Source organism: Aquarana catesbeiana, linkage group LG02 (genome assembly GCF_042186555.1).
Source record: "Aquarana catesbeiana isolate 2022-GZ linkage group LG02, ASM4218655v1, whole genome shotgun sequence".
In the NCBI taxonomy this organism is placed as follows: Eukaryota; Metazoa; Chordata; class Amphibia; order Anura; family Ranidae; genus Aquarana; species Aquarana catesbeiana.
In genome coordinates this window covers 771638445-771782623 of record NC_133325.1, presented here as the reverse complement: position 1 = coordinate 771782623, position 144179 = coordinate 771638445, and the positions used below count along the sequence as shown (strand labels likewise).

At 44.9% G+C, this 144179-nt stretch overlaps 1 pseudogene; it reads right to left on the bottom strand.

Moving 5' to 3' along the window:
- Positions 1-36318: 36318 nt before the first annotated feature.
- On the bottom strand, positions 36319-90349 carry LOC141127733 (uncharacterized; annotated as a pseudogene).
- Positions 90350-144179: the final 53830 nt, after the last annotated feature.

The following is a 144179-nucleotide window of genomic DNA, read 5'->3' as shown; positions in this document are numbered from 1 at the left end:
GGGACTCCCACGTCATTTTTTTTTTTAATTTTGGTTCGGGGTTCCCCTTTGGGGAATTCCCATGCCGTTTTTATCAATGAACTTCTATGTGTATTGTCGGCAATGCAATAGCCGCGGGTAGTTTTAAATGAGTTTTTTCCTTCAAAATGTCATTTTGCTGTCAGACTGTTCTAAACACAGGAAACATGCGCCCCTTTATAGGCATACTATAGACACCCCCCAGGTACGAAATTTAAAGGGATATTACACTTTTATTGTTTGACTTTAAGCATTATTAAAATCACTGATCCTGAAAAAACGGCCGTTTTTAAAACTTTTTTTTGCATTGATCCATGTCCCCTGGGGCAGGACCTGGGTCCCCAAACACTTTTTATGACAATAACTTGCATATTAGCCTTTAAAATTAGCACTTTTGATTTCTCCCATAGACTTTTAAAGGGTGTTCCGCGGCATTCGAATTTGCCGCGAACACCCCAAATTGTTCGCTGTTCGACGAACTTGCGAACAGCCAATGTTCGAGTCGAACATGAGTTCGACTCGAACTCGAAGCTCATCCCTAGAGAGGAGCTGTTTGAGTAGGAGAGAGAGACACAGCAGCACGCTGTCTGAAAAGATCTACTGCTGGATTGTGTACTTGCTGGGTGAGCTTAACCACATAAAAGACTGTAGCTCTGATTAGAGCCATGAACTATTGCCTGTAAGCCTGTATGCTGCAAAACTGTATACCTGTGTGCACAACTGTGTGACAAGAAAAGCCTGTCCTGTCTTCGGTTTGTTTGTTTTTGCCAGTTTGCTGAATAAAGCCATTTTTATTTTACTGGACTGTCTCTGAGCTGGCTGTTCACCCCTCTGATCCCCTACAATAAATATATATATACACACACACACTTTTTTTATATAATTACCGTATTTATCGGCGTATAACACGCACTTTTTTCCCCTTAAAATCAGGGGAAAATCGTGGGTGCGTGTTATACGCCGATCCCCGCTATTTTGTGATCTATCGGAGCGATCGCCGCGATCGCTGCCGATATTCACATAGCGTGTATTTTTAAATATGCGCCGCGAAGTTCGGAGGGACTCGGCGGCGCTCGTTCAGCTGAACGAGCGCCGCCGAGAACACAGTGACTGGGCGGAGCCGAGATACACATAGCCGAGGGTTCTCAGCTCTTCTCGGCGCCGTTCACAGTCACGCCCAGTCCCGCTATTGGACCTGTGTTATGTGCATCATAGGGACTGGGCGTGACTGTGAACAGCGCCGAGAAGAGCCGAGAACCCTCGGCTATGTGTATCTCGGCTCCGCCCAGTCACTGTGTTATCGGCGGCGCTCGTTCAGCTGAACGAGCGCCGCCGAGTCCCTCCGAACTCCGCGGCGCCATATTTAAAAATGCAAACTAAACTTGTGTATGTCGGCGACTCGGCGGCGATCATGTAATGTACACTGGGGACAAGGCTGCACTGACCACTGGGGCAAGGCTGCACTGGGGCAAGGCTGCACTGACAAGGCTGCACTGGGGCAAAGCTGCACTGGGGCAAAGCTGCACTGACAAGGCTGCACTGGGGCAAAGCTGCACTGACAAGGCTGCACTGGGGCAAAGCTGCACTGACAATTCTGCACTGGGGCAAAGCTGCACTGACAAGGCTGCACTGGGGCAAAGCTGCACTGACAATTCTGCACTGGGGCAAAGCTGCACTGACAAGGCTGCACTGGACACTGGGGCAAGGCTGCACTGACAAGGCTGCACTCGACACTGGGGCAAGGCTGCACTGACAAGGCTGCAGATGGACACGATAACGCTGCATTAATGGGCATTTAAATGTAAGTTTTTTTTTCCTTAAACTTCTCTCCTAAAAGTTTTTTTCCTTAAAATTCCCTCCTAAACTTGGGGTGCGTGTTATACGCCGGCGCGTGTTATACGCCGATAAATACGATATTATATGTTTTCAGTTTTTATCATTTTCCATTAATTTTATTATCGGCAGCAATAGGTTATTTCTTCTCCCTAACGTAGTTATATTATTCGTAGATCTTTTAGACATTGTGCTGTTTTGTTCGTTTTTTGTGTTTTTTATACTGTAATACGTGATGGTTTCCTTTGCAATTCAATGCTGGGCCTTGTAGTCCTCCTATTGGCACTATCTTCCATAGACTATTTAAGCAACATCTTGCTATTACCAGTATAGGCCTGTAGAAGGAGCCGAATGCCCACTATTTCACACGTGTCTGTGATCTTCTGATTCTTCTGGTGACGTCACATCCGCAGGGTGGTCCACACAGTCACAGCGCAACTTCCTGATCCTCGAGGCTCCAGGAACTGCCTCTCTCCCTCTACATCCAGTGTTTGGAACCACCGCATCCACCGACCGTATGCACCATGATGACAGCAAAGATATCTACACACAGATAAGCTCTTATCCATGTACTTCTTCTAAGTCTTCCTAATCCTATTTTTATACATTAAACCTTGGGGTACTACACTTAGTTGGCGCATCCTTCCCTCTCTCCTATGCTTCCTTTGATCCATACAGAGCTGCCACAACTCTGAAGACAGCAGCCGCAGGTGTCTCCCATATACACCACCCTAGCTCATGAGTCCCTTCACAGCCCAGTGATCTTTATGGACTTTATCCACTTGTCATTCTTTCTTGAGAGACGTTGTTTTTTGGCCAGCTTGACTGTTTCATACATTCTCTATGCACCAGTTAATTATTCCCTTTCTTCTTTTCTTATCTTTCTCTTCTTTTTTCTTTCTCCTTTTCCCCTCACATACTTCTTAACCAAGACCCCTGTAATAGGGACCATTGGTTCTGTTCCTAATGTTCTGGTTCCTTTCAGAATGATACGTAGTGGACACTGGATAGCGGTTACTCTTGTTGAGACTCCAGACTCTAGATGACAAAAATGAAAAGGACCAGTCGCTATTCCACCCTAGTTGTTCAAGCAACAGGGAGCGTCATCTGTGTCTGGATATAGAAGGACATGTTGACTTTCTAGTAAATCTTGCAAATATTGTTCATGTTTTATGATCCACTGATATCTGTAAAACTTTTTATTTTGCAAAATAAAAAATTACTGAAACAGAACAAAAAATGGAAAAAAAGAACAATGGAGTCAAAATTCTGTACGTCAACAGATAATATTTCTCAGTACCTACCCTGGATCAATACTACCTTCCTGGATAGGTATAGTATATGGTAGAGGATATGATATTGCAACAGCTCCCTAGGGGGTAGTCAATCCATCCAATAGGCTCAGATTTATACACCTATAGCTGATACAAATGTAGTTATATTATTCTGCCCTTATTTTCTATTTATATCTATTTACCCAAAGCACTACATAGCATCCATACTCTGACACCTGTTTTCCTAGAGGAATACTCACATAAGGCTCACTGAAAGAGACCTAATATGTTTTCCTAGAAGGTGAAAACAATCAATTGTCCTAAAAAAAGGTTTCACCTCCAAATTCTCACATAATAAATTTATGATGAAGACAGAAGAGGCATGGCTGGTGTAGTGGAGTGGTCATCTTACTCCCCTCCCTAAATGACCATAACTCCTCCCATTACCGTTTGACCCCAATAACTAACAACACAACAATTTTATGATGTTGGAATGATTTAAATATATAGATCTATATACAAACAAGTATAAATTTAAATCTGTGTTTAATCCTTTTGGTGCAATAGTATTAAGGAAATTTATCCAATAAACCTCACCTTTTCTTAAAACCAACTCCCGATCACCCCCTCTTCTATTTTTATTAATGCCTTCCAACACCATATATTTTAACTGGGAAATTGAATGTCCCTTCTCTAAAGAGTGTCTAGCCAGAGGTAATTGTATTAATTTGTCTCTAATCGAGTATTTATGCTTAGCTATGCGGTCTTTAACCTTTTGAGTTGTTTCTCCAATATAAAGTAACCCACATGGGCATTTAATGGCATAGATCACATAAGATGATTGACAGGTGTAGTGGCCTTTAATTGAAATATCAAAACCTTTGTGGGGGTGTGATATACTTTTTTCCTTTAATCATTGAATTACACTGAATACATGATAAACAGGGAAATAACCCCATGTTTTGTGGTCCCAAAAAGGTTGTTTTATGAGTGGATGGAAAGCATTGATCTGATCTTACTAAATGGTCTCTCAATGTCCTACCTTTTCTATAGGAGGGTAGGGGTGGATTAGAAAATGCATCTATAGTGGGATAACTTTCTCTCAATAAGCTCCAATGTTATTTAATAATATTAATAATATCATAAGAAAACGGATGAAATTGTGTTACAAAAGGAATTTGTTTAGTATGTCTATTGCTGAGCCTACTATTCTTTAGGTTTAGACATTCTCCTTAAACTGCTGCTTCTGGATAATTTTCTAATCCGCCGCTACCCTCCTATAGAAAGGTAGGACATTGAGAGACCGTTTAGTAAGATCAGATCAACACTTTCCATCCACTCCTAAAACAACCTTTTTGGGACCACGAAACATGGGATAATTTCCCTGCTTATCCATGTATTCAGTGTAATTCAACGATTAAAGGAAAAAGTATATCACACCCCCACAAAGATTTTGATATTCCAATTAAAGGCCACTACACCTGTCAATCATCTTAGATCAGGGGTCTTCAAACTGCGGCCCTCCAGGTGTTCAGGAACTACAATTCCCATCATGCCTAGTCATGTCTGTGAATGTCAGAGTTTTACAATGCCTCATGGGATGGGTAGTTCTGCAACAGCTGGAGGGCCGTAGTTTGAGGATCCCTGTCTTAGATGATCTATGCCATTAAATGCCCATGTGGGTTACTTTATATTGGAGAAACAACTGAAACGGTTAAAAACCGCATAGCTAGGCATAAATACTCGATTAGAGACAAATTAATACAATTACCTCTGGCTAGACACTTTTTAGAGAAGGGACATTCAATTTCCCAGTTAAAATATATGGTGTTGGAAGGCATTAGTAAAAATAGAAGAAGGGGTGATCGGGAGTTGGTTTTAAGAAAACGAGAGGTTTATTGGATACATTTCCTTAATACTATTGCTCCTAAAGGATTAAACACAGATTTAGATTTATACTTGTTTGTTTAACTGATTAGGAATATTTATTGTAAAGCTAGATTTTAGATAACAAAATCCTAGTTAACAAGAATTCAACTACAGGAGAGTCTATTTATTCATTAAACAGTTGTGCAGCAGACAGTTGATTATAAAAGGGCGTTACTTAACAAAGTAAACCCCTCCCATTTCATGCTGTCAGCAATGGCACCACATGGAAGAGAAATGTCACAAGGCCTGAGAAAGAAAATAATTTACATAAGAAAGGAGAAAGCTACAAGAAGATCAGCAAAGCTTTACTTATCAGTCAGAATACTGCAGCAAAAGTGATACAAAAAGTTAACAAAGATGGAATTGCAACCATCCCACAGAGACGTCCAGGCCATCCACGGAAGTTAAAGTGATTGTAAGGCTTCGTTTTTATTTTTTTTTTAAATAACAAACATCATACTTACCTCCACTGTGCAGTTCATTTTGCACAGAGTGGCCCCGATCCTTGTCTTCTGGGGTCCCTCAGCGGCTCCTCTCCCGGGGGTTACCTTGCGGATGCACTCCTGGGTCCAGCATTTGTGTCCATAGACGCAGAGTGCCGGACTCGGCCCCGCCCCGGTGCATCATTGGATTTGATTGACAGCAACGGGAGCCAATGGCTGCGCTGCTATCAATCTATCCACTCAAGAGCCGAGACAACGGGCAGAGGGGAAGAACACGTCTCCAGTGTGAGAAATACGGGGCTCAGATGAGTAAAATGAAGGGCAGTGAAAGAAGTTTTTATAGGATGCATTTAGGTGAAAAAACATGAGGGTTTACAACCACTTTAAGGCCCCGACAGGAGCGTCTTCTGATGAGAAGGGTTGAAGAAAATCGTCATGCAAGTTCACTGCAGTTAGCTAAAGGAAGTAGAAAGCCAAACTGGGGTGATTGTTTCCCATGACACAATATGTGATACACTGCAGAGGAATGACATGCATGGGTGTCATCCATGAAGGAAGCCTCTCCTAAAGCCCATGCACAAAAAGCCCATCTAGAATTTGCCAGGGCCCATGCTGAAAAAGAAGAAGATTACTGGAAATCTGTTTTTGGAACTGATGGCTTCGAAACTGTATGGCGTTGCAAAGGTGCGGAATACAAAGAAAAATGCATGGTGCCTATAGTGAAACATGATGGTGGCAGTCAGTGCTGGATGGTGCTCCAAATGTTTGGGGGGGTGCAAACAATCTCAAAAATTCCGAAAAATATTGGAAAAAAACATAAATTGCGGCCACTGTGCCCATCAAATGCATCCACTGTGCCCATAAAATACAGCCACTGTGCCCATAAAATGCAGCCACTGTACCCATCATATGCAGCCACTGTGCCCATCAAATGCAGCCACTGTGCCTATCAAATGCAGCCACTGTGCTTATCAAATGCAGCCACTGTGCCCATCATATTCAGTCACTGTGCCCATAAAATGCAGCCACTGTGCCCATACAATACAGCCACTGTGCCCATTATATGTAGCCTATGTGCCCATAAAATGCAGCCACTGTGCCCATCATATGCAGCCTCTGTGCCCATAAAATGCAGCCTCTCTGCCCATCATATGTAGCCTATGTGCCCATAAAATGCAGCCACTGTGCCCATCATATGCAGCCTCTGTGCCCATAAAATGCAGCCTCTGTGCCCATCATATGCAGCCACTGTGCCCATCATATGCAGCCACTGTGCCCATACAATACAGCCACTGTGCCCATAAAATGCAGACTATGTGCCCATCCAATACAGCCACGGTGCTTGTAAAATTCAGCCTCTGTGCCCGTAAAATTCAGCCACTGTGCCCATCCAATATAGCCACTGTGCCCATTATATGCAGCCTCTGTGCCCATAAAATGCAGCCACTGTGCTCTGTGCCCATACAATACAGCCACTGTGCCCATTATATGCAGCAACTGTGCCCCAAAAAAATCCAGCCACTGTGCTCATCATATGCAGCCACTGTGCCCATAAAATGCAGCCACTGTACCCATCATATGCAGTCTCTGTGCCCATAAAATTCAGCCACTGTGCCCATCATATGCAGCCTCTGTGCCCATAAAATTCAGCCACTGTGCCCATCATATGCAGCCACTGTGCCCATAAAATGCAGCCTCTGTGCCCATCATATGCAGCCACTGTGCCCATCATATGCAGCCACTGTGCCCATAAAATGCAGCCACTGTGCTCTGTGCCCAGATGATACAGCCACTGTGCCCATTATATGCAACCACTGTGCCCATAAAATGCAGCCACTGTTTATTTCTACTCTAACTACTATGCATATCCCTGTAAAGGTTGGCACTTGCCTTCTGGGATTAGTTGACTCTTTGGACGTTAATAAGGCAATGCACACTCTACTGGGTCTCTTAATATTTTATGGCAGGAAGGCGCTAGTGCTCAAGTGGAAATCAGCTACAGCCCCTAATTTGCCCTTTTGGAAGCGTCTAATCAATAGGGTTGTACCCCTATACAAAGCTACGTATTTGTCTCGGGGTTGCCCTAAAAAATGTAAGAAGGTCTGGCACTTGCCACAGAATATACAGCTGATGATCAGGAGTCCATATACTGAATCCACTTGCAACTGATAAGGTTTAGCCTAAGATATATGTGAAATTACTCCTTTGCAGCAACTCATGTTACATTTGTTCAGATATAAATTCCAATTATGAGTTCATGTTCTCCTGACACATCATCCTGAACATAGATGTGCACAGCCTATTGCATTAGGGTGTGCAACCCAAAGCTCAAACACATATGCATGTATGTACATGTGTATATATACTGACGGTGTCAGTAGAGCAGTGGACAGTGTCAGTAAGGCAGAGACTGGTGTCAGTAAGGCAGTGGACGATGTCAGTACTTTTAATTTTTTACTATTTTTTACAATTTTATTTTTTTCTTTATTTTTATTTTTTTACAATTCTTTTTAGGAGCCCCATTCGGGGGCTTTAGTGAATTATCAGGGGTCCAAACCCCAGGAATCTGCAACATACAGGGTGATTAGGATGTGCCACGGCACACCTGCACACCCTGTGAGCGCACCTATGATCCTGAAGGTAGAGAGGGGACAGGAATCTCTTTATCTTCCATTAATCCTTGCATTGAATTTCTATGAGAACAACTGAGCGAAGTCTATGGAATGTTGTGGTTTTGTTATTAGATAAGATGACAGTTAGTACTGTTATGTTTTATGTGCTTACTAGCTAGCCGGGGAATGCACAAAGGCTATGTTTTGTATCTATATACTTTAGTTCTGTAATAAAAAGAAATAAAAAAATCTTACTTTTCAAAAGGGGTGTACTCATTCATGTTGATCACTGTATATATATATATATATATATATATATATATATATATATATATATATATAAATTAGCTAGAGCCCAATAAGATAACAGAGCCTATGATGTCAAAATTATGCACAAACCAAAATCCCTTTTTGGCTGATCTGAGATTTTACAAGCAAAATTTGCTTGGTTCTACCAAATAAAAAAACACCAACTTATTAATGCCTGAAGCCAATACTGCCCCCAACCACTTACTCTGGTTCAAGAGCTTACCGGAGCTTCAGTCATTCCAAAAAAACCTGCAACAAATGTTAAAAGGCATAACTGACATATCTAAGAAGACAACATTTTTGATTCCCTTGCTGTTAATGGGATTGATTTTGCGCCAATTTTTATCCTCATCATTAACCTCCGGGCTGAGCCACTTCATCAGCCTTTTTACTACCATCTCAGCCAGCCAAGGGACACTACTGACACAATATATGGACATACATCCCGATATACCATATATAGACCCGAAAAATAAAAAATATATAGAAAGGGAAAGGCGATCATGCTGTTATAGGTAAACAATAAACCATACATAATATATCTATATGAATCAAGTGTAGATAAAACATCATAAACATCATAATTAATAAATATTAAAATACTATAGGAATTATTAGATATGTTGCTCTTCCCATGTTTTCACTCCCTCATTATCTCACTCGCTTATCTAGAATGTCCGCTACGGGGATTGATGGATTGAGCAGTAGAGATCTTGTCCTTCCCTGCTGACAGTGCGGGAGATGAGGTAGTGTTCGCTCTGTTTAATTGGCTGCTGTGATCAGCTGTCATCCAGGACTGGCGCGAGCTCAATACATCCCAAACATGGCCGCGCCGTATGTTCCTCAAGAAAATGGCCGCCGTAATGATAATTATAGGACTTCGAGAAAATGGCCGCCCATTGGCATCCAGTATAAGAGTATTTAAAGACATGTTTCTAGCCTGTACGCATCCCCTGATGAAGTCACGTGCGGTGTGACGTCACGCGTAGGGACGGGACAGGCTTTGCATGCTGTGAGAGGTATACGAGCTCACCGGAGATAGGACTGTTTTTATGCTGTCTATGTGAGTACACTTGTTTTATTCAATAAAGTCACTGGTTAAAACGTTATTACGCTATTGGGACTCCCTGTGTCTTTTATATCCCCCTATACCACCGAGGGAACCATCCCCTTTGATTAGGATCGCGAGGATAGCATTCTACACTTATAGGAGGATCCCCTCAAAAGATCTTTGGTCATATGCGCTTGCCCTATTGCCCTAAGATAAGGGGCCACTTCTTACTTGGGTGTTTAAACACGAAGATGTGCACTGTGGGATCTATTTTAAGCACTGCACTGCGATTGTTGCATGCTAGGACGCTGGTGCCTCGTTTAAAAAAAAAAAAAAAGAAGGACTTTTTTGCTGGAACACTTTGTACTGTTACACCTGTTGCATGTTAGGATGTTATAGTCACATTATATCAAAAGATTGTATGTTAAAACACATGAGGATTTCTGGATACTCCATATTGTTTGTTTTTTGCACTGTTGCACAATGTCACTTTATGTGGTATATGTTTGTTATACATTCTGAGTCACTTTAGATTGCATTATGCACTTTATTATTAATTGACACTTTTTATACTATCGATAATTTGCTTATGGATATGATGAGAGATATGTACTGATTTATTATTTAATGTTTAGTGACACTTTTTATAATATTGATATTGGTTTATGGGCATGATGGGATATATTTATTGATTATTGTCATCACATAAGATTACCATTTCACCACTCAGAGCTGTTGCCATACGAGTGGAGAGTGTTACACGGCTGTTGCCATCACTCCTACACTGTTACTATATTTTCAATTTTACAGTTTTTATGTATATCACACCACTTTAAGTTATTCTAGCGATTTTATTTAGAATTAGCGCGGCTCCACCTAGTTATAGTATTCTTTACCCGCAGGGTTTGGTTTGTGCCTGATTCGGTGCAGGCAGCTTTTCCCAGTTAAGTCCAGTTCATTTTTCACCTGATAGCGTGGGAATAACGATATATTTCTACCCATTACAGGAGTATTCAAAGAAACTTGAAGACTAGAAGACAGTTTGAAGGGCTACACCCAAATATACACATGGACATACAATACATATGCACATACACAAATGACTAAAACAAACAGAAAAAAAGGAAAACATGGGGCTAAAGGGGACTTTTCTCCTGCTGCTCCAAAGAGCGGACTGAGGTAACTTCCACTACCTCTGGTAGGATCTCTGTTGTGACTCCTCCCACCTGTGCTCTTCATTGGACCCACTGCTTCATATGTTCCCGCCCACCGCCATGTCCATCAAATCTTAAAGGTTTTAATAATCGTATTCCTATTGATTTAAAAAAAATATCCATAGCTGTAGTTTTTTTTTTTTTTAATCAGATTTTTTTTAATGGTAAAACATAGGAAGAGAAAAACTCTTCCATTAAACAAAAACATACATCAAATAGCATTGCAAAGGACATATTATTATCTAGATGTACAGCCGATCGGATTTGCTTCTCCTGCGTCATTATTTTATGTAAAAATACAGTCAATTTAGGAAGACAAACTTCCATGTATATACCCGTGCCTACTATTTTGTATATTTCCGTTTTTAGTAAACGTGTCCTTTTAGTGTTCTGTACCCCCACTTCGCTCCCTGTCCTAAAAAGGACAATCGGTCGGTGTAGAGGTACCCTACCCCCCTAAACAGTGTGGGGGGGGGGATTTCCAGTGTTCTTCCATTAACTATCTTATATAAGTAAACCATATAACTCGTCACTGCAGAGCAAGACATCTTCTCATCAGGAATATTATTTCAGATTGATCCACATTCTGAGTCTCTGTGTCACCATCTCATCCTTTACCCACCTAGTATAAACAGCCTCCTTCCTCATAAGAGGGGGCGGGTGTCTATGTCTTGCCCTCAAGTACTCTGTTCTGGACCAGTTGGAAGGGGGCTAAACCAGGTACCTCCAACCAGGGATCCCATATATTTTCAAATTTTGTTGGGCTACCTCTGTGTTGGTATGTCAACTTCTCCCTTCACCCCTTTTTGGAGGTGGCGGTTCGTTTCCCCCGGGAGCTGCGATGCACAAATGGGGTTTCTTTTTTCCCCATGCTGTCTACGCCTCTTCACTCCAGAGGGGGCGGAGCCACCAGTGCATCGGCATCATGCCGTGTGCTACAGTGGGAGACTTCCGCATGCAGCGTTGTCCCCACCTCTTGAGCATAGTGAACATCCGGACGATGGGCGTGGACCTCTGCTGCGTCCCGCCGCACTCTGGTGGACGCGGTGTGGGCGGTCCCCCTCACCGACGTTTGTATGACGTTGGGGGTGGAGGCTACGGTGGACGTCCGGGCATTTAGGCAGGGGTTTTGGCATGGTCAGTCTTTTTTTCTCATCTGGTATCTTCTACACACTGACGAGAGATCACACTGGTAAGCACTACCTTTACACTTACATCGATACATGTCACCCCACCAGTGGACCTATCATTCATATAGGTACACCCTGGAGCAATACTTGCAATTGATTTATATTTATTTTCATTTACTCACCATTTTTTTCATCATTTTGGTCGTCTGTATGTCTCCCTTTTCTCCCCTCTGCAGTTTTTCTTGTCTTTTTTTCTTTGCTAACTTTTCTCATTTTTGTTCCTTTTCTTTTCTTTTCTCTTCCCTTTTCTTTTTCCCTTTTTTCCTCTTTTCCTCCACCATTCCCTCACTCCTTTCCTCACACTTTCTTTCTTTTCACATCACCTCTCCCCATGCTCTGCAGGACACTCCTGCATTCCCTGCACCCTAGCTTACTACATTATATTCCCATTACAGTGTGACATTAACTATTTCAGTCATACAATACATATATTTATGCATTTTATCATGGTATACATGCCATGTAGGATTCACGGGTCACTTAGGAGATCGTGTCATTTACCACCTCAATATATATATATATATATATATATATATATATATATATATACATCTATATATTTTATGACATGGAGTATGCCCTGCTAGGTCCATGGGTAACACTTGGGCTCACATTTTTTCACCTTTTCTCTGTCTTCTGTTTTTGTTCTTGTCTTCTTTTTCATGCTTTGCTGGACACCCTGCACCCTTCATACTCAAGCATATTACTGCAAATTTCTTTGGATATGGTTATTGCCATTATCTCAGATACATATATATTCTTGCTATATTTATTTAATTACAGTGAGTATACTCTGTAACCATCTTGGGTGACAGTCGGGTCCATCTCTCTTCTTCTTATTCATTTGCCATGCCTGCCCTGTGCCTGATCCTGGACCTCCATTCGATGGTCTCCTCCCCCTCAGCTCCCAGGGGAGATGTATTTCCGCTGCCCCCTGCCTGGGGCCACCCCTTCGGGGTCAAATGCCTGACAAGTAGGTATTGGATTACTAGCTCTGGCTTCATGTTGTCCAATCATAACCTATATTTCAATACACTCTTTACTTGTTATTACAGACATCAGATATACACATCAGCCCCTGATGAAGCGAGGAGAGCTCGCGAAACGCGTCGGGTTAGAGATGTATCATGTATATCTGTACCTTTCATATTTTGATGTTATGTCATGATGGCTATGTTTTTAGGACCACTTTATCATGCTGCTATTCTTATGTATTTGTCACCGATGTTCATGACTTGTACTGGATGATATTTATCACAATAAATTTTGTCATTTCTATACTCTTGTTATTTTTCTGTGATCACCATGGACACTTCATTTAAAGTCCTACGGGCAAATTTTTTTGTTGTTCTGTGCATTATAGAGATGGAGGTGTCTCATGTTAGGGAGCAGCTCTCAGACTTTCTCTGTTTCTGTCAACTTCTCCCTCAATAGGATGTTGTTTATGCCATCTAGACATGTGCATTTTGTTTTGTTTCGAATCGAAATTTGGACTAATTTTTCATTATTCGGAAATTCGTATGCATCCGAATTACAAAAGCAATGAATTTAAACGAATCCGAAAAAAGCAAACGAATTTGAATTAAATTAGAAAACATAATCGAATTTGAAAACAAATTTGAATCGAATTTGAAAACAATAGAAATCGATTTTCTAAAAAATACAATAAAATAGAATATAAAATTATAAAGCAATAGAATACATATATAAATTTTTTTTTTAAATTCTGTTTTATTATGCTTTTCTTTTCTTTTCTATTATTTTCTATTCTATAATAGTCTTTTCTATTCAAATTCAAATTCATTCTATACGAATTTCGGAACATGGCTTCTGAAGATCGCATTTCATATAGAATGAATTTGAATTAGAATAGAAAAGATTTGAATAGAAAAGAATAGAAAAGAATAGACTAGAAATGTGAATATCATATAGAATGAAATCAAATTTGAATAGAAAAGATTAGAATAGAAAAGAAAATAATAGAAAACAATAAACTAGAAAAACATATATTGTATTTTATTCTATTCTGTTCTATTGTTTTGCTATTCTATTCTTTTTTATTATTTTCTATTCTATACTAATCTTTTCTTTCAAATTCAAAATCATTCTATACAAAATTTGAATTTCAGAAAAAGGTTATATATATATATAAAAAAAAAAATGGGAGGGACGTACTGACGTCACCACGTTTGCCCTATTGTGGACGGGAGCTATCTGAGTGCCGGCCGGCATCGCTGTTTCTTTCGCTTTTAAGTGTAAGTGTTTTTACCTTTGAATAAATTGGAGCTGTTACGTTATTACACTATTGGCTGCTTTTTCTTTCTGAATACCCATGATCGGAGCTTTTTGAGGAGTCTGCTGGGACGGGATCGCGGTGACGCCACCACTATTTCGTTGTCGGCTTCCTCTAGTCGGTCCTTTGGTGAGCAGGAACCCCTACAGTTCTGATCAGGATTACATTCTGGGTTATACACAGACCATAGGCCCACTGCTGATTATACCTTTATTGGTTTACCATCTGGTAAGCGGCCTTTTGTGTTTGAGCACCGGGTGTCTTTTCCCTACTTGGATCTATGTTCGCCTGTTTAACTTATTTCTGGTAATCAGATATAATTGAAGTCCCGAATTTAGGACATCACCTTATGCATGCTGCATGTCACTTCCCTGGTTTTTGCCTTCACGTCCCTGGATTTGCCATACATTCGGGGTGTTTTTTAATATTTTTGTGTGAGCACTTTTTTAGTATATCAAATTTTTGTCAGTATCACGCTATGGTTTTTGTTTTTTGTATTTTTTTTGCTACACTTATGTGGATTCGGTCCGTTGCATGAGCCTGTCGGATTCTACCCCTCTTGGAGTACATCGAAAGGCCCAGGCTGGGTTTAAAGCCACCTGTTTGACTCTGCTTACGTTCTGGTAAGCAGAATATCCTTAAGTTGTCCCTTATTATCATCTAGAAGGATCTACTACACCACCTGGACTTATCTGAATTTTCTCACTATTACTAATTGGACTCATATTTAGCGCGGTTTATTTGTTTTTTATATATATATATATATATATATATATATATATTCTAAACTTTTCTATTCGAATTTGAATTCATTCTATACGAAATTTGAATTTTGGAAGATGGCTTCCGTATAGAATGGATTCGAATTTGAATAGAAAAGATTAGAATAGAAAATAATGGAAAATAGACTAGAAAAACAATAGAACAGAATAGAATAAAATATAATATATATATATATTATATTTTATTCTATTCTTTTTCTAGTCTATTCTTTTCTACTCTATTCTAATCTCTTCTATTCAAATTCATTTTATACAAAATTTGAATTTCAGAAGATGGTTCTATATATATATTATATATATATATATATATATATATATAATTTCTATGCTGGTCTATGGTTTTTCTATGCTATTCTTTCCTATTGTTTTCTTATTTATTCTAATCTTTTCTATTTGAATGCAAATTCATTCTATACGAAATTCGAATTTCGGAAAATGGTTATAGAGAAATAGAATGAAATCGAATTCTAATAGAAAAGACTAGAATAGAAAAAACAATAGAACAGAATAGAAAAAAATATATATATATAAATATATATATATATATATATATATATATATATATATATATATATATATATATATATAAAACCATCTTCCGGAATTGGAATTTGGTACAGAATGAATTTCAATAGAAAAGATAAGAATAGAATATATTATATTTTTTTCTATTCTGTTCTATTGTTTTTCTTTGCTATTCTGATTTTCTATTCTATTCTAATCTTTTCTATTGGAATTCGATTTCATTCTATATGAAATTTGAATTTCGCAAAATAGTTATATATAGTTTACATTTTCAAATTTGGTCAAATTTTTTGAATGCGGTAGAATTTTTTCGAATTCAAATATGAGACTAAACGAATCCCGAAAATGAATGTAACGAATGCAACGAATTTAACTTAACGAATTTAGTTAAATAACGAATCGAAACAAAACGAAACTAAACAAATTTTTTTATCCTGCACATGTCTAATTGCCATCTTCTAGCTATAAATTTTCTGGCAATAAACAAGACTCTGAGAATGGCTATGTAGGTGTGTGGTGTATATAATTCCTCATCTAACCATCCCAGCAGACACAGCTTGGGGTCAACTGCAAATGTAAGATTCCATATTTTGTTAATAGAGTTAATTATTTCAGACCAGTACCTTTGCAGTTTCGGGCACTTCCAGAGCATGTGGATAAGGGCACAATATAAAATAACGATATGGTTGCGCTACTGAAAAAAGAGAGAGAGGGTGTATAGCAGCCATCATCAACAAAGTAGTGACAATGTGAACAGTGAAAAGAAAAAACAATGCAGCACTATACATAAAAATCAACACAAATGTGATTATCAGCTGTGCAGCATGATAGTATATAACTAAATATAAAAAATGCAGGAAACCAAATACAATATTGTATTATTATAGTGAGTCCATGATCATATTAACGACCAATAACGTGAACATTATGGTCATGTAAATGTTCAACAAAGGTGAGCAGTATAAATGTAAGATGAGTGAGAGGTATCTCAAGGGTGCTACGTGGTTTTACAGAGGTGGTGTTCCAATACTCAGCATCCACAGCAAAGAATGAATGGAGCAAATACGCTTACCGGAACAGGTGGACACATTTGCCGTACGGCTAGGTGTTATACAGGCTTAAGGATCGATCGATCCAAATAGATGTTTGTTGTAGAGGCGTATACGGCAGGTTCCACTGGTTCCTTTGTAGCAATGGTAAACGACCTCAAGACATCGGATGTTCCAGGTCTGGTTGTACGCACTTCTCCGACAGGTGTATATAGGAGGAATGCACCTTTCACAAAGCCATCATGGGGACATGGAAAAGGAAAAAAAGGCTCCACATAGTGCTTAAATCCAAAGAAGCAGGTTTATTTTAAACCAAATAGGGTAAAAATCCAGATAACAGCAGCCAAGATAAAAGTGATCACAATAAAAAGTAGCGTGGTACCAGGAACAAAAAATCAATCGCAACCCGACATGTTTCGGACTAGAGGTCCTTCTACTGGGGCATGTGGATAAGGGTACCGTTATCTAACCTGCAACAAGGGCAGAAAGGGTCATCTCTTCTGTTCCATTTGTGTAGTTTATATGGGGTACGGTAAGTTCGGTGTAGAATGAATAGTTGTATGAGTTTTTGGGAAAAAGAAAGGGACACCTTGGGTACCTTCTCCATTATAGCAGACCATTCCTCGCATGTTACGTGACCTATATCTTAACCCCAGCTTGTCCTGCATTTTAATGTCATAGTCTTGGATACCTACGATATTAGGGAGTCATATATAGATGATATCTGTCCTTTTCTAGATGTTGATGTTACTAGTCGTGTGAGCACCGAGGGTCTAGTTACCGTATTTATCGGCGTATAACATGCCCCGGCGTATAACACGCACCCCAATTTAGGAGGGAATTTTAAGGAAAAAAAACTTTTAGGAGAGAAGTTGAAGGGAAAAAAACTTACATTTAAATGCCCATCATTGCAGCCTTCTCAGTGCAGCCTTGCCCCAGTGCAGCCTTGTCAGTGCAGCCTTGTCAGTGCAGCCTTCCCCAGTGCAGCTTTGTCAGTGCAGCCTTGTCAGTGCAGCCGTGTCAGTGCAGCCATGTCAGTGCAGCCATGTCAGTGCAGCCTTCCCCAGTGCAGCCTTGTCAGTGCAGCCTTCCCCAGTGCAGCCTTGTCAGTGCAGACTTCCCCAGTGCAGCCTTGTCAGTGCAGCCTTCCCCAGTGCAGACTTCCCCAGTGCAGCCTTGTCAGTGCAGCCTTCCCCAGTGCAGACTTCCCCAGTGCAGCCTTGTCAGTGCAGCCTTCCCCAGTGCAGCCTTGTCAGTGCAGTCTTCCCCAGTGCAGCCTTGTCAGTGCAGTCTTCCCCAGTGCAGCCTTCCCCAGTGCAGCCTTGCCCCATTGCAGCCGTCGATCCCCTGTCCCTGCCATATCGGGCTTCAAAATCGCCGACCGCGATTTGAAAATGGCGCCGCCGGCGCCGAAATACACAGAGCCGGTCCTCGGCTCTTTCCGGCGGCTCTCGTTCATTTTCGGCTCCACTCGTAGTCCCGAGCGGAGCTATCCGAACCTAGCCGAGTAGGTTCGGATAGCTCCGCTCGGGACTACGAGTGGAGCCGAAAATGAACGAGAGCCGCCGGAAAGAGCCGAGGACCGGCTCTGTGTATTTCGGCGCCGGCGGCGCCATTTTCAAATCGCGGTCGGCGATTTTGAAGTTTTGACACCACGGGATCGCAGGGGATCGGCGTATAACACGCACCTGCGACTTTCCCCTGATTTTAAGGGGAAAAAAGTGTGTGTTATACGCCGATAAATACGGTAATTTCCATGTGGACAGTGTAGCTTGTGCTGAAATGGCATGTCTAAGTTGTAGGTATTGAAAAAACAAGACGTTTGGTAGACCATATTACATAGCTGTAGTTTACTCAGAATTCCAGTCTTTTTGCACTGGTAGGTGTTCTAGGTGTTTGCCGTTTTCTTTTGCTTAATAAACTGTCCGGGGTTTCCTGAGAATAAGAAAGAATAATTTAATGGCACAAACATGCAAAAACGGCACAAAGAAATATGCTGCATATATCTGAGGTCCAAATATTAATATATTGTGGAACAGTTTTTTAAAATCCAATCTTCTGTGAGTTTCACCGACTGATGTCACATTGAAGCACTAACATGAAGGTTTTCTTTTGAACTCGTTTGCTGCCAGATCTGATTTAGTATTTTTTAGGCCTGAAGATCAGTTAAAACCTCCAAAGAGTACATATTTTATGAAAGCAGAGACCCTGAACATTAAAATGGCGGTAGTTTACTTTTTAATGCCACGTCATATTAGCTCAGCCGTTTATCAAGTTTTCTGAAAAAAATGCACTTATTTTAATTTTAGGGCACACAAAGGCACCATATTCTCCATTTTTTTACATATAAAACAAGGTTGTGCCAAGTAAATGGACACCTAACATGTCAAGCCTTAAAATTGCACACTCCTTTGAAATGAAGTCAAACTGTGATACCCAAATTTCCCATAGGCAATGCTTAAAAGCCCTTACTGGTCATCAGTTTGGAGTTAAAGTGGATATAAACCCTTACATATACCCAGTGAAGTGAACGGGCCTTAGTTGATACACAGGAAACAAATCCTCCTACATAAGTTGTACCTGTTTATCTGCAGTATTCTCTTCTCTACATCCATTCAAAGTGCAGACTTTATAAAGCTTGTTTGAGCTTTTAGAAAACAAGAGGCAAAGAGCTGAAGTTACACACTGCAGAGCTCAGTGAAGAGGACTCTTATGCCCTGTACACACGGTCGGATTTTCCGACGGAAAATGTGTGATAGGACCTTGTTGTCGGAAATTCCAACCGTGTGTGAGCTCCATCACACATTTTCCATCGGATTTTCCGACACACAAAGTTTGAGAGCAGGCTATAAAATTTTCCGACAACAAAATCCGTTGTCGGAATTTCCGATCGTGTGTACACAAATCCGACGCACAAAGTACCACGCATGCTCAGAATAAATAAAGAGATGAAAGCTATCGGCTACTGCCCCGTTTATAGTCCCGACGTACGTGTTTTATGTCACTGCGTTCAGAATGATCGGATTTTCCGGCAACTTTGTGTGACCGTGTGTATGCAAGACAAGTTTGAGCCAACATCCGTCGGAAAAAAAAATCCATGGATTTTGTTGTCGGAATGTCCGATCAATGTCCGACTGTGTGTACGGGGCATAAGAGCTGATTGGTGGGAAGGGACACTCCCCCCCCTTCAACAGAGCTGATGCTGTCAATCACAGGTTGTGTGCTGAAGCTCCCTCCCTTGTCATTTTTCTCTTGATGTCAGGAAAAATTGTCAGAAGTGATTCATGCTGATAGCAGAGGAAGGAAGCAGCAGACAGAAACGACATTAAGTGCTCTGGTTTCAGACAAGTACACACTATAGAAGGACATGCTTTGTTCATCTTTCACGTCTGAGGTTTACAACCACTTTAACTCCTTTACACCAACGTAACACATATATGCAGCTTCACTGGACTGGGCTTTTTTCCGTGGGCCCACATATATGTATATCTGTCTTTGTGCTGGGAGCACGCTACGCAGCACACTCCCAACACAGAGACCAGGGTCTCAGCGACAGCCCCGGGTCTTGTACTAACGATCGGGACCCGGATCTCCCAGATCCAGGTCACCTGATCACTGTGATAGCCTCTGATTGGCTATCACAGTGATCAGTTACTATGAAGTCTTCCCCCATGTTTTCTCTCTGTGAATGGAGAGGAGAGATACATTGTATCTCTCTTTTTCCTTGCAGAGAGAAAAAAAAAAGTGTGGTAAAAAAAAAAAAAAAGCAAGAAAAGAAGGTCAGAGGTCAAGGTTAGGTTCAAAGGTCAGGGTTGGTATATTTTGGGCAGGATTTTTTTTTCCTTAACCACTTGCTTACTGGACACTTAAACCCCCCTCCTGCCCAGACCAATTTTCAGCTTTCATAGCTGTTGCATTTTGAATGACAATTGCGCGGTCACACAACACTGTACTCAAATGAAATTTTTATCATTTTTTTCCCACAAATAGAGCTTTATTTTAGTGGTATTTGATCACCTCTGGGTTTTTTATTTTTTGCGCTATAAATTAAAAAAGACCAAAAATTTTGAAAAAAAACGCATTTTTCTTAGTTTATGTGATAAAATTTTGCAAATTAGTAATTTTTCTTCAGAAATTTTGGCCACAATTTATACTGCTACATATCTTTGGTAAAAATAACCCAAATTAGTGGATATTATTTGGTCTGTGTGAAAATTAGAGAGTCTACAAGCTGTGGTGCAAATCATAAAAAATTGATCACACCTGATGTACTTGTGGCCTCATTTCTTGCGACCCGAACAAGCCAGGAAAGTACAAATACCCCCCAAATTACCCCTTTTTTGAAAGTAGACATTCCAAGGTATTTAGTAAGATGCATTGTGAGGTTTTTGATGTTGTCATTTTTTTCCCACAATTCTTTGCAAAATGAAGATTTTTTTTTTTCCACAAAATTGTCATTGTAATAGGTTATTTCTCTCACATGGCATGTGTATACAACAAATGACTCCCCAAAATACATTCTGCTACTCCTCCTGAGTACAGCGATACCAAATGTGTGAGACTTTTACACAGCCTGGCCACATACAGAGACCCAAAATTGAAACAGCACCATCAGGCGTTCTAGGAGCATAAATTACACATCTCATTTCTCAACCACCTATTACACTTTTGAAGGCCCTGGAGCACCAGGACAATGGAAACGCCCACAAAGTGACCCCATTTTGGAAAGCTAACACCCCAACATATAATCTATGAGGCATAATGAGTCTTTTGAACGGTTAATTTTTTTCCAAACGTTTTTGAAAAATGTGGAAAAAAATGAAAACGCATTTTTTTTAACGCAAAGTTGTGCATTTATAAGATATTTCCAACACATAGCATGTACGACGTCAGAGTGTGACGAAACGTGCGTCGGGCGTGCTGACGTGCTGCATCTACCGTCTGCAGGACGGGTGTTCGCCTCTAGCCGGCCGGCTTTCCATGTTTATGTGTATCTACCACATTGTAAGTGTGATTTTAATTTTTTTTATTAAAATTTAAACCAGGATTACGCTATGTTGTTCTCCTCTCTCTCTCCGGGGTATCTCTAATGAGAACAACCCCCAGCTAGGAGTTTATCATCCCTATGCTAGAGGGATTGCCTGGTACTTGGTGGACAGCGGGTTATTATTCCAAGGTATATGAAGTGGCATGCCGTTGTCTTCATCCTATGAAAGGCCCTGACCGGGTTAAGGTCGCAAGCCCTCTTATGCTTGCCGTTTGGTAAGCGCGCATTTCATTTTTAGTAATCATAGTGGTGCAGTGAAGGATCCACTTTTTTATCTGCATTCCTGCCTTCAGACTGGGGCCTGTGCCTATGTCTTTTCACTATATCCATCTGGACTTTATTTAATGTGTTAGGACTGTTTACCAAACACCCAATGTTTTTGATTTAGGAACTATGTTATCCATTTAAATTGGGTTTTATTTATTTATCCCATTTACACTGGTATATTTTCACAACTATACATTTATTCACAGCGCTGCTCATTTATATTTATTGTTGTAATAGTGTGTGTATCTCACTTTGAGTGGCTGCTTTTGCTATATCCTATTTTCCACTATATTATTTATTTTTTTATCACAATTTAGTATCAATATTTTGCATAAGGTACCCCTTGGATGTAATACAGCGCGGTAGTCTCTCTCTTTCTATAGCATGTACATAGCAAAAATGACACCCCAAAATACATTCTGCTACTCCTCCTGAGTACGGCGATACCAAATGTGTGAGACTTTTACACAGCCTGGCCACATACAGAGGCCCAAAATTAAAATAGCACCATCAGGCGTTCTAGGAGCATAAATTACACATCTCATTTCTCAACCACCTATTACACTTTTGAAGGCCCTGGAGCACCAGGACAATGGAAACGCCCACAAAGTGACCCCATTTTGGAAAGCTAACACCCCAACATATAATCTATGAGGCATAATAAGTCTTTTGAACGGTTAATTTTTTTCCAAAAGTTTTTGGAAAATGTGGAAAAAAAAAGAAACGCATTGTTGTGCATTTGTAAGATATTTCCAACACATAGCATGTACAGAGGCCCAACATGCAAGGAACACCATCAGGTGTTCTAGGGACACATAGCATTCACATACCAAGAATTACACCCCAAAATACATTATGCTGAGCAAAGAGTAAACAAAAGATTACCTGTGGTTGTAGTAGCGCAGTTGTACACAGGAGGATAGCACTGGTCCAGGCAGCAGGCAGGGACTTGGTCAGCAAAAGCGAACGCAATTTTCCAGGCAACAGGCAGGAATACTGTCCATAGTCAGTACAGGCAGCAGGCAGGGATACTGTCCATATACAGTCCAGGGTCAGTGCAGGCAGAGATTGTCAGCAGTGCCAATATATTGGTCCTGGTAGTAGGCAGGTCCATGTGGTGTGGTCAGTTCATGCGACAGGCAGAGGCATGATGGCATAGGTCCTACAGGCAGCAGGCAGAAGTAGGGCCTCGTTCAGGACAGAATGGGGACAGGGGTAGAGGCTTCTCCCACCCAAATCTCTTTGAAGCCTCTGAGTCTCCAGACCCTAATCTAGGAATGAGAAAACAAATGAAACTGTTTTCTTCATCCAGAAAAACAATTCTGGAGCCCCTCACATATGTGAGATCCCTGTGTTCTGAATCCCACTAGTCCACTGGCAGGGTACAAGATCAGTCCAAGAGGCAGGCAAGAGGCATGGTCAAACAGTCCAGGGTCGGTTCCAGATCAGGCAGAGGTATGTACAGAATCGGTAGGCAGAAGCGTGGTCGAATAACAGTCCAGGGTCAGTTCCAGATCAGGCAGAAATATAAACAGAATCGGTAGGCAGAAGCATGGTCGAATAACAAGCCAGGGTCAGTTACAGGGCAAGCAGAGGCATAAGGGGTGTGAAGGTGTGTGAAGGCAGGAAGTGAGGGTTATGTTTACCATACTTCACTAATAATTTAGTGAAGTATGGTAACGGCGGAAACAGTCAACTATGCAGAGGCCTGGTTGGGAAGGACATTGGGGACAATGATAAGTGGTGTCTCTTCTCACTCCTCGTTTGGAGCACACCCAGCATTTTTTCTGACGTATTTGGCCTGTTGGTCTGGGAGGGATTTTATCGGGAAAGTGGCGTTCAGAGAGTCTGCTAATTACATCGGATCTAATGTTTTCTGGTGGACCATTCGGATATATAAGGGCAGTGGTGATTTCCTCCTCGTAGCCAAGGAAGGGTTTGGGTCTGTCAGTGGAGTTGCGATAAATTACATAGGTGTTGTATATGGCCAAATTAAATAAATAAATCAAAACTTTTTTATACCACTGGTATGTTCTTCTAGTGGAAAGGTAGGGCTCGAGCATCTGGTCGTTGAAGTCGACACCCCATATACATGTTGTATTCATAGATACACGTCGGCTTTTGAATTAGGCCATTCCTCCTGGTGATCTCAACAAATGTGTCTTTGTGGATTGAAGAAAGCATGTAGACGTCCCTTCTGTCCCCCCACTTCACAGCCAGAATTTCCTCATTCCGTAAGCTCGCCGCCTCCCCTCTCTTTAACTTCTTGTTGACGAGGCTTTGAGGAAATCCCTTCCGATTCGTCCTTACGGTGCCGCATGCTGGAGTCTTCTTTCTATGAAGGTTTCGGAACAGGGGCAAACAAGAATAAAATTTGTCCACATACAGATGGTAGCCTTTCTCCAGGAGTGGCTTTATGAGTTCCCAAATGACTTTCCCACTCGATCCAATATATTCTGAGCAATTAGGGGAATGTAGCTGGGTGTCCTTCCTTTCGTATACCATGAAGGCATAGGTATACCCTGTAGCACGATCGCACAATTTGTACATCTTCACCCCATAGTGGGCCCTTTTGGTGGGAATAAATTGTTTTAAGCCCAGCCTGCCAGAAAATGTGATAAGGGACTCATCCACACATATGTGTTGGCCTGGGGTAAACAACTGGGGGAAGATTTCTGAAAAATAATTTATTAGGGGCCGAATTTTAATAAGCTTGTCAAAATTTGGGTGATTTCGGGGAGGGCACTGGGTACTGTCATTATAGTGAAGGAATCTCATCATAAGATATCTGGTCCTGGGCATTATTGAGGAAAAGATGGGCATGTGGTAGATGGGGAGGGTAGACCAATACGAACGTATTTCATTTTTTCTGCTTAGTCCCATACAGAATTTGAGGCCCAAAAAAATTTTAAACTCCTCCACTGTTAGGGCTCTCCACTTGTAGGGACTGGCATAAGAGGACGTTGGGTTACTTGCAATAAATTGTTGGGCATATAGGTTGCACTGGGCCACAATTGATGCAAGCATGTCCTCAGTAAAAATAAGGTGGAAAAAGTCTATCGGGAAAAATTTTCTGTGTCCACCTGGACTCCTGGCTGGGCAGTGAAAGGGGGAACGTTAACTTCTCCTGAATTAGGAGGCAGCCACAAGGGGTTTTGAAGGGAATAGGGAAGGCTGGCATGGGACCTAACCCTTTGGGACTGAGGTGACCCCCCACTGGTACGTGGCCTTTGTCGAGGTACTGCGGTGCTGGTGGATGGCACTGCGGTGCCGGTGGATGGCACTGCGGTGTTAGTGGATGGCACTGCCTCCTCACCAGTACGCCTTCGTCTGGCGGGTGGACTCTCATCCTCCTCCTCTGAGGCTGTCAGTGTACCACTGGTTAGGACAGGCTCGTAGTCCACGTCAGACTCAGAATCGGAAAATGAGGGGGAATCTGAAGCGGAGAGCTCCCCATTGCTCTCATCGCCCGCAAGAATACTGTACGCCTCCTCAGCTGAATATAATCTTCTAGCTATTGTTGGTGATGACAGAAGGCACTGATGACAAGTGACACTGATGATAGCTGGCACTCTTACGTGGCACTGATGACATGTGACACTTATGTGACACTGATGACACTGATAAGTGGCACTGGTGACACTGATAACAGATGGCACGTGGCACTGACAGGTGGTACTGACAGATGGTACTGACAGGTTGCACTGACAGGTAGCACTGACAGGTGGAACCGATGGCAGGTGGCACTGATAGCAGGTGGCACTGATGGCAGATGGTATTGGCAGATGGCACTGGCAGATGGGACTGACAGATGGGACTGACAGATGGGACTGACAGAGGCACTGGCAGATGGCACTGGCAGATGGCAGATGGCACTGGCAGATGGCACTGACAGATGGGACTGACAGATGGGACTGACAGAGGCACTGGCAGATGGCAGATGGCACTGGCAGATGGCACTGACAGGTGGGACTGACAGATGGCACTGGCAGATTGCACTGGCAGATGGCACTGATATTAGTGTGTTGGCACAGTATATGTGTTTTTTTACTCACAGTAACTAAACGCTGAAGCACAGTTCGCTCTCCCTCCTCACACGCTGTCTCTGTGTGAGGAGGGAGAGCCGGCAATGAGAGATGATCTCATATGTTTACATTTGAGATCATCTCTCATTGGCACCGCCGATCGCGCTGAAAATGGCCGCTATGATTGATTGTTTTCAGCTATCTGTGACTGGCTGTGTCCAAGGGACACAGCCAGCACAAAACTTCCCCGTTGCGCGCCAGCGGGAGCGCGCATCGCTGAAGTAAACATCAGGACGTCCAGGGACGGCCGCCCGGCAGATAGCGTCCGCGCTGCAGCCGTCTTTCGGCTATAGCGCGGACGCGAAGTGGTTAATAATCGTTTTTTATTATTATTTATGTCAGTTAGTATCAGTGTGTTTTAGGTAGGAAAAAAAAAGCAAAATGTGCACTATTGATTTTGAGCTATACTATAGATACATACAACAACTAATATACACCTATGTGGTATCGCTGCAAGGAGAATTTAATTTGGGTTGTTCATTGGTGGTAGGTTATGGTAGTAACAAGAAATACACAGCTAAATTTAAAATGTATAATTTTTTTTACTATTTTGGGCCCGTTTTCCTATGATAATAAAAAAAACAAAAAATAAAACAGGAGATATCCATTACCATTTAGCACCAAATGAAAGCCCACTTTGTCCTGAAAAAAAGTAGTTGTGATGATATGTACGGTTTTACTAGCACACGTCAAAGTAGCAAAATTTTGCTTAGGCATTAATATTTGTTTCACCCTTAGGTGTGAAGGAGTTAACCATGACAAATGGCACAAGAATTTGGGGCTTTAATTGAACAAGCTAAAGGAACAAGCTGATTGGTTACTATGCAAAGCTGCTCCAGATTCTGCCTGCTCCAGTTTTAGCAAATCCGCACTAATGAATTGGCACCACCACACTAATTACATAGTCAATGTACAGACAGACAGCATAACAATCAGTGAAGATGAACTCGGAAATAGGGAAGACATTTTCCTGATTATTCAGTTTGCTTGGAAAAATCCAATATCGGAGATAAGCTCATGCGTGTCTGTACACAAGTCCGAACCCACTCGAGCTATCCCACCGGGAAGCTGTCAAAGCGGGCAGCAAATCTAGGCAGCAAGAGCATTTCCCACCCTGCAGCCACAAGTACTGTATACACTTCTGTTCCATACGTGCGGCTGCTGGATGGGGAATACCTTCACCGTCTATGATTGGCTGTCCCATTTGACAGCTTCCCAACAGGATAGCTCAGTCAGATTCGGACTCCTGTACAGACACACATGAGCTTATCCCTAGTTAACAACAAGACAGTCTGACCAAAAGCACATACATATTGGTAAGTAAAATTTCTTACATGTATTTCAACTGCTCATATAAGGTGTTGCTGGAATCATTAAAGTAAACCTAACTCAAACTTGGGCGAAATGGATTATGAACGGATTATGATACGAATAAATGCATAAGCAGAGGTGACTACACATCAAAACAATTTGCAGATCCATAGATATAAGCAGTTGAAATTAGAAGCAATATCTTGACTACCCGTGTAAACATTAAGGCTAACACTGTCGATTTCAGCCAACCCGGGGCTCTCTATTGGTCCCACAATGTAATGGGTGGTCTCATGGCCAAGTTTGGAACGTGGTGGGGTTGGTCAAATCGGTGACACTTTTTTAATTGTGTCTTATGTATGTTGTTTACTAAAGCATTAAAACATCCTTTCTCAACCAGGAATCTGTGCAACCCTAGGGTTCCTCCAGTGGTTGGTTGGGGTCCCTTGAACTATAAACAACTCACAGTGCCCCCTTTTACTCTCTGCTCACTGTGCAGATCTCCAGCTCCTACCTCTCCCTGCTCCCTTAAAGTCCGCAGAGACCCCCTTACATCAGAGTCCACAGAGCCCCCTTACATTAAATTCTGCAGAGCCCCAAACATCAAAGTTCACAGAGCCCCCTTTACATCAGAGTCCAAAAAGCCCCCCTTACATAAGAGTCCACAGAGCCCCCCTTACATCAGAGTCCACAGAGCCCCCCTACATCAGAGTCAGCAGAGCCCCCTTTACATCAGAATCCACAGAGCCTCCCTTACATCAGAGTCCGCTTAGACCCCCATACATCAGAGTCCACAGAGACCCAAATACATCAGAGTCCACAGAGACCCCCATACATCAGAGTCCACATAGACCCCCATTACATCAGAGTCCACAGAGACCCCCATACATCAGAGTCCACAGAGACCCTCATACATCAGAGTCCACAGAGACCCTCATACATCAGAGTCCACAGAGACCCCCATACATCAGAGTCCACAGAGACCCCCATACATCAAAGTCCACAGAGACCCCCATACATCAGAGTCCACAGAGACCCCCATACATCAGCATCCACAGAGACCCTCTTACATCAGCACCCACAGAGACCCCCATACATCAGAGTCCGCACAACCCCCCTTGCATCTGAGTCTGCACAACCCTCCTTGCATCAGAGTCCACACAACCCCATTACATTAGAGTCTGCATAGCCCCCCTTAGAGTCTGCAGAGTTTCCACTTATGCTGTAAGGGGGAGCTCTGTGGACTGTAATATAAAGGGGAACCCTGATTAAGGGGGGCTTTTATGTAAAGGGGAATGCTGTGGACTGTCAGCACCTTTCCTCTACTGGCTGGTGGCTGCTGGCTTCAAACTTCCTGCCCACACATCCCCGGCGAGATAAACAACTTTTGCCTCTCAGCAGAGGCGTAACTAGAACCTTCAGGGCCCCGGGGCAAGAAACCATGATGGGCCCCCCCTTCCATCCGAGCTCCGGGCTTCCAATTTTGGGAGGGTGTCCATGGACATCCTCCCAAAACCGTGCTTCCTGCATGACCCCTGGGATGTGCATCCAGCGCAATCACATCGGCCCTTTACCATGTGATCAGCTGATCACATGTAAACAGACTTGCCGGTTATCCACAGCCCTTTCCTCACACGCTGTGTCTGTGTTAGGAAAGGACTGCCGTTAACTGTCAAGAATGTCAGTAAATTGTTTACACTGATAATCAGTGCCCCAATCATCAGTGCCATCTATCAGTGCCCATCAGTGCTCATCAATGCCGCCTATCAGTGCCCATCACTTCCACCTACAAGTGTTACCTATCAGTGCTCATTAATGCCGCCTATTAGTGCCCATCAATTCTGCCTATCAGCACCACCTATCAGTGCTCATTAATGCCGCCTAACAGCGTCCATCAGTGCCACCTATCAGTACTCTTCAATTCTGCCCATCAAACCCCATCAATACTGCCTGAGTTCTGCCTATCAGTGTTCCTAAGTGCCCATCAGTACCACCTATCAGTGCCCATCAATGCCACCTATCAGTGCAGCCTATCAGTGCACATTAGTGCCTCCTAACAGTGCTGCCTATCAGTGCTCATCAATGTGGCCTATCAGTGCTCATCAGTGCCTCCTATCAGTGCCCAAAAATGCCTCCTATCAGTGCCCATCAGTGCCTTTTATCAGTGTCCATCAGTGCCTTTTATCAGTGTCCATCAGTGCCTTCTATCAGTGCCCATCAGTGCCGTCTATCAGTGCTCATCAGTGCCTTCTATCAGTGCTCATCAGTGCCCATCAGTGCCTTCTATCAGTGTGCATCAGTGCCATCTATCAGTGCTCATCAGTGCCTTCTATCAGTGCTCATCAGTGCCTTCTATCAGTGCTCATCAGTGCCGTCTATCAGTGCTCATCAGTGCCTTCTATCAGTGCTCATCAGTGCCCATCAGTGCCTTCTATCAGTGCTCATCAGTGCCTTCTATCAGTGCCCATCAGTGTCCATCAGTGCCTTCTATCAGTGCCCATCAGTGCCTTCTATCAGTGCTCATCAGTGCCTTCTATCAGTGCTCATCAGTGCCCATCAGTGCCTTCTATCAGTGCTCATCAGTGCCTTCTATTAGTGCTCATCAGTGCCTTCTATCAGTGCCCATCAGTGCCTTCTATCAGTGCTCATCAGTGCCTGCTATTAGTGCTCATCAGTACTCATCAGTGCCTTCTATTAGTGCTCATCAGTGCCTTCTATTAGTGCTCATCAGTGCCTTCTATTAGTGCTCATCAGTGCCTTCTATTAGTGCTCATCAGTGCCTTCTATTAGTGCTCATCAGTGCCTTCTATCAGTGCTCATCAGTGCCTTCTATTAGTGCTCATCAGTGCCTTCTATTAGTGCTCATCAGTGCCTTCTATTAGTGCTCATCAGTGCCTGCTATTAATTTCCATCAGTGCTGTCTGCCCTGCATACTATGCTATGCATACTAGCTCATTATGCCTTTGTCTTGCAGGGTGTTTATTTTTTTATTTTTTTCCAGAGGGTTTACTTCCTCTTTAAAATTGTACACGCCTTTGAAATTAAGTCGAACTGTAATACCCAAATTCCCCATAGGCAATGCTTAAAAGCCCTTACTGGTCATCAGTTTGGAGTTAAAGTGGATGTAAACCCTCACATATACCCAGTGAAGTGACCGGGCCTTAGTTGATACACAGAGGGGAAACAAATCCTCCTGCATAAGTTGTACCTGTTTATATGAAGTCTACTCTTCTCTACATCCATTCAAAGTGTAGAGTTTATAAAGCTTGTCTGAGCTTTCAGAAAACAAGAGGCAAAGAGCTGAAGTTACACGCTGGCAGAGCTTAGTAAAGAGAGCTCTAAGAGCTGATTGGTGGAAAGGGACACACTCCCCTTCACACAGCAACAGAGCTGATGCTGTCAATCACAGGTTGTGTGCTGGAGCTCCCCCGTCATCATTTTTCTCTTAGTGTCTGGAAAAATTGTCAGATGTGATTCATGCTGATAGCAGAGGAAGGAAACAGCAGACAGAAACGACACTTAGTGCTCTGGTTTCAGACAAGTACACACTATAGAAGGACATGCTTTGCTCATCTTTCACATTTGAGGTTTTCAACCACTTTAACCCCTTTACACCAACGTAACACATATATGCGGCTTCACTGGACTGGTCTTTTTTCCATGGGCCCACATATATGTATATCCGTCTTTGTGCTGGGAGCACGCTACACAGCGCGCTCCCAACACAGATACCAGGGTCTCAGCAACAGTCCCGGGTCTTGTACTAAGAATCGGGACCCAGATCTCCCAGTTCCGGGTCACCTGATCACTGTGATAGCTTCTGATTGGCTATCACAGTGATCAGTTACTATGAAGTCTTCCCCCATGTTTTCTCTCTGTGAATGGAGGGGAAAGATATATTGTATCTCTCTCTTTCCTTGCAGAGGGAAAAAAAAGTGTGAAAAAAAAGGTCAAAGGTCAAGGTTAGGGTCAAAGATCAGGGTTGGTATATTTTGGGCAGGATTTTTTTTTTAATAATTTTTTTTTTATTATTATCTATGTCAGTTAATATCAGTGTGTTTTAGGTAGGAAAAACAACCAAAATGTGCACTATTGATTTTGGGCTGTTCTACAGATACATACAACAAGGAATATACACCTATGTGGTATCGCTGCAAGGAGAATTTATTTTGGGTTGTTCTTTGGTGGTAGGTTATGGTAGTAACAAGAAATATACAGCTAAATAAATTTTTTTTTTTTTTTACTGAAAAAAGGGGTAATTTTACTGCGCTATCCAAATAAATCATAAATAATGAAAAAACAAGCCACAACTATAATGTGAGACACACACACTAAATATAATATAAGAAAAAAAAGCTGCGCTAAATATTGATGATCAAAAATGTGACCTAAAGAATATTCATCTGATAAAATAGATATGAACAACTCCTTGTGTCACACTAATAGATGAATATTTAAATGCAATCACAAGTGAAATGTGCAGAATAAACATAAAAATGAATATAATAAATACAAAAATATATATATATAATAGAGTCCCGTCCAATGGGCTATTGGATAGAAGTCCCACTGAATGTACAGTTCATAGTGATTTTCCAAGTGGTGATATCTTAGCCCTCCAAACGTTAGTGACATACATCCACAACACCATGGGAGATGTGATAAAGTGCGACAGGAAAGTTCCTTCCCCAGTGATATTAATGCCGCTTACCAGCTTTTTAGATCTCTTGTTTAAGGAGATCGTGAGTGCCTGTGGCTCTTATCCCCAGCCATGGGTCTTTAAAACTTGAATGGCTAGATGTCACCGGACTCTCTATGTGGGGTATCCTCTGTGCAGCAGATATACGCTCATTCCTGGCTGGGTAGATATGGATATGGACCTGGATGGGTCAAAACCTAACCATGGTAGGCTGACCTCCTTTAAATGACCCTGCAAGGGGTCACACACGCCTTGCACCCTGTGCAAACATTCCCTCCCAGGGATCGTCAGAGAATCTTGGTGACTTAAAGGATGAAAGTAATCAAAAGCAGGTAGGTACTCCTTCCACTGTGCTGCTTCAAACTTTAAATCCACAATGACTACCAGTAAGTTCAGCAACACATGAAAAAAACGAGAGAAAGTGCCTCCTATAGTGCAGTATCCGAGGGGTTAAAAATGAAACCACTCCACCCCAGCTAGCATTGAACTCACATTTAATGAAATTTTAAAAGCATTAAAAATGACATGACAGTCTCACTCAGTAGTAGTAGTAGTAGTAGTAGTAGTAGTAGTAGTAGTAGTACACCGCCAGGCTCCACCTCTACTAGTTTCACCACCTCCCACGTGGCTTCATCTGGAGGAATGAGTCAAGTAGCAAAATTTTGCTTAGGCATTAATATTTGTTTCACCCTTAGGTGTGAAGGGGTTAACCATGACAAATGGCACAAGAATTTGGGGCTTTAACTGAACAAGCTAAAGGAACAAGCTGATTGGTTACTATGCAAAGCTGCTCCAGATTCTGCCTGCTCCAGTTTTAGCAAATCCGCACTAATGAATTGGCACCACCGCACTAATTACATAGTCAATGAACAGACAGACAGCATAACAATCAGTGAAGATGAACTCGGAAATAGGGAAGACATTTTCCTGACTATGCGGTTTGCTTGGAAAAATCCAATATCGGAGATAAGCTCATGCGTGTCTGTACACGAGTCCGAACCCACTCGAGCTATCCCACCGGGAAGCTGTCAAATCGGGCAGCAAATCTAGGCAGCAAGAGCATTTCCCACCCTGCAGGCACAAGTACTGTATACACTTCTGTTCCATACGTGCGGCTGCTGGATGGGGAATACCTTCACCGTCTATGATTGGCTGTCCCATTTGACAGCTTCCCAACAGGATAGCTCAGTCAGATTCGGACTCCTGTACAGACACACATGAGCTTATCCCTAGTTAACAACAAGACAGTCTGACCAAAATCACATACATATTGGTAAGTAAAATATCTTACATGTATTACAACTGCTCATATAAGGTGTTGCTGGAATCATTAAAGTAAACCTAACTCAAACTTGGGGGAAATGGATTAGGAACGGATTATGATACGAATAAATGCATAAGCAGAGGTGACTACACATCAAAACAATTTGCAGATCCATAGATATAAGCAGTGGAAATTAGAAGCAATATCTTGACTACCCGTGTAAACATTAAGGCTAACACTGTCGATTTCTGCCAACCCGGGGCTCTCTATTGGTCCCACAATGTAATGGGTGGTCTCATGGCCAAGTTTGGAACGTGGTGGGGTTGGTCAAATCGGTGACACTTTTTTAATTGTGTCTTATGTATGTTGTTTACTAAAGCATTAAAACATCCTTTCTCAGCCAGGTTTCTGTGCAACCCTAGGGTTCCTCCAGTGGTTGGTTGGGGTCCCTTGAACTATAAACAACTTTCTAATCACAGTGCCCCCTTTTACTCTCTGCTTACTGTGCAGATCTCCAGCTCCTACCTCTCCCTGCTCCCTTAAAGTCCGCAGAGACCCCCTTGCATCAGAGTCCACAGAGCCCCCTTTACATCAGAGTCAGCAGAACCTCCTTACATCAGAATCCACAAAACCCCCATTACATCAGAGTCCACTGAGACCCCCATACATTAGAGTCCACAGTGACCCCCTTATATCAGCATCCACAGAGACCCCCTTACATCAGTGTCTACAGAGACCCCCATACATCAGAGTCCACACAGCCCCCTTGCATTAGAATCTGCATAGCCCCCCTTAGAGTCTGCAGACTTTCCACTTAAGCTGTAAGGGGGAGCTCTGTGGACTGTAATATAAAGGGGAACCCTGATTAAGGGGGGCTGTTAGAGATTTTGGTGAGCCAGCCACAGTGGTCATTTTTTTCCCCACTCCTTGACAAAGGGGGGAGACTAACACAATTTCGTTATTGATCAAATCTTTGGAAAAAACTATCAAAGAACCTAGAAGGAGGTGTTTGTGTTGCGTCAGATGTGGACAACAGTCCAGTAAAAGACAACTATTAATCTTGACTCCAGTATTTCAGTTCTGCTGCCGAGGGTGAGTTTTTTTCTCTGTCTGTTTTTCTCACCTCTAGCCAAAGTTTGTAACTTTGTACGAAGAAAAAAAAAAAAAAGACCCAGCCTACGAAGTTGATTGTCAAGGTCAATTGGACGGTATGCTTCAAGTTATTCTGGAAATCCAGGGCTTTGTTTGTGAAAATGTAACTTTACGTACATGAGGATTTCTACCAAGGTTAGTTCCTAAGAAGGTGAGAAAGTCTCACATAAGAAAATATTGGGTTGTTGCCCAAGAAGAAAAATAAGTGTTGAAACAGGAACTAAGACTTCACGTTATTTAAAAAAGCCCCCATTGTAGGTACAACGGGCAGATGTACTCTTTGGGTGAGCTAATATGAAAGTCAGATTTTGATGTTTGAAGATGGACGGTCCAAGGATGAAGGCAAAGCAAGATCAACAGGCAAACATTACAGCACACAATTCAAGGAACAAGGCAAAAGCTACAAGAAAATATATTCCTACAGCGGTTGTATAGTCATTTTTTTTACTTTTACCTACAGGTAAGCCTATAATAAGGCTTACCTGTAGGTAAAAAAAAATATCTCCTAAACCTGTACGGTTTAGGAGATATTCCCCTTGCTATGAGCCGCTGACTGCAGCGGTGCACGCGCACAGGGGATTCTCGGCTGAAGGCCCGGCAACTGCCGGACCTTGCCGGGAAAGAAATCTCCCGCGCGCATGCGCGGGAGTGACGACATCGCGGCTCCAGCCACTCACAGCGCTGGAGCCGCGATACCCGGAAGGCACGCCGAGGCAACATGTCAGCTACCTCGGCGTGGACCAGGTAAGATACCGATGCCTCGTTCTAAGGTAAGTATTTCATAATGAGCTAGTATGCGGTGCATACTAGCTCATTATGCCTTTTGCCTTACAGGGGTTAAAAAAAAAAAAATGTCAGCGGGTATACAACCGCTTTAAAAAAAAAAAAAAAAAAGATGAGGATAATATTCTTCCAAGAAAAAGCAACTAATGAAAGAAAAGGCAACAAACAACAGACAAAGTTAAAAGACATTATTCATCTCTTGTTTTTTTTTTAAGTGTACACAGGACTATCATACTAAACAAGGGGGTGAGTGTGTTTGTTTATATAAAAGGATAACATGGGATGATTAACATATCAAGGCTCAGAAGTATGTCCCTGTACTATCGGGAATTGATACATTCCATATATATGGAATACAGGAATACATGCAGTAGTAAGGTAATTAATTAATGCCAGAGTGTAAAGAAGTTCTTTAATAAGGAAACTAAGTTTAATGCTGCATGTACATGTTTATGAATATTTAAGCCCTGAACAACAGAAAATGTGTGTTATTACACGTGGTCATTCTTAAACTCATAAAAGGGGGCAGAACAAAGTTTTCAGAGAAAAAACTATTGATTAAGATTGTGGAAAGAACTGTATGACATTGAGATAATGGAAAACATGGTGTTTAGTATTTTACAAAAATCCTAAAGATTTGGTTGCAGGAAATAATAAGATAAGGATTGAGCAATTTTTACAAAAAAATCCAAACTTGGATTTGGTTATTAAATAAAAGTAGTAGATTGTTCTAATTTACTAACCCAGAAAAAATATTAAAATATGAAAGTTTTGTTCAATCTATAAAAAAAAGTAAAACAAAACAAAGTTAAACGTTTTTGTAAATGAGTATTTCTGGTAAAAGTAAGGACTTTGGTTGGGGGAGGAGTTTTTCTCGGGGGAAATGGCCAATCGCAGTTCATGGGCAGGACCCAATCTGTGAGTTTCACGAGATTGTCCTCTAAACAATTTTTTTGCCATTACTATAATCAGGAAAGTCATATTATAACATAGTGTACATGATTTTTGGCAGATGTACAAACAAAATATGTTTAAAAAGTGGTAAAAGGGTTAAACATTATAAAAACGAGAAACAAGATTGTTGCCGAATTGTACATAAAGCATGGTAGCTAAGACTGACAGTAACAGATCATTCTCTGAATAGTATGTGACATGTAAGGAATGTACTACCAACAGAGAAATGCAGATTCAGTTACACAGACTGGTCAGTAATGCCATGACAGTTTTCACTTCTGTGGACAGAGCACAACAAATTTTTGTGTTATATCTTCCAGATACCTGGAAGAGAATTCATGGATGAGAAAAAAATAAATATTTAAAAAGGTATTACTTACTAAAGTAATTGTTTTGAAAAAAAAAAGATTTTTTGGGCCTTACTAACTTTTTTCGAGAGTTCTTTGCAGACAAAGTATCTGCCTGGGCAAATTTTAATGAATTATAAAGGCTTACTGATAATATAGGGCAAATATTTTTAATAACAAGAGAGATCTTGTATACAATCATTTGAAGATCTAAAGAAAGCCCTTATTAATTTAGTATTTTTGATTAATATAGAGATCTCTCTCAGCCATTTTACATTTTAGTGTATGTGGGTGATGAGACAATTTAATTGGTATTTTAAAAAAAATGTGTTAGGAGTGCATTGTCCAAATGCTACAGGTCAGACACATTGTTGGTTTTGCGCCATTTGTTTTGAAAACATCTTATGTTACATTAAAAGTGTTATTACAAGGAAAACAGGAGGTGTAAATACACACAGCTTTGTCTAGTGCAGTGGTTCTCAACCTGGGGGTCGGGACCCCCTCGGCGGTCAAATGATGATTTGCCAGGGGTCACCAAATTCTTGGCTGTTCCTGAAGCCTGCACTGCTCTCCCTGCCTTTTTGCGGCTGCCCAGCAGGGCTGTCCCTGGAGCCCGCAGCTGCCAACTCGGTCTCTTTGCAGCCGCCCATTCAGTTCACGGCATGACTGGGGGGCAGAGACTAGAGGGCACCTGACTGATGAGGAATGTGAAGTGGGAGGGGCTGGAGGAGACCCTATCTCCTGATTTCGGCATAGGTGTCACTGCTACGAGACACCACAAAGTCGGAGACACATTGAGTAACACTACCTGGGATTATAGTTGCCATTAAAGGTCCCCACTACAGTTCTCAGATCAGCAGATGACCTTGATCAAGAGCACCTAAGTTAGCTGGTCAGAACTCCCGGCCAACACTGCCACTTATCCCATCCCCCCCCCCCCCACCAAGGAGTAAGAGAAGGAATAAAAATAGAGAATACATGGAAGGGAGAGGAAAAGAGGGGGAGGAACAAAGAAAAAGGGAGAGAAAGAATAAGAGAAAGAACAAGAAAGACGGCTAGAAAGAGGGATGGGGGGAAAAAAAAACAAGAAATTAGGATAGTGAGAAATAAAATGGAAAGATAGGAGAACAAAGAGAAAGAGTGGTACATCCTAAAATTTACTATAAGGGGTTTTAATATTGTACGAGTGTTAGGGACTCAGGGAGTGCTAAATGTCCATGGGTTAGGGGCGCAAATTACTTGTCTTGCCTTGGGTGCTGACAACCCACGCTATGAAAATAATTTTATGGTTGGGGGTCTCCACAACTTGGGAAATTTTATCAAGGGGTCACGGCACTAGAGGGGTTGAGAACCACTGGTCTAGTGGCAATTGGATGTTAAAAAGGAAGGTCAGTTGTAGTGGAATATAAAGACATGGTGATTAAAACGATGCAGTGTTATAGAGCCACAGTTGTGTAAATTAATCATAAAGTAACTTTTTCAACTTTTAGTGGACGTTTATCGGGAAAGAGTTTCCTGTGCTTATATAGATAATGCTAAATATTGGTACAATAGAACAATATAAACTTTCTGTATGTGTCTGCATTGAAAGCTGAACTTAAAGTGGATGTAAACTCGAAATTTTTTTTTTTTTTTTATCATACTGTAGAGTATAAGATTTCCTATCATTTGAGCCCAGTCTTGCCACACAGAGTTAATCCATCTCTGAGCAATCCCCTTTTATTGTTCAGTGAGAAAAATCTTGACAAACTGAGAAAAACTTTGTCAAATCCTCCCCCTTGCTGTGAGTGACGGGTGATTTACATATCTCGTGCACTAGCCTAAGACACAGGCATCATTTTTTAATTCCCTCCCCCACTCCTTTTTTCAGCAGCTCTGCAAGGATTGGCTGTTCCACACCTCAGCATGATTTGGCATGCTGAAGTCATGTGGTTACTTTCCTGTCTTTTCACTGGATGTTAGAGATCATAGCAGAAGTTCAGTGTTAGAAATAAACAGGAGAAAATGCATATTGACAAGGGGAGTGTAGAGGTGGGCGGGGAGTCTACTGACATCACGACTCCACCCACCGAGCTCCAGACAACAGACCCGCCCACAGAATATGCAGTTTTTTGGGGTCTCATAACAGACAGAGGGGAGACATTTGACAGGTAAAGATACGTACAGGAGGCATGTATATCCTTATAGATAACCCCTATGGCAGTAGTTTAGAAAGGATGACATTGGATTTACATCCACTTTAAGACTGCCATGTGTTTGTTTAGCAGTCAGAGTGACAGAGCATGTGTGGTTCATTCAATCATACTGTATGAGAGGCATGGTTGTTTCTGAAAAAGAAACTACTTCAACATGATCAAATTTCTTTCAGAAATAGAATATTTAGGTAAGCCCAGCCTAAATTAGTGTTCTTTTACAAAATTAAAATTTGTCAGTGTAAAGAAAAAATACAATAATCTGGTAAGGTTATTCTTTTACAAGATTTAATTTCGTCACAGGATAAAGAGGGGGGCTATGAAATTTTGTCTTAGTTAGAATCAGTACAAACTGATAATGGAGATAACATTTATTGTAAAAATAACTGATTCCAACAATAATGGATAGAGTTATTTTAAAATAAAAATATTTCTTTTTGCATATCCAGGTACCTGACTGACTGTTTTTTTGCTTAAGCTAATGAAAGAAATTCTGAACTACTCATTTTAGAACACTTTGTCATCAAATTTCTGAATATTGTTTTATTTGTTTGTTTATAGAAACAGCCAAAAGGAAAGAGTAACCTGATGCTACAAAGTATTAAGCGATTTGACAAATCTATATACCGTATTTATCGGCGTATAACACGCACTTTTTTCCCCTTAAAATCAGGGGAAAATCGCCGGTGCGTGTTATACGCCGATCCCCTGCGATCCTGACCTTCAAAATCGCCGACCGCGATTTGAAAATGGCGCCGCCGGCCCGAAACACACAGAGCCGGTCCTCGGCTCTTCTCGGCCACTTTCGGCTTCACTCGAGCGCCACCCGAACCTAGTTGAGTGTACTCGGCTAGGTTCGGATAGCTCCGCTCACAGTCACGCCCATCCCGGGCGGGACTACGAGTGGAGCCAAAAGTGAACGAGAGCCGCCAAGAAGAGCCGAGGACCGGCTCTGTGTATTTTGGCGCCGGCGGCGCCATTTTCAAACTGCAGTGACAATGAAAAGTCACTGCAGTTTAACTGCAGCCTGAGCAAGGCTGCAAATGGACATAGAAAGCTGCAGATCGGCACTGACAAAGCTGCAAGGCTGCAAATGGACACTAATAAAGCTGCAAATGACACTAAGGCTGTTGACTGCAAGGCTGCAAATGACACTGGACAAGCATGCAGATGGAAGCTGTGCAAGGCTGCATTGATGGGCATTTAAATGTAAGTTTTTTTTCCTTAAAACATTTCTTTCCTTATACGCCGATAAATACGGTAGATTGATTATATTAGTTTTGTTCACCTGCTAAAGGAGGAGGATACAAGGATGTTTTTTTTTTTTTTAGTAAATGTTACTTTTTGATAAATTAATTGAGGTAATTCTAGAAAAAATAATATTTTTAACAAAAGCTAAGTTGTTGTGAACTTTTGTCATATTCCATTGGGGTTGGATTTCAAAGCATGGAATCAGATAATGATTTAAATTTTATAGGACAGGTAGTGAAGGACATGTATGCAATTTTAGGTGTTTAGTAAAGTTTTTGTTTCTTATCATCTTAAGTACTCAGGTATTGTAGAACATATGAAGAAAATGATTTAATGTTCTAAACAGAGTTACTGTTGAATTAAATAACATTGAATGTTTTTTAAAAAAAGGAAATAGATAGAGTTGCTTGCTGGTCATGGATAGATAGATAAATAAATGGAAATATAAATAGAAAGATAGATAGAATATATAAAAATACGACAATCAAATAATGGGAAAGTTATGTTTTTTATGTATCTACAGACGAGTAGATTATTTATTATGTTTATAATTGTTCAGTATCAAGGATAATAAATAAATAAAAACTTATATTGTAGAAGTTATTTAGTTATTGAAATTTCCAGGTATAGAAGAAATGTTTTTTATTAATTAATAATTTATATTACAAAGCAATATAATTTGATATTTCAAAGATATTTATTTCTTCTTTATATTAAAATAGTTATATGATATGGTTAAAGTTATAAGAGTTTCACAAGAAGTTAAATAAATTTATGAAATTGAAGGAAGAAAATCTTTAATATTACATGATCTGGATGGAGAATTAATTAAAATTATTAATTAATATAATAATTTATATTTTCTCAATGGAATGAAATAGTTAAACATTTTTTATAGGAATATCTCAGAGTTTTGGAAAATGCTTATGTACAATATCTGACACACTAAATTGTATTAATGTTTATTGTATTGTTTGTATTGAAAAAAGAGGATCAGAGACATTTATTATTTAAGATGAATGCACTTATTTTGTTTGTTGATTATAGTGCATTGAGGGAGAATTGTTAGAGATTTTGAGTTTATTATTATTTTAAGTGATAAAAGTTTCCGAAAAATATATGAAACACATGAATGTTATAATGTAATTGTAATGAAGGTTACAGGACAGAGGACAGGGAGAAGTTGTTTTGCTGTGTAGGTACTTCTATTCTGAGTTACTATGTCAGGACAATGGGTGGAGTTATGCAACTTAACTTTAGACTGAAGCCATATGAGCATACAGTGGGGACGGAAAGTATTCAGACCCCCTTACATTTTTCACTCTTTGTTATATTGCAGCCATTTGCTAAAATCATTTAAGTTCATTTTTTCCTCATTAATGTACACACAGCACCCCATATTGACAGAAAAACACAGAATTGTTGACATTTTTGCAGATTTATTAAAAAAGAAAAACTAAAATATCACATGGTCCTAAGTATTCAGACCCTTTGTTCAGTATTTAGTAGAAGCAACCTTTTGATCTAATACAGCCATGAGTCTTTTTGGGAAAGATGCAACAAGTTTTTTACACCTGGATTTGGGGATCCTCTGGCATTCCTCCTTGCAGATCCTCTCCAGTTCTGTCAGGTTGGATGGTAAACGTTGGTGGACAGCCATTTTTAGGTCTCTCCAGAGATGCTCAATTGGGTTTAAGTCAGGGCTCTGGCTGGGCCATTCAAGAACAGTCATGGAGTTGTTGTGAAGCCACTCCTTTGTTATTTTTGTGCGCTTAGGGTCATTGTCTTGTTGGAAGGTAAACCTTCGGCCCAGTCTGAGGTCCTGAGCACTCTGGAGAAGGTTTTCGTCCAGGATATCCCTGTACTTGGCTGCATTCATCTTTCCCTCAATTGCAACCAGTCGTCCTGTCCCTGCAGCTGAAAAACACCCCCACAGCATGATGCTGCCACCACCATGCTTCACTGTTGGGACTGTGTTGGACAGGTGATGAGCAGTGCCTGTTTTTCTCCACACATACCGCTTATAATTAAGGGCAAAAAGTTCTATCTTGGTCTCATCAGACCAAAGAATCTTATTTCTCACCATCTTGGAGTCCTTTAGGTGATTTTTAGCAAACTCCATGCAGGCTTTCATGTGTCTTGCACTGAGGAGAGGCTTCTGTCGGGCAACTCTGCCATAAAGTCCCAACTGGTGGAGGGCTGCAGTGATGGTTGACTTTCTACAACTTTCTCCCATCTCCCAACTGCATCTCTGGAGCTCAGCCACAGTGATCTTTGGGTTCTTCTTTACCTCTCTCACCAAGGCTCTTCTCCCCCGATAGCTCAGTTTGGCCAGACGGCCAGCTCTAGGAAGGGTTCTGGTTGTCCCAAACGTCTTCCATTTAAGGATTATGGAGACCACTGTGCTCTTAGGAACCTTAAGTGCAGCAGAATTTTTTTTGTAACCTTGGCCAGATCTGTGCCTTGCCACAATTCTGTCTCTGAGCTCTTCAGGCAGTTCCTTTGACCTCATGATTCTCATTTTCTCTGCCATGCACTGTGAGCTGTAAGGTCTTATATAGACAGGTGTGTGGCTTTCCTAATCAAGTCCAATCAGTATAATCAAACACAGCTGGACTCAAATGAAGGTGTAGAACCATCTCAAGGATGATCAGAAGAAATGGACAGCACCTGAGTTAAATATGAGTGTCACAGCAAAGGGTCTGAATACTTAGGACCATGTGATATTTCAGTTTTTCTTTTTTAATAAATCTGCAAAAATGTCAACAATTTTGTGTTTTTCTGTCAATATGGGGTGCTGTTTGTACATTAATGAGGAAAAAAAATGAACTTAAAGGATTTTAGCAAATGACTGCAATATAACAAAGAGTGAAAAATTTAAGAGGATCTGAATACTTTCCGTCCCCACTGTATATGCAAGAATGGGTGTTTATTGTAGGAAATACTGAAATAACATTATGAAACAGTACAAGAATTGAGTAGGTTTGAATGGTTAGTGGGGAAGAGAGGTGGGAAGAGAGGGAAGGAACCCTACACTTTGGAGAATGTAACATCTAATATCTCTTCCTCCTTCTGAAGCCATCACCATATTATATGTTACCAGATGTCACTATGTAAGTCTTGTCTTTGCTTATCTTTCTGAAGAATAAAACAATTTTTCTTGAAGTATTGTACAAACTAAGGATTCTATAATTCTACTATGAAATGAATTCCTAACATTGAGGTGGAGATGCGGCCTTGGATAAAGACAGACACACTTCTCCTTCACACACCCATTAGGAGAGATGACACAGACATATTTACACAAAGACTTTGCTATTCATTCAGAAACGCCCCTGAGATACAAGAATATTAGATGTAACTATATTCTTCATTGGCTCTTATGTAAAGGGAAATTCTGTGGACTCTGGAGTAAAGGGGAACTCAGAGTCTACAGCGCACCCCCTATAATAGTTTATACACTGGGAGGCAGGAGAGAGGGTGAGCTTACACACCCCAGGCTGGAGGCTCATGCATAGGCTGTCAGCACCTTTCCTCTACTGGCTGGTGGCGTCTGGCTTCAAACTTTATCTCCCTGGGGAGATAAACAACTTTTGCCTCTCAGAACAGTAACCACTGGCAGCAACGGTCTTTTTAGCGATCTGTAATGGGGAATTTTTCTTAATGACAATAAATGCAAGGAGCATAGATATAGTAATTATTAGCAGGGGTTCCCTGAACCTGGAAAGTTAAATCAAGGGTTCCTTCAAGTTAAGAAGATTGAGCAAGCCTACATTCAAGTGTTGTGCAGAGTATAACAGGCATAAATCACCCACTATTGCGGCTTGAAGTGAGTGCCATTCTATGCATTAGTACTCTGAGGACAGGGTAGAATGATGATACATGCACAGGGAGGCATGCATCTGGTTTCACAAAAGGGAAGATAAATAGTGATGGGTGGTAAGTCTTCAAAGGACAGCACAGGAAAAAAGTTGCAAATTGCAGCTAAACCGGGCAAGTGACTTTTTTTTTGTATGGGGTTGACTTCAACTAAACAAAATGGCACATTTTTGTAGATAAAACTAATTACATATTGTATATATGTTTTAACAGTTACCTTACAGAAGAATATATTTATAGTAAGTTACCTTGTGAATACTCCTGGGTGGTGTTTCTTTCCCAGAGTCATACATTGGTGAGTACAATGAAGAGTTGTCCACTTTTGCTGATCCATTGTTCACCTCGTCTAATCTGTTTTTGGAGAGTATCGGTGTTACTTGTCCAGTCTCAGCCTTGTCCAGTTTCTTTGGTGTCACAGGCTCTTTCCTATATTTATATGAAACAAAGTTTAAAAACAGTTGATTTTTATTTCATTGGGAATAGGTAATGTAAGCTTCATGTTTTTGCATTTAATTCTCAAGATGCAATAAAAACAAGACTGTTGAAATCTGATTGGCTGCTATGGGCAATCCATGCACTCAGTTTTGATCAATTTCCTGAAGAAAAAAGAATACAGTAATTTAAGCATTATTCAAAATGTTGTTGAATAACACCTTCCTACAGATACCTATAATAATTAGATTTCAACTTTTACTGACTTAAATGCAGTGAAATAAAAGTTCAGTTGGCTGCCATGGATCGCTGTACATGGATCGCTGTACATGGATTGCTGCAGATAATTGGTGATAAGTCGATTGTACCTAGGTTTGGCTCAGAGCCAGTTTGGCAAATTTTGTCAAAGTTTGGATGCCAAATACGAACCTCACTGAAGTCCATAGGAGCCAAATCTTAGTTATCAGTAACAAACATTTCCTAGGCTAAAAGGCAAGGGATTGTCAACCAAATATCATGGGGGGCAGACCCGGACTGGGACAAAAAAATAGGTAGGGCATTTTAGACTGAGCAGCCAATTTTTCCAGGGACTGGTGGGAGGGGCGTTTGACAGGTGTTCACGGGGGGCGTTTGGTGATGGGAATTCATAGAGTCCTCCACACTGCAATGTAAAGGGACACTGTACTATAAAGGGGACTGCACTGTAAAGGGGCACTGTAATGATTACAGTGCAGTCCCCTTTATATCACAGTGTCCCTTTACATTACAGTGCCCCTAGCAATCACAGCCCCCATTATAGTGCAGTCATGCCCCACCTTATTGCTCAAATCACAGTGCCCCCTTTTACTCTCTGCTCACTGTGCAGATCTCCAGCTCCTACCGCTCCCTGCTCCCTTACATCAAAGTCCGCAGAGCCCCACTTGCATCAGAGTCCACAGAGCCACATTACATTCAATTATGCAGAGCCCCCCTGACATCATAGTCCACAGAGCCCCCTTTACATCAGAGTCAGCAGACCCCCCTTACATCAGAGTCTGCAGAGCTCCCCCTTACATCAGAGTCAGCAGAGCCCCCCTTACATCAGAGTCTGCAGAGCCCCCCCCTTGCATCAGAGTCAGCAGAGCCCCCCTTGCATCAGAGTCCGCAGAGACCCTCATACATCAGAGTCCGCAGAGACCTCCATACATCAGAGTCTGCAGAGACCCTCATATATCAGAGTCCACAGAGGCCTCCTAACATCAGCGTCCACAGAGACCCCCTTACATCAGCCTCTACAGAGACCCCCTTACATTAGAGTCTGCATAGCCCCCCTTAGAGTCAGCAGAGTTTCCACTTATGCTGTAAGGGGGAGCTCTGTGGACTGTAATATAAGGGGGGAGCCTGATTAAGGGGGGGGCTCTTATGTAAAGGGGAATGCTGTGGACTCTAGTGTAAAGGGGAACTCAGAATACACAGAACACCCCTATATTAGTTTATACATTGGAAGGCAGGAGAGAGGGTGAGCTTATACACCCCAGACTGGAGGCTCATGCATAGGCTGTCAACACCTTTCCTCTACTGGTTGGTGGCTGCTGGCTACATCCCCATGGAGTGTGGGTGGGGCAGACACAGGAGTAGAGGGGTAGGAGGAGGAGCAGATGAGCTCTCTCTCCTCTCCCGTCCGTGCGGAGGGAACTGTCAGTGCTGGATCTGAGCTGTCTGTGAGAGAGACACAGCTCAAAGCCCTGCAGCCAGCAACCACGCTGGTAGTTCCGCCAGGGGAAGAGACACATGTATGGCTGCATAGCGGGAGGTGAATGGAACGGGCGGCCATGGCCCACTTGGCAATTACCCAGTCTACTCTATGGCCAGTCTGGGTCTGATGGGGTGTGCTGGGCACTTCCCTGGGTGCCATGTACCAAGACAAAAAAAAAATTACAAATTGGCGAGGATCAAAGATTGTCAATGATTCTAATATTGCTTAAAGTTATAGAATGAGAATAAGGGTCTGTTGTGTGAATTTGGCGACGTCCCCGCTGCGCTGGTGTACATCTAGCATTGATTTTTAGGCAGTGTTAATTGTTTTGTGTTGTATGTATATGTGAAATATGTGAAAAGTGTGGTGTGCATTTGTATTCAGCCCTCCTGAGTCAATACTTTGTAGAACCACTTTCTCTGCAATTACAGCTGTAAGTCATTTTGAGGGTGTCTCTATCAGCTTTGCACATCTAGAAAGTGACATTTTTGCCCATTTTTCTTTGCAAAATTGTTCAAGTTCTGTCAGATTGGATGGAGAGCGTCTGTGAACAGCAATTTTCAAGTCTTGCCACAGATTCTCAATTGGATTTTGGTCTGAGCCATTCTAACACATGAATATGCTTTGTTCTAAACCATTCCATTGTAGCTCTGGCTGTATGTTTAGGGTCGTTGTCCTGCTGGAAGAAAGGACCTGGAAGTCTCAAGGCTTTTGCAGAATCTAATGCCGTGTACACACGGGTGGACTTTTCAGCATCAAAGGTCCGACGGTCTTTCCGATGGACTTTTGACGGACTTCCGACGGACTTTCGAACGAACGGTCTTGCCTAAACACGATCACACCAAAGTCCAACGGATTTGTACGTGATGACGTACGACCGGACTAAAATAAGGAAATTGATAGCCAGTAGCCAATAGCTGCCCTAGCGTCGGTTTTCGTCCGTCGGACTAGCATACAGACGAGCGGATTTTTCGACCGGCCTCGAGTCCATCGGAAAGATTTGAAACGTGTTCCAAATCTAAAGTCCGTCCTGATTTTCGACCGAAAAAGTCCGCTGCAGGTCTGCTGAAGTCCACACACGGTCAGATTGTCCGACGGATTCGTCCCATCGGACCAGTCTGGTCGAAAAGTCCGCCCATGTGTACGCAGCATAACAGGTTTTCTTCTAAGATTGCCCTGTTTTTGGCTCCATCCATCTTCCCATCAACTCTGACCAGCTTCCCTGTCCCTACTGAAGAAAAGCATCCCCACAACATGATGCTGTCACAACCATGTTTCACGGTGGGGATGGTGTGTTCAGGGTGATGTGTAGTGTTAGTTTTCCGCCACACATCGCTATTAACTTTTAGGCCAAAAAGTTAGATTTTGGTCTCATCTGACCAGAGCACCTTCTTCCACATTTTTGCTGTCTCCCCCACATGGCTTCTCACAAACTGCAATGGGACTTCTTATGGCTTTCTTTCAACAATGGCTTTCTTCTTGCCACTCTTCCATAAAGGCCAGATTTGTGGAGTGCACGACTAATAGTTGTCCTGTGGACAGATTCTCCCACCTGAGCTGTGGATCTCTGCAGCTCCTCCAGAGTTACCATGGGCCTCTTGGCTGCTTCTCTGATTAATGCTCTCCTTGCCCGGCTTGTCAGCTTAGGTGGACAACCATGTCTAGGTAGGTTTGCAGTTGTGTTATACTCTTTCCATTTTCGGATGATGGACTGAACAGTGCTCCGTGAGATGTTCAAAGCTTGGGATATTTTTTTTATAACCTAACCCTGCTTTAAACTTTTCCACAACTTTATCCCTAACCTGTCTGATGTGTTTCTTGGCATTCATGATGCTGTTTGTTCACTAAGGTTCTCTAACAAAACTCTGAGGGCTTCACAGAATAGCTGTATTTATACTGAGATTAAATTACACACAGATGTACTCTATTTACTAATTAGGTGACTTCTGAAGGCAATTGGTTCCACTAGATCTTAGTTAGGGGTATCAGAGTAAGGGGGGCTGAATAAAAATGCATGCCACACTTTTCAGATATTTACTTGTAAAGAATGTTAGAAAACCATTTATCATTTTCCATCCATTTCACAATTATGTTCCACTTTGTGTTGGTCTATCAAATAAAATCCCAATAAAATACAATTATGTTTTTGGTTGTAACATGACAAAATGTGGAAAATTACAAGGGGTATGAATATTTTTTCAAGACATTGTACAGTGGAAGGATGGTTATGAACTGCATATCTCCCAACAGTCCCAGATTGGGCAGGACTTTCCTGCATTTTTACATTTGTCCCACAGTCCTGGGGGTACAAGGGCTTTGTTCTGCATAATTACTCCATCTATTCAGTATATGCTAATAGCTGAGCAGGACCTGCAGCAATGTGAGCATCCAGCACAGCCAGGGATTGGCGGACAAGCCAGCGGGGGTACAGGCGCAATGAGAGAGAGTGCAGCTGTCAAATCCATCCTGCAATGTTGGGGATGGGCGGGCCGATATGCATTTCAGGGGCTCTGCCCCCTTTGTCAAGCAAGCAGTGCATAGACCAGTGTTTCTCAACTCCAGTCCTCAAGGCGCACCAACAGGTCATGTTTTCAGGATTTCCCTCAGATGAAACGGCTGGTAAGGCAGTGAAACTGATCCAATCACCGGTGCAAAATAATGGAGAGCCTGAAAATATGACCTGTTGGAGCGCCTTGAGGACTGGAGTTGAGAAACACTGGCATAGACAAACAGTTGGCATTTATACACTGCTGGCCGGGGAAGAAGGTGTAAAGGGACTGGACCAATTAGAACTATGGCATGTGCACCCACAGTGGTGTATGATAAACCTGAATTATACACCGCTGCAGGTGCACATGCAGTAGTTCCAAGTGTCCCTCATTCTGAACTTCAAAAGTTGGGAGGTATGGAACTGGTTAATGTGCAGTAAAAGGGAATTGAAGGGTTAATATACAGGTCACATGAAGGGACAGCATTTAGATCAGATGTGTAGAAAATGAGTGAATGGGTTCCAGCTGCTGCTTATTCATTCATTAGTTCCTCTTTTCTCCTCTTCCTCTGTAAGAGGAAAATGATCAGACACTCACACCCCGTACATTTATTTAACTTACTTTCTCCAAGGTTTATAATAGAACAGGATCGAAATCACTATCACCAAGATTACTCCACCAAAAAAGATTGGATACCAACCCCAGGAATAGTGTATTTCTTGGTTACCTGCAAGAATACAAACATAACATTCAAACATAACATACATAGAAGTCGATGCCAATACACCAATATGCCTACATGGATAGGAGTGTGCAAAGGTCACTACATCTAAATTCATTTAACTTATGGACAAAACTAGACCCTTCATTAATTTACAGAGGTTTATCACCTTATACCCTCTGCACTCCTCCAGCACATCCTGACTGCTGTTGTTCCTTCCGCATTCCCTTGCCACTTTTTTCAGCTGGAACGTCGGGGAATGCAGTTTTGGCACCTCCAGCAGCACTGAATGTATGTAATGGCAAGGGGTGCTAGAGTGTCCTGCAGGGTCTTTTGATACTGGCTGCTGGGGGATCTATTGTCACTGGAGAGGGTTGTACTTTTGCAGTTGTTGCTGGTGAGGTCTGGCAGGGGATCTATTGTTGCTGGGGGGTCAGTTGTTGCTGGGAGAGGTCAACTGTTGAGGGAGGGGTCTATTGTTGCTGGCTGCCAGAAGATCTGTTGTTGCAGTTGAGGGTCTATTGTTGCTGAGGGAGGGGAGTGTTTTTTTCTTGTAGGTGGTCTATTGTTGGGGGATCTATTTTTGCTGGAGGTCTACCGATGCTGGCTGCGAAGAGATCTGTTGTTGCTGCAGAGGGTCTATTTTTGCTGGGGAGGGGGTATTTTAGTTGTGGGTGGTCCATTGTTGCTGAAGGGATCTATTGTTGCTGGCTGCAGGGTATCTATTTTGACTGCTTTTCTTGTTATCATTGCTCGGAGGTGGGTAGGGGCAGAGACAAGGGGTGACTTGTAAAGTTCCTGCACCTATTCTCTGATGTAGCCCTGATATACTGTATATATAAATTTTTGGACACTGTCGCACCGGTATCCTGCAGGAGACACTGCAAAACCCTCAGAGGGTGTCAGGTTCAGGAATACTGTGCTGGGACATTCTTTCCCACATTATGGGAAGAGATGGATTTTAGTCCCTTGCTTTGTAGGAATACAAAATCCATCCCTTCCCCCTGTTAGGCAGAGCTCTGTTCTAAGTCTCTATTTGACAATCGGTGGGTGCTGGAGGACATCAAGTGACATCACAGCAGAATCGGCCCACCTACTTGATCTGGCCACCCTGTAGCAGCAAGTGGTTGCTGTTTTTTGTCTTTTTTCACATCAGGATCCAAAATACGTTATTTTAAATTCCCCTTATGTGCACTGTGATGTGTTGTAGTGTGTCGCATAATGTTGCGCGATGTTTAAATGCAGCATAGCCTATTTTCATTTAATGCACATTAAAGCAACATGTGGACCAATTGAGAACAATGTACTTTTACCTGTTATTGCATTAGGCCTGTGCTGAGCGATGCTGGCCAATGTACACAATGTGAATGAGCCCTTAGATTCTGTACAATTCAATCTATACTCCCTAGAAAGTACAGATAAGGGACCAGTTCTCTTCATCACATCTTCCAATCCCAGGCCTTCAAAAATCCAAAATTATCTCCAAATCCAAAGTAATCTGAAATCACTAGTTGGTATGAAATTATCAAGAAACTGGCACATATTTGCTAGTTATTAGAATATGTTCTCCTTACAGCTCAGCATATGGTTGGATGAAACGGGCTTGTGGTAAAATTCACAATCAATTTTCTAAATAGACAAGACACTGACGAATGACCACTCTATTGTGTATCGTTGTCCTGCCATTGGTTCTCATGTAGGCAAGAAAAGATCACATCATGTGACCTGACCAATGTCAGCCTACAGCAAGGAATCACACTCACCTCCATGTCCAGTTCCTCTGCAATGGATACAACTTTATTGGGATGTTCCTTCAGAGACGGACCTACCCAAACAAGTTAAAAATCTTCCACTGATATTTAAAATGGTAATTGCACCCAAGAAATTCTGCTCAACCACCCATAAGTATGAGACAATGTATCTACTGCATTGGATGCAATTATTGGACCATTTGCAGTCTATCGGAAGGAGTCTGCCTTACTTGCTGAAGAGTCACTGCATTGACAAAATGTAATGAATAAATGATCAAAGATGTTGACAGGTTCCAACACAACATTCATATGGGTTGGTATCTGAGTGCTGTCCCCCTGTCGTCATGCTAACAGGCACGTATTTTAGGTGGGTGATTCCAGAAGTAACAAAAACAATTTAAATTTCAATACAGGACGCTTTCCCCCTTCCTGCCCAGACAAATATTTTCAGCTTTCAGCGCTGTTGCATTTTGAATGACAATTGTGCGGTCATGCAACACTGTACCCAAATTAAATTTTTATCTATTTCTTCCCATAAATAGTGCTTTCTTTTGGTCATATTTAATCACCACTGGGTTTTTTATTTTTTGCACTACAAATAAAAAAAGACCGAAAATTTTGAAAAAAAAACAAAGTTTTTCTATGTTTTTGTTACAAAACTTTATAAATAAGTATTTTTTCTCCTTCACTGATGAGTAAGGATGAGCCGAACACTCCCTCAGTTCAGTTCGCACCAGAACATGCGTACAGGCAAAAAATTTGGACGAATACGCAAACACTGTTAAAGTCTATGGGACACGAACATGAAAAAGTTATTGTCATAAAAAGTGTTTGGGAACCCGGGTCCTGCCCCAGGGGGCATGTATCATTGCAAAAAAAGGTTTAAAAAGGGCCGTTTTTTTGGGAGCATTGATTTTAATAATGCTTAACGTTAAAAAAAGGAAATATTCCTTTAAGTATCGTTTCTATAGTATGCCTGTAAAGTGGCGCAGTTTTCCCGTGTTTAGAACAGTACCACAGCAAAATGAAATTTCTAAAGGAAAAAAAGTCATTTAAAACTGATTGCGGCTGTAATGAATTGACGGGTCTCTGCAATATAGATAAAACTCATAGAAAAAAACGGCATGAATATTAAGGGGAACCCCGAACCAAAAATTTAAAAAAAAATTACGTAGGGGTCCCTTCAGGTCTGGTATGGAAATTAATGGGAACCCTGCACCAAATTAAAAAAAAAAGGCGTAGGGGTCCCCCCAAAATCTATACCAGACCCTTCAGGTCTGGTATGGATTGTAAGGGGAACCCTGCGGCAAAAACGGGACGAGAGCACCCCCCGAACTGTACCAGGCCACATGCCCTCAAGATGGGGAGGGTGCTTTGGAGTAGCCCCCCAAAGCACCTTGTCCCCATATTGATGGGGACAAGGGCCTCATCCCCACAACCCTTGCCCAGTGGTTGTGGGGGTATGCAGGCAGGGGGGCTTATCGGAATCTGGAAGCCCCCTTTAACAAGGGGACCCCCAGATCCCAGCCTCCCCCTATGCGAATTGGTAAGGGGTACATTGTACCCCTACCATTTCACAAAAAAAAGTGTCAAAAGTTGTAAAATAGACAGGAGACAATTTGGGACAAGTCCTTTATTAAAAGATAAAAAAAAATGTCCCGAGATGTAAATCCATCTCACGCCGCCGACGAGACGAAAAAAAAAAAAAACCCCGCAACAGCTCCGCCTCCATGGGAGGCTCCCACCGATTGATGCTTCTTCTCGATGACAGCTCTTATATAGCTGAGGGTGGGACCACTTGGTGATATAAACAGGTGACCCCGCCTTCCTCTGACCTAACGCTGGGTTTTTTTAAATTACATTTTTGGTTAGCGGTTCCCTTAAATATTCATACCAGACCCAAAGGACCTGGTAATGGACTGGGGAGGGGGGAACCCATGCTGTTCTTTCAATGAGTTTTAGCTATATTGCCGAGACTCGACAATACATTACAGCTGCGAACAGTTTTAGATTACTTTTTTTCTTTAGAAATGTCATTTTGCTGTGGTATTGTTCTAAACACAGGAAAACTGCGCCACTTTACAGGCATACTATAGACACCCCCCAGGAACGATATTTAAAGGAATATTTCATTTTTATTGTTTCACTTTAAGCATTATTAAAATCACTGCAACACAAAACAATCTCTTGCACTCAGGCCCTTAGTCCATATGTAGGTGGTGTAGCCAACCCTTTGGATAAAGTGTGGAAAGTCAAAGGTCTTGCTGCCCTCCTCAGAACAATGGGTGTCCTTAAAGCAGAAACATATAGAAAAACAGGGAGGGCGCACCGACCTTGTGCATTACCAAAGATGAAATTTATTTATTTATTTCTCTCACAGTTGAAGAGTACCTATGATAAAAAACAGACCTGTACATGCTTTGTAATTAGGAAAACCTGCAAAATCGGCAGTGTATCAAATACAAGCCGCGGAACACTGTTAAAGTCTATGGAACACTAACATGAAAAACCAAAAGTGCTAATTTTAAAGGCTTATATGCATTATATGTTATTGTCATAAAAAGTGTATGGGGACCTGGGTCCTGCCACAGACTAGTAAAAACAAAGGTCATACTCACAAACAAGCGTTTAAAAAAGGCTTAACATTACTCCAACGATCGCTGAGGCTCTGATGAAGAGAGTACTCCCTTGTAACATGTAAGCCGTTTTGCAATGCCATCCTATTCCTCCTAATATCCGGTCCAGGTTGCAGGTGTCTGGAAGACACGGCTCCAAATCTTTGGAGTAATGTTAAGCCTTTTTTAAACGCTGTGGTTGGGCAGCGTCCATGATTTGGCCCAGCCATGCAGCTTCCATTGTATAGCTTACAGACAGGGGGAGGGAAATCATACACGCTGCCCATGCCCAGACACACCCATAAGACTCCCTAGTCATCATTCATTGGTTGTTGTATAAACTCATCTTGTTGGAAGGATTTCCTATGTTGATATTCATATCCTGTGAGGTCATATCCTGTAGAGGAAGCGATTGGCTGTTGGGGCCAGGACTTCCTGTTTGTGACTTCCTGTTTGTGACTGCCTTTGTGTGTGTGTGAATAAAAGCCAAGAGCCTCTGCCCAGCAGGGCAGTTGGAGGAACGATGGAGCTAAGATGGTGATTATGTCTGTTTACTGGGGAAATGCGGGAGACATGGGTTAAGTAGCATGCATTATACCATTAGACTGAAATGGGCACTTATTAGCGTAAAAGAGTATGGTGGGTTTTTTCCACGACAGTTCAAAGCATCTCAAGGTCCTGGAGGGGCCTAGCCAGTCTCCAGACCTGAAACCATTCGAAAATTTTTGGAGGGAGCTGAAAGTCCGTATTGCCCAGTGACAGCCCTGGAACCTGAAGGATCTGGAGAAGGTCTGTATGGAGGAGTGGGCCAAAATCCCTGCTGCAGTGTGTGCAAACCTGATCAAGAACTACAGGAAACGTATGATCCCTGTAATTGCAAACAAAGGTTTCTGTACCAAATATTAAGTTCTGCTTTTCTGATGTATCAAATACTTATGTCATGCAATAAAATGCAAATTAATTACTTAAAAATCATACAATGTGATTTTCGGGATTTTTGTTTTAGATTCCGTCTCTCACAGTTGAAGAGTACCTATGATAAAAATCACAGACTTCTACATGCTTTGTAAGTAGGAAAACCTGCAAAATTGTCAGTGTATCAAATACTTGTTCTCCCCGCTGTATACGCAGCACTGATGGGCGGCACTGATAAGTATCATGGACGGGCACTGATAGGTGGCACTGAAGTGCAGCACTCATAGGTAGCACTGGGAACTGATAGGTGGCACTGATAGGTGACCCTGAAAGGTGGCACTGGTGGGCACGTATGGGCACTGGTAGGCGGCACTGATCAGGAGGCACTGGCAGGCATCACTGATAGGCACTAAGTGCCATCCCTATTGGGCATTAAATGGAATACCTGGTGGTCCTGAGTGGGCATTCCTGGTGGTACTGGGTGGGCATCCCTGCTGGTCCTGGGTGGGCATCCTCGGGGGGGCTGCACTAATATTCAATCAGTGCAGACCCCCCCTGTCAGGAAAGCAGCCGATCGAATAAATGGCTCTTCCTATTTACACTATGATCAGCTGTGATTGGACACAGCTAAACACGTGGTAAAGAGCCTACGTCAGAGGCTCTTTACCAAGATCAGAGATGCGGTGTGTCAGAATGACACACCACACCACTGATCACTGTGCGCGCTAGCAGCTTATCCTGATGGACGTCATATGACGCCCAGTTCGAAAAACGGAACCACTTCCTGGCCGTCATTTTGCATACAGCGGGCGGGAAGTGGTTAATGTAGCAGAGGTGACCCAACACTGCTGCAGAGTATTTTTTTTAAAATCTGGAAAATAAAAGCTTTCAATTTCACACTGCACATATTGTTCTAGAACGCAGTGGCTTATCCAGGGCATGGCACATATGGCAAGTGCCATGGGCGCCATATGAAGGGGGCGCTCGTGAGGGGGGCCAGAGGGGGCCATGACCCCCCCAACATTATCCTGTACCCCCCATGTGCCCCCCCAATTAAATGAAACTGACAATGGCGTCTGCAACTCAGGGCAGATAATGGGCAGAAATAGGGATTATTTCACCACTTTCAGGTGCAGGCAGAGTGAGCTACCGCACTGCGACTCCCGACAATTAAATGAAAGTCCCGGCCCCTTCTATATCAATACGCTGAGGCAGGCTAGGGCTTTAGTTTAATTGTCGGAAGCTGCAGTGTGGTAGGTCACTCCGCCTGCACCCAAAAGTGATATTGACATGTATGTCCGTCTTTTGCCGAGCTCGGTTCTCAAGAGGAAGGAACACAACCGGTCCCTGGCTCTCGGCTTACTCAGGAGAATGCTGCAGAAGGAGCACTGCACCCAGTTCCCAAGCCCCAGGTAGAAGTCGGGGTTCAGAGGGAGACAGGGTTGCCACCTGTCTTGTTTCACTCTGCAATGGCTCCCTGCAACACTGATAGCTTCCCACTTTTCTCTCCTTTCAGCTGCTGCGGGGGAAGGGGGGGTTGCTATGATTCAGTTTGTGAATGAATGGTAAGCCGCTCGGCAAAGAACACTTCCCATTCATTCACTGTCCAGTGCAGCTGAGTCTGCAGAGAAAGGGACTGGGGAATCTCTGTCCTCAGTCCCTTACTCTGTCTCAAAAGTGAGATATTAGGGGGCTGTTTAGAAGCCTGATATGTCACCAAAAGCTCCCCCCAAACAGGGCTAGACAGTGCCACCTATATCAGTGCAGCTCATCAGTGCCCCCTGTCAGTGCCAGTGTCACCTATCAGTGCCACCTACCAATGCAGCTCGTCAGATGTCAGTGTCACCTATTAGTGCCCATCAGTGCAGCTCATTAGTGCCGCCTATCAGTGTTAGTGCTGCCTCATCAGTGCTGCTTTATCAGTGCCCATAAATGCCCCAAACCAGTGCCCATCAGTGCAGCCCATCAGTGCAGCCCATCAGTGCTGCCTATCAGTGCAGCTCATCAGTGCTGCCTATCAGTGTCCATTAGTGCAGCTCATCAGTGCCAATCCATCATTTGTTAAGTGAAAGATTAAAGAGCTTGACTTGTAGTTTTGTTAGCTGTTTTTTTTTTGTTAAGGTTATATGAAAGATGGGTTTCAAATGTTTTGACAGGGGCGTAGTTTCAGTGCTTGCTATAGGCGCCATTTTCACTAGATACACCTCTGCTAGGACGTCAGTGCTCAATACAGTAAAACCTCGGATTGCGCTCATATATCAATGCAAATTTTCCCATAAGAATAGTGGAAACTCAGATGATTCGTTCCACAACCATTTATTCATATAAAAATGAGGAAACAAAAAGGGGTACTACTGAAAGTATTACCAAAAGGCGGACTTTATGGGCCAGGAAACAATGGAGAATGAAACAATATAAACAACCATTTTTTTTTAGAAAAATATATATTACAAACATTATCTTCAAAAAAGGGTAAAAACCATAACATATATGCATCTGTGTTATTAGTGCAGTGAGCCCTTGTGCGTCTACGTGTTTCGCGGTTAGGCTTCTTCAGGACACGGCCAAGGTTCAAAGATGTAACAGATAAGAGAGCGAATTTCTCTATCTTCATTTGGACTACATTATTATATATACCCACAAACTAGGTGAGCGAGGAGTTTTCAAAAGTTTGAATGATAAGTGAGAATATTTTTAAATTCTTTGAGCAGGGTCAGGTAAACGCCTATACTTCAAATATGTATGGGGCCAGCAGAGCCGCAATAACGTCCAACGTGTGTATGGGAAAAAGACCCTTAGTGGGATCCAGCAATGCTTACGGCTAATAGGGCCAGATCTAGCCCGCTGTTCAAGAAAGGAATCATACGAAAAACATGCCCCTGGGCGACAGCTGAAAGTGCAGTCTTTTTTCCACCGATGATGTCATGAGTGACGAAACGCGTTAGAGTGCAGCCATACGACGTATGTAGACACATCAGTGAGCTCAGGGAAAGGCAGCTTTGATCCCCGTAGAATAGAAGTTATCTGCTGAGAGCAGTAGGAGACGATGTGGAACCTGAAGTTGTCTGATGTCCTTTTGTGAACACCGCTAGATTATATGAAAATTCTTGTAAGTGTACAACTTGAAGGGGGGTTTCTCTCTCCTGTTTTTAATGATTAATAAAATTAATATAAACAAGATTATGCTATGTCCGATCCTTCTCTTTCATCGCTTGAATAACTGAATGATGTGAGTGCTGTCCCGCTTTGGTTAAAGGAAGGAGGATATCGGCTAGGATTTCCACCGATTTGAGCAACATACATGCTAAGATCAAGCTCTTATCTGGTAAGAGTTTTATCAAGAGGGGGTTTTCTTGCACACTCCCCCCACCTCTCTATCCGAGCACGTGTGATGTGGACTTCCCTTTGGTGACAGCGGCTCTCTCTGTGAAGCATTCTTCATAATATTGATTTTAAAAGGACTTGTCGTTTCTCTGCATTAATTATGACACGAATTGGTGTTTTGATCATATTGATGTACAGACTTTACTGAATGAACATATATCGCATTGATTGCTCATGGTTTATGATTGATCACATCCATAAGTGCTGCCCGAGTCCATTGGACCCTCCTTTTTTATGTTTATCATTGTTTTTTTTCTATTTTTGGAAAAGATTTTTTTAGGCAGCAGCTGTTGCCATTCATTTTGGCAGTTGGAATCAATCTGCCTTATAGGGCGTACACACGGTCGGACTTTGTTCAGACATTCCGACAACAAAATCCTAGGATTTTTTCAGACGGATGTTGGCTCAAACTTGCATACACACGGTCACACAAAGTTGTCGGAAAATCCGATCATTCTGAACGCGGTGACGAAAAACACGTACGTCGGGACTATAAACGGGGCAGTGGCCAATAGTTTTCATCTCTTTATTTATTCTGAGCATGCGTGGCACTTTGTCTGTCAGATTTGTGTCCACATGATCGGAATTTCCGACAACGGATTTTGTTGTCTGAAAATTTTATCTCCTGCTCTCCAACTTTGTGTGTCGGAAAATCCGATGGAAAATGTCCGATGGAGCCCACAAACGGTCGGAATTTCCGACAACACGCTCCGATCGGACATTTTCCATCGGAAAATCCGACCGTGTGTACGGGGCATTAGAGTGTTCATTACTCCTAAAGCGCTTGTCTTTAGTGCGACAATAGGCCTCGTCTCACTTTATACTCTATTTACAGATGCATATATGTTATGGTTTTTACCCTTTTTTGAAGACAATGTTTGTAATTTATATTTTTCTAATAAATTTGATTGTTTATATTGTTTCCTTCTCCATTGTTTCCTGGCCCATACAGTCCGCCTTTTGGTAATACTTTCAGTAGTACCCCTTTTTGTTTCCTCAATATTTACGGACGTGGCTATCAAGTGCACTCTTTCCTCTTATTCATATAAAAATTATTACAGTAAAACAAAATACAGTATAAAATGTACTGTAAAAATAAAACAAATTAACCTGCACTTCAGGAGCTACAGAGTATAAAAGAGAGGTGATTCACACTGCCACGACCTGAAAGTTGGCACGACTTTGCCAGGTAACTTCGAGGCAACTTTACACATCAACTAAGGTAAGGACAGAGGTGGCCCGTGCACTGTGGGCGCACGGGCGCCGCCCCCCATCCATGCGCCCGGCCCCTTTAAGGACGCCAGACGCATGGATTCCTACGGTGGGGGTGGTACTTCTGGAAGCACCTGATTAGAGCCAGAGGCTCTAATAGGCTTCAAAATAGGGTGGGCTCAGGATGCAGAGAGTGCGCCCTGATCCCACCCAATTGTGTGACGATAGCGAATACATTTTCAATATTTTCACACTAACCTTCCTCCCCGCCAATCAGGAGTCAGGGCGGCAGACAGGGGAGGGCTGGCAGCCTTAGGCCTGGGGGGAAAGTCCAGTCAAGTAGCCCACTGAACCACCAAATCAGCTCACCATCACCAGTGTCCATCAATGCAACCTCCCCAGTGCCCACCAATGCAGCCTCACCAGTGCCCATCAATGCAGCCTCACCAGTGCCCATCAATGTAGTCTGTTCAGTGCATAGGGATTAGAGAGAGGAGAGCCAGTGGGATTACACAGAGTGGAGATCTCCCGCTTACCCGGTGCAGCCACTGTCATACGAAGTCCTGCCTCCTGGACCGGCTCCTATGATAGACGTCACCAGTGTGCTGTCTATCATAGGAGCCAGTCTAGGAGGCAGGACTTCATATGACAGCGACCACCAGGTAAGCGGAAGATCCCCGCTCTGTGAGATCTGATGGCGCTGGCCCCCCTTCCCCTCTGAGGCAGCCCAATGGGCCATGCGGGACCCATGGTAGGGTGGGCCCTGGGCGCCCTCCCACTGCCCCAGCTTGCGGTGCACCCGCCCCGGATCGGCCTTGCAAAGTGGGGACAAAACCGGGGACAGACTTGGTCCAGGCACAGTGTCCTCAGTCTGGGGACTGTCCCCAGGAACCGGGGATGTCTGTTCACCCTAGGCTAGTGACCAGCAGGCCCAACAGGTCAGCAATATCACCCTATCTTCACCTATAGCCGTTTTATCTGCACGGAGCACAGATGTTGGCTACTATATCGATTCTTCAATATATGGACTTGTGATATTGGACTTTTATTCGTTCTATCATTGCTTGATATTCTGTTATTTTATGCTACTGTTCTAGCGCTGCATTTTTTATTTTACTATTATCTGTGGAGTCTGTATTCTGACTTTAGATGCTGGCAGCTGAACTTCCATACCTCTTTGTTTTAGCACCGCTTTAGCCTTGGCTTGTCTCCAAACTGCAGCCCGAGGGCCAGATTGGCCCTTTGCTAGCCTTTATGAGGCCCCTGGGGCACAATTCCTTCCACTGATATGAGGCACTATTCCTCCCACTGACACCAACAATGGGGCACTATATCTTCCACCAATACCAATGATGGAATACTATTCCTCCTACTAATAGGGGGGATACTCCTCCTGTGGACCACCAACCCTAAGGCCATATTTATTCTCACTGATGCTGGGCCCATAACATTTTCTGCCCCTGCTGGCCACAATCCGGCCCTCATAAAGTGTAAAGGACTGTTTTGCTTGCGTCTATTTAGCAAGGTTACTCTGTGGTATAAGCAAGGAAGCTGAGATTTCTGCAATGTGTAAATGTGCTTTACTATACAAAGATGCTGTGCATACAAAAACTATTACAATATTAGGAATACAATACAAGACTGACAGATATCTATAACAAGCAAAATGCCTAGCAAACTGAACAGCCTATGGTCTATATTAGTACAAATACACTTAAAGGTTACTTATCTTCTGTTACTGTATGTTTGTGATCTCCATTGGCAACGATTCTCCTGGAGCATCAGGCAAGTTTCTTCTATCATGAGTGGCATCAGATCAGATGTTACAGCATCATGGTGTGTGTGTTTGTGTGTACTCACCCCTTTTATGTGTCAGGCTGTTTACCATAGTTACCAAACAGAAAACATACCTGTTTACTGTAGCTGTAGAAACAATGGACTGTTGAAAACTGTCAATTGAATACAAAAAGGGTATCTACGTACCATTGTCCAGTCAAACCAAGACAGTAATTTAACAGTCATTCTTTCAATTTGAAAGCTGAAAGAATCTCAAACAAGTAATTTATTACTTGTTTACTGTAGCTATAGATCCAATAGCCTGTTAATTGAACTGTCAATTGAATACAACAATGATATCTACCCCCATTGTATAAAACAGTATTTGTTAGAGAAATCTACTCAAGCCAAAAAAACTGACAGTCATCTGACCAACTCACTATTGTAATATTGTCCCATTTATCATATGTCTAATTAATATAAAAAATTCATATTTTTAACAAACGCAACACAGGACAATAAAGTGTCCCTTTGAAAAGTTTGAAGACCTCTGCTCTAGGCGAAACCTCATTTTGCTGCCCTGGCTCCGCCCCTGACTCCACCACCTTTGCCCTGGCCATGTATACGGTGGAGGTGGCAGGGGTGGAGTTTTTTTTTGTGGCACCTCTCCACCTATTTCTTCAGCCGTGGTCTTCACCTGTGTCTCTGGACCCGGCCTGAAGAAAAATAGTGGCAATACAGCACCCCTTTACAAATACAGTGCCCGCTTTACATCACATACCTCTTTCCATTCAAGTCCTCCAATTTACATCACAGTCCCCCTCCTTACATCACAGACCTTCCCCCTTTACATCAGTGTCCTCAGCCCCCCTTCCTTGCATCCCCCTTTCTTTGTACCCCAGTCCCCTCCACAGCCCCCGTCCTTGCATCCCAGCACCTCCTTCCGTGTATCTCAGTCCCCTGCACACAGATCCCCTCCTTGTATACCAATCTCCCCCACACAGATCCCCTCCTTGTATACCAATCTCCCCCACACAGATCCCCTCCTTGTATACCAATCTCCCCCACACAGATCCCCTCCTTGTATCCCAGGCTCCTCCACACAGCCCCCCTCCTTGAATACCAGTCTCCTTCACACAGCCCCCCTCCTTGTATACCAGTCCCCTCCACACAGCCTCCCCCCCTTCTCGTATACCAGTCCCCTCCACACAGCCCCCCCCTTCTCGTATACCAGTCCCCTCCACACAGCCCCCCCCTTCTCGTATACCAGTCCCCTTCACACAGCCCCCCCTTTCTTGTATACCAATCTCCTCCACACAGACCCCTCCTTGTATACCAGTCTCCTCCACACAGCCCCCCCCCCTTCTCGTATACCAGTCCCCTCCACACAGCCCCCCTCCTTGTATACCAGTCTCTTCCACACAGCCCCCCTCCTTGTATACCAGTCTCCTCCACACAGCCCCCCTCCTTGTATACCAGTCTCCTCCACACAGCCCCCCTCCTTGTATACCAGTCTCCTCCACACAGCCCCCCTTCTTGTATACCAGTCTCCTACACACAGCCCCCCTCCTTGTATACCAGTCTCCTCCACACAGCCCCCCTCCTTGTATACCAGTCTTCTCCACACAGTCCCCCTCCTTGTATACCAGTCTCCTCCACACAGCCCCCCTTCTTGTATACCAGTCTCCTACACACAGCCCCCCTCCTTGTATACCAGTCTCCTCTACACAGCCCCTCTCCTTGTATACCAGTCTCCTCCACACACCCCCCTCTTTCTTGTATACCAATCTCCTCCACACAGACCCCTCCTTGTATACCAGTCCCCTTCACACAGCCCCCCTTTCTTGTATACCAATCTCCTCCACACAGACCCCTCCTTGTATACCAGTCTCCTCCACACAGCCCCCCCCCTTCTCGTATTCCAGTCCCCTCCACACAGCCCCCCTCCTTGTATACCAGTCTCTTCCACACAGCCCCCCTCCTTGTATACCAGTCTCCTACACACAGCCCCCCTCCTTGTATACCAGTCTACTCCACACAGCTCCCCCCCTTGTATACCAGTCTACTCCACACAGCTCCCCCCTTCTTGTATACCAGTCTCCTCCACACAGCCCCCCCCTTCTTGTATACCAGTCTCCTCCACACAGCCCCCCTCCTTGTATACCAGTCTACTCCACACAGCTCCCCCCCTTGTATATCAGTCTCCTCCACACAGCCCCCCCCTTCTTGTATACCAGTCTCCTCCACACAGCCCCCCTCCTTGTATACCAGTCTCCTCCACACAGCCCCCCTCCTTGTATACCAGTCTCCTCCACACAGCCCCCCTTCTTGTATACCAGTCTCCTCCACACAGCCCCCCTCCTTGTATACCAGTCCCCTCCACACAGCCCCTCTCCTTGTATACCAGTCCCCTCCACACAGCCCCCCTTCTTGTATACCAACCAGTCTCCTCCACACAGCCCCCCCTAGCAACCAATCACAGGTGTTTTAACTTGAAAAGTTGGACAACTCTCTGCTCAGATGTTTTGTCTTTTACCTTGTGGATAAAAGCAGCGGCGGGGGAAGGAGGAGTCACACAGGAGAGGAGAAGACACCTAGGCAGGCTGTTTTCACCTGCACTCCCCCCGCCCCCCACCCACTCCCTCCCTCCCTCCACCCACTCCCTCCCTCCCTCCAGCAGCGGTACTCTGCAGCCAGCACTGGAACTAGCAGTAAGGGAGCTCAGTCTGCACTCAATGCCACAGCATGCAGCCCTGCCCCTTGAAGTAAAAAAAAAACATCAGCGGGCGGCCGCTGGCCGTTTTGCATGTAAATTGTGGCAGCCTGGAGGGAAATTGCCACCCTGCCCCCCGGCCCAGCCCACCCCTGGCGGCAGACCTGTTTCCTGATTGGCCAAAGTGCCAGGCCACCCTATTGGATGCCTGGTGCTTAGGAAGGGGAGTGGAGGAGACACGCTGGAGGAGCTGCTGCGGTAAGTCCCCTTTTTCAGAGCCACACGGGGGTGCTTCCAGAGCTGCACGCGGGGGGTCGGTGCTGCCAGAGCTGCGCGGGGGGGTGGGGTGCCTTGCTGCCAGAGCCGCACGCGGGGGGTTGCCAGAGCTGCGCACAGGGGGCTGTGTGCTGCCAGAGCCACAAGTGGGGGGGTCGGTGGGCACAGGTGGCTGCACATGATGGGCACAAGTGGCTGCATATGATGGACACAAGTGGCTGCATTTGATGGGCGAAAGTGGCTGCATATGATGGGCACAAGTGGCTGCATTTGACGGGCACAAGTGGCTGCATATGAAGGGCACAAGTGGCTGCATATGATGGGCACAAGTGGCTGCATTTGACGGGCACAAGTGGGGCACAAGTGGCACAAGTGGCTGCATATGATGGGCACAAGTGGCTGCATATGATGGGCACATGTGGCTGCATTTGATGGGCACATTGGCTGCGTTTGATGGGCACAATGGCTGCATATGATGGGCACAAGTGACTACAAATGATGGGCACAATGGCTGCATTTGATGGGTACAATGGCATTTGATGGGTACACTTGTGCCCATATGATGGGCACAAGTGGCTGCATATGATGGGCACAAGTGGCTGCATATAATGGGCATAAGTGGCTGCATTTGATGGGCACAAGTGGCTGCATATGATGGGCACAAGTGGCTGCATTTGATGGGCACAAGTGGCTGCATATGATGGGCACAAGTGGCTGCATTTGATGGGCACAGTGGCTACATATGATGGGCACAAGTGGCTGCATATGATGGGCACAGTGGCTGCATATGATGGGCACAGTGTCTGCATATGATGGGCACAGTGTCTGCATATGATGGGCACAGTGTCTGCATATGATGGGCACAATGGCTGCAATTGATGGGCACAGTGGCTGCATTTGATGGGCACAATTACTGCATTTGATGGGCACAGTGAGGCTGCAATTGATAGGGGGTCAGAATTTTTCAGTTTGTTTGCGCCTCCCCAAAAATTTTGAGCACCAGCCGCCACTGGATAAGAATCCGACTTGGAGGCAACTTCCATTAAAGTCTATGGGCACAAGTCAGATAGAAGTCTCCTTGAAGTAGTACAGGAACCTTTTCTAAAGCTGGAGCAACTTTAGTAGTGCTAATTAAGACAGATCTCATTGATTGTAAGAAAGAGAGTCAGACAGCGCAAAACCGATCCTAAAACAGCAGCACTGAAGGTCAATATAAAACAATCCTTGAAACAAATTTAAAAAACAGGGCAGTGCAGCACTCAGAAGTAATTAATCAAAACAACAAGTCCCAGAGTGTAAAGTTTCTGAAGCAAAGAGGTGTCAACAACTGACACACCGACAGGAAGAGGGAAGACTCCTTAGTAGTGAACAGGGTGTTTTGAAAACGATGATAACAACTGTGCATGTCGTTTTGAGACTGGATATTTTATGTCTCCGGCCTATCTAGGCTATATTACCTGTTAACTCGTTATAGTGAAGGGGTAGCATTTTAGCTCTTTATATGTTTAGATTCAGTCATTGTGCCCATTTTATATGTCTGCACTCTTGCATTTTTTGTGTGCTGACCTCCCTGTTTATACTTAATATCACCTAACAGTAACTGTTGGGTTTTATTTTATGGACGTTTGACACATGTATTGGGGCTACCTATACTGCTGGAATGTGTTTGGATGATCGTGCGGATTCTGTTTTTTAAATTTAGCTCTCATTGACTAACATTTGATTTCTCATGTCACACAACTTGTCAAGTCGGATCCCAAGTCGCTGCAATGTAAAGCGAGCCTTATACTCAGTTGTGACGTGACACTACATGTATATCAAGACCTCGCTCGTTTATCAAGTTAAAATTTATGACAAAAAATGTGCTCATCTTGTAAAACACTCGCAGACCAAGTTACTCGCAATCCAAGCTTTTACTGTATTTTATTTATGGTACTTTGCATTAGGCAGACTTTATGGTGGCCACTTTCAATTGTGTAGCTGTTCTGGCAGCCCCTCTGTGCATTAGTTTCCATGCATTCTCCCAGCATAGCCTCTGTGGCAGTTGAACCATATGGTGTGTCTCTCTGTATCATAGAGGACTTTTTTTAACCACTTGAAGATTGGCATGTTAAACTCCCTTCCTCTTGACGCCATTTTTCAGTTTTCAGTGCTGTCATACTTTAGGCTCGGTTCACACTCGGGCAACCTGTCAGGCGACTTAGCTGATTGACAAGTGCAATGGAACCATTCTAATCAGAGCGACTCAAGTCTCTCTGACTTAGAAAAAGGTTGATGCACTACTTGGGGGCGACTTCGGAATGGCTTGCATTAAGTTCTATTAAAGAAGTCGTTTAAAAGCCGCGCTGAAGTTGCGCTGTGCGGGGCAGCTTCAGAGTTGAGCCAGTGTGAACTGAGACTTAACAATTACTTGATCATGCAACAATGTACCTAAATTAATTTTTATATCTTTTTTTTTTAGACAGATATAGCTTTCTTTTGGTTTTTAATAAACTTTAAATAAATAAAAGTGGCCATCGCGCTACTAATACTAATAGTGTACCACAAAAAAAGAAATGCAACACCAATAATAAGTAAATAAATAGTAATAAAAGTGAATCAAAACCAGCTGCAAAACCTAATAGTGTTCACAATACATTAAACAAAAATGGTGAATATTCATTACATCCGGTTACAAATGAGCTCACAGAGCTTTCACCACAAAACTGTGTAAAAACCGCATCGACTGGTGAAGATAACCTTTAACCTTCCTGGGATTCCATTCCACAACCTTTCACTGGGGCGTCTCTGTCTTTATATGGCCATCCTGGTATCATAGACACGGTCCTCCAGACTAATAATGGACACAGCAGGTCCGACCTGGTAAGCTCCAATGGTAGTGGTAATCACAGGGAGGGAAAGGAAAAAATGCTGCCTCCAAAAGTGTAATAAATTCATTAACTTCAAAAAATGTATTAAAGTACCAATAAATGGACTCTTACATCAACGATTAAAAAAAGCATATAAGATACAAGCACAGCATTTTTTGCTCCTTCTCACTTCACTTCCGGTATACGTCCACTTCTGGCCACTCCCTACACGTTACGTCACCATACGTTTTGAGGTGAGAGTTCTGTGAGCTCATTTGTAACCGGATATAATGAATATATATCGGAGATGCTTTTAATTTGAATCAACATATGGACCTTAACCAACTTTTTCCAGTTTTCTACTAGTTTTTTGGACTTTCCTTATTTATATGATTAGCCACAGTTTTTGGCTGAGTTTTAACACAATACTGCGCAAGATCACTTTTATTCACCATTTTTTTTTTTTATGTAATCTTTATTTTAGTAAGCATATAAAACACATAATGTACAGTAGATTCCACAACGTATCATTATAGACTGTGTATAATAAGCCTAAGAGTCAGACGTGTACAACGACATAGTCTAAATAAAGCAAAAAAATGTGAAAACTTGGGGAACATGGGAAGGGAGTGGGGGATAGGGATAACTCTTCACCATTTCACGGCATAGAAAATGTTCTGCCTCCGCGACCCTGGCTTGGACTCGCATTTTCTCGTAGCTCTCAGCCCTTACCTTTGGGGCTAATCTCGGCTTTGAGGCCAGCAACGAACCGGCAGGTGAGCCCCCTGGGAGGGGGCCTAAAAAGCCTCCAGCATACCTCCGTCTGGGGTGGAGCACCTCCCAGGCCCCCCCTGTGGCCATCTTGGATGCAAGTCTCACTGGGGTACCAGGGGCGCCTGGCCCCTTGTCTAATGCACCCATCCGGGTGCCAACATAATAGTAGCTAGAAGGAGAAACATATTAACATGCCACAAGCGGCGCGTAATGCCTTGAGTCTATCCTCTATTGTAGGCCTTATGAGCCGTGCAAAGGAAAAAGAGGGGCACAGGTCACTGCGCCACAATTAGGGTTAGTGAGACAGGATAATCAGGCATGCACATCACCATTCACAGGCCTCCTTAGCTTCAGTGAGGGCTCTGCTAACTCCAACAGTGCAACATCCAGGCTAGATGACACAGGGTCCATGTCGGCAGTATATTTCTGCCACTGGGCCCAAACACCATTGAAACGCTCACTCCTGTTTTTGCACCTCGCCACCCACTCCTCCGCCTCTCTAATATCGTCCACCTTTTTGAGCCATTCTGTTATAGTAGGGAACTGCGGACGTTTCCAGTAGAGAGGTATAAGCCATTTAGCAGCATTTAGTAGATGAGGGAGAGCGCTTTTCTTATAATGGCTCAAAGGAAGGGCAGGGAGGTGCAAGAGGAAATGTGTTGGGGAGAACGGATTTCGATCTGCAAGGCATTTTTTATAAAAGTGTGAATTTCTACCCAGAATGGGTTAATTGCTGAACAATCCCACCAAATATGGAGGAGAGTGCCTTTCTGACCACAGCCCACCCAGCAGCGGTCCGTGACCCGGGGATAAATGCGTGATATTGCTGCTGGTACGCGATACCAGCGAGTCAGAAGCTTGTAGTTAGTTTCTTGTGTCCTGGACTCTATGGAGCTGGAGTGCGCTAGTCTATACATGTGCGAACGTTGGTCTGTTGAGAACTTAACCTCTAGATCACGCTCCCATTCCCGTACAAACGCCGGCTTGCTGACAGCAGAGGCAGATCCCAGAAGCAGTTATAGTTCAGAGATCAGATGGGGAGTGAATAATTGTTCCAGTGAAGTGATAGTGTCCAACCCTCTTATAGAAGCACCCTGGGTCGCAAGTAAGTGTCGGAGCTGTTTGTGTCTCCACCAATCCATTGGGAATCTTCCGTGTCTATCTCTCAAGTCGTCTAGGGGTATCAACTTGACCTTGTCCAAAAATTTGCCACAGCTATAGTTACCGTTGGTGACCCAGGACCCAAAAAAGGCTACCTGTTCCCCAGGAAGGAACCACCTGAATTCCCCCAGCGGTGCCAGTGGGGAGCCAGGGGATGCAAGGGTATATAGGATGTTAGTGCGGTCCCAGACCCGTAGGGTGTGGGTGGTCAGCGGGGAAGTCGTCTGTGAGAGTCCTCTATATTCGCGGGGAAGCCAAGGGGCGTATGACAAGTTGCGACCGTCTAGGCTTTTCTCTCAGGAGACCCACATTTTTGAGCTAGTATGGTGGAGCCAGTTTAGGATGTGTTGGATCACAATAGCTCTGTAGTAACGTCGTATGTCTGGAAGGCCTAAACCTCCCAACTCTTTAGGTTTCTGCAGTAGGGACACGGCCAGCCTAGGTTTTTTATTGTGCCAAATGAAACTGATCATTAGGCTTTGAAGCTGTGTGAAGAAGCTTTTGGGGAGGGGGGATAGGCAACATCTGCAGATAGAAAAGCACCCTAGGGAGGATGTTCATTTTAAGTATGTTGATTTTGCCTAGCCACGTGAAGGAGGTCTTGGCCCAATTTTGCAGAGTAGGGAAATTAGCAGAGTATATAATGTCAAACTGGTCTGTGAGTTGGATTCCCAGGTATTTAATAGAGGTTTTGGCCCAACTGAATGGGAAAGCTTGCTGTAGATCAGTGGCCATCCTCATGGGAATGGTGATGGGCAAAATTTCAGATTTGGTGTAATTAATCTTAAAATTTGATATTTGTCCAAAAATTTTGAGTTCCCTCATAAGGTTTGGCAACGAGAAAAGAGGGTGGGTCAGGTGGAAGAGCACGTCGTCAGCATAAGCTGAAAGTTTGTGTTCTGTAGACCCCACTGTCACCCCTCTGATGTCCATAGCTAGGGCCAACAGGAGGGGGGAGAGGGGGCACCCCTGCCTTGTGCCATTCCGTATGGGGAATCCCGAGGACAGATGGCCATTTACCTTGACCTTCACACTGGGGTTCATGTAAAGTGCCATAATCCATTGGAGCATGTGGGGGCCTAGCCCTAGAGTTTCCAGAACTACCTTGAGGTATGACCAGTCTATTCTGTCAAAAGCCTTTTTGGCATCTGTGGACAGAATGAGGTAGGGAGTGCAGTCACTGTGAGAACGGGCCCACTGAATGAGCTGCATGGCCCGGATGGAATTATCTCTAGCTTCTCTACCTGATATAAATCCCGTTTGATCGGGGTGAATAAAGGATGGTATGATATGTTTTAGTCGGTTTGCCATAATTCTTGCAAAAATTTTTATATCGACATTAAGTAGCAATATCGGTCGATAGCTTTGAGGGAGGGTGGGATCCTTGCCTTCCTTAGGAAGTACTGTGATATGGGCCAACAAGGCTTCAGGTGAGATCGGATGGCTTGTGGCGAGTGAATTAAAGTACCTACACATGTGATTTTGTAGCAGGGGGAGAAATTTTGTGGAATAAGCTTTGGTGTATCCATCCGGGACAGGGCTCTTCTCATTAGGTAGGGCCTTCACTGTCTCAATAACCTCCTGAGGGGAGATGGGTGAGTCGAGGTCTAGCTGTTGCTCTGGTGTCAGAGAGGGGAGTCTGGCCAAGGCGAGGTAGTCGCCAATAGCTCTTAGTTTAGCTGTCTGTTCCGTCTGGGAAATGTCTTTGTCTAGATGGTAGAGGTCTGCGTAATAGTCTCTAAATATTGAAGCAATCCCAGAGCAGTGCAGAGTTGCCTTACCGTCGGGAGATCGAAGCGTGTGTATATGGGAAGTTATTCGTCACTTTCGAAGTGCTCTGGCTAGCATTCTGCCGCACTTATTACGTGTTCGTAATACTTATGGGATAGGCAGCGCAGTTGTCTACGGGCGTGACGGTCAAGGAGGCATGAGAACAGCTCCCTCAGCTCGGTCAGCCGCTCGCGAGCCTTAGCATCCCCCTGGCGTTTATGTCTAAGTTCCTACTGTTGTAAAGCTGACAGCACCCTCCGGAAGTCTATCTGTCTTTCTCTTTTGAGTCTGAGATCAGCTCACCCCTGAGTCCTGCCTTATGGCTCCCTCTGCTATGTCCTCGGACAAGTTTTCTGCAAAATAGTGCGTAATGGTTTCGGAAACCTTAGCTGCCACAGAGGCATTGTCTAGGAGATTTTCGTTGAGTCTCCATGACCAAGCCTTCGGTGACCCATCTGGGACCTTGATCACAGCTAACACAGGGGCGTGGTCAGATATAGTGATGTTCCCTATTTCAGCTGACTGCAATAGTTCTAGGGTATCATGATCTACACACATGAGATCGATGCGTGTATATACATCATGCACCCCTGAGTAGTAGCTGTAGTCTCTGTCCGACGCATGAAGTGCTCTCCATGTGTCTATGAGAAAGTTATTCTGCAGCGATTTGCGAAAATGTCTGAGGAAGGCCTGGGAATGGGTAGGATGGCCACGGGATGTGTCCAAGAGCGGGTCAGGGCTCACATTAAAGTCGCCTCCAAGAATTAGGAGGCCCTCTCTAAATTCAGTCAGCTTGTCTAACACGGAGTCTATGAAAGAAAGTTGTTGGATGTTGGGTGCGTAGAGAGTCGCAAACCTAAATTATGTGTTGGCCAAGACCCCCGTCATGAAGACATACCGGCCCTGTGAGTCTACCTGGCTCTCTGAGAGTTGGAATGGGCAGGATTTATGAAATGCAATGGCTGTACTGCGTGATTTAGCCACCGGGGAGTTGCTAAAGAACCATTGGTTGTAAAGATGTGTGGGTATCTTGGGGAGGGATTGTTGTCTAAAGTGGGTTTCCTGCAGGGAAACCACCTGGGCCCCTAGACGTTTCAATTCGAGCCATAGCCTGTTGCGCTTGTGTGGAGAGCAGAGCCCCCTGACATTATAGGACAGTACCTTTAGTGATGGCATACCTGAAGCCGATGGCAATCGGTCCGTCTCTCCGCCTCTGGGTCCTCCGCACGTACCCACAGTTGAGAAAGAGGCAACCTGAAGGTCAAAGCAATAAATGTTTAGCTATCAGAAGCAATATGGGGGACAATGGTAAAAATAAGAGAGAGGAGAGAGGAAAGGGGGGGTAGGTTGGGGAGGGGGGATGGGAAAAGGAGAGGACGGGGGGTAAGGGAGTGGAAGGGGGAAGAGAGGAGGAGGAGGGGAGAATAAGGCACAAAAGCACAATAGGGGCCAGACCGTGTCTAACAGGTTCGGTATATTGTACAGTAGTGAACTACAGAGCCAATCCAGGGGGGCAATAAATCCAATAACCACCCGGGTGTTGGCTCGGGGTCCCTCTAGGGACTGTCACCTAGTAAGGTGAGGCCTAAGTGGGGTACGTGGGCAACCACCAAGGGGACGCGGAGCCCAGTGCCCGTCCAGTCCATTAAAACATATGAACAGGGTGAAAATGTGGAGTATACAAACTTGTACTCCCAAAAAGTGCAAAACACGGCATCCAAACAGTGGGCTGAGTAACAAACCCTCCAGTCCATCATGTAAGCTGGGTAACAGTACAGAGGACCCAAGGTTCAGTGTCCTTCAAGAGGTGGTTCAGTGCTTACAGCATTGCGTCCATTGAGTCCTGTGCCCCGACCGAGATGCCAATAAAGGAAAGGAGGTGATCTTTGGCCCTTTCAAGGGACTAGAGATAGGTTAGCAGCGGCGTAGTCAGTCTCTAGTAGTAGTCGACTTCCAGCTGCCGGGATCCATGATTGAGGTAGCTGGGGAATCGGAATGTCCGGTATGTTGCGCCAATCTGGGAAATCCACAGGGTTAAGCTCCAGGGTGTGTAGGAAGCGAGGGAGGTCATCTTTAGAGCGCAGCACAGCCCAACGGCCATTTTTGGACGCCTGAAGGCTGAATGGGAAGCCCCAGCGGTATGTGAGGCCTGCTGCTTGGATTTCCACCAGGAGTGGGCGTAAGGCCCGTCACTGCATTAGGGTGCATCTAGAGAGGTCCTGATAGAACAGCGGTTCTCAACCTGGGGGTCGATTGCCAATTTGCCAGGGGGTCGCGAATGCTGGCCGAGACGGACCCGAAGTTGCTGTGTTACGCCGGAGTCTGTCCGTCTCGGCCAGTGAGATGTCACTTCTGGGAGAGGAGAGACCGTACGGAAGTGACGTTCTGTCAGCGCCATCTTGGTACTCTCATCCACAGTGAGGCTACACTTAGAAGTCGGCAAGCGGACATCTTTTTACACCCACCGAAGTCCGCTTGCTGAGGACGAGTCTACCAATATGGCGGCAACTAAACAAAACACAGACAGCGTGCTGATTCTGATGGAACACCAGCGAATTGGTAAGTCAGAGATAGCATTTTTGTACATCAATTGCCGCCACTGTGCCCATCAATCGCCGCCACTGTGCCCATCAATCGCCGCCACTGTGGCCATCAATCGCCACCACTGTGCCCATCAATTGCCACCACTGTGCCCATCAATTGCCACCACTGTGCCATCAAACACCGCCACTGTGCCATCAAACGCCGCCACTGTGCCTTCAAACACTGCCACTGTGCCTTCAAACGCCGCCACTGTGCCTTCAAACGCCACCACTGTGCCATCAAATGCCGCCACTGTGTCATCAAACGTCGCCACTGTGCCCATCAAACGCCGCCACTGTGCCATCAAACGCAGCCACTGTACCCATCAATTGCCGCCACTGTGCTATCAAACGCAGCCACTGTGCCATCAAACGCAGCCACTGTGCCATCAAATGCAGCCACTGTGCCCATCAATTGCCGCCACTGTGCTATCAAACGCAGCCACTGTGCCATCAAACGCAGCCACTGTGCCATCAAACGCAGCCACTGTGCCCATCAATTGCCTTCACTGTGCCCATCAATTGCCACCACTGTGCCCATCAATTGTCGCCACTGTGTCCATCAATTGCCACCTTTGTGCCATCAAACGCAGTGACTGTGCCCATCAAACGCAGCCACTGTGCCCATCAAACGCAGCCACTGTGCCCATCTTTACCCCTTTTTCTCCTGTACTCACTTCTCCTACCCCTTTTTTACATTATCCCCCTCCCACTATTCTCTTACTATCCCTTCCCTGTACAACACTGCCACCCTGTCATAAATGCCTCTCCAAGCCTGTCAAAAGTAATCTGAGCCATGCGTGCACAGCTTAGACCACATTTACGGTAGACTTGTGCACAACGGAAAATTTTGTTTACTTTCATTTTTATTTTTAAAATACATAATTTAGTTCTGTTAAATTCGTTATGTTACGTTAATTCGTTTTCGGATAATTTGTTATTTCTGTAGAGTATCGATATTCTACTGAGGAAGGCCTGTGATTGGCCGATACGCGTCTAGAAGGGAGGAGCTGATAGTCACGTCCAGCCAGGCATTGTGTATGTGGACACGGTGGTGCTACTCTGGAGGTTTTTATGTGATTTTAAAAGTTTTTATCTTGTAAGTGCAACTTGTCTGTTTGGGGGCTTTGAATAAATTTGTATAGGGCTGCAACTAACGATTATTTTCATAATCGATTAGTTGGCCGAATATTGTTTCGATTAATCGATTAATTGGCTAATAACCTTTAAAAAAAAGTGTGGTGTATAATTTAGTTAATATGTAAAGTTTTAAAAAAAGGCAATTTATTCTTAAATATCTCTATGCAGTGGTAAATAAAAATAGCCAACTATATGGTTAGGGAGCAAAATATCTAATCCACTCTGAGAATAAAAGACAGTGGAGATATACTGTATATACTATTAGAGGAGAGATAAGAACGTTAGTTTGATTTTCTAAGGGGGTTCATTTTCAACCACAGTAATGGGAAAATTTGGAAATAATAAAAAATTTCTTGGTGAAAGGAATTATCAGACAGTCTATGTGGTTTTCGTTCAGAAATTACAATTATTTTTAAAACAGAATGTTAAAAACAAGTGAAAATTTCAAACATTCTTTCATTCATCGAATGTACAAAGATTTTTCGTCTGAATATTCTCATCTGAAAATTGATCGGTGTGGCCAGCATAAGGCTCGGTGCACACCTATGCAGTTTGCTTTTGATCTGTTTATGCAGTGCTCTTTGCTGTGCATTTTGATTTTTGTGCACGTGATTTTGCTTCTCCATTGAAGTATGTTGAACCAAAAAAGCACTGTTTTGCATTAAAAAAAAGTCACTGACACTTTCCAAATACGCAGCGGCTGAAAAAGCATAGATGTGAACGTGTCCCAAAGGAAACCATGCAAATGAACTGTAGTGCGTTTCTGCAAAAAGCACCAAAAAACACACAGATGTGAACCAGGTGTAAGACATTTAGTAACATAATGGGGTTAAAAAACGAATATTAGCCCTTTATAGTACAAAAAAGCAAATAATCACTACTGTAAGGGGTTCATTTTTTTTACTGTGAAAGAAATAGTTACAGTAGTAGGGATGAGCCGAACACCCCCCTGTTCGGTTCGCACCAGAACATGCGAACAGGAAAAAAGTTCGTTCGAACACGCGAACACAGTTAAAGTCTATGGGACACGAACATGAATAAACAAAAGTGCTAATTTTAAAGGCTTATATGCAAGTTATTGTCATAAAAAGTGTTTGGGGACCTGGGTCCTGCCCCAGGGGACATGGATCAATGCAAAAAAAAGTTTTAAAAACGGCCGTTTTTTCAGGAGCAGTGATTTTAATAATGCTTAAAGTCAAACAATAAAAGTGTAATATCCCTTTAAATTTCGTACCTGGGGGGTGTCTATAGTATGCCTGTAAAGGGGCGCATGTTTCCTGTGTTTAGAACAGTCTGACAGCAAAATGACATTTTGAAGGAAAAAACTCATTTAAAACTACCCGCGGCTATTGCATTGCCGACAATACACATAGAAGTTCATTGATAAAAACGGCATGGGAATTCCCCAAAGGGGAACCCCGAACCAAAATTAAAAAAAAAAAATGACGTGGGAGTCCTCCTAAATTCCATACCAGGCCCTTCAGGTCTGGTATGGATATTAAGGGGAACCCCGGTCAAAATTTTTAAAAAAAAATGACGTGGGGTTCCCCCTAAATTCCATATCAGACCCTTCAGGTCTGGTATGAATTTTAAGGGGAACCCCGCGCCAAAAAAAAAAAAAAAAAACGGCGTGGGGTCCCCCCAAAAATCCATACCAGACCCTTATCCGAGCACGCAACCTGGCAGGCCGCAGGAAAAGAGGGGGGGACGAGAGTGCGGCCCCCCCTCCCTCCTGAACCGTACCAGGCCACATGCCCTCAACATTGGGAGGGTGCTTTGGGGTAGCCCCCCAAAACACCTTGTCCCCATGTTGATGAGGACAAGGGCCTCATCCCCACAACCCTGGCCGGTGGTTGTGGGGGTCTGCGGGCGGGGGGCTTATCGGAATCTGGAAGCCCCCTTTAACAAGGTGACCCCCAGATCCCGGCCCCCCCCCTGTGTGAGATGGTAAGGGGGTATATAAGTACCCCTACCATTTCACGAAAAAAGTGTCAAAAATGTTAAAAATGACAAGAGACAGTTTTTGACAATTCCTTTATTTAAATGCTTCTTCTTTCTTCCTTCATCTTCTGGTTCTTCTGGCTCTTCTGGTTCTTCCTCCGGCGTTCTCGTCCAGCATCTCCTCCGCGGCGTCTTCTATCTTCTTCTCCTCGGGCCGCTCCGCACCCATGGCATGGGGGGGAGGCTCCCGCTCTTCTCTTCATCTTTTTCATCTTCTTCTCTTCTTCTTTTCTTCTCTTCTTCTCTTCTTCATTTTCTTCTCCGGGCCGCTCCGCAATCCATGCTGGCATGGAGGGAGGCTCCCGCTGTGTGACGGCGCTCCTCGTCTGACAGTTCTTAAATAACGGGGGGGCGGGGCCACCCGGTGACCCCGCCCCACTCTGACGCACGGTGACTTGACGGGACTTCCCTGTGACGTCACGGGGAATGCCACAGGGAAGTCCCGTCATGTCCCGTGCGTCAGAGGGGGCGGGGTCACCGGGTGGCCCCGCCCCCCGTTATTTAAGAACTGTCAGACGAGGAGCGCCGTCACACAGCGGGAGCCTCCCTCCATGCCAGCATGGATTGCGGAGCGGCCCGGAGAAGAAAATGAAGAAGAGAAGAAGAGAAGAAAAGAAGAAGAGAAGAAGAGAAGAAGAGAAGAAGAGAAGAGCGGGAGCCTCCCCCCCATGCCATGGGTGCGGAGCGGCCCGAGGAGAAGAAGATAGAAGACGCCGCGGAGGAGATGCTGGACGAGAACGCCGGAGGAAGAACCAGAAGAGCCAGAAAAACCAGAAGATGAAGGAAGAAAGAAGAAGCATTTAAATAAAGGAATTGTCAAAAACTGTCTCTTGTCATTTTTAACATTTTTGACACTTTTTTCGTGAAACTGTAGGGGTACTTATGTACCCCCTTACCATTTCACACAGGGGGGGGGCCGGGATCTGGGGGTCACCTTGTTAAAGGGGGCTTCCAGATTCCGATAAGCCCCCCGCCCGCAGACCCCCACAACCACCGGCCAGGGTTGTGGGGATGAGGCCCTTGTCCTCATCAACATGGGGACAAGGTGTTTTGGGGGGCTACCCCAAAGCACCCTCCCAATGTTGAGGGCATGTGGCCTGGTACGGTTCAGGAGGGAGGGGGGGCCGCACTCTCGTCCCCCCCTCTTTTCCTGCGGCCTGCCAGGTTGCGTGCTCGGATAAGGGTCTGGTATGGATTTTTGGGGGGACCCCACGCCGTTTTTTTTTTTTTTTTTTGGCGCGGGGTTCCCCTTAAAATCCATACCAGACCTGAAGGGTCCGGTATGGAATTTAGGGGGAACCCCACGTCATTTTTTTTTTTAAATTTTGGCCGGGGTTCCCCTTAATATCCATATCAGACCTGAAGGGCCTGGTATGGAATTTAGGAGGACTCCCACGTCATTTTTTTTTTTTTAATTTTGGTTCGGGGTTCCCCTTTGGGGAATTCCCATGCCGTTTTTATCAATGAACTTCTAAGTGTATTGTCGGCAATGCAATAGCCGCGGGTAGTTTTAAATGAGTTTTTTCCTTCAAAATGTCATTTTGCTGTCAGACTGTTCTAAACACAGGAAACATGCGCCCCTTTACAGGCATACTATAGACACTCCCCAGCTACGAAATTTAAAGGGATATTACACTTTTATTGATTGACTTTAAGCATTATTAAAATCACTGCTCCTGAAAAAACGGCCGTTTTTAAAACTTTTTTTTGCATTGATCCATGTCCCCTGGGGCAGGACCCAGGTCCCCAAACACTTTTTATGACAATAACTTGCATATTAGCCTTTAAAATTAGCACTTTTGATTTCTCCCATAGACTTTTAAAGGGTGTTCCGCGGCATTCGAATTTGCCGCGAACACCCCAAATTGTTCGCTGTTCGGCGAACTTGCGAACAGCCAATGTTCGAGTCGAACATGAGTTAGACTCGAACTCGAAGCTCATCCCTATACAGTAGTGATTATTTGCTCTTTTTGCACTATAAAGGGCTCATTTTAGGTTTTTTTAACCACATTGTGTTACTGGCCGATTAATCCATTATGAAAATAGTAATCGATTAATTTCATAATCGATTAGTTGTCGATTAATCGATTAGTTGTTTCAGCCCTAAATTTGTATACGGAGAACACTATGGTCTCTATACTTATTATTTACATGTCCTGAACTCATGGAATCTTGAGCCAAGCTGGGAGATGATCCGCTTCTTTGGATATTAATGAGCTGAGTTACCATTAGGAAAAGAGCCATCTGGATTACCCACCATTGATTGGGAGGAGGAAGTGAGAGCAAAGAGCTCGTGGGGAGATCCGCATATGAGTTTTGACTCATCTGGGAGGTGAGCGCGAATTTTTACTGGTGGTGGTGTGCACTCCTTTTGAGGACCAACAATCACTGTGGTGGAATTGTGTGGATACACTGATCACAAGAAGAGTTTTTCATGTTTTATTTCTTCATTTTTTAATTTTATGGACTATTCATTTATATGTAGGATTTATTTATTTTAGAGATTTGTACATTATATTTATAATTTTACACATAGCTCTACATTTATTTATTTACTTGATATTCGATATATAACAAATCGATTCATGCCCTTTGCAGTAATCCAACCTCCAGCACAAAATTAATCAGCTGATTGGACTGTAAGATTTACTCCGAGTTGTTCTTTTGTTTCATTAGACCTGTAATGAATTAACGAATCATGCCTAATACATTTGTTATTTTCACTATAATTTCTTTTGTATTCGTTGAAATTAGTTATTCGTTATATATTCGTAAGATGCAAAATTTGGCTGAATTTCGATTAGTTACGAAACAAGTTGCACATGTCTAATTTACGACACCCGCTGTATGCCATGGTGAAGTGACTTCAATGCACATATGCTAGAGTGATTTCATTAGGGCCTGGCCATCTAAGAGGGCAAACCCGGGAAGGAAGACCTGGAGAAGATGGAAGCACCAAGAGCAGTGACAGCTCATCCTCCGCTTGAGAGGTAAATCTGTCATAATGTGCTAGTATGTGATGCATACACACAGAGTTCAGGGGTCAGGATTAAGTAACACAGAGTTCGATTTTAGTTCAGCACACTTCACAAAAGTTGGGTGCCGAAACCCAACCCCGTTGCAATCAATAGAAGCAAAATCTGTCAAATTAAAAATGTCAATTTTCTGGGCTAATAAAGAGGGTGTCAAAAATATTGCTTCTCTATATGGTTAGCGGTTTATGCAAAATAGGGGTTGAATGGGCAGAAGTTCGGTCTAACCACAGGTTTGGACCCAACCATAGGCTCATTCCCATCCTCCATTGCTAATCTTTACTTTACCTCATATCAGGCTTCTAATTGTACAAAATCTAGCCTCCCAAGCTCTAGTGAAATGTCTCCTGACACTTCATTAAAGAGAACACAAGTTGGGGAGCAGCTATTATTTCTGTTACTGTGACATAAATAGGCAAAGTGAGAGATTCCTATTGAAGTGCTAGAGACCTGTACGCAGCCTTGCCCTCTCTAGGTCAGCATAATATTTTCCCCCCTGTTGTCTTTTGACCTGCTCTTCTTGCTACCTTCTCAATCATTGTGTCATCCTAAGGTTCCCTAAGCTCCTCTTCTTCTTTGTTCTGTCCTCTTCCTTGGCTTAGCTGGTCTTCTTCAATATATGTTCCTCTATCCTCTCCACCATCAACTCCTGTTTTTTCCCTCCCTACTTCTACCTGCACCCTCCATATACATCACTTATGCTTTTATCATCACAGACAAGCACTCATGTATCCAAGTGGGCACATTTTTGCTACTTATTTCTGTAATAATTTTTCCTTGACAGTTTATTTTAGTCTGACTTACTGATATTGTTCAGAGAAACTTCTCCTTTAAAGGCACCATCTGGATATGCAATAAAGAGGCAATGATAAAAAGCTTCATCTTCCTTCTCCAGCTTAGAAAGCTTTATAGAAGAGATTCTTGAACTGGCACTTAGAATGGAGACACGCCCCTGAAATGGTGCAGCGATGTTGCTGCCGTACTTCTCACTGTAGGTCACCATGTTCTGAGTGTTCTTCCCCTTCTTTTTTTGCCAGGTGACTTGTACAACATCCAGATGAGCTTGGAATTCACATGACAGAATAGCATCTCCTCCCAGTACAGCAAGGCTCGTGTTTGTACATAATACTTGAGGTCCTAATGCTGAAAAAAAGAAAATGGTTACTGTGACATAGAAAATAAATATCAATATATGATAATAATATACCATGTGGGGGGAAATATTAAAGTCCATGCAAAACTGAAAGTCTGGAGTCTAATAAACCCAAATATCTATTATATTAATCTGGGTCAATGGTGATAAGATCTCTGCCACCATTTCCCAGATCCACCATCACTTGATGTGGCCTTTACAGGGCGTTCTCATCCCTGTTGTATTACGGGGATAAGGTCGGAGTGAAGTAGGAACGGGGGTCAGTTTATATGGCCATAGTTATGTGTGTAGTAAGACTGATTTAGAATTTCAGCTAAGAATCATATTTCTTGTATTTCATGTTGAAGCTACTTGTGACTCCCCCATCACAGGAATCTGCTACATTCCTCTTTCTGTGCAAAAAGCTTGCTTGCTGACATCATTTAAGACAGATGAAGGAACCGCAACAGCATACTGCAGAGAAACGAAAGTTTTGTATAAAGTTAAAAATATATATGGTTTGCAGAACTTGTCTGATTTTAGGATGCATAGGTTGATTTTTAAAAGGTTAGAATGTCTGGTATAACGGAAGTGTACCGCCTGTTCGCTTGTGACGCAATATGCTGAAAAATTATATGTACATTGTATTCACTGTATCTGACACTCTTCACATGTAGACACTAGTCAGGTCAGGAGTGTCCATTCTTTTTTGGCCAGAAGGATGGAATAAATCTCCCATACCAGAGTTCTTTGTCCAATAATGTCATTACCGATATTCTGCTACTTTATTTGGTGCATTGGCCGGGAAGGGGGAATATCGGTGTGACCTGTTGAGGCAGGTGGCACTGTTTTCCACCAGACCTACAAGGAGTGGTCCGAGGGGCCAGCCCTGTGGGCTATATCGTAGTCTCAAAAGGCGCCTTCTAGAACTGTTATCTAGGAGACTGCGCTGTGTCCCATTTGGTGGCCTGCTGTGGACGACCTTGGTAGCATCAAAAGGACCTGGGAATCTGAGAAATAGATAGCTGGAGCTCCAACGGGAACAGGTGAGAGTCTTTTTACTTTTGTTTTTGGATAACAGTCAGACAGCCAGCCAGCCTCTCGAGGGATCAAGAGAAGCTAAGCCTGATCACCTTCCGAGAGAGACGTCCGTTTAGATGATTGTGCATCTTTCGGACGAATCCTCAGTCAGTCAGTAATTTTTGGGTGGGAGTGTCTGGTATGATTGATGTGTGTATTAGACATCACTTTGTGGTGAAGTGACAGTGGTCCTCTTCTAAGTGCGTTTTCTGGCCGGGAGACCACGCCCAGGCCACTGACCGAGGGAAGCGTTGTCTATTGTTCCTACTTGTGTCGAGGATTCAGACCCCTTACTGAATTCTCATCATCTACCCTACCCTCTGTGTCTGTCTTGGTGTCTTTTAGGTTATAAGTATGGGTGGGAAATATAGTGTTGAATCTCCCCTACAATCCATGATCTCCAACTTTAGGAAGGGATTTGCTAAGAACTGCAATTAAAAGCTTAGTCCTGAGAAATTGATAACATTGTGCGAGAAAGATTGGCCCCGCTATGGAGCGCGGTGGCCCCCACAGGGAAACTTTGACTTAGAGACCATTGACCGATTATTTGAGAATATTATGTCAGACTCACAGAAACATGACCAAGACGCACCTTCCAGGAGGACTGTTCGTTCGGATGATTGTGCATCCCTCGAATAAATCCTCAGCCAGTCAGGAGGAATATCCGTCCGGATGATTGTGCATCTCTCGGATAAATCCTCAGCCAGTCAGTAAGGAGGAATATCCGTCCGGATGATTGTGCATCTCTCGGATAAATCCTCAGATAGTCAGTTAGGAGGAATGTTCGTCCAGATGATTGTGCATCTTTCGGACAAATCCTCAGTCAGTCAGTCAGTCAGCTAGGAGAAAACGTCCGTCTGGATGATTGTGCATCCTTTGGACAAATGGGAGATAAAGACCTGCAGTGGATAGAAGCCACAAAAAGAGGAACAGTGTAGAATTATGGTTATGACAAGAGTAGTACCACTGACAAAACAAAAAAAACACATATATTCTCAACCCGAAGAGACAGATCAGCCTCCCCCGTATGTAGATGAACGGACCTCAGATAGAGACAGGTCAGAGCCATGTCCAAATGCCCCGTCCAGTAAACAAGGGGACTCAAGTTGTTGTCCACCTACATCAGATTCAGCAAGTTTGTCAATGCCAAATCTCAGTAAATATACTCCGAACCGTAAAACTCTGGGTATAGGCAGGACAGAAATAGGAAACTCAGTAGTAGTCAATGGGCTCCCCAATTAAGTGTCCACTTCCACTCCGAGAAATCCTGATGCAAACAGCCGGACCCTTGCCCCGTCTTTCAACATACCTCTGCAAATGCCCCTAAGAAAACAGGCGGTGGAGGAACATCGGACTCTAGTTTACACCCCTTTTTACCACAACAGATTTACTGAACTGGAAGATTCATAACCCTGCCTACTCTGAGAAGCCCCAAGCCATCACAGATTTGCTCCGGTCAATAACTCAGACCCATAACCCCACTTGGTCAGACTGCCAGCAACTTTTATTGACCCTTTTTAATACTGAGGAGAGACACAGAATTAACCAAGCAGTGCAGAAGTATAAAGGCAAAAGACCTTTCCTATTAGAAAGACTTTGTAGTTTTGGGGGGGGGCACCAAGTCCAACATCAGTTCCTGTACATGCCGGATTCCCCTATTCCCTTGCTGGGCAGAGACTTACTTGCTAAACTCAGAGCATACATATACTTCCAATCTGATGGACAGGCTATCCTAAAATTGCCCCATCCCTTTGAAGCCTGCATACTGCAAGACATCCCGGGACTATGGGCAGAAGACAACCCACCAGGACCCATTTCCCACCGCCAGACATATTTCCCCAATCCTTATTAAATTAAAATCAGGAGACACTCCAGTCAGCCTGAAACAGTACCCAGTCCCTCTAAAAGCCCTAGTAGGAATACAAAAGTACTTAAACAAATTCCTACACTATGGAATTCTAAAACCCTGTCAGTCTCCCTGGAATACACCTCTACTCCCAGTGCAGAAACCCGAAACAGCTCACTGTCGTCCTGTTCAAGACCTCAGAGTGGTCAATCAGGCTGTAATGACCACGCACCCAGCGGTCACTAATGAACTGTTACAATTACTGTGGGAGGCAGGTTATAAGGTGTCCCGGAGAAAGGTGCAATTGTGACAAGAGACTGTAAAGTACCTGGGATTCACAGTATCACAAGGACAGAAACAATTGGGAGAAGGCAGGAAAGAAGCTGTTTGTCAGATTCCCACTCCGACTACCAGACGGCAAGTACGTGAATTCCTGGGGGTGGCAGGATTCTGCTGAATCTGGATACCGGACTTTGCCAAAAAAGCCAGACCCCTCTATGAATCCACAAAAGGGGGAGAAAAGGAACCCTTTCAGTGGGGACAACAACAAAACAGAGCATTCCAAGACATTAAGGTCTCCCTAATGCAGGCTCCTGCGCTGGGCTTGCCAGATAGCCAAAAAGTCCTCTATTTATATGTCAGTGAAAAACAAGAAATAGCAGTAATACTTGGGGTCTTGGCAGCGCCCTGTAGCATACCTTTCAAAACAACTGGATACTGTAGCTCAGGGATGGCCATCCTGCCTGCAGGCCATCGCAGCAACAGCCCTCCTTGTGGCTGAAGCTGACAAGTTGTCATTAGGTCAGGAGACTTATGTCCGAGTCCGACACCAAGTACAGGCATTAATGGATTACAAGGGGAATCACTGGTTTACTAACAGTCAAATGGTTGAATATCAAGCTATGCTGTGTGAAAATCCTCGTATCCACTTAGAGACTGTAAACACTTTAAACCCAGCCACTCTGCTCCCCACCTCACAGGAACCCCTAACTCATGACAGTCTCCAGGTAATGGATATGCAAGCCGACCAGACTTGAAAGACCGCACCCTTGGAAAATCCAAACGTTGAGTACTTTACTGACAGAAGCAGTTTTGTAAAATATGTTTATCCCCAGATATAGGCTCAGACAATGGCCCGGCCTTTGTCCACAAGTGCCTCCAGGAATTAGCAACAGCACTTAAGATTGCTTGGAAACTACACACTGCATATAGGCCCCAAAGCTCTGGAAAAGTTGAACGAATAAACTGCACGCTCAAGTCACAACTGGCCAAGCTCTGTCAAGAAACCCAAATGAAATGGACCTTGATGTTGCCCATTGCTTTACTGAGAATTCGGAGTACCCCAACAAAGAGGACAAATCTGTCCCCTTTTGAGGTACTGTATGGTAGGCCCCCACCCATCATTAGAGGGATAAGAGGAGACTTGCATCAGATAGGAGGGGTTGTTAACCGTGAACTGAAACAGAGACTTGGGGAAAGTATGCAGGACATAGGGAAATCAGTTCAAGAGAAACTTTCCATAAGCTTGTCGAACCCAGTATACCCCTTTAAACCAGGAGACACAGTGTGGGTAAAGGAGTGGAACTTAACCCCACTAGGGCCAAAATGGAGAGGTCCTTACACTGTTCTGCTATCTACCCCAACAGCTATTAAGGTAGCTGAGGTGACACCCAGGATACACCACTCCAGGGTAAAACGAGCTGCTGACCTCACAGACTCCTGGCACAGTACAGTAGATCCCCAAGATCCTTTGAGACTGAGATTGACCAGAGAAATCAGAAGGAAGAACTCCAACCCAATACCTATCATTTTTCAAATACTCTCTCTCCCATCCCAATCCTCCACACCCTCCCCTTGGGAAGTGGTTGAGGTTGATGGCAGAACACACATCAAAAATCAGGCTTGCTGCAGTGCTGGGGTCAGTGATCAGTGTACGGTTTATCAGCTTACCGGTGGAACTAAAGCTCTGAACGGTTAGCCAGGTTTTGTAAGGTGCATAAGTGGGGTCATAACAGGTTATCTGATTTTCCACGGGGCACATTGAATAGGTAGTCCCATTATGTATGCAGGTACCAGTCTCTGTGCCCTTGCATTGATAATGGGAGTGCCACAGTAACATCTTGGTAGTCACAGGTCCTACTCTGGTGGTCTTTATACAAGGGTCACATGAGTTACTCTCCCCCTCTTTTAACCCGGTCAGTATCACTATTATGGCTATCAACAGTCTCATTATAACGATTTTAGTAAACATTACACCGATGAATATCCTCAGGCTTCAGCTTGTGCATAGACCAACCAGCGTCCGGGGTGTGGTTGGAGCAGAGCTTAGTAGATATCCTTAATCTTCTGCCGTGCGTTGAGCCAGCAGCTTCCAGGAGTGTGTTGGCCGCAGGGCTGCAGTCTGTCTATCTTCTGCCGTGCGTAAATTCAGCAGCTTCCAGGGGTGTGCTGAACACAGGGCTGGAGTTCTTCCTTCTGATTTCTCTGGTCAATCTCAGTCTCAAAGGATCTTGGGGGTCTACTGTACTGTGTCAGGAGTCTGTGAGGTCAGCAGCTCGCTTTACCCTAGAGTGGTGTATCCAGGGTGTCACCTCGGCTACCTTAATGGCTGTTGGGGTAGATAGCAGAACAGTGTAAGGACCTCTCCATTTTGGCCCTAGTGGGGTTAGGTTCCACTCCTTTACCCACACTGTATCATCTGGTTTAAAGGGGTGTACTGGGTTCGACAAGCTTATGGGAAGTTTCTCTTGAACCCATTTCCCTATGTCCTGCATACTTTCCCCAAGTTTCTGTATCAGTTCGCGGTTAGCAACCCCTCCTATCTGATGCAAGTCTCCTCTTATCCCTCTAATGATGGGTGGGGGCCTACCATACAGTACCTCAAAAGGGGACAGATTTGTCCTCTTTGTTGGGGTACTCCGAATTCTCAGTAAAGCAATGGGCAACATCAAGGTCCACTTCATTTGGGTTTCCTGACAGAGCTTAGCCAGTTGTGACTTGAGTGTGCGGTTCATCCGTTCAACTTTTCCAGAACTTTGTGGCCTATATGCGGTGTGTAGTTTCCAAGTAATCTTAAGTGCTGTTGCCAATTCCTGGAGGCACTTGTGGACAAAAGCAGGCCCATTGTCCGAGCCTATGGCAGAGGGGATTCCGTATCTGGGGATTATTTCTTGAGTCAGGCATTTAACCACTTCTTTGGTAGTTTCAGTCCGTGTGGGCCATGCTTCTACCCAGTTTGAGTAGGTGCAGACGGCCATTAACAAATATTTGTATCCACCTGCAGGGGGCATAGCAGTGAAGTCAACCATCAATTCTTCCATTGGTGAGGCACCTACAGCCTGCACTCCAGGGGGTGGTACAGGTCCCTGCCTTGGATTATTCCGGATACATTCTACACATCTGCTGGATGCAGCTTGTGCCAATGTGGGCAGCCGGGGAATATAAAAATGTCTCTCTAGGGCTTTCTCAATGGCTGTTTTTCCCATGTGTGTCCCCTTGTGAAATTCTGTCACTAGTTCAGTTGCCACGGCAGCGGGGACAACAATTCTCCCGTCCTGCAGTTGATACCACTGGTCTTCCCGGTATTTCCCAGGTTCCGTCTTTATCCATTCTTGTTCTGCTGTTGTGTAAATTGGATCCCATTCAGAAAGTGGGACAGGAAACAGTGGGGCCATTATCTGTTGTAGAGGTTGTTGACATGCTGCATCTCTGGCTGCTTGATCTGCTTTTCTATTTCCTCTAGCCTCTCGGATGTCTCCCTTTTGATGGCCTCTGCAGTGTATCACTGTGACTTCAGAGGGGGCCCATACTGCTTCTAACAGTTCTAGTATTTCTGTCCCATATTTGATGCTCTTCCCTCCAGATGTAATAAGTCCTCTCTCCTTATATAGGGCTCCATGTGCATGAAGGGTCAGAAAAGCATATTTGGAGTCTACATATACATTCAGTTTCAGTCCTGCAGCCAACTGCAATGCTCTAGTTAGTGCAATCAGTTCTGCTTTCTGTGCCGAAGTTCCCTGTGGTAAAGATCCTGCCTCTACCACCGCCTCCAGTGTGACAACTGCATAGCCTGCATAGCGGACCCCATCTTTCACAAAGCTACTCCCGTCGGTGTAGTATTCGGCATCTGCTTTTTCTAAGGGGCTGTCTTTCAAGTCTGGTCGACTGGCATATACTTCATCCATTACTTGAAGACAGTCATGCATTAAGGGTTCTTGTGAAGTGGGGAGCAAAGTGGCTGGGTTTAAAGTGTTTACAGTCTCTAAGTGAATACGAGGATTTTCACACAGCATAGCTTGATATTTAACCATTCAACTGTTCGTGAACCAGTGATTCCCCTTGTAATCCATTAATGCCTGTACTTGGTGTGGGACTCGGACATAAGTCTCCTGACCTAATGACAACTTGTCAGCTTCCGCCACAAGGAGGGCTGTTGCTGCGATGGCCCGCAGGCAGGATGGCCATCCCTGAGCTACGGTGTCCAGTTGTTTTGAGAGGTATGCTACAGGGCGCTGCCAAGACCCCAAGTACTGTGTTAGGACTCCTACTGCTACTCCTTGTTTTTCGCTGACATACTAATAGAAGACTTTTTGGCTATCTGGTAGGCCTAGCGCAGGTGCTTGCATTAGGGAGACCTTGATGTCTTGGAACGCTCTGTTTTGCTGTTCTCCCCATTTGAAGGGTTCCTTTTCTCCCCCCTTTGTGGATTCATAGAGGGGTCTGGCTTTTGTGGCAAAGTCCGGTATCCAGATTCGGCAGAATCCTGCCGCCCCCAGGAATTCACGTACTTGCCGTCTGGTAGTTGGGGTGGGAATCTGACAAACAGCTTCTTTCCTGCCTTCTCCCAATTGTCTCTGTCCTTGTGATACTCTGAATCCCAGGTACTTTACAGTCTCTTGACATAACTGCGCTTTTCTCCGGGACACCTTATAACCCGCCTCCCACAGTAATTGTAACAGTTCATTAGTGGCTTGAAGGCACTCCTCTCTATTCTTGGCGGCGATTAATAGGTCATCCACATACTGGAGTAGGACTCTATTCTCAGGGTCAGACTTGAAAGATTTCAGGTCTTGGGTCAGGGCAGTTCCAAATAGTGTGGGGAAATTTTTAAATCCTTGGGGTAAACGTGTCCATGTCAGTTGTCCTTTTCCCCCCGTCTCTGGATCCTCCCACTGGAAAGCAAAAATACGCTGGGATTGTTCTGCCACTCTGAGACAGAAGAAGGCATCTTTTAAGTCCAGAACTGTGAAATAGGTGGCCTCCCCCGGTATTAATCCCAATAGGTTGTAAGGGTTCGGGACCGCTGGGTGGATGGTCATAACAGCCTGATTGACCGCTCGGAGGTCCTGAACAGGACGATAGTCTGCTGTTCCGTGTTTCTGTACTGGGAGTAAAGGTGTATTCCAAAGAGACTGACAGGGTTTCAGAATTCCATAGTGTAGGAATTTGTTTAAGTACTTTTGTATTCCTATTAGGGCTTTTCGAGGGACTGGGTACTGTTTCAGGCTGACTGGAGTGGCTCCTGGTTTTAATTCAATAAGTATTGGGGAATATGTCTGGCTAATCCAGGTGGGTTACCTTCCGCCCATACTCCCGGAATGTCTTTTAGTCCCCTAGGGGTAGGAAGTGGTTCTTCTGAAAGGGCAAACATTCTCCATTCCTCCTCCTTCGGTACACTGAGGACCATAATACGGGCTTCAGAGGGATGGGGCAATTTTAGGATAGCCTGACCGTCGGATTGGAAGTATATGTGTGCTCTGAGTTTAGCAAGTAAGTCTCTGCCCAACAAAGGAATAGGACAATCCGGCATGTATAGAAATTGATGTTGGACCTGATGCCCTCCCAAACTACAAAGTCTTTCTGTTAGGAAGGGTCTTTTTACTTTATTTCCCATGGCTCCAGTAACGGTAATCTGTTTGTCGGAGAGGGGGGCTATTTGTTGGGTCATTACACTGTGTTGGGCCCCCGTGTCAATCATAAAGGTGGTCTTGAAGCCCCCTACATTAGCGGTCACTACTGGTTCTTGGGGGCCTAATGGAATGGGGCCCGATTGGCGTCAGTATTGTTCTTCATCGGGATACACTGAGCCTGCCAACCCCACAAAGTCGGTATCTTCCTGCCTGTTCCTCTCATAGCGTCCATTTTGGACTTGTCCTCCCCGTATTTCTCTTCTCGTTGGGTCTGGTCCCCTTCTCCCAGGTCCTTTTTGGGGGCAGTCTTGCTTCCAGTGTCCCTCCTCTTTGCAATATGCACACTGATTCTTTCCCAACTTCTGCACATAATTTCCTCTTCCCCCCTTTAAGCCTCCATTGGAGCGCTCCTTGTTTCTTTGAGCTTTTTCAGACAGCGCTTCAGCTAGTAATTCAACTTTCTTTTTCATTCTTCGGTCATCTTCTCGTCTCGTCTCTATGTCCCTATTCACAAACACTTTTGTGGCTATGTCCAACAGTTGAGAAATGTTCATTCCTGCAACTCCCTCCTGTTTTTGCAATTTTCTTTTAATGTCTCTTGTCGACTGGCTGACAAATGCTGTATTTACCAAATTCTTATTATCATCTGCCTCTGGATCAAAGGGGGTATACAGTCTGAAAGCTTCACACAGTCGCTCATAGAACTGTCCTGGACTTTCATTGGGTTGTTGGAGGACCTCACTAGTTTTAGAGAGATTAGTGGGTCTTTTGCCAGCTGACTTCATCCCCTCTATAATGGCTGTCCGTTAAAGGTAAAGTTTATCCATATCCCCTTTATTATTTGGGTCCCACTGGGGATCTGCTTGTGGATAATACTCCCCAAGCCAAGCCGGTGGGTCCCATTGATTCTTCCCTAATTCTTCCATATATTTCCGCGCTGCTTGGTTAATTCTGTGTCTCTCCTCAGTATTAAAGAGGGTCAATAAGAGTTGCTGACAGTCAGACCAAGTAGGGTTATGGGTCTGAATTATTGACCGGAGTAAATCTGTCATAGCTTGGGGCTTCTCAGAGTAAGCAGGGTTATGAGTCTTCCAGTTCAGTAAATCTGTTGTGGTAAATGGGGTGTAAACTAGAGTCCGGGATCCCCCCACCGCCTGTTCTCTTAGGGGCATTTGCAGAGGTATGTTGAAGGACGGGCCAAGAGTTCGGCCATTCATATCAGGATTTCTCGGAGTGGAAGTGGACACTTGATTGGGGAGCCCACTGGCTGCCACTGAGTTCCCTATTTCTGTCCTACTCATACTCAGAGTGTTACGGTCAGGAGTATATTTACTGAGATTTGGCATTGACATACTTGCTGAATCTGATGTAGGTGGACAACAACTTGAGTCCTCTTGTCTACTGGGTGGGGCGTTTGGACATGGTCCAGACTTGTCTCTATCCGAGGTCCGTTCCTCTACATATGGGGGAGGTTGATCTGTCTCTTCGGGTTGAGAATATATGTGTTTTGTTTGTTTTGTCAGTGGCACTACTCTTGTCATAATCATAATTCTGCACTGTTCCTCTTTTGCAGCTTGTATCCACTGCAGGTCTCTGTCTATAACTTTTCTCCAACAGTCTATGTACGGGATCTGGTCATGTTTCTGTGAATCTGACCTAATATTCTCAAATAATCTGTCAATGGTCTCTAAGTCAAAGGTTCCCTGTGGGGGCCACCGCGTTCCATAACGGGGCCAATCTTTCTCACACAATGTTATCAATTTCTCAGGGCTAAGTTTTAAATTGCAGTTCTTAGCAAATCCCTTCCTAAAGTTGGAGATCATGGTTTGTAGGGGAGATTCAACACTATGTTTCCCACCCATTCTTATAACCTAACAGACACCAAGACAGACACAGAGGGTAGGGTAGATGATGAGAATTCAGTAAGGGGTCTGAATCCTCGACACAAGTAGGAACAATAGACAACGCTTCCCTCGGTCAGTGGCCTGGGCGCGGTCTCCCGGCCAGGAAACGCACTTAAAAGAGGACCCGGTCACTTCACCACAAAGTGATGTCTCATGCACACATCAATCATACCAGACATTCCCACCCAAAAATTACTGACTGACTGAGGATTCGTCCGAAAGATGCACAATCATCTGAACGGACGTCTCTCTCGGAAGGTGATCAGGCTTCCCTTCTCTCGATCCGTCGAGAGGCTGGCTGGCTGTCTGACTGTTATCCAAAAACAGAAGTAAAAGACTCTCACCTGTTCCCGTTGGAGCTCCAGCTATCTACTTCTCGGATTCCCAGGTCCTTTTGATGCTATGAAGGTCGTCCACAGCAGGCCACCAAATGGGACACAGCGCAGTCTCCTAGATAACAGTTCTAGAAGGCGCCTTTCGAGACTACGATATAACGCACAGGGCTGGCCTCTCGGACCGCTCCTTGTAGGTCTGGTGGAAAAAACAGTGCCACCTGCCTCAACAGGTCACACCGATATTTCCCCCTCACGGCCAAATGCACCAAATGAAGTAGCAGAATATTGGTAATGACTGCTGGACAATGAACTTCTGGTATGCGAGATTTATTCCACTCTTCTGGCCAGCAAGAATGGACACTCCTGGCCCGACTAATGTCTACACGCCAAGAAGTGTCCGATACAGTGAATACAGTGTACATATATCTTCCATCACATTACGTCACAAGCGAACAGACAATACATTTCCGTTATAAGACATTCTAACCTTTTAACCCTTTTAAGCAGTCAACCTACTCTTATTGGTGCAAAGCAATTTAGCAAAGCAAATTCTTTTTGTACTCCTGCAAAGTTTGCAGGTTTTTTTGTTCTTGCGGTTTCCTTATCTTTCTTACTAATCAGCTTGACATTTGCTAGCTATAGGAAAGTGTGTATCAGTGTGCTAAACACAGGTGTCTGTGTTAAGGGGGGTGAAAGGGTGAATTCAGTGTCTTAACCACAGCCTGTAGCAAATATTACAGATCTCATAAAATGTTCTTAGCATAGTATATAGGAATGGCTTCTTAGCTGAAATTCTAAATCAGCCTTACTGTTGTGTTACACTATGTGATTTATTATGCTCTGTGTCTTTAAGATGTGTTCCCTCTGTCTATCTGAACTCTTTCTCTCACCGTAGTTCTGTATATTCTCCTCCCCTTCCTCTCTCTGATTCATTGTGCACACTGCACAGTATACCTCATTGCTGTAACATCTTACATGTGGCTTACAACTGCAACGTTTTTCTACCCATGAATATCCATCATTAAACGGAACATTCGAGAGGATTCATCGTCTGTCTTTCCATACAGTGAGTTATTCATTGAGTTAAGCTGCCTGAATTGATGCAAGGGATAAATAGATCACCAGGTCATGTAAGCTCTATGTGAAGCTGAAGATAACATTTATAGCCTTGTAGTTGAGTCAGAACAGTAGAAAAACGGAGTTCCACAGCCTAATTACAAGATTTCTGCATATAGTACTGTTACAGACAAGATTTACTGCCCTCATTGCAAGAAAGAACGAGACAGCAGCACATGGAATCTTCATAACCTGAGACCAGGCTGCAGGGTGTCATATTACAGCACACAGATCCTGCCTGCTTATCACTGAGACATTGTCTGCCTGTGTCAGCCATGAGTCACCACAGCTCTCAATGTGAATATACAGCCACTCCAACACAAGACACTGAGCCAACTGACTTACCCAAACGCTCAGTCAAACCCACCTGGAAAGTGATGGAGAATTATGAAGCCTTAAGAACTGAATTGTTTAATAGCTTGAAGCTATTTTGGGAAAAGATTACTTCTGAATCAAATACAGTGTCTGTTGAACGTGAATTACTGACACTACAGGGCGCCATTAAAAAACTCTCTATCTCTTATGAGCTCTATCAGCTTACCAGTGACAAGTTCATTAATGTCTTACAAAATATGAACACAGAACTTTCACTCGAGGAATTAAAGAATTTCAAGGCTCTTAATCTGGAAAGAGACAGTTTTATCCAGCAAACCAAATTAAAGGCAGAAGCAAAGTTAAAGCTGCTACAGGACACTGCATCTCACAGATCTGTTTCCACCAGACATTCTAAAAGGTCTTCTAGAAGTCATAGTTCAAGATACTCAACACCCAGTGAGCGACTTATTAGTGCCCGCGCTGAAGCGGAAGCCAGCAAGGTGCAGGTCGCATATGCAGAAAAAAGAGCAGAGTTGGAAATGGAGTCAGTGGCGTTGTTAGGTGGGTGCGGGGGGTGCGGGCCGCACCGGGTGACACCCGCCAGAGGGGGATTCTATACTAATGAGGGGCGCTGCACTGGGGGGATTCTATATTAATGGGGGGCGCTGCACTGGGGGGATTCTATACTAATGGGGGGCGCTGCACTGGGGGGATTCTATACTAATGGGGGGCGCTGCACTGAGGGGGATTCTATACTAATGGGGGGCGCTGCACTGAGGGGGATTCTATACTAATGGGGGGCGCTGCACTGGGGGGATTCTATACTAATGGGGGGCGCTGCACTGGGGGGATTCTATACTAATGGGGGGCGCTGCACTGGGGGGATTCTATACTAATGGGGGGCGCTGCACTGGGGGGATTCTATACTAATGGGGGGCGCTGCACTGGGGGGATTCTATACTAATGGGGGGCGCTGCACTGAGGGGGATTCTATACTAATGGGGGGCGCTGCACTGGGGGGATTCTATACTAATGGGGGGCGCTGCACTGGGGGGATTCTATACTAATGGGGGGCGCTGCACTGGGGGGATTCTATACTAATGGGGGGCGCTGCACTGGGGGGATTCTATACTAATGGGGGGCGCTGCACTGGGGGGATTCTATACTAATGGGGGGCGCTGCACTGGGGGGATTCTATACTAATGGGGGGCGCTGCACTGGGGGGATTCTATACTAATGGGGGGCGCTGCACTGAGAGGGATTCTATACTAATGGGGGGCGCTGCACTGGGGGGATTCTATACTAATGGGGGGCGCTGCACTGGGGGATTCTATACTAATGGGGGGCGCTGCACTGGGGGATTCTATACTAATGGGGGCTCTGCACTGGGGGGGATTCTATACTAATAGGGGCTCTGCACTGGGGGGATTCTATACTAATGGGGGGCGCTGCACTGAGGGGGATTCTATACTAATGGGGGGCGCTGCACTGAGGGGGATTCTATACTAATGGGGGGCGCTGCACTGAGGGGGATTCTATACTAATGGGGGGCGCTGCACTGAGGGGGATTCTATACTAATGGGGGCTCTGCACTGGGGGATTCTATACTAATGGGGGCTCTGCACTGAGGGGGATTCTATACTAATGGGGGGCTCTGCACTGAGGGGGATTCTATACTAATGGGGGGCGCTGCACTGATGGGGATTCTATACTAATGGGGGGCTCTGCACTGAGGGGGATTCTATACTAATGGGGGGCTCTGCACTGAGGGGGATTCTATACTAATGGGGGGCTCTGCACTGAGGGGGATGTCTATACTAATGGGGGCTCTGCACTGAGGGGGATTCTATACAAATGGGGGGCTCTGCACTGAGGGGGAAATCTATACTAATGGGGGGTCTGCACTGAGGGGGGATTCTATACTAATGGGGGGCCCTGCACTGAGGGGGGGATTTTATACTGATGGGGGAGTCTGTACTGACGGGGGATTCTATACTGATGGGGGTCAGCACAGGGGGGGTGTATGTACTGATGGGGCGGTCTGCACTGAGGTGGGAGGTTGATACTGATGGAGGGGGGTCTGCAGACTCTGTACTGAGGGAGGGTTTCTGTACTGATGGGAGGTCTGTACTGAGGGAGGGGGTCAGTACTTAGTGGGGGGTCTATACTGAGGAAAGGGGGTCTGCACTGAGCGGGGGTCTGTACTGATGGAGGGGAGTCTGTACTTAGTGGGGGGGTCTATATTGATGGAAGGGGGTCTGTACTGAGGGAGGGGGGCTATATTGATGGAGTGGGGTCTGTAGTTAGTGGAGGGGGGTCTGTACTGAGGTAGTTGGTGGAGGGGGGTGACACCAATTTTTTTGGCACCGGGTGACACCAACCCTAGTGACGCCACTGAATGGAGTCAGTGCTTCAGACCGCACGTCAAAGAGCAGAGTTGGAAGCTCACACAGCACGTCAAAGAGCAACTATAGAAATCCTAAATGAACAGTGTAAACATGACGCAGCTATGGCAAGGCTAACGGTTCTAGAGCAAGCTATCAGTGCAGACGAAGGTGCAAGTGAGAAAGACAGCATCAACCTAAACATAGCAGATATGGAAGATCCCCTCAAACGCACTAAAGACTATGTCCTAAGCCACTGCAGTATACACTCCATTGTCTCCAATGCTCCTGGCAAGCTCCAAGTTAAAGAGGTTCCAGCAACTTCCTGCATGCAAAATCACTCCAATGCATTTCCTGCCTGCCTACCTAACCTTCCTTCTTATGCCACAGAGCATCAGAGCAAGCTGCAAGCAAGTCATCAATTTCCTGTTATCGGTACAGCATTGAATCAACGTACCATTGGAACAACCGACTTCAAGCAAGCAACTCACCTGAACGCATCTGCTGCACCATATTTACCTGTGTCCTTTAACAATAATGTCAAAGATAGTGCAATCAGCACCGTTCAGCCAACAGCATCTCACATAAAGGCAGAGACAACTGAGACAGCAGAGTTTGTGAGGTACATACTTCGCAGAGAGCTCACAAAGACTGGTCTTACAAGTTTTGATGACCAACCTGAGAACTACAGAAGTTGGAAATGTGCTTTCAGAACTGCAATCAGCGATCTTGGCATTACAGCGGCTCAAGAATTGGATCTCCTGATTAGATGGCTTGGTCCTCTATCTGCTGCACGTGTTAAGCCATTAAGATCAGTTTTCATGGACAATCCTACAGCAGGCCTCACAGCTGCATGGGAGCGACTAGAGCAAAGTTATGGCAGTCCAGAAGCTATAGAAAATGCCTTGTTCATGCGCCTGGAAACTTTCCCAAAGATATCTGGTAAGGACAACAAGGAGTTCCAGAGACTGAGTGACCTTCTCCTTGAGCTTCAGCTAGCCAAGGCAGACCCAAAACTACCCGGACTCAGTTACCTTGACACTGCAAGAGGGGTAAACCCAATTGTCTCCAAGCTCCCGTATGGTGTACAAGAGAAATGGTCTGCACTAGGATCATCATACAAAAAAGAGAACAAGGTTTCCTTCCCACCATTCTCTTTCTTCTGCAACTTCATCAGGAGAATCGCAGAGACCAAGAATGATCCAAGTTTTTCCTACGGTGAGTACAGTCTCTTCTCACCATTTCCTAAGAGTACCAGTCTTCAGGGCAACTATAGAAGCCGTAGAGGCCCAGCATCCGTGAAAAAGACTGACATCCTTCCCACTCCTACCACAGTTGTTGCCACGGACAGACAGAGTAGGAAGATTGAAAACCCTAACAGAGAGTGTCCCATTCACAAGAAGCCACACCCCCTCAAAAAATGTATCGGCTTTAGGAAAAAGCCTCTTGGAGAGCGTAAGGAGCTTTTAAAGACATTTAGGGTATGTTTCAGGTGCTGTGCTTCTACCGAACATTTTGCAAGGGACTGTAATGTATCCATCAAGTGCATAGAGTGTGGCTCCGAAGAGCATGTGCAAGCCCTCCATCCGCTTGAGCCCAGCTCTGCACAACCTGCTAACGCTCCTCCCAGGTTAACGCATGGCGGGGAGAATACAGACCAAATGCCTAATTCTACCATCATTTCTTCATCCTGCACTGAAGTTTGTGGAGAAGACCGCTGCGATAAGTCCTGTGCTAAAATATGCTTGGTGAACATATACCACAAGGACCAACCAGAAAAGACTCTAAAAGCCTATGCTATCTTAGACGATCAGAGCAATAGATCACTTGCAAAATCAGAACTGTTTAATCTATTTAAAATAAAAGGCGAAACTCATCCTTACACCTTGGGTACCTGTAGTGGAACTACAGAGGCTTCTGGAAGAAGGGCTCATGGACTCCTGGTATCTTCTCTCAAAGGTAACTTGCAATTACCCCTACCTACACTTGTAGAGTGCAATCAGATACCCGCTAACAGGGAAGAAATCCCTACTCCAGCTGCTGCTTTCCATCACCCTCACCTGAAGGTAATAACAAATGAGATACCGCCGCTTGACAAAGATGCTCAGATCCTTCTTCTGTTAGGAAGAGACATTCTAAGAGTTCACAAGGTACACAGACAAGTCAGTGGACCCCCAGATGCCCCATTTGCTCAGCGCATGGATCTAGGGTGGGTCATCATAGGCAACGTCTGTATAGGCAAAATGAAGAGACCTACCAACATTTCGTCATTCAAGACAAATGTTCTGCCAAATGGCCGAAACACTTACTTTGAGCCATGCCCACATCACTACTGGGTGAAAGAGAAGATAGCCAGCCATAGATGGCAACATGGTATCTCGGGTAACACAAGCCCTTTCTCGTGCCACGATGACGACTTTGGCTCTACGGTGTTTAATACAACCAGTGAAGATGACATACTGGCTCCTTCAATGGAAGACAAAGAATTCATCAAGGTAATTGGACAATGAGTTCTTTCAAGACGACTCCAATAACTGGGTAGCACCCCTACCTTTTCGTCTCCCAAGAGAGAGACTGCCCAACAACTTGCAACAGGCCATCAGTAGATTCTCCTCCTTAAAACGAAACTTAAGCAGGAAACCAGAGATGCAAAGACACTTTGTCGACTTTATGCAAAATATATTTGACAGAGATCATGCAGAGCCTGCACCCCCACTAAAGGAGGGAGAAGAATGCTGGTACCTTCCATCCTTTGGCATGTATCACCCACGTAAACCAGACCAAATCAGAGTTGTCTTTGATTCCAGTGCTCAGCATGAAGGTGTTTCTCTCAACAACATGCTCCTTACAGGGCCTAACTTGAACAACAGTCTAATAGGAGTCTTGATTCGCTTCAGACAAGAACCTGTAGCAGTTATGGCAGACATTCAACAGATGTTTCACTGCTTCATTGTCAGAGAAGACAACAGAAACTACCTCAGGTTTCTATGGCACAAAGACAATGACATCCACAAGGAAGTTATAGACTTTCGAATGAAGGTACATGTCTTTGGTAACAGTCCTTCTCCTGCAGTGGCAACTTATGGGCTAAGGAGAACAGCTCAGACTGGAGAAGAAGAATATGGATCTGATGCTCGTCAGTTTGTTGAAAGAAACTTCTACGTTGATGACGCACTCAAGTCTTTTCCAACCGCTAAAGAAGCGATTGATCTCCTCACCAGAACAAAGGAGATGCTGGCTACAGCAAACCTTAGACTGCACAAGATTATATCCAACAGCCAGGAACTTATGAATGCCTTTCACTCTGAGGACTATGCCACCAGTCTAAAAAACCTTGATTTGGGTACAGATGTGCCTCCTGTACAGCGAAGTCTGGGTTTGTTGTGGAACATCGAACAAGACACATTTACCTTCCAAGTGTCAACTTGTGACAAACCCTTCACTAAGAGAGGAGTCCTGTCGGTGGTGAATAGCATCTATGACCCACTCGGTTTCCTTGCTCCAGTTACCATTCAAGGTAAGATTCTGCTAAGACAGTTATCTACTGAGAACATAGACTGGGATACTCCCTTGCCTAGTGAGAATCAACACAAGTGGAAAAGGTGGAGACATTCTTTGAAGTCACTAGAAAAACTTCAGATTTCCCGTTGCTATGTTCCAGGTTCTATTTCAACTGTTTACCGGAGGGAAATTCATATTTTCTCCGATGCATCAGTTGAAGCTATTGCTACTGTAGCCTATTTAAAGACCTCTGAAATGAATGGAGAATCACACTGTAGTTTTGTTCTAGGCAAGGCAAAACTCACTTCCAAACCTGCACATACCATACCAAGGCTTGAACTTTGTGCAGCCGTGTTAGCAGTAGAAATTGCCGAAGTCATACGAAGTGAAATGGACACTAGAATTGATTCTTTCACCTTCTATACAGACAGTAAGGTAGTACTTGGTTACATATACAACCAAACAAAACAGTTTCATGTGTATGTCAGCAACAGGGTTGAACGTATTAAAAGATTCTCCCTACCAAGTCAATGGCATTACGTTCCCACTGAACTCAATCCAGCTGACTGTGGGACCAGAGCCGTGTCATCTGATGTTCTTCAGGACAGCTTATGGCTGTCACCTCCAAGGTTTTTGTGTGAGGACTCCTACTCACCCCCTACTGACAACACCTATGGGTTAGTAAGTCCTGAAGATGATAAGGAAATAAGAACTGTGAACATCTCACTTCACACTTCTGTAAATATAAAACAGAAGCTGCGGTCACACCGCTTTGAGCATTTTTCCACCTGGTCATCTGCTGTAAGAGCCATCGCTCACCTAATTCATATTGCTCGCAGCTTTAGGAAGAACCCTGCGGCAGAGTGTCGTGGTTGGCACAGCTGTTCTGGACACTTTACAGCAGCAGATATTTCACACGCAGAAGAGGTAATAATCCGTTGTGTGCAACAAGAGGTGTATCAGGAGGAATTCGAGAGAATCAAAAATGGAACTGAATTGTCTAAAAACAGTTCTCTCTTCAATCTAAATCCTGTAGTTGACGCCAATCAGCTGCTGAGAGTTGGTGGCCGTATAACTAAATCCGACTTATGCAGCAAAGAAAAGAATCCAATAATCATACCAGGTCAACATCATGTTACTACCCTTCTGGTTCGTCATCACCATGAACTGGTACATCATCAAGGATGTCAGTTTACAGAAGGTGCCATCAGGTCAGCTGGCTTGTGGATTATTGGTATGAAAAGGTGTGTCTCCTCCTTGCTTTTCAGGTGCGTCAAGTGCCACAAGTTAAGAGGAAAACATCAACAGCAACAAATGGCAAGTCTTCCAGCTGATCGCCTAAGTACAGATCCACCCTTCACCTATGTTGGAGTAGATGTTTTCGGCCCATGGTCCATCATCACTCGGAGAACTCGTGGTGGTGCTGCCAATAGTAAAAGGTGGGCTGTATTGTTTACCTGTCTCAGCATCCAAGCAATACACATAGAAGTAATCGAGTCTATGGATTCTTCTTCCTTCATCTGCGCTCTACGAAGATTCTTTTCTATCAGAGGACCAGTTAAGCAGCTGAGATCTGACTGTGGTACCAACTTCGTTGGAGCATGTAAAGAGCTACAATTGGACAATTTCCTGGCCAATAATGGATGTATTTGGTTGTTTAATCCTCCACATTCTTCACATATGGGAGGATCTTGTGAGCGAATGATTGGAGTAGCACGAAGAATTCTCGACTCCATGTTGCAGACTCACAAGTCTTTACCACTCACCCATGATACTTTGTGTACCTTTCTCGCTGAAGTGTGTGCTATAGTGAACACAAGACCTTTAGTGCCGGTATCTTCAGATCCTGATGCTCCAGTGATCCTTACTCCAGCTTCACTCCTTACTCAAAAGATTGGGACCGCTGTAATATCTTCAAGTGAGATTGAACCCAAGGATATCTACAGGCGTCAATGGAAGCAGGTGCAGCATCTCGCCAATGTGTTTTGGCATCGCTGGAGGAAGGAGTATCTTCATCACCTTCAAGGTCGTAACAAATGGCAAACATCTAAGCCTAATCTTAAGGTTGGAGATCTCATCCTTCTAAAAGACAAGGAAGTTTGTCGGAATGAGTGGCCTATGGGTCTTATTACCAAGGTTATGCCCAGTGACGATAACAAGGTCCGAAAGGTAGAAGTCAAGGTAACCAAGGGAGGATCCACATGAACCTTCACTCGACCAATTACAGAGTTAGTACTCCTTTTGCCAGGTTAGTGATTTATACAAGGACTAGCCATGCTGTTGGCACGGCGGGGAGTACATTGCTGCTATCTACAGGTTCTACCTTGAACTTTGGAATTCTTTGAAGACGTCATACTTCGGACTACATGTTCTTCAATCCTGTTGGACTTATATTTATACTTGCTTGTTGCATGTTTTTCATTACAGGTTCCAGGACATTTAACAGTATTGGACTTATTGAATATATATATAATTGTTTATGGTTATGAAATCTAAAGATTTCAGACGTGGAGTGTTGTGTTACACTATGTGATTTATTATGCTCTGTGTCTTTAAGATGTGTTCCCTCTGTCTATCTGAACTCTTTCTCTCACCGTAGTTCTGTATATTCTCCTCCCCTTCCTCTCTCTGATTCATTGTGCATAGTATACCTCATTGCTGTAACATCTTACATGTGGCTTACAACTGCAACGTTTTTCTACCTATGAATATCCATCATTAAACGGAACATTCGAGAGGATTCATCGTCTGTCTTTCCATACAGTGAGTTATTCATTGAGTTAAGCTGCCTGAATTGATGCAAGGGATAAATAGATCACCAGGTCATGTAAGCTCTATGTGAAGCTGAAGATAACATTTATAGCCTTGTAGTTGAGTCAGAACACTTACTACACACATAACCATGGCCATATAAGGCTCCCCATTCCTACTTCAAAGTGACTGTGCTGTGTATCTATGCCCCCATGCTTGGTTTGAAACTACTTGCATTACTGCTGTAATTACTCTTTCTACTACCGTCTCTCTGGTAATAAACGTTGCCTGGTTTATAAAGTCAGTACGTGTGATTCCCTCTGTGAAGCCGCTACACCCTACACCCGCTTACATTTGCTCAATATTTTGAGAAACTGACGTTTTCTCATACTTGGCAAACAGCGGGTTCACCTTAATGGCAGGGGCAGAAGGAGCCAGTGCTTTCCTTCAACTTATTTTCCTGCCAAGACCCCTAGTCTGAGAAATACTCAGTACTTCTGGGTATAAGGAACGTGATACTTTCCCTGCCTTCCCTTCAAAGCTTTGTTTAGCAAAACTTACACAGAACTATCAGGAGGGCCGGTGACACGTTCATAGCTCCTAACTGTCCCTGATTTAGAGGGACTGTCCCTCTTTCCTCCTCATTTGTCCCTCATTTTGGTCAGATCTATATAGTTGTATATAAAATGCACTTTTTATCTTTCCCAGTGCTAAACCTTTCATCCAATTTCTAAATTTCTAAAGCATTTGTAAATTTCAAAAGCCAATATAAAGGAAAAGTAGTGGTAAGAAAAGCACTTGTGGGTTTAAATAATCTTTTATTTGTATAATCCTCCTTTAAGGGGCGTGGCAGGGTGTGTGTCATATGCCTATATACTTTTGCTATTGGGTGTCCCTCGTTCCCATCTCAAAAAGTACATGGGAGGGAGTGGGCGGAGACAATCAGCTGTCAAGCCCCATTCATATCTCTGTGTAGCAGGAACTCTCATTCCCACATGCGTTTTTTTATGGGGTATTTTTGCTTGCCACGCATAGGGCAGCCCATTCAATTGGATAGGCTGCCCTATGTGCAACAATCGCCCCAAAGAAGCTCCAGAACTTTTTTTGGGAGAAGAGTGGTGTGTGTTTTTTACCCTGATTTTTGATGCGTTTGCAGCACATTTCTGAAACGTACAGCAAAGCATACATTTTCTGTGCAGTTTGCCATGCCTTCAGAAATGCACAGATGTGAATTGATGTTGGTGTGCCATTAACAAAAGTGTGACTAGTTAATTTTAGGTGTATAAGGCCTCATGCACACAGAACGTTTAAAGAATGCCAGAGCTGCTGCCAGGAAAAAGCAGCTGTAAAATGTGCTTTTTAGCCGCGTTTTTGACTAGCGTTTATGTGCATTTTTAGGTGTTAGCGTTTTTGGGTATTTTTAAAGTAAAAACACTCCCTATAAGGTAAAAATGGCTAAAAAATGCCAAAAGCGGCTAAACACGACTAACAGCTTGTTACAGCGTTTAGCATTTTGCGTATTTACAAATCAACAGCCTCTGCTGCTTGACGCACAGGCTGTCGTTTTTTCTACTGCCCCTTAACACTTATGTCTCCAAAGGAATCTGAAAGTATATGTGTGCATGGACACATAGGCTAACATGAAGGGGCGTTTAGAGGCAGTAAAAAAAAAGTCAGATGCCCCTAACAGCAGCTCTAAAAACGTCCTGTGTGGATAAGCCCTAAAGGTGGCCATACATTATTCAATCTGATTGTACAGTTAGATTTAACAAAACTACATAATAGACATACCTATCTATCCAATCAGGCAGGTCCTTGCATTACATAGTTGATGGTAGATCTAACTGAGATTGTACAATCAGATTGTATAGTGTATGGTGAGCTTTACAGAACTCAGAACATACTTCTCCTGTTTTTTATACAACAGCTCTGATCCACATCAGCTGTTATCTGATCACTCAGCTCCTACACACTCTGCCAAATGAATGATCTAGGGCTGTGCATTTAGTGAGAACAGTATTCACTCATTGGAAAAACATGCACCTGATGAGGTGGGTGGTAGTGATCTGCTGGAGGGGGGAGGGCAGATGCAGTGTGTGCTAATGAGGTTAGCTGGTGAACTATTTCCTGTGTGTCATCCCAAAGTCTGTCCATGGAAGGAATTTTTTCCCCGCTGCAGCAAATTGGATAATGCTCTGCTGGGGTTTTTCGCCTTCCTCTGGATCAACTGTGTGTGAAGGATTGTGTATATGGGATTGTAAGTATAATTTTTTTTATTTTATTGGTTGAACTGGATGGGATTGTGTCTTTTTACAACCTGACTAACTATGTAGTCAGCTGGGAGGGGGTGCACTGTGCAGTGCCAATCCAATCGGCGCCGGGCGGTGCCCATTACAGTGTATTCAAACAGGATTGGCTCAATCTGCTCCGCCTTCCATCTTATCCCTGCTGACTCTGTCCCACCCCACCCCTCCCCACACTCCAACCCCTGACTTGCACATGCTGCTGTGAAAGGGCATCTCTCCCTCTCTCATCTCTCTCCCCCCTCTCTCTCTCACCCACCCCTTTCACTCTCCCTCTCTCTGACCTCTCTCACACACACACACACCTCTCCCCCCCCTCTCTCACCACCTCTTTCTCTCCCTCTCTTCCTTTTCTCCTCTCTATCTCCCCCCACTCCCTCTCTCTCCCCCTCTCTCTCACCTCTTTTTTCCTCTCTCTCTGATACCCCCTCTCTCTTCTCTCTCTCTCTCTCCCCCTCTCTCTCTCTCTCTCTCTCTCTCTCCCCACCTGTCTCTCTCCCCCTTCTCTGTCTCCCCCCTCTCACACCCCTCTCTCTCTCACACCCCCCCTCTCTCTCTCTCCCTTCTCCCCTCCTCTCTCCCCCTCTCTTACACCTCTCTCTCTCTTACCTCTCTGTCTCTCATCTATCTCACATCTCTCTCTCACCCTCTTCTCTCCCTCTCTCTCCTCTCTTCCCTCTCTCTCACCCTCCTCTCACCCTCCTCTCTCTCACTCCCCTCTCTCATTCTCTCTCTCTCTCTCTCTCTCTCTCTCTCTCTCTCTCTCTCTCTCTCTCACACATACCTCTCTCTCACACTCCTCTTTCATCTCTCTCTCCCCTTCCCCCCTCTCTCTCAACCCCTCTCTCCCCCTCTTCTCTCTCTCTCTCTCTGCCCCCCTCTCTCCCTCTCCCCCTACCATCTCTAACGCACTAAGCAATAGCTTAAAAAAACCCTGTCTCTTTGAAAAGTGCTACTATATTGTAAATTTTTTTGTCTTTTTTCACATCAGGATCCAAAATAAGTTATTTTAAATTCCCCTTGTGTGCACTGTGATATGTTGCAGTGTGTCGCATAAAGTTGCGTGATGTTTGAATGCAGCATAGCCTATTTTCATTTAATACACATCAAAGCAACATGTGGACCAATTGAGAACAATGCACTTTTACCTGTTTTTGCATTGGGCCTGTGCTGAGTGACGCTGTACAATGTACACAATGTGAATAAGCCCTTAGATTCTGTACAATTCATTCTATACTCCCTAGAAAGTACAGATATGGGACCAGTTCTCTTCATCACATCTTCCAATCCCAGGCCTTCAAAAATCCAAAATTATCTCCAAATCCAAAGTAATCTGAAATCACTAGTTGGTATGAAATTATCAAGAAACTGGCACATATTTGCTAGTTATTAGAATATGTTCTCCTGACAGCAATGGATTTTCCTTCCAGCTCAGCATATGGTTGGATGAAACGGGCTTGTGGTAAAATTCACAATCAATTTTCTAAATAGACAAGATACTGACGAATGACCACTCTGTTGTGTATGGGTGTCCTGTCATTGGTTCTCATGTAGGCAAGAAAAGATCACATCATGTGACCTGACCAATGTCAGGCTACAGCAAGGAATCACACTCACCTTTATTGGCACCCTCCATGTCCAGTTCCTCTTCAACACATGCAACTTTATTGGGATGTTCCTTCAGAGACGGACCTACCCAGACAAGTTAAAAATCTTCCATTAACATTTACAATGGTAATTACACCCAGGAAATTCTTCACAACCACCCATAAGTATGAGACAACTTATCTACTGCAGTGGATGCAATTATTGGACCATTTGCAGTCTATCGGAAGGAGTCTGCCTTACTTGCTGAGGAGTCACTGAATTGGCAAAATGTAATGAACAAATGATCAAAGATGTTGACAGGTTCCAACACAACATTCATATGGGTTGGTATCTGAGTGCTGTCCCCCTGTCGTCATGCTAACAGGCACATATTTTAGGTGGGTGATTCCAGAAGTAACAAAAAACATTTCAATACAGAACTCTTTCCGCCCTTCCTGCCCAGACCAATTTTCAGCTTTCAGCGCTGTTGCATTTTGAATGACAATTGTGCGGCCATGCTACACTGTACCCAAATTACATTTTTATCATTTTTTTCCCCATAAATAGAGCTTTCTTTTGGTGTATTTAATCACCACTGGGGTTTTTATTTTTTGCGCAACAAATAAAAAAATAAAGTTTTTCTTTGTTTTTGTTACAAAACTTTGTAAATAAGTATTTTTTCTCGTTCAGGCCCGGTTTACACTGCTGCGATGCCAGACATTGCATGTGAATCGCAGCGCACTGCTGTTCACATCACATGCAATGTCTGTGCGATGTGATTTCAGCCATACAGATAGTATGGCTGATATTGCACCGCATTTGGTCCAAATAAGCACAGGACCCTTTTTTGTTCGAACCAGAATCGGTTCACATGGATGTTCACACCTGTGTGATCCGATTAATGTCCGAACTGTCAGTTCGCAGTGCGATATGCAAGCTGAACTTGGGGTGTCGTTAACTATGTATTGACACTCCCCAGCAGTTCGCATATGGCAGTGTGAACTGCCGTGTGAGTCGGCGCAGTGGATTCGCAGGGTTCTCGCATCGCACCACTGTGAACCGGGCCTTACTGATGGGCACTGATGAGGCTGCACTAATGAGGTGGCACTTATATGCTGCACTGATGGGCACTAATTGGCGGCACTGATAAGTAGCATGAATGGGCACTGATAGATGGCACTGAAGTGCAGCACTGATGGGCACTTATAGGTGGCTCTGGTAGGCACTGATAGGTGGCACTGAAAGGTGGCATTGAAAGCTGACACTGGTGGGCACTGATGGCACTGTTAGGCAGCACTGATCAGGAGGCACTGGCAGGCATCACTGATAGGCACTGAGTGCCATCCCTATTTGGCATTGATTGGCATACCTGGTGGTCCTGAGTGGGCATTCCAGGTGGTACTTGATAGGCATCTCTGCTGGTCCTGGGTGGGCACCCCCCCCTGTCAGGAGAGCAGCCGATCGGCTCTCCTCTACTCGTGCCTGTCAGTGTGAGTGAAGGAAAAGCCGATAAATGGTTCTTCCTATTTACACTGTGATCAGCTGTGATTGGACACAGCTGAACACGTGGTAAAGAGCCTACGTCAGAGGTTCTTTACCAAGATCAGAGATGCGGTGTGTCAGACTGACACACCACACCACTGATCACCATGCGCGCTAGCAGCTTATGCTGCTGGACGTCATATGACACCCAGTCAGGATAACTGAACCACTTCCTGGCCGTCATTTTGCATACGACGGGCGGGAAGTGGTTAATGTAGCAGAGGTGACCCAACACTGTTGCAGACTATTTTTTTTAATCTGGAAAATTAAAGCTTTCAATTTCACACTACACATATTGTTCTAGAACGCAGTGGCCTTACACAGGGTATGGCACATATGGCAAGTGCTATGGGTGCCATATGAAGGGGGCGCTCGTGAGGGGGGCCAGAGGGAACCCATGACCCCCCCAACATTATCCTGTACCCCCCATGTGCCCCCCCCAATTAAATGAAACTGACACTGGGAGCATTGACATCTGCAACTCAGGGCCCATAACGGGCAGAAACAGGGATTATTTCACCACTTTCGGGTGCAGGTGTAGTGATCTACCGCACTGCGGCTCCCGATAATTAAATGAAAGTCCCGTATCAAAGTATCAATACCCTGAGGCAGGCTAGGGCTTTAATCTCTCTGCCTGCACCCGAAAGTGATATTGACCTGTATGTCCCACACCGCGCAGTCCGTTGCCCAGCTCAGTTCTCAAGAGGAAGGAACACAACCGGTCCCTGGCTCTCGGCTCACTCAGGAGAATGCTGCAGAAGGAGCACTGCACCCAGTTGCTGAGCCCCAGGTAGGAGAAGTCGGGGTGTGGAGAGAGACAGGTTTGCCACCTGTCTTGTTTCACTCTGCAATGGCTCCCTGCAGCACTGATAGCTTCCCTCTGTTCTCTCCTGTCAGCTGCTGCGGGGGAAGGGGAGGAGGGTTGCCATGATTCATTTTGTGAATGAATGGTAAGCCGCTCAGCAAAGAGCACTTCCCATTTATTCACTGTCCAGTGCAGCTGAGGCTGCAGAGAAAGGGACTGGGGAATCTCTGTCCTCAGTCCCTTTGTCTCAAAAGTGAGATATTGGGAGTCTGTTTAGAACCCTGATATGTCACCAAAAGCCCCCCCCCAAACAGGGCTAGACAGTGCCACCTATCAGACAGTGCCACCTATCAGTGCAGCTCATCAGTGCCACCTATCAGTGTTAGTGCTGCCTCATCAGTGTTGTCTTATCAGTGCCCATAAATGCCGCAAATCAGTGCCCATCAGTGCAGCCCATCAATGCTGCCTATCAGTGCAGCTCATCAGTGCTGCCTATCAGTGTCCATTAGTGCAGCTCATCAGTGCCAATCCAATATTTGTTAATAATATTAATAATTGTTTTTTTTTTGTTAAGCCAATCTGAAAGATAGGTTTCAAATGTTTTGACAGGGGCGCAGTTTCAGTGCTTGCCATAGGCGCCATTTTCACTAGATACACCTCTGCTAGCACATCAGTGCTCAATACAGTAAAACCTCCGATTGCGAGCATAATTCATTCCAGAAACATGTTTGTAATCCAAAGCACTCGTATATCAAAGCAAATTTTCCCATAAGAATAGTGGAAACTCAGATGATTCGTTCCACAACCATTTATTCATATAAAAATGATTACAGCAATACAAAATACAGTATAAAGTGTACTGTAAAAATAAAACAAATGAACCTGCACTTCAGGAGCTACAGAGTATAAAAGAGAAGAGAGAGGATTCACACTGCCATGACCTGAAAGTCTGCACGACTTTGCCAGGTAACTTCGAGGCAACTTTAGGGAATGCCTGTGTAATCTTCCTGTAATGTCGGATCCAATTCACATCAACTAAGATAAGGATCTGACTTGGAGGCAACTTCCATTAAAGTCTATGATGAGCACAAGTCAGATAGAAGTCTCCTTGAAGTAGTACAGGAACCTTTTCTAAAGTTGGAGCAACTTCAGTAGTTCTAATTAAGACAGCTCTCATTGACTAACATTTGATTTCTCATGTCACACAACTTGGAGTCTCACAAGTCGGATCCCAAGTCGCTGCAGTGTGAAGCGAGCCTTATACTCAGTTGTGACGTGACACTACATGTATATCAAGACCTCGCTCGTTTATCAAGTTAAAATTTAAGACAAAAAATTTGCTCATCTTGTAAAACACTCGCAGACCAAGTTACTCGCAATCCAAGCTTTTACTGTATTTTATTTATGGTACTTTGCATTAGGCAGACTTTATGGTGGCCACTTTCAATTGTGTAGCTGTTCTGGCAGCCCCTCTGTGCATTTGTTTCCATGCATTCTCCCAGCATAGCCTCTGTGGCAGTTGAACCATATGGTGTGTCTCTCTGTATCATAGAGGACTTTTTATAACCAATTGAAGATTGGCATGTTAAACTCCCTTCCTCTCAAGGCTATTTTTCAGTTATCAGTGCTGTCATACTTTAGGCTCAGTTCACACTCAGGCGACCTGTCAGGCGACTTAGTCGATTGACAAGCCACGCTCCATTCAGTGCAATGGAACCGTTCTAATCTGAGCGACCCAAGTCTCTCTAACTGAGAAAAAGGTTGATGTACTACTTGGGGGCGACTTCGGAGCGGCTTGCATTGAGTTCTAATAAAGAAGTCATTTGCAAGCCGCGCTGAAGTTATGCTGTGCGGGGCGGCTTTAGAGTCGAACGACTTTGAAGCCGCCCCAGTGTGAACTGAGACTTACTAATTACTTGATCATGCAACAATGTACCTAAATTGATTTTTGTATCTTTTTTTTAGACAGATAGAGCTTTCTTTTGGTGGTTTTTAATCAACTTTGCAACTAAATAATCTTTCTTCATTAATTTAGACCAAAAGGTATTCTGCTCTTTCCCGACTTTTGAACTTGAGAATGAGGGTCACAAAAGAGAAATGGCAACAGCAAAAAGTGGGGTGTGGTTAAATCATGATGAATACTGGGCGTGGCTTTTTAGTCTGATTAGAAATAATAAATAAACACAACCTGGGAATTATCCCAAATTAAATTCCCCCACTGTACACACTGTGCCGCCCTCTCCACACACTGCACCCCTATATACACTGACCCCCTTTTCTCCTGTACACACTACTCCTACCCCTTTGTTACATTATCCCTCTCCCACTATTCTCTTACTATCCCTTCCCTGTACAACACTGCCACCCTGTCATAAATGCCTCTCCAAGCCCGTCAAAAGTAATCTGAGCCATGCATGCACAGCTTAGACCACATTTACGGTAGACTTGTGCACAGCTGAAAATTTTGTTTACTTTTGTTTTTATTTGTAAAATACATAATTTTGTTCTGTTAAATTAGTTTGTTTTCGGATAATTTGTTATTTCTGTAGAGTATTGATATTCGTTATAACGAATCGATTCGTTTTCAGATTATTCAACATTTATGTATGTATATATTCGTGATACCGATTCGTTTGTTTATTGAATCTATTAACACACACAATGACAATATCTCTTCTCCTCTGCTCAAATACAATACAACACCCTTCTCACTCAGTTCTCAGTAATGCACTTTGCAGTAATCCAACCTCCAGCACAAAATTAATCATCTGATTGGACTGTAAGATTTACTCAGAGTTGTCCTTTTGTTTCATTAGACCTGTAATGAATTACCGAATCATGCCGAATCCTTTTGTTATTTTCACTATAATTTCTTTTGTATTAGTTGAAATTCGTTATTCGTTATATATTCGGAAGATGCAAAATTTGGCTGAATTTCTTTTCGTTACAAAACAAATTGCACATGTATAACTTACGGCACCCGCTGTATGCCATGGTGAAGTGACTTCAATGCACATATGCTGGAGTGATATCATTAGGGCCTGGCCATCTAAGAGAGCAAACCCGGGAAGGAAGACCAGGAGAAGATGGAAGCACCAAGAGCAGTGACAGCTCATCCTCCGCTTGAGATGTAAATCTGTCATAATGTGCTAGTATGTGATGAGTTCAGGGGTCAGGATTAAGTAACACAGAGTTCGATTTGAGTTCAGCACACTTCACAAAAGTTGGGTGCCAAAACCCAACCTCATTGCAATCAATAGAAGCAAAATCTGTCAAATTAAAAATGCAAATTTTCTGGGCTAAGAGGGTATCAAAAATATTGCTTCTCTATATGATTATCGGTTTATGCCAAATAGGGGTTGAATGGCCAGAAGTTCGGTCCAACCACAGGTTTGGACCCAACCATTGGCTCATTCCCATTCACCATTACTAATCTTTACTTTACCTCATATCAGGCTTCTAATTGTACAAAATCTAGCCTCCCAAGCTCTAGTGAAATGTCTCCTGACACTTCATTAACTACTTGCCGTCAATGCTATAGCCAAAAGACGGCTACAGCGTGGGCCTTAACTGTCGGGAGGGTGTCCATGAATGTCCTTCCAAGCAAGCGCTGTCTGCGCATTCCTGCGGGTCATGCGCAGTGTGCTCTGTGATCACAGAGGCTATGAGACTCAGCTGATCACAGATCAGAGTATGGGGTCGATCCCGGCCCCTTACCACGTGTTCAGCTGTCAGCCAATGACGGCTGATCACGTGATGTAAACAGAAGCTCGGTAATCTGTATTCTGTCAGAGGGACATCGGCCCCTTACACAGAAAGCCGCGGGTGCATTTTCTGTGCTCACCAGTGTCAGCTGCAAGTGCCCACTGTGCCACCTACCAGTGCCACCTATCAGTACCCACCAGTGCCACCTACCAGTGCCCACAGTGCCACCCATCAATGCCCACCAGTGCTGCCAATCAATGCCCATCAGTGTCTCATAATCAGTGCCACAGATCAGTGCTGCCTATCAGTATCACCTACCAGTGCCTACCAGTGGCCATCAGTGCCATCCATCAGTGCCACCTTCAGTGACCCTTCAGTGCCACCCATCAGTGCCACTTCTCAGTGCCACCTATCAGTGCCCATTAGTGCCGCATTATCAGTGCCTATCAGTGCCTATCAGTGCTGCCTATCAGTCCCAATCAGTGCAGCCTCATCAGCGCCCATCAGTGCCCATCAGTGCCGCCTATCAGTGCCAATCAGTGCAGCCTCATCAGCGCACATCAATGAAGGAGAAAAATTACCTGTTTTCAACATTTTATAACAAACTATGAAACTGTTTTGTTTTTTTCAAAACTGTCGGCCATTTTTGGTTTTATTTAGCAAGAAATAAAAAACCCAGCAGCAATTAAATACCACCAAAAGAAAGCTCTATCTGTATAAAAAATATATATATATAAAAATGTAATTTGTATACACTGTAGCATGACCGCTCAATTGTCATTCAAACAGTGACAGCGCTGAAAGCTGAAAATTGGCCTGGGCAGGAAGGGAGTTTAAGTGCCTAGTAAGCAAGTGGTTAAAGAGAACACAAGTTGGGTGCAGCTATTGATTCTGTTACTGTGACATAAATAGATAAAGTAAGAGATTCCTATTGATGTGCTGGAGACCTGTAGGCACTAGCCTTGCCCTCTCTAGGTCAGCATAATATTTCCCCCCTGCTGTCCTTTGACCTGCTCTTCTTGCTACCTTCTCTATCTTTGTGTCATCCTAAGGTTCTCTTCGCTCCTCTTCTTTGTTCTGTCCTCTTCCTTGGCTTAGCTGGTCTACTTCAATATAAGTTCCTCTATCCTCTTCACCATCATCTCCTGTTTTTTCCCTCCCTACCTCTCCCTGCACCCTCCATATGCATCATTTATGCTTTTATCATCACAGACAAGCACTAATGTATCCAAGTGGACACATTTTTGCTACTTATTTCTGTAATGATTTTTCCTTAACAGTTTATTTTAGTCTGACTTACTGATATTGTTCAGGGAAACTTCTCCTTTGAAGGCACCATCTGGATATGCATTAAAGAGGCAAAGATAAAACGCTTCATCTTCCTTCTCCAGCTTAGAAAGCTTAATAGATACGTTTCTTGAACTGGCACTTAGAATGGAGACATGTCCCTGAAATGGTGCTGCGATGTTGCTGCCGTACTTCTCACTGTAGGTGACCATGTTCTGACTTTTCTTCCCCTTCTTCTTTTGCCAGGTGACTTGTAGAACATCCAGATGAGCTTGGAACTCACATGACAGAATAACATCTCCTCCCAGTACAGCAAGGCTCGTGTTTTTACATAATACTTGAGGTCTTGATGCTGAAAAGAAGAAAATGGTTACTGTGACATAGAAAATAAATAGCAAAATAATGATAATAATATATCATGTGGGGGACTAGGGATGAGCTCCGTGTTCGGATCAAACGCATGTTCGACTCGAACAATGCCTGTTCGATCATTCGCCGAATTACGAACGATATGGGCCGTTCGCGCCAAATTCGAGTGGCGTGTCACGGCCCATAATTCACTGCGGAATCGCAGTGCATTGCTGGCTGATGATTGACCAAGCATGCACTATGACCTGCATGCTTGGCCAATTAAAGCGCCTTCTAAACAGAGAGCCGTAATTGGCCAAAGCCAAGGAGGCTTTGGCCAATTATGGCTCAGGGCGTTTAGTACACGCCCCACACTATATAAGGTTGCCTGCACGGCGGCCCTGTGTAGTGTGTTCCGCCGTATAGAGAGAGAGAGACAGATCGTGTCATTTGATTTAAGTTAGATAGAGTAGGCAGGTTGAGTCAGTTAGCTGCAGTTACAGTGTATTGTGTATATATATGCATCCCAGGTGTTGTGTGTGTGTGTATATATATATATATATATATATATATATATATATATATATATACTGTATTCAGTTTAGCTAGATCCTGTTCTTCTCTTCCTAATATACTGACAGGCAGGCAGGTGTTTTTACAGTATTTCCAGCTACTTTACTATGTACCCTGCACAGTCTGACCTACAGTATAGCAACCTGCAGCCAGTTACTTGTCTAGGCTCATTGAAGTATTTCCAGCTACTTTACTATGTACCCTGCACAGTCTGACCTACAGTATAGCAACCTGCAGCCAGTTACTTGTCTAGGCTCATTGAAGTATTTCCAGCTACTTTACTGTGTACCCTGCACAGTCTGACCTACAGTATAGCAACCTGCAGCCAGTTGCTTGTGTAGGCTCCTTGAAGTATTTCCAGCTACTTTACTGTGTACCCTGCACAGTCTGACCTACAGTATAGCGACCTGCAGACAGTTGCTTGTGTAGGTTCATTAAAGTATTTCCAGCTACTTTACTGTGTACCCTGCACAGTCTGACCTACAGTATAGCAACCTGCAGCCAGTTGCTTGTGTAGGCTCATTGAAGTATTTCCAGCTACTTTACTGTGTACCCTGCACAGTCTGACCTACAGTATAGCAACCTGCAGCCAGTTGCTTGTGTAGGCTCATTGAAGTATTTCCAGCTACTTTACTGTGTACCCTGCACAATCTGACCTACAGTATAGCAACCTGCAGCCAATTGCTTGTGTAGGCTCATTGAAGTATTTCCAGCTTCTTTACTGTGTACCCTACACAGTCTGACCTACAGTATAGCAACCTGCAGCCAGTTGCTTGTGTAGGCTCATTGAAGAATTTCCAGCTACTGTACTGTGTACCCTGCACAGTCTGACCTACAGTATAGCAATCTGCAGCCAGGTGCTTGTGTAGGCTCATTGAAGTATTTCCAGTTACTGTACTGTGTACCACGCACAGTCTCACCTACAGTATAGCTACCTGCAGCCAGGTGCTTGTGTAGGCTCCTGACGTGTTTCCAGTTACTGTACTGTGTACCCTGCACAGTTGCACCTACATTATAGCTACCTGAAGACAAGTGCAAGGGTTTTCATACTAATAATACTACAATACTACAGGCAGGCAGTTCATTCTGCTAGTTGCAGTATAATCTGCATATATATATATATATATATATATATATATATATATATATATATATATACACCAGTTTTGTGCAGCTCACTGCAGGCCAATAGTATGTCTGGAAGGCCAACAAGCAGAGGCAGACAGTCACAAGCCAATAAAAGAGGGCAAGAAGGCTCTGTGTCTAGAGGCAACAGTGTTGGTCGTGGACACGGTGCAGGTGCATCCTCATCAGCACGTGGCCGTGGGACACGCTTGCCCTTTTTTTCGGCAGCTGGCCGTGTTGAGCCGCAACATGTGGAAGACTTGGTCGAGTGGATGACCAGGCCGTCCTCATCCTCCTCATCCTCTCTCACCCAGGCTCAGGGAACTTTGTCTGGCAAAGCAGGGGCCTCTTCCCTCGGTTCAATGGCATCAGTGACTCCTTCCTTAGCCCCACCATGTCCTCCTGAGGAGTCCGTCGAACTGTTTGACCACAGTGTTGGGTACATGCTCCAGGAGGATGCCCAGCGTTTTGAAGGCTCTGATGATGATACTGAGCTAGATGAAGGCAGTAACGTGAGCACAGATAGAGGGGGTGCCCAAGAAGCACAGCAATCTGGCAGTCATGTTCCCCCTGCTGCAGCATACTGCCAGGTTTGCTCCAGTGATGAGGAGAAAGGGGATGATGAGGTCACTGATTCAACGTGGGTGCCTGATAGGACAGAGGAGGAGGAGGAGGCACATCACCAATGAGGCAGGATGCCCTCCAGGCGCCAGCCTAAGGGCAGCACACTGATTGCATCACACCTCAGAGCTCCGCATGTGCAGGGCGCTGCTGTCTCTGCACGTTATTCCAAAAGTTCTTTGGTGTGGGCCTTTTTTGAGACGAGTGCATCAGATCGCACCGCTGCTATTTGCAACATATGTCTCAAGCGTATCTCGCGTGGCCAAAACATCTCCCACTTGGGCACCACATGCTTGACCAGACATATGTTGACCTGCCTAGCAGTTCGTTGGCAAGCGTACCTAAAAGACCCACACCAAAGAGCAAAGAAGACCTCTCCTTACTCCTCATCAGCTGGGATCTCCAACCTCCACTGCCGCCTTCTTTTATATACAAGCGCTTTTTAAAACTTCTTAAATATAAATGCATTTCTTTTATAATAAATTTATTTTTTATGGAATTTCACTATGTGGCCCCTTTCCTAATCTATATGGGCCGCATTCTGGGATATGTGATCATCCGTGTGGAGAGGATATTTCCATGAAAACAGTTGGGACCCCCATCTCTCCAGGTCGCCAAGATCCCCCCCCTATTGCCGGCGGGCAATACAAGCTGGTTTGACCCTTACAGTATATGCTGTTTCGGGTTCAAACCCTCCGGTAAGCCTCCAATTTCACTGGTTGTGGGAACTTCACACGTTCTTATAGAGGACACTGAGGTGGATTGTGCTTATTCCGTTGGATCTCTGAGAACCCTTGTCTATAATAGATTGATCAACAACCATCACCACACTATTTCCGTTTATGCTGCCTCGGAGCATAGGACAACTTAGAACGTTTTTGCTTATTGTGGTGACGGCATTTTATTAGTCTCACAGTCGAAGACCATAATGGTCCTATTCACATACAGATTACAATGATGGACTTTTTTCGTTAATACAGACACGTTAAAATGTGTGTGTTTTCTTCACTTATGTATTTCATATTTATCACTTTTCACTTTTTAGCGCTACACTTTGTTTCACAGGTACAGTACCTGACCGCGAGATTGTGTTTCCAGCGCGATACCATCGCGCTGGTTCTCAGCGACAGGGTACTGTGCATGTCGCGCTGGCTCACTCATCGGGAAAGGAAAACTTTGTTTTCCTTTCGCGATGAATGACAGGCAGTGCTGACAGCTGTCTGGTATGAATTATGAGGGGGAACGCCCCGCCAAATTTTTAATGAAAAAACCGGTGTGGATTCCCCCCCAGGGGCATACCAGGCCCTTAAGCCGATTGTAAGGGGAACACCCTACGCCGGAAAATCGGCGTGGGGGTCCCCCCAAAATCCATACCAGACCCTTATCCGAGCACGCAGCCCGGCCAGTCAGGAAAGGGGGTGGGGTCGAGCGAGCGCCCCCCCTCCTGAACCGCACCAGGCCGCATGCCCTGCGGGCCCCCCCACAGCACCTTGTCCCCATGTTGATGAGGACAAGGGCCTCTTCCCGACAACCCTGGCCGTTGGTTGTCGGGGTCTGTGGGCGGGGGGCTTATCGGAATCCGGGAGCCCCCTTTAATAAGGGGGCCCCCAGATCCCGGCCCCCCACCCTGTGTGAATGAGTATGGGGTACATGGTACCCCTACCCATTCACCTAGGGAAAAGTGTCAATAAAAAAAAAAACACAGTACACAGGTTTTAAGAGTAATTTATTAGGCAGCTCCGGGGTCTTCTTCCGACTTCGGGGGGTCTCCTTCCGACTTCTCCCGATGTTCGGCCTCTTCTCCCGGTGCGTGCTCGGATAAGGGTCTGGTATGGATTTTGGGGGGACCCACACGCCGATTTTCCGGCGTAGGGGGTTCCCCTTACAATCCATACCAGACCTAAGGGCCTGGTATGCCCCTGGGGGGGGGGACCCATGCTGTTTTTTTCATTTAAAATTTGGTGCGGCGTTCCCCCTCATACCAGACAGCTGTCAGCACTGCCTGTCATTCATCGCGAAAGGAAAACAACGTTTTCCTTTCGCGATGAGTGAGCCATCTCAGCGCTGGCTCCTGCGACGGGGCTCGCAGGTGTCAAATCTCGCCGAGAAATGCAGCGAGATTGACACAATATCGCGGTCACCTGCTGTACCCGGGCTTACAGGGTGTCCTGAAGCAGGCCAGGAAAGTCTGTGTGCATTTCCGCCGGTCATATAATGCCAGTGCTCGGCTGGCAGACCTCCAAAGGCAATTTTACCTGCCCAAGAACCGCTTAATCTGTCACATGCCCACCAGGTGGAACTCAACATTGGCCATGCTGCAGCGGCTGCACACGCAGCAGAGGGCAATCAATGAGTACCTGTGCTACTATGGCACCAGGACAGGGTCAGGGGAGCTTGGATTTTTTTCCCCACGCCAGTGGGCCATGATCAGGGATGCATGCACTGTCCTGTCACCATTTGAGGAGGCCATAAGGATGGTGAGCAGTGACAGTGCATGCATCAGTGACACTGTCCCCCTTGTCCACCTGTTGGAGCACACGCTGCGTGGAATAATGGACAGGGCACTTGAGGCAGAACAGAGGCAGGAAGAGGAGGACTTCCTTAGCTCTCAAGGCCCCCTTTATCCAGACAGTGTTCCTGCGTGCCCACCAATCACAGAGGAAGAGGACGAGGAGGAGGATTGTGTCAGCATGGAGGTGGAGCCTGGCACTCAGCATCAGCAGCAGTCTTTAAGGGATCATTTACAGTCTCAAGAAACCCAAGGACTTGTACGTGGCTGGGAGGGGGTGGCTGCGGATCATGTCGTCCTTAGTGACCCAGAGGACTCCGGACCGAATACCTCAGCAAACACACGCTGCATGGCCTCCCTGATCCTGCAAAGCCTGCGGAAGGATCCTAGTATTCGTGGTATCAAGGAGAGGGATCAATACTGGCTGGCAACCCTCCTTGATCCACGTTACAAGGGTAAGGTTGCGGACCTTATCTTGCCGTCGCAGAGGGAGCAGAGGATGAAACATCTTTGGGAGGCCTTGTAGAAAGGTCTGTGCAACGCGTTCTCAGAAACTGGGAGGTTACAAACTCCTGTTCCTGGACGTGTTGCTGAGGCTTCGGTCAGTCAAAGAAGGAGCGGTGGAGAAGGTGGCCATCTGACCGATGCGTTCAGACAATTTTTTAGTCCGCAGCCCCAAGGTATGATCGGTTCCAGCAACCATCGCCAGTGTCTGTTTTACAGTGCAGGAATACCTTTGGGCAAGATCTGACTTGGACACCTTTCCCACCGAAAATCCTCTGGGTTACTGGGTCTTGAGGATGGATCACTGGCCAGAGCTTGCACAGTATGCAATTGAGCTACTGGCCTGTCCTGCATCCAACGTTCACAGGGTGCATCTGTCCACTGACTCGGTCGATCGACTGACCTTCATAAAAATGAATCAGTCTTGGATCACCACCAGCTACCAAGCACCTGATGCTGATGTAACCGAAATGTCATATCCCTTTAAAGACTGCCTATGCTGATGCTGAGTGACAATCCTGTTATGCTGAGTAATTATCCTCTTCCTCCTCAATGATCATGCTGATAGCGTGTAAGAATATTTTTGGTTCTGGGCGCCGCCACCAGTGCCTAAGGCCCAAAAGTGAGTACACCCCTCACATTTTTGTAAATATTTTATTCTATCTTTTCATGTGACAACACTGAAGAAATGACACTTTGCTACAATGTAAAGTAGTGAGTGTACAGCTTGTATAACAGTGTAAAATTGCTGTCCCCTCAATATAACTCAACACACAGCCATTAATGTCTAAACCGCTGGCAACAAAAGTGAGTACACCCCTAAGTGAAAATGTCCAAACTGGGCTCAATTAGCCATTTTCCCTCCCAATGTCATGTGACTCGTTAGTGTTACAAGGTCTCAAGTATGAATGGGGAGCAGGTGTGGTAAATTTGGTGTTATCGCTCTCACTCTCTCATACTGGTCACTGGAAGTTCAACATGGCACCTCATGGCAAAGAACTCTCTGAGGACTGAGAACAACAAAAAAATTGTTGCTCTACATAAAGATGGCCTAGGCTATAAGAAGATTGGCAATACCCGGAAACTGAGCTGGAGTACGGTGGCCAAGACCATACAGCGGTTTAACAGGACAGGTTTCACTCAGAACAGGCCTCGCCATGGTTGACCAGAGAAGTTGGGTGCACATGCTCAGCGTCATATCCAGTGATTATCTTTGGGAAATAGACGTATGAGTGCTGCCAGCATTGCTGCAGAGGTTGAAGAGGTGGGGGGGTCAGCCTGTCAGTGCTCAGACCATACACCGCACACTGCATCAAATTGGTCTGCATGGCCAGAAGGAAGCCTCTTCTAAAGATGATGCACAAGAAAGCTCGCAAACAGTTTGCTGAAGACAAGCAGACTAAGGACATGGATTACTGGAACCATGTCCTGTGGTCTGATGCAGGGCCGGTACAAGGCAGGGGCGGAGGGGGCGGATGCCCTGGGCGGTACAATATGCTGGAGGGAGGGGGCGCAGGTGAAGTGTGGCAGCGTGCTTCACAACTGTGTGTGTGTGACTGTACACACTAGCCACCGGCGCCGCTAATAGCTTTAATCATGGCTGATCCCAGGCAGGTGCCGCGAGCAAGGGCAGAGGGGGGAGGGGCCCCGAAGCTCAGTTGCTGCGGAAACTCTTCTTGTCAGCAAATGATAGGGACGGCGAGCGGGTGAGAGAAGGAGAAACTTTGCTGCCTCCCTCCTCGAGCCGCCACTGTCAGGAGAGGGCTCTGTTTCCGTCCCATTCCCCCTCCCTCTTTCGGTCAGCACTCATCAGCGGGGAGAGCGGCTGTGTCTCTGTGTAGAGAGAGCAGCCACAAGATGTTCTTTCCCCCCCTTCTCCTGCTGCTGTACTCTGGAGCGGGGAGCGGCGCCCTCTCCTTCCTATTGGGCAGAAGAAAAAAAATCGAAAAAGGAGCACAAAGGAGGATCATGGGGTATGTAGTGCTGAGGACTAGCCCAATTTATTCCTAAGAGGGAAACTGCAGCCCCCAGCATGCCGAACTGAAGGGGAGAGAAAGAGAGCCAGGCTATGGATGGCAAGTGACACGTGGCATCTAGCAGGAGGTGACAGTGGTGGTAAGTGACACATGGCATCTGGCAGGAGATGGTGGTAAGTGGCATTTGGCAGGAAGTGACAGTAGTGACACGTGCATCTGGCAGGAGATGATTGTGGTAAGTGACACGTGGCATCTGGCAGGAGGTGACAGTGGTGGTAAGTGACACGTAGTATCTGGCAGGAGATTGTGGTAAGTGACACTGGCATCTGGCAGGAGATGACAGTGGTAAGTGACACGTGGCATCTGGCAGGAGGTGATGGTGTTGACATCTGGCAGGAGGTGACAGTGGTAAGTGACACGTGGCATCTGGCAGAAGGTGACAGTGGTAAGTGACACATGGCATCTGGCAACAGGTGACAATGGCAAGTGACACGCTGCATCTGGCAGCAGGTGACGATGGCAAGTGACAAATGACATCTGGCAGGAGTTGACAGTGGTAAGTGACACGTGGCATCTGGCAGGAGGTGACAGTGGTAAGTGACACGTGGCATCTGTCAGGAGGTGACAGTGGTAAGTGACACATGGCATCTGGCAGGAGGTGATGGTGTTGACATCTGGCAGGGGGTGACAGTGGTAAGTGACACGCTGCATCTGGCAGTAGGTCACGATGGCAAGTGACACGTGGCATCTGGCAGGAGGTGACAGTGGCAAGTGACACATGACATCTGGCAGCAGGTGAGGGTGTCAAGTGACATGCTGCATCTGGTAGCAGGTGACGGTGGCAAATGACACATGGCATCTGGCAGCAGGTGACAATGGTAAGTGACATGTTGCATCTGGCAGCAGGTGATGGTGGCGAATTACCAGATGCCACGTGTCACTTGCCACTGTCACCTTCTGCTAGATGCCACGTGGCATCTGGCAACAGGTGAGGGTGACAAGTGACATGCTACATCTGGCAGCAGGTGACGGTGGTAAGTGACATGTTGCCCTGTGCTGATAATCAATGCAGGACTCTTTACAGAGGGAATGGTCGCTTTTTTTCTTACACTGGGGGGGGCGCAGTTTGCCATCTTCGCCCTGGGCACCGAATGACCTTGTCCCAGCAATGGTCTGATGAGACCAAGATAAACTTATTTGGTTCAGATGATGAAAAGCGTGTGTGGTGGCAACCAGATGAGGAGTACAAAGACAAGCGTGTCTTGCCTACAGTCAAGCATGGTGGTGGGAGTGTCATGGTCTGGGGCTGCACAAGTGCTGCCGGAACTGGGGAGCTACAGTTCATTGAGGGAACCATGAATGCCAACATGTACTGTGACATACTGAAGCAGAGCATGATCCTCTCCCTTCGGAGACTGGGCCACAGGAGAGTATTCCAACATGATAACGACCCCAAACACACCTCCAAGACGACCACTGTCTTGCTAATGAAGCTGAGGGTAAAGGTGATAGACTAGCCTATTGATCATCTGTGGGGCATCCTCAAATGGAAGGTGGGGGAGCACAAGGTCTCTAACATCCACCAGCTCCGTGATGTCATCATGGAGGAGTAGAAGAGGACTCCAGTGGCCACCTGTGAAGCTATGGTGAACTCGCCCGGTGGGCCGGGGGCCGCCAGGCCACATGTGCTTGTGGGGCCGAAGCAACTGAGCTGCTCCTTGAGCCCCCGCCGCTCACCCGGCCTCTCTGCCGCTGGCTGGCCATTACAGTGCGACTGGGGGGCAGAGACTAGAGTTCACGTTACCTGTGACCATGAAGAGGGAGGGGATCTAAGTGAGACGTGGCCGCCGGACAGAGGGAAACTGACTGTGGCTCCCCATGCGTGCGCCTGGATATGAGGAGCAGCTGCATACACAGTAAAAGAATCCATCTCAGTCACAAACATTGTCCAAGATGCCAACATTCACTCTCGTCCTCTTTATTTACTTAGCCTTGACATCCACAAGGCCTTTGACAGTGTTAACTGGTCCTACCTAAATCAATTATTACCTAAATTTGGCATCTCAGAAAAATTTATACACGGCTTTAATGCACTATACCACCTCCCCCAAACTAGAATTAAAATCCCTGGGAGTAACTCTGACTTCTTCCCCTTGAGTAGAGGCACTAGACAAGGCTGCCCACTTTCCCCCCTCCTCTTTGCCTTAGCCATAGAACCCCTTGCAATTGCTATTAGGAATAATTATAACATCAAAGGATACCAAAAGGAATCACATCATTTTAAACTTAGTCTTTATGCAGACGATGCCCTATTATTCTTAACAAACCCACTGGTTTCAATCCCTAATCTCCTCTCGGAACTCCACTCATTCCACAAACTATCGGGTCTTTACATCAACACTAACAAATGTTCTATCCTACCAATCAACTGCCCCTCTAGCTTACTATCCCTTCTGGAAAAAAACTTTAACTTCCTATGGTCCCCGCACTCATTCAAATATCTTGGTATTTTCATTACAGCCTCCCATAACTTGCTATACAAACCAATTACCCTCCCCTTTTTTCCCATGTAAGCTCATTAATAAAAACCTGGTCGTCTTATCACATTTCCTTCCTCGGAAGGATTTGTGCCTTTAAGATGACCATTCTCCCCAAATTACTTTATTATTTTAGGACTCTTCCTATTAACGTACCCAAAACAAAATTAGAATCTCTTCAGCGCGAAATCAATAAATTCATATGGAATAATAAAAAACCCAGATGCAGTTACTCTCTAATGCACAGAACTCAACACAGTGGTGGTCTGGGACTCCCCAACCTCTGGCTCTACTTTTTAGCAGCCAGATTGGTACAGATGGCTCAATGGTTCTCTCCGGACACAAATATCTCCTGGCTAGTCTTTGAGGCCTCTTCTATTCTCCCTCTTAACCTCAAAGGTATCCTATGGTATAATCTAAAACCACATCATTCACTAAATAAACGTAACACTATAATTGTCCACTTTATTCAATTATGGAATAGAATTAAAGATAACTTCAAACTTATATCAGAAACCACTCCTTTAGCCTCATTCCTAGGTGATCTTAGACTTCCCCAGGCGTTTTTAGATAACTCTCTCTTTAATATGTGGATTGAAAAAAATCTCACCACATTAAAGTCACTCACACTCAATATGAATTTCTCTTCCTTCGCTTCTTTACAATCTAGATTTAAAATTCCCTCTTCAGAACTCCACCAATATAACTTTATCTGAGAATTCTTCTCTACAAATTACTCTCTATCCATCAACCCACCATATACGTTATTTGAACATATCTGCATTTCTACCCCTAGGGATAGGGGACTGATCTCTCAATTACTGGTATATAACTTCCTCAATAACCTACACCAACCCGAAAAATCTAGCCCTATGATTCGGTGGGAAACAGAAATGGGTTGTTCGTTCCCCATGGAATCATGGTCTAAAATGATAAATAACCTTCGTAAAAGCAACTGTGCTGCTGCATTCAGAGAATCTCCTCCTGAAGCTCTTTGTTAGATGGTATATGACACCAGCCAAAATTCATTCTTTCTATCCCATGACATCCCCTGATTGTTTCAGGGGCTGCCCTGAAGAAGGCAACTACATCCACATATTCTGGAGCTGCAAATATCTGGAGCCAATATGGAATGCAGTAATCAGAAAATTAGAAAAACCCCTTAAGAAGAAAATCTCCCTCTCACCACAAATTTGCCTCCTATACGCCTTGGTTCCAGATATTCCTCTTCCTTGTAACAGATTAATCCACTCTCTAATCAGTTCCATCCAATGGATGATAGCTTTCAACTGGAAAACACAAAATCTACCATGGCCCCAGGTTGAATCCAGAATGGAAATCCTCAGACTCTCAGAAAGAGTCCATCATACCCTATCAGATAGCATGCATATCTTTAATAACAAATGGTTATTTTGGTCCTCACATGAAAATGCTCTCTAAAAACCATGTACTTTGTCTTGTCATTTTGCTTCTCATATGGTATCTTTTCCTCTCAAACTTTTCCCTTACATACCCCACCAATGTACTATATAATACGATACTATATCCTAAACCCTTGTACTACTAGTAACACTTCTCTTCTCTGTACGAACCTTATGGCATACTTTTAAATGTTTCATTCCTTGTCTTCCTAATAAACATTTGTAAACAAAAGAATCCATCTCTTTATTTTTCTCCTACAGCACCCGAATGCCTACTTCTCATTCTCTCCCTCCCGTGGGCATTCAGAGGCTGTAGGAGAAAAATAAAGAGATGGATTCTTCTACTGTGTATGCAGCTGCTTCTCCCATCCAGCTTCTTTTTACTGCCCCCTAGTGTTCTCAGGCTCCCACCATGCTCTGAGTCTCAGGTGCCCCCCCCCCCCCCCCAGTGATCACCAACTCCCCCCGGTGCTTTTCAGCCCCTGTACACTCCAGCCCCCCAGAGCTCTCCAGCCCCTCCCAGTGCTCTCAGTCCCCCTGTACTCTCCAGCCCCCAGAGCTCTCCAGCCCCTCCCAGTGCTCTCAGTCCCCCTGTACTCTCCAGCCCCCCAGTGCTCTTGAGCCCTCCATGCTCTCTAGCCCCCCCAGTGCTCATCACCCCCCTCCAGTGCTCTCCAGCCCCACCCCAAGCGCTCTCCAGCCTTCTGTGCTCACCAGCCCCCCCCATGCTCTCCAGCCCTCCGTGCTCTCTAGCTCTCTCCAGTGCTCATCGCCCCCCCATGCTCTCCAGCCCCCCCCGTGCTCTCCAGCCCTCTGTGCTCCCTAGCCCCCCCCCCAGTGCTCTCCAGCCCTCTGTGCTTTCCAGCCCCCCCAGTGCTCATCCCCCCATGCTCTCCAGCCCCCCAGTGCTCTCCAGTCCTCCGTGTTCTCCAGCCCCCTCCAGTGCTCTCCAGTCCTCCGTGCTCTCCAGCCCCCCCAGTGCTCTCCAGCCCTCCGTGCTCTCTAGCCCCCCCAGTGCTCTCCAGCCCCCCCCAGCGCTCTCCAGTCCTCCGTGCTCTCCAGCCCCCCCCAGTGCTCATCCCCACATGCTCTCCAGCCCCCCCCCAGTGCTCTCCAGCCCTCTGTGCTCTCCAGCCCCCCCCCCAGTGCTCATTGCCCCCCCAGTGCTCTCCAGCCCTCCGTGCTCTCCAGCCCCCCCAGTGCTCATCGCTCCCCCAGTGCTCATCGCCCCCCCATGCTCTCCAGCCCCCCCAGTGCTCTCCAGCCCTTCGTGCTCTACAGCCCCCCCAGTGCTCATCGCCCCCCCATGCTCTCCAGCCCCTCCCAGTGCTCTTTAGCCCCCTATGCATTCCAGCCCCTCTGTGCTCTCCACCCCTCTGTGCTCTCCGGCCCCCCATGGTCCCCGCCCCCTCAGTGCTCTCCAACACACCCAGTGCTCTCCAGCCCCTCTGTGCTCTCCGCCCCCCCCTGTGCTCTTTGCCTCCCATGTTCTCTGCCCCTGCTTGTGCTTCTCCAGCCCCCCGTGGTCCCCACCCCCTCAGTGCTCTCTGAGCCTCCCTGTGCTCTCTGGCTCCCCCTAGTGCTCTCCACCCCTGTGCTCTCTGCCCCCCCTAGTGCTCTCCACCCTCCGTGCTCTTCACCCCCCGTGCTCTTCACCCCCTGTGCTCTCTGGCCCCCCTAGTGCTCTCCGGCCCCCCTAGTGCTCTCCACATTCCCCTGTGTTTTCCACCCCCCCATGCTCTCCATGCCTCCCAGTAACTATGCCATGGGCTGCTCAGTCTAAAATGCCCAGGCCTATTTTTTGTCCCAGTTCTTTGAGGGGACAGCAAATTGACACTGTTATACAAGCTATACACTCACTACTTTACATTGTAGCAAAGTGTCATTTCTTCAGTGTTGTCACATGAAAAGATATAATAAAATATTTGCAAAAATGTGAGGGGTGTACTTACTTTTGTGAGATACTGTATATACAGTGGGGACGGAAAGTATTCAGACCCCCTTAAATTTTTCATTCTTTGTTATAGTGCAGCCATTTGCTAAAATCATTTAATTTCATTTTTTTCCTCATTAATGTACACACAGCACCCCATATTGACAGAAAAACACAGAATTGTTGACATTTTTGCAGATTCATTAAAAAAGAAAAACTGAAATATCACATGGTCCTAAGTATTTAGACCCTTTGCTGTGACACTCATATATTTAACTCAGGTGCTGTCCATTTCTTCTGATCATCCTTGAGATGGTTCTACACCTTCATTTGAGTCCAGCTGTGTTTGATTATACTGATTGGACTTGATTAGGGCCACACACCTGTCTATATAAGACCTTACAGCTCACAGTGCATGTCAGAGCAAATGAGAATCATGAGGTCAAAGGAACTGCCTGAAGACCTCAGAGACAGAATTGTGGCAAGGCACAGATCTGGCCAAGGTTACAAAAAAATTAACTTAAGGTTCCTAAGAGCACCGTGGCCTCCATAATCCTTAAATGGAAGACGTTTGGGATGACCAGAACCCTTCCTAGAGCTGGCCGTCCGGCCAAACTGAGCTATCGGGGGAAAAGAGCCTTGGTGAGAGAGGTAAAGAAGAACCAGATCACTGTGGCTAAGCTCCAGAGATGCAGTCGGGAGATGGGAGAAAATTGTAGAAAGTCAACCATCACTGCAGCCCTCCACCAGTCGGGGCTTTATGGCAGAGTGGCCCGATGGAAGCCTCTCCTCAGTGCAAGACACATGAAAGCCCGCATGGAGTTTGCTAAAAAACACCTGAAGGACTCCAAGATGGTGAGAAAAAAGGTTCTTTGGTCTGATGAGACCAAGATAGAACTTTTTGGCCTTCATTCTAAGCGGTATGTGTGGAGAAAACCAGGCACTGCTCATCACCTTTCCAATACAGTCCCAACAGTGAAGCATCATGCTGTGGGAGTGTTTTTCAGCTGCAGGGACAGGACGACTGGTTGCAATCGAGGGAAAGATGAATGCGGCAAAGTACAGGGATATCCTGGATAAAAACCTTCTCCAGAGTGCTCAGGACATCAGACTTGGCGGAAGGTTTACCTTCCAACAAGACAATGACCCTAAGCACACAGCTAAAATAACGAACTCCGTGATCTTGAATGGCCCTGGAGAGGCCTAAAAATGTCTGTCCACCAACGTTTACCATCCAACCTGACATAACTGGAGAGGATCTGCAAGAAGGAATGGCAGAGGATCCCCAAATCCAGGTGTGAAAAACTTGTTGCATCTTTCCCAAAAAGACTCATGGCTGTATTAGATCAAAAGGGTGCTTCTACGAAATACTGAGCAAAGGGTCTGAATACTTAGGACCATGTGATATTTCAGTTTTTCTTTTTTAATAAATCTGCAAAAATGTCAACAATTCTGTGTTTTTCTGTCAATATGGGGTGCTGTGTGTACATTAATGAGGAAAAAAAATGAACTTAACTGATTATAGCAAATGGCTGCAATATAACAAAGAGTGAAAAATTTAAGGGGGTCTGAATACTTTCCGTCCCCACTGTATATACAGTATCTCACAAAAGTGAGTACACCCCTCACATTTTTGTAAATATTTTATTATATCTTTTCATGTGACAACACTGAAGAAATGACACTTTGCTACAATGTAAAGTAGTTAGTGTACAGCTTGTATAACAGTGTCAATTTGCTGTCCCCTCAAAGAACTGGGACAAAAAATAGGCCTGGGCATTTTAGACTGAGCAGCCCATGGCATAGTTACTGGGAGGCACGGAGAGCATGGGGGGGTGGAAAACACAGGGGAATGTGGAGAGCACTAGGGGGCTGCTGCAATATAACAAAGAGTGGAAAATTTATATATATATATATGTGTGTGTGTGTGTATATATATATATATATATATATATATATATATATATATATATATAGAAGAAAAGTCCAAAGGGTTGCTGCACTTAAAAACTTTCGGTTGCTTTACTTCATATAGTCACATGGAAAAATTACAAAGCAAGTACAATCTCTCCAGACGTAGTCATGACATTAAATGTCTATAAATGCAGATATGGATGGATTTATATATATATATATATATATATATATATATATATATAAAACATAAAATTATTAATATTAATAATAATAATATTAAATGTGATTACTGGTGTATGCCTTGCAAAGCATTTGTATGAATACATGTGGGGGGGACTAGAAATTAATAAGACACCCCAAGAACACTTCACACTCATCCAGCAGACATGTGATAAAGACACACAGCTGTGATTTGGACATGTATGGAGAATACTGCAGAATGGTGACAATATAGAAAACATTGAACATTTGTACTCACCTCCTATGACCACTAAGGAGAAAATCAGGGCGACCTGCAGATGTTCTGTACAGTAGTGAAGCTCCATACTTTCTGCCTGTACTACTCCCGGGTTTTCCCGCCAACAGTTTCCCGCCACAAAACAATCTGATCAGTTGTTTTACTTTTTCTTGATGTCACTATCTCATTGTTCTTTGCATTATGTGAGTTAACCATTAATTCTCCCATAGTGTGTGGGCTGTCTGTGCTTTTTCACATATGACTTAGTCTTAGACATATGAGATTCATTTTGCTACGAATATAAATTTGGAGGAAATGTTTGTTATTTGGAGAGTCAGATGTATCCGAATCTCCGAATCTCAATAGTTAAGAATTTCAACTAATCTGAAATAAATGATCTGTATTCATTAGTTTCATTCGGATGACAGGATGCAATATTTTCGGCCTTTTGGTAACGTTTGAAGCATCCGAAATAACGTAACGACATAATGAATGATACAAATTGATTTGGATCCATTTCCTTTTTATTTTACATTAACATTTTTCATTATTATAAAAACTGCACTACATATGAAATGGAAACATATTGCAATAAATACAGATAGACCCCTTCCACACGGGGCGAATGACAGGTCCGTGTCTGCTCCACTTATGCAGAGCAGACACAGACACAGTCCGCTCTCCTCTATGGGGCAGGTCAGATATAAATGGACTGCCTGTCTGTTTACACCCGACTGCCATCTGATCCAGAAAAGTGTATGTGTGCCGCTCAGGCTCATTAAGGAGGGGGTATGTAGATGGTACATCTGCAGCTGCTGTTAGAGTGCTGACAGGGGATGGAGCCCTTCCTGGCTCCTATAGGGTTCAAGGGAAAAGAGGGGTGGCCCCTGGAGATCGCACATCTAAGGTGTCCTACAGAGGTGAATGGAGGGGCAACCTCAGCCTGGACTCCAACCAGGCCACGCCCCCAATCCGTTTCACTCCGCCCCTTAGGAGCTTAGTCATGCCATCTGATCCAATCAGCTAGAGGGAAAGGGGAATGGGGATCCCCATCCGTCTGTTTTTATCAGATTGGATGTTGGCGAGTGTAAACAGACACATGTTTGTTTACACCCACCACTCCATAGAGAAGAATAGAAGGTACAATCAGGTCTGCCTGAAAAACTGACAGGTGGACTACAAGTCCCAGCACACTATACCTGCCTTTTCCATAAAGCACACATGACCCCTTCTCCCCCAAAGCACCGTGTTTATAATAAATTATTATTATTGTTTTATAGTAAAAAGGATAAATATTTAATATTAAGTAATTATATATATATATATATATATATATATATATATATATATTTTACAAGCAGCAGCTAAGATTGAGCATATCATAGGCAAAAAAAATTCCCTCACTCCTAATGCCGCGCACACACGGTCGGACTTTTCGTCTACAAAAGTCTGATGGATGCCGACGGACTAAAGCTGGCTGACAATCCGATCGTGTGTGGGCTTCCCCGGACTTTCAGCGGACTTTTCCAGCCGCAAATCTGACGGACTTTATATTTGAAACATGCTTCAAATCTTTACGTCGTAACTACACCGGACCCAGAAATCTGCTCGTCTGTGTGCTAGTCCGACGGGCAAAAACCCACGCTAGGGCAGCTATTGGCTACTGGCTATCAACTTCCTTATTTTAGTCCATTGTACGTCATCACGTACGAATCCGTCAGGCTTTTGTGTGATCGTATGTAGGCAAGTCCGTTCGTAAGAAAGTCTGCTGCAAGTCCGCCAAAAGTCCGACAAAAGTCCGTTGAAAGTCTGTCGGACAGGCTGTCGGACTTTTGTAGCCGAAAAGTCCGACCGTGTGTATGCGGCATAAGATGTGTTTATTATTTGCACCTATACCAAATATACCCATACAACATTTAATTTTAATTAATTCACACACTGTTCAACTCAATCCACTGGATGATAGCATTTAACTGGCACTCACCAACAGTCCCCTGGTCCCAGGTATTGAGTAGAATGGAACAAATAAAACTCTCAGAGCATATCTACCATACTCTCTTTGACACCATGCACATTTAAAAAAAAAATGGTCCCCTTGGGATATACCATACCTCCCAACTTTTTGAGATGGGAATGAGGGACACCTATCAGCAAAAGTATGCAGGCATAGAACACACCCCCTGTCACGCCCCATAAAGGAGAATTGTACAAAAAAACAAGATTGGTTAAATCCACGTGTGCTTTTTTTACCACTACTATTCCTTTATATTGGCTTTTGGAATTTACAAATGCAGCAATTTAGAAATTGAATGAAAGGTTTAGCACTGGGAAACACTTTTTTGATAGATAAAAAGTGCATTTTATATACAACTATATAGATCAGACCAAAATGAGGGACAAATGAGGAGGAAAGAGGGACAGAGGGACATTGCTCCAAATCAGGGACAGTCCCTCCAAATCAGGGACAGTTGGGAGGTATGGACCACAACCCTAAATATCACCTAATGTAGCCTAATAATAAATATCAGCTTAGAACAAAACTTGGATGTAACTTACATAACCTTATAGGAAAAACTAATTCTTAGATATCAACACTATTGTTTTTACGTTGTATTGCTATGTTCTTTAATATATATACCATTTACCTCATATTAAGCACATACTTGATATATATTGGATGTACCTATGTTTCTGTTTTACATTTATATCAAACTATGACCTTTTACAAAAATAAAAATCGTTTGTAAAAAAAAAAAAATATTAATAATAATAATAATAATAATTATTATTATTATTATTATTTATATATACTGTGTTTATATTAAATTTGATTACTGGTGTATGTATGCATTGCAGAGCATTTGTATGAATACATGTGGGGGGGGGGGACTAGAAATTAATAAGACACCCCAAGAACACGCACTTCACACTCATCCAGCAGACATGTGATAAAGACACACACAGCTGTGATTGGGACATCTATGGGCAATACTGCAGAATGGTGACAATATAGAAGACATTGAACATTTGTACTCACCTCCTGTGACCACTAAGGAGAAAATCAGAGCGACCTGCAGATGTTCTGTACAGTAGTGAAGCTCCATGCTTTCTGCCTGTACTACTCCCGGGTTTTCCCGCCAACAGTTTCCCGCCACAAAATAATCTGATCAGTTGTTTTATTTTTTCCTGATATCACTATCTCCTTGTCCTTTGCACTATGTGAGTTAACCATTAAAGTGATTGTAAGGGTTTGTTTATTTTTTTTTAAAATAACAAACACGTCATACTTACCTCCACTGTGCAGCTTGTTTTGCACAGAGTGGCCCCGAACCTCATCTTCTGGGGTCCCCCGGCGGCTCTCGCTGCTCCTCCCCACATCAGATAACTCCCAAGGAGAAGCACCCAGGGGTTACCTTGCGGGCTCACTCCCGAGTCTATCATCCCGCGTCCATAGCCGCTGAATGTATGACTCACCCTGCCCCCCCCCCCCCAGCGCCCGCGTCATTGGATTTGATTGACAGAAGCGGGAGCAAATGGCTGCGCTGCTATCAATCTATCCAATCAAGAGCCAAGAACCCCTGGCAGAAGGACAGCTCGTCCACACCGGGTGAAGTTTCAAGGCTCAGTTAAGTAAAACGGGGTGGGGGGGGGGGGCACGGTCACTGCCAGGTGTTTTTTTTCACCTTAATGCATAGGATGCATTAAGTTGAAAAAACACGAGGGTTTACAACCCCGTTAAGTCTCCCATAGTGTGTGGGCTGTCTGTGCTTTTTAACATATGACTTAAGCCTCGTACACACAATCAGACTTTCGGCTGGGAATTGTGTGACGACAGACTGTTGGCTTAAAATCCGACTGTTAGTATGCTCCATCAGGCAATTGTTGTCCAACTTTCTGCCAACAAATGTTGGATGGCAGGCTAGTCAATTTTTGGCGGACAACGGTCTGTTGTCAGATTTTCGTATCGTCTGTACACAAGTCCGTCACACAAAAGTTGAAAGTACAAACACGCATGCTCAGAATCAATGCTCACCAAACATGCCATTAGCAGAAGGTGCCCAAAGGGTGGCGCTCAAGAGCTGAAATTTCTCGTAGTACGTCACTACGTTCAAGTTTGTTGGCCGTCAATTGTGTACCGTTTGTATGCAAGACAAGTTCCTGGCACACACTCTTCGGACAAAAGTCTGACGCTTTGTTGGCCAACAATCTGATCGTGTGTACCAGGCTTTAGTCTTAGACATATGAGATTCATTTTGCTACGAATCGTAATTTGGAGGAAAAGTTTGTTATTCGGAGAGTCAGATGTATCCGAATCTCCGAATCACAATAGTTAAAAATTTCAATGAATCTGAAATAAATGATCCGTATTCATTAGTTTCATTCGGATGACAGGATGCAATATTTTTGGCTATTTGGTAACGTTTGAAGCATCCGAAATTACGTAACGAAATAATGAATGATACAAATTGATTCGGATCCATTTCCTTTTTATTTTACATTACCAATTTTCATTATTATAAAAACTGCACTACATATGAAATGGAAACATATTGCAATAAATACTACTGCACGAGAAAAGGCGTTGGTTGGAGAGAATCCCGTGACGTCACCACGCACCAGCTGGTAGCCTGATAGCTCAGAGCTGTGTGCCATCTAAATTTCTGTGTTGTGCACGAGAAAATCTTTGGAATAAATGCTACGATTTACTGCACCATGAAGTTCTTCTTCTTCTTCTTTTTCTTTTAAACAAACCATTTTAAACATTCACTGGAGGAGTCTTTGAATGGAGTAAAAGGAAAGTTACCAAATTTATCCTACCATCCATTATGGAAGAGAGCCGCTATCCCCTTTGAGCAGATTAGGTGGAAACATCACAGCTGATCGCTGCTGTTGCCAGAGTGTACGGAATGATCACTTCATCTTGGTGTTCCTAATGAGGGAGAGCTGCTGACTCACTTTCTGGAGTGGATAGGGTGAAAAATTACTACAGTGTATTGCTGATACCAGGCGAGTTTGACCCTTATAATCTGGGGTCCATCAGATTCGGTAAAGAGGCCATCTGGCTCCATTTAAGTGTATTGCTGCATCCGGCGTACTGGATTTCGTCTGACAATTCGAACGTGTGTGGGCTCCAGCGGACTTTGTTTTCTCAAAAGTTTGACGGACATGTTTCAAATCTGTCGGACGGACTCGAGTCCGGTCGAAAAGTCCGCTCATCTGTATGCTAGTCCGACGGACAAAAACCGACGCTAGGGCAGCTATTGGCTACTGGCTATGAACTTCCTTGTTTTAGTCCGGTCGTACGTCATCACGTACGAATCCTTTGGACTTTGGTTGATTGTGTGTAGGCAAGTCCGTTCATTTGGAAAGTCCGTCGTAAAGTCCGTCGAAAAGTACGCCGGACAAAGTCTGCCGTAAAGTCCGATCATGTGTACGCGGCATAAGTCTACCTTCCAGATTTGAAGCATCTGATCAATCTTGCAGAGTGTGAGGAGCGGCATCAAAAGTTTTTTTCACTTCGCTATTTTGTTTCAGTTTGGAAATTTTTGATACATTAAATATAAACATTTGTGTGGATACCTAACTTTCTGCGTTTTCACTCAGGATGTTTCACACCTTATCACTATATTTTATTCATCAGTGATTAATTTCCTCACCTAAATTCATTTATTAATGCATTGCACCTTTTTTCACATAATGTGTTGTTACAGTTTGCGCAATCTTCTTTGTGTTTATATATTTATGTCTAAATTAAGTACCCGTATTTATCGGCGTATAACACGCGCCAGCGTATAACACGCACCTCAAGTTTAGGAGGGAAGTTTAAGGAAAAAAACTTTTAGGAGGGAAGTTTAAGGAAAAAACTTACATTTGAAGTGTGTATCTGCAGCCTTGCCCAGTGTCCATCTGCAGCCTTGCCCAGAGTCCAGCCTTGCCAGTGTCCATCTTCAGCCTTGCCCAGTGTCCATCTGCAGCCTTGCCCAGTGTCCAGCCTTGCCAGTGTCCATCTGCAGCTTTGCCCAGTGTCCATCTGCAGCCTTGCCCAAAATTGCAGCATTATCGTTTAAATGATTGCGCCGCCGAGATTTTTTAAATGATTGCGCCGCCGAGATATGGCTCGTCTCAAAGTCCCGCCCCTTGGCCCGGCTCCTATGATGGACACATCACCGGTCCAATGGCGGGACGTAAAGGCTAGGAGGTGGGACTGCGAGCGGAGCCGAGCCGAGTACACAGTACACTCGGCTCGGTCTTTTTCGGCGGCGCTCGCTCCTCTTCCACTCAGACAGTAGGGAGGCGGGACGGCGGGACTGTGAGCGCAGCCGAGCCAAGTACAAAGTACATTCGGCTCGGCTCGGTCTTATTCAGCGGTGCTCGCTCCTCTTCCCCTCACAATCAGCGGAGATCGGCGGGGATCGGCGTATAACAGGCACCCACGATTTTCCCCTGATTTTAAGGGGAAAAAAGTGCGTGTTATACGCCGATAAATACGGTATTTAATTTTGTCAAGAGATGGCAGCATTCACACACCTTTTAAATAGTTTATTATGTTTTTCACTTATTTTATTAAGGTATCACATACTGTATTTTTGGTAAACAAAATCCCAATAAGCGTATATTAATTAGTTTGTGCAAAAGTTATAGCTTCTACAAACTATGGGATTTTTTTTTTTTTAACCACCTAAAGACCATGCCTCTTTTTTAGATGTGTTGTTTACAAGTTAAAAACTGTTTTTTTTTTGCTAGAAAATTATTTAGAACCCCCAAACATCATACATATTTTTTCTAACACCCTAGAGAATAAAATGGCGGTCATTGCAATACTTTCTGTCACACCGTATTTGCGCAGCGGTCTTACAAGCGCACTTTTTTTTGGAAAAAATACACTTTTTTTAATTAAAAATTAAGACAACAGTAAAGTTGGCCCAATTTTTTTTATATTGTGAAAAATAATGTTACGCCGAGTAAAGTGATACCCAACATGTCACGCTTCAAAATTACGCCCACTCGTGGAATGGCGACAAACTTTTACCCTTAAAAATCTCCATAGGCGAAGTTTAAAAAATTCTACAGGTTGCATGTTAGAAGTTACAAAGGAGTTCTAGGGCTAGAACTATTGTTCTCGCTCTACCAATCGCTGCAATACCTCACATGTGTGGTTTGAACACCGTTTTCATATGTGGGTGCTACTCACGTATGCGTTCGCTTCTGCACGCGAGCTCGTCGGGACGGGGCCGTTTAAATTTTTTTTTTTCTTTTTTATTTTACCTTTTTTTTTTCTTTTTTTTACATTTTTACACTGTTTTTTAAAAAAAATAAATTGATAAATTGTGTATTGGCTGGTCTCGGAATTTCGTGGCCGCACCGCCATTGCGTGGACCCACATGTAAGTGCATGGGCTAATTTAGTTCATGGGGGGTTCTTTCATGTCCTGGATTGGCCCTTTGATTTCTTTTAAAATATTTATACATTTTTTGTTTCCTTTATGCTCAGACAATTATCAAGGTTTTGCTCCTGATGATAGGCTATAAGGCCTTGAAACGCGTAGAGCTAACAACAACCGATGTGTATACATTTATGCAAATTTTGTATGGCTGTTCCTTCTCATTTGTTTCTTTTCTCTACCTCATTTTAGTGATATTTTGATTATTATGAGTCTGTGTAATTATTAATTCGCATTAATATAATCATGTCCTATTCATTTCATGTATCTTACAATTTGTAATAACTCCTTGTTGGAATGTTCATTTATGTGCAATACTTGGTTCTAATGAATTGTAATAAAAATTACAAATATTTATTATATATAGCAAAATGCATTAAATATTTTGATATGAAAATTTTATGATAATCTGAACCAATTAAAATTTACTTTCTATTTAAACAATTTTTTGTTGCTCCCGTATGCTTCATGAAAAGTCCCGCCAATCCCTCTCTTTTTTAAATAATAATTGCTAGTTTTTTTTTACCTGCAAAAAGATGTGGATTTTTTATTGTTTTTTTTAATAAAGGTGAACTTATCCTTTAACCACTTAAGATCCGCCCCATAGCATCTTTACTGCTACAGGGCAGCACCTCTGCACCAGATCACGTGTATATATACCTGTACTTGACCTAGCTCCTTCGGGTAGGGGGCATGCATGCGTGCCGCCAGAGGCTCGTTACCGCTGTGATCATACACAGCGGGAGCCCAGTGGTGGGCACCGACAATTCGATGTCTGCTGGCACCCACTGATCATCCTGCACAGAGAAAGAACGGTGGTCTGCCTATGTAAACAAGACAGATCGTGTTCAGCTTCGGGAAGCTGAAAAACATCCAGTGATTAGCACACAACTGGCCTCCTTTAAATAGGCAACTTGAGGCCTTTCCGGAGATTGGGAGTAGGCCAATTCATGTGGATGTGCCCGCCCCTGCACGCTGGCGCACATAGATGCACAGATGTGTCAGTGCATGTTGGTCATACTGTAGCTCCCAACTGTCCCTGATTTAGAACAAAGTCTTTCTGTCTCTTTCCGCCTCACTTGTCCCTCATTTTGGTCTGATCTATATGGTATAAAATGCACTTTTTATATTTCAAAAAGTATTTCCCAGAGCTAACCCTTTCATCCTATTTCTAAATTGCTGCATTTGTAAATTTCAGAAGCCAGTATAAAGGAATAGTGGTAAAAAAAAAAGCATTTGTGGGTTTAACTAATTATTTTGTTGTATAATTCTCCTTGTCAGGGGGTGTGTCCTACGCCTACATACTTTTGCTAGTAAGTGTCCCTCACTCCAATCTCAAAAATTTGGGAGGTATGATTTTGCTTACTGGCCTGAGCTTGTCTGTACACTGGCACATGTGCACAAGTATTGGGCCCCTTTCACATGGGGCGGAATCCGTCTAAGCGGATCTGGCTGCTCAGCGGGGATCTCTCTGCTGATCCCTGCTGAGCAGGCATGTAACACTGTCTGTGTCCGCTCCACTTTGAAGAGCAAACACGGACACCGCCTGCTCTCCTCTATGGGCTGTCGGATGGAAATTAACTGCATGTCTGTTTCCATCCGATTGTCATCTGATCTGCTCAACGGATGGTGAATGCATACCTCCCAACATTTTGAGATGCGAATGAGGGACACCTACTTTCAAATGTATGTAGGCATAGGACACACCCCCCTGACACACACCCTTAAAGGAGAATTAACCAAAAAAAGCTAATTAAATGCAAAAGGACTTTTTTTTACCACTACTATTCCTTTATATTGGCTTTTAAATTTTACAAATGCAGCAATTTCAAATTTGGATGAAAGGTTTAGCACTGGGAAACACTTTTTGAAAGATAAAGTGAATTTTATATACAACTATATAGATCAGACCAAAATGAGGGACAAATGAGGAGGAATGAAGGACAGAGGGACATTGCTCCAAATCAGGGACAGTCCTTCGAAATCAGGGACAGTTGGGAGCTATGGGCTAACCTATCACCATCCATCTGTTTTTAGCGGACCTGAATGGATGCCGGCAGGTGACATAGAGAACAATGGGTGGTCCAATCGGGTCCACCTGAGAAATGGACAGACGGACTTGATCATTCATCTGGTGTGAAAGGGGCATAAGCTGCATGAAAACGAGCAGCAGATGTGTTAATTTCCAGATATATCCTCTCATCCATTGATAAAAGCCTGAGAATTTTGTGACACTGTATATACAGTAAGACAATCCTGTTGTTCATCAGACTCTCCCTCATTTATGCTACATGCATAAAGTGCAACAATGCATGGGCTTTTCTCAGTGCATGAGAGGGGAGAAGGGGGGAGGGGAAGGGCTGGTCCCTGTTGGGAGATTCTTCTATTCACTCCCTCATTTCTCTCGCCTTGACTATTGCAACTCCCTTCTCATTGGCCTGCCTCTCTATAGGCTATCCCCTCTTCAGTCTATCATGAATGTTGCTGCCAGACTTATCCACCTTACCAACCACTCAGTGTCTGCTAACCCTCTCCTCCAATCCCTACACTGGCTCCCAATCACCCAGCGAATTCAATTCAAAATATTAACCACAACATACAAAGCCATTCACAATTCTGCCCCGAGCTACATCACCAATCTTGTCTCCAAATATCACCCAAATCGTCCTCTCCACTCTTCTCAAGACCTCCTACTCTCAAGCTCTCTCGTCTCCTCCTCCCATGCTCATCTCCAGGATTTCTCCAGAGCCTCTCCCATCCTCTGGAACTCACTACCTCCACCTGTCTGGCTATCCCCTACTCTTGCTACCTTCAGGCGATCCCTGAAAACTCATCTCTTCAGGAAAGCCTATCACGTCTCTAACTAATCTCCTACCACTTCCATCAGCTCATTCCCCACAGTTACAACCTTTTGTACCACCTGCCCCACCCTATTAGATTGTAAGCTCTTCTGAGCAGGGCCCTCTTAATCCTCTTGTATTTTATTGTATTATAACTGTATTGTCTCCCTTTTATATTGTAAAGCGCTGCGTAAACTGTTGGCGCTATATAAATCCTGTATAATAATAATAATAATTATTATATTTAGCCTGGAGACCTGAACCTATTAACTCCCAAAACACTGGAAATTCAGAGATAGAAAGAGGACGAGGCATACCTGTACAAAAGTTTTCCACAGCCTGGATCCAGCAGCCTGTATGATATGGGACATACACTGTACTTGATTAAAGGTAGGTTAGGTCACTAAACCTGTAGGGGAAAAATATTTTTTAGCTAAACTTCAGCTTAGGAACTCATGGGATGTCTGTTGCTTTTAGCAAATCAGCACCTCATTTTTATTGCACAAGATCTGTGCGCTCTTATCTTGTGTTTTAGTGGTACAATTTCAGATATACATAGTGTTAGCTCCCTGGAGGAGACCTTTGGTCTAAAGAATGTATAGAATATTTTATACAGCCTTCCCACTCTTCCTTGTTCTTTTAACCACTTCAATACTGGGCACTTTCGCCCCTTCCTGCCCAGGACAATTTTCAGCTTTCAGCGCTGTCACACTTTGAATGACAATTGCGTGGTCATGTAACACTGTACCCAAATTACATTTTTATCATTTTCTTTCCACAAATAGAGCTTTATTTTTGGTGGTATTTGATCAACTCTGGGGTTTGTCATTTTTGCTAAACAAACTAAAAAAGACCGACATTTTTGTGAAAAAAAATAGTTTTTCTTAGTTTCTGTTATAAAATGTTGTTTTCTCCTTCACTGAAGGGCACTGATGAAGAGGCACTGATGGGCACCGATGAGTTGGCACGCTGCAGACAGACCCGCTGGCCGCCGCTACCCTGTTGTATCTGCAGCAGAGCAGTGCGAGTATGCCAACGCAGTCACTTCCCTGTCAGGCGGATCAAGCTTCCTTTCTAGTCCCGCCCGGCCTGATGTCATTCACAGGCTGGGAGGTGGGATGAAAGAGAAGAGGAGAGTGCTGCTGCCATAGGCGTGCGCAGCCTATTGCAGTAGGGTGTGCACCCCAAAACTCAAACACACATGCATGTGTGTGTGTATATATATATAAATATATATATATATATATATATATATATATATATATATATATATATATATATATATATATATATATATATATATATATATATATTATATATATATATATATATATATATATATATACACACAGAATATATATATATATACTGTATATACACACACACACACACACACACACAAACACTCACATATAAAACGACCCATTTATGTGCCTGCCTGACCCAAGTGCCTTTGTTCAACTTTTTATTAAAAAATAATAACTGCATAGATGTTTGCGCTTTTAACACTTCTAACTCCAGCTAGCGGCTGAAGAAAGGGTTAAAATCAGCCCTGTTACAGCGCTGCCGAAGCACTTTGCAGGAGCTTCGCTACCGCTGCCAATTCATTCCAATGGGCATGGGGCGGTTTAGAAGCGGTGTATACAGCGCTACAACACCACCCCACAGATGCTGCTTGCGGGACCTTTCCCATCGGAGCCCCCCCTTACATCAGGAGTCCCTTGCGGAGCCCCCCTTACATCAGGTGTCCCCAGCGCAGCCACCCTTACATCAGATGTCCCCAGCGGTGCCCCCTTACATCAGATGTCCCCAGCAGAGCCCCCCTTACATCAGGTGTTACCAGCGGAGCCCCCCTTACATCAGATGTCCCCAGCGGAGCCCCCCTTACAGCGGTTCCCCCCTTACATCAGGTGTCACCAGCGGAGCCCCCCTTACATCAGATGTCCCCAGCGGAGCCCCCCCTTACATCAGGTGTCCCCAGCGGAGCTCCCCCTTACATCAGGTGTCACCAGCGGAGCACCCCCTTACATCAGGTGTCATCAACGGAGCCCCCTTACATCAGATGTCCCCAGTGGAGCCCCCCTTACATCAGGTGTCCCCAACGGAGCCCCCCTTACATCAGGTGTCACCAGTGGAGGCCCCCCTTACATCAGATGTCCCCTGCAAAGCCCCCCTTACATCAGATGTCCCCAGCGGAGCCCCCCTTACATCAGGTGTCCACAGCAGAGCCCCCCTTACATCAGGTGTCCCCAGCGGAGCCCCCCCTTACATCAGGTGTCCCCAGCGGAGCCCCCTTACATCAGGTGTCCCCAGCGGAGCCCCTCCTTACATCAGGTGTCCCCAGTGAAGCCCCCTTACATCAAGTGTCCCCAGCGGAGCCCCCCTTACGTCAGGTGTCCCCAGCGGAGCCCCCTTATATCAGGTGTCACCAGCGGAGCCCCCCCCTTACATCAGATGTCCCCAACGGAGCCCCCCCTTACATCAGGTGTCACCAGCGGAGCCCCCCCTTACATCAGATGTCCCCAGCGGTGCCCCCCTTACATCAGATGTCCCCAGCGGAGCCCCCCTTACATCAGGTGTCACCAGCAGTGCCCCCCTTACATCAGGTGTCCAAAGCGGAGCCCCCCTTACATCAGATGTTCCCAGCGAAGCCCCCCTTACATCAGATGTCCACAGCGGAGCCCCCCTTACATCAGATGTCCCCAGCCGAGTCCCCCTTATATCAGGTGTCCCCAGCAGAGCCCCCCTTACATCAGGTGTCCCCAGCAGAGCCCCCCCTTACATCAGCGGAGCCCCCTTACATCAGGTGTCCCCAGCGGAGCCCCCCTTACATCAGATGTCCCCAGCAGTGCCCCCTTACATCAGATGTCCCCAGCGGAGCCCCCCCTTACATCAGGTGTCCCCAGCGGAGCCCCCCTTACATCAGGTGTCCCATGTGGAGCCCCCCTTACATCAGGTGTCCCCAGCGGAGCCCCCCTTACATCAGCGGAGCCCCCTTACATCAGGTGTCCCCAGCAGAGACCCCCTTACATCAGGTGTCCCCAGCGGAGCCCCCCTTACATCAGGTGTCCCCAGCGGAGCCCCCCTTATGTCAGGTGTCCCCAGCGGAGCCCCCCTTACATCAGGTGTCACCAGCGGAGCCCCCCTTACATCAGGTGTCCCCAGCGGAGCCCCCCCTTACATCAGGTGTTACCAGCGGAGCCCCCCTTACATCAGATGTCCCCAGCGGAGCCCTCCCTTACATCAGGTGTCACCAGCAGTGCCCCCCTTACATCAGGTGTCCCAAGCGGAGCCCCCCCTTACATCAGGTGTCCCCGGCAGAGCCCCCCCTTACATCAGCGGAGCCCCCTTACATCAGGTGTCCCCAGCAGAGCCCCCCTTACATCAGGTGTCCCCAGCGGAGCCCCCCTTACATCAGATGTCCCCAGTGGAGCCCCCCTTACATCAGGTGTCCCCAACTGAGCCCCCCTTACATCAGGTGTCACTAGCGGAGCCCCCTCTTACATCGGATGTCCCCAGCAGAGCCCCCCTTACATCAGATGTCCCCAGCGGAGCCCCCCTTACATCAGGTGTCCACAGCAGAGCCCCCCTTACATCAGGTGTCCCCAGCGGAGCCCCCCCTTATATCAGGTGTCACCAGCGGAGCCCCCCCTTACATCAGATGTCCCCAACGGAGCCCCCCTTACATCAGGTGTCACCAGCGGAGCCCCCTCTTACATCAGATGTCCCCAGCAGTGCCCCCCTTACATCAGATGTTCCCAGCGGAGCCCCCCTTATATCAGGTGTCACCAGCGGAGCCCCCCCTTACATCAGATGTCCCCAGCGGAGCCCCCCTTACATCAGGTGTCCCCAACGGAGCCCCCCTTACATCAGGTGTCACCAGCGGAGCCCCCTCTTACATCGGATGTCCCCAGCAGAGCCCCCCTTACATCAGATGTCCCCAGCGGAGCCCCCCTTACATCAGGTGTCCACAGCAGAGCCCCCTTACATCAGGTGTCCCCAGCGGAGCCCCCCCTTACATCAGGTGTCCCCAGCGGAGCCCTCCCTTACATCAGGTGTCCCCAGCGGAGCCCCCTTACATCAGGTGTCCCCAGCGGAGCCCCCACTTACATCAGGTGTCCCCAGTAAAGGCCCCTTACATCAGATGTCCCCAGCGGAGCCCCCCTTACGTCAGGTGTCCCCAGCGGAGCCCCCCTTATATCAGGTGTCACCAGCGGAGCCCCCCCTTACATCAGATGTCCCCAACGGAGCCCCCCTTACATCAGGTGTCACCAGCGGAGCCCCCTCTTACATCAGATGTCCCCAGCAGTGCCCCCCTTACATCAGATGTTCCCAGCGGAGCCCCCCTTACATCAGGTGTCACCAGCAGTGCCCCCCTTACATCAGGTGTCCCAAGCCAAGCCCCCCTTACATCAGATGTTCCCAGCGGAGCCCCCCTTACATCAGATGTCCACAGCGGAGTCCCCTTTACATCAGTGTCCCCAACAGAGCCCCCCTTACATCAGGTGTCCCCAGCAGAGCCCCCCCTTACATCAGCGGAGCCCCCTTACATCAGGTGTCCCCAGCGGAGCCCCCCTTACATCAGATGTCCCCAGCGGTGCCCCCTTACATCAGATGTCCCCAGCAGAGCCCCCCTTACATCAGGTGTCCCCAGCGGAGCCTCCCCTTACATCAGGTGTTACCAGCGGAGCCCCCCTTACATCAGCAGTCCCCAGCGGAGCCCCTCCTTACATCAGGTGTCACCAGCAGAGCCCCCCCTTACATCAGCGGAGCCCCCTTACATCAGGTGTCCCCAGCGGAGCCCCCCTTACATCAGATGTCCCCAGCGGTGCCCCCTTACATCAGATGTCCCCAGCGGAGCCCCCCCTTACATCAGGTGTCCCCAGCGGAGCCCCCCTTACATCAGGTGTCCCATGTGGAGCCCCCCTTACATCAGGTGTCCCCAGCGGAGCCCCCCTTACATCAGCGGAGCCCCCTTACATCAGGTGTCCCCAGCAGAGACCCCCTTACATCAGGTGTCCCCAGCGGAGCCCCCCTTACATCAGGTGTCCCCAGCGGAGCCCCCCTTATGTCAGGTGTCCCCAGCGGAGCCCCCCTTACATCAGGTGTCACCAGCGGAGCCCCCCTTACATCAGGTGTCCCCAGCGGAGCCCCCCCTTACATCAGGTGTTACCAGCGGAGCCCCCCTTACATCAGATGTCCCCAGCGGAGCCCTCCCTTACATCAGGTGTCACCAGCAGTGCCCCCCTTACATCAGGTGTCCCAAGCGGAGCCCCCCCTTACATCAGGTGTCCCCGGCAGAGCCCCCCCTTACATCAGCGGAGCCCCCTTACATCAGGTGTCCCCAGCAGAGCCCCCCTTACATCAGGTGTCCCCAGCGGAGCCCCCCTTACA